General features: G+C 45.1%; 1 protein-coding gene across 1 annotated transcript; it reads right to left on the reverse strand.

Moving 5' to 3' along the window:
- Positions 1-21,128: 21,128 nt before the first annotated feature.
- kcnn1a (potassium intermediate/small conductance calcium-activated channel, subfamily N, member 1a) lies at positions 21,129-106,007 on the reverse strand. The gene is made up of 9 exons (XM_060846222.1): positions 105,982-106,007; positions 94,854-95,285; positions 67,288-67,383; positions 61,183-61,601; positions 45,761-45,902; positions 42,437-42,547; positions 40,481-40,608; positions 28,065-28,134; positions 21,129-26,836 (listed from the first exon to the last, which is right to left on the reverse strand). Exons 2-9 carry the CDS (start codon positions 95,199-95,201, stop codon positions 26,552-26,554), a joined length of 1,599 nt encoding a protein of 532 aa, XP_060702205.1. The 5' UTR covers positions 95,202-95,285; positions 105,982-106,007; the 3' UTR covers positions 21,129-26,551.
- Positions 106,008-144,179: the final 38,172 nt, after the last annotated feature.

Raw genomic sequence — 144,179 nt, forward strand, 5'->3', positions numbered from 1 at the left:
GAGAGGAGGTGGCAGAGAGAGAGAGAGAGAGAGGAGAGGGAAACTGGCAAGAGTGAGGGAGGGAGAAAGATAAGAGTGATCAGAGAGAGGATGAAGAGGTGGGAAAAACCAATGAGACAGAGAGAGACAAGAGTGAATGGTAGAACGAGATAAGAGATAGAATGAGACACAGAGAGTCAAGAGGGAGAGAGAAAGATAGACACAGAGAAAGTGAGAAAAACAGACAACAGTGAAGAAAGAGTGTGAAAGGAGAAAGATAATGAAAGGAAGAGAGACAAATAGAGACAGAAAATAAGAGAAAGATAGTGAGATGGGAGGAGACAACAGTGAGAAAGAACCAAACAGGTTCAGGCAGAAAAAGAAGAGATAAAAAAAACAAGAAGTTTAGAGATCCGATTTTAAAAATGGACAAAGAATGAGACTGTGAAGAAATAGGTGAGAATCTGGAATTTATTGCCACATGTAGCAGCTGGAGCAGAGAGCATTGGTGTATTTAAGAGAAGCCGTGGTACCTGTGTGAGGCAAAAAGAGCATGGGGCAGGAGAGTGAAAAGCTCTTGCCCCCCAGCTGGGGCACATTCACAGGCACAGAAATGTCTGGGCTAATGTTAAACTGTAACAGATGAACAAACTTCCAGGAGAGAGCTATGCTTCAAGTGATCTCCGGTAAGAAGTCAGTGACCTTTGCACCCTCAGGTCAGATGCCATCTTATGATGCAGATACTGAGTCCTGATCATGAAGGGTTTATGTCCGAAATGTCGACTGTCCTGCTTCGCGGACACTGCCTGACCTGCTGTGCTTTTCCAGCACCATACATTACGAGCGCGATACATAACACAATATTCGCCTTTACAAAGATAAATAATGACCACGGGCAGATATATAGATGTGCCAATTACAAGCAGATAACAAAAGGCTTACAAAACAGACAATTTGTAATTATTGAATTAATACAACTGTGTATATATGTTTGGAAGAATACTAAACTTTTAAATAAATGGGATGTTGTGATATGCTTCATAGGCAGTAAGTTATTGCATCATTAAGAAACTTTAGCAAAGTACCATCATTCATAAAGCAGGTAACCCGAGGTCTCACACTCCGTCTTATGTCAGATCACTTCAGGCATGCCACTCTATTGGAAGCATGCTCCTCTGTTAATACGAGCTCAGACACTAATGTGCCTAAGGAATGCAATTGTAGATGATAGCTTGCTGTAATAAACACCTGCCAGAGTCTGGAATGCTATGGGAATGAAATCTAGTCTCTTGTCTTAGAGAGATGCCATGAGCATCCACACATCAGGAAACATCCCGCCGACAGTAAACTGACATCAGGAAACATCCCGCTGACAGTAAACTGACATCAGGAAACATCCCGCTGACAGTAAACTGGGTATCAGGAAACATCACACTGACAGTAAACTGACACCAGGAAACAGCCCGCTGACAGTAAACTGACACCAGGAAACAACCCGCTGACAGTAAACTGTCATCAGGAAACATCCCACTGACAGTAAACTGACATCAGGAAACATCCCGCTGACAGGAAACTGACATCAGGAAACATCACACTGACAGTAAACTGACACCAGGAAACAGCCCGCTGACAGTAAAGTGACATCAGGAAACATCACACTGACAGTAAACTGACATCAGGAAACATCCCGCTGACAGGAAACTGACATCAGGAAACATCACACTGACAGTAAACTGACACCAGGAAACAGCCCGCTGACAGTAAAGTGACATCAGGAAACATCACACTGACAGTAAACTGTCATCAGGAAACATCACACTGACAGTAAACTGACACCAGGAAACAGCCCGCTGACAGTAAACTGACACCAGGAAACAGCCCGCTGACAGTAAACTGTCATCAGGAAACATCACACTGACAGTAAACTGACACCAGGAAACAGCCCGCTGACAGTAAACTGACACCAGGAAACAGCCCGCTGACAGTAAACTGACATCAGGAAACAGCCCACTGACAGGAAACTGACATCAGGAAACAGCCCGCTGACAGGAAACTGACATCAGGAAACCTCCCGCTGACAGTAAACTGACATCAGGAAACAGCCCACTGACAGGAAACTGACATCAGGAAACCTCCCGCTGACAGTAAACTGACATCAGGAAACAGCCCGCTGACAGGAAACTGACATCAGGAAACCTCCCGCTGACAGTAAACTGACACCAGGAAACAGCCCGCTGACAGGAAACTGACATCAGGAAACCTCCCGCTGACAGTAAACTGACATCAGGAAACAGCCCGCTGACAGGAAACTGACATCAGGAAACATCCCGCTGACAGTAAACTGACACCAGGAAACAGCCCGCTGACAGTAAACTGACATCAGGAAACATCCCACTGACAGGAAACTGACATCAGGAAACATCCCACTGACAGTAAACTGTCATCAGGAAACAGCCCGCTGACAGGAAACTGACATCAGGAAACAGCCCGCTGACAGGAAACTGACATCAGGAAACAGCCCACTGACAGGAAACTGTCATCAGGAAACAGCCCGCTGACAGGAAACTGACATCAGGAAACAGCCCACTGACAGGAAACTGTCATCAGGAAACATCCCACTGACAGGAAACTGACATCAGGAAACAGCCCACTGACAGGAAACTGACATCAGGAAACAGCCCGCTGACAGGAAACTGTCATCAGGAAACAGCCCACTGACAGGAAACTGTCATCAGGAAACATCCCACTGACAGGAAACTGACATCAGGAAACATCCCACTGACAGTAAACTGACATCAGGAAACAGCCCACTGACAGGAAACTGTCATCAGGAAACATCCCACTGACAGGAAACTGACATCAGGAAACAGCCCGCTGACAGGAAACTGACATCAGGAAACAGCCCACTGACAGGAAACTGACATCAGGAAACATCCCGCTGACAGTAAAGTGACATCAGGAAACATCCCACTGACAGTAAACTGTCATCAGGAAACAGCCCACTGACAGGAAACTGTCATCAGGAAACAGCCCGCTGACAGTAAACTGACATCAGGAAACAGCCCACTGACAGGAAACTGACATCAGGAAACATCCTGCTGACAGGAAACTGACATCAGGAAACCTCCCACTGTCAGTAAACTGACATCAGGAAACAGCTCACTGACAGGAAACTGACATCAGGAAACAGCCCGCTGACAGTAAACTGACATCAGGAAACATCCCGCTGACAGTAAAGTGACATCAGGAAACCTCCCACTGACAGTAAACTGACATCAGGAAACAGCCCGCTGACAGTAAACTGACATCAGGAAACATCCCGCTGACAGTAAACTGACATCAGGAAACATCCCGCTGACAGTAAACTGACATCAGGAAACAGCCCGCCGACAGTAAACTGACATCAGGAAACATCCCACTGACAGGAAACTGACATCAGGAAACAGCCCGCCGACAGGAAACTGACATCAGGAAACAGCCCACTGACAGGAAACTGACATCAGGAAACAGCCCGCCGACAGTAAAGTGACATCAGGAAACATCCCACTGACAGGAAACTGACATCAGGAAACAGCCCACTGACAGGAAACTGACATCAGGAAACAGCCCGCCGACAGTAAAGTGACATCAGGAAACATCCCACTGACAGGAAACTGACATCAGGAAACAGCCCGCTGACAGGAAACTGACATCAGGAAACAGCCCGCCGACAGTAAAGTGACATCAGGAAACATCCCACTGACAGTAAAGTGACATCAGGAAACATCCCACTGACAGGAAACTGACATCAGGAAACATCCCACTGACAGTAAACTGACATCAGGAAACATCCCACTGACAGTAAATTGACATCAGGAAACAGCCCGCTGACAGTAAACTGACATCAGGAAACAGCCCACTGACAGGAAACTGACATCAGGAAACAGCCCGCTGACAGGAAACTGACATCAGGAAACAGCCCGCTGACAGTAAACTGACATCAGGAAACATCCCACTGACAGTAAAGTGACATCAGGAAACATCCCACTGACAGTAAACTGACGTCTGACAGTTCAAACTGTAGATTGCTAGATTCTGAGCAAGGGTCACTCGACCCAAAACATTCTCTGATTTCTCTCCACAGATGCTGCCAGACCTGCTGAGTTTTCCAGCAATTTCTGATTTTGTTTTTGATTTACATCTGCAGTTCTTTCAATTTTTGTTTTGATTGGTTTTTGTTGAGTTAGGAGGATATGAAGAGTTTCGGAACTGAGGAGGATAGATGCAGATACATACAGATCAGCTGTGATGTAATTGATTGAGAGAATAGGCTGAATGACTTTCCCAGTTCCTCCGAGTTGGATACAGAGAGGAATAGACCTGATGGGGCAGGGGAAGGTTTTGATGGTGAGAATACCCAGGGTAGAAAGAGCCTAAGATTTCCTGTGGGTCTCAAAATTATTGAATCGTTACTGGATTGGTCTCTTCTGGCACAGGACCCAATTCTTGGCGGGATTGACTCATTGGGAGTTATATCATTAGGTGCTCTTCAATCTCCCACAGTCCAAAGATGTGCAGGTTAGGTGAATTGTCCAGGCTAAATTGCCCGTAGTGTTAGGTGAAGGGGTAAATGTAGGAGAATGAGGTCTGGGTGGGTTGCGCTTTGGTGGGTCGGTGTGGACTTGTTGGGTCAAAGGGCCTGTTTCCACACTGTAACTAATCTAATCTAATCTAATCACACATACAGCAACCGTTCCAATGGCACTCTGCACTGCCTCAGCACATCTCCCAACACTTGACAGTCAATAAAGAGATTTTGAAAGTGTAATCACTGTTTTAGTGCTTCCAACAGTGACAATGTCAGTCTTAGTGATAGAGCTGCTAAAGGGTGGGGAGTTCAATTTAGCATCAGACTGCGAGACAGCATTGTGACCAGTGAGTGCAGCCTCAGGGATAGGCTAAGGAAAAGCATGAAGTGATGGTGATTTCAAAGAGAATTCCTGTCAGAGCCTCCTCTTCTCCCTGAGGACCTTCTGGATATCCAATTCCATGTGTCAGAGAGATTGCTTTCTGTGTTGGTATTCCTGTTTCTCACTACCCTGCTGATTAGTTGCTACTTGCCTGTTTCACTGACTCAGCAGAAATACCTGAATAATGTTGATAACCTATTACTTCACAGCACGGAGAATTAACAGATTCACTTCAATAAACTCCGAGGCACTCATACACTGGTGTGACTTTTGGACAAAATATCCAAAGGTTCATTTTCTGAGGAGATTGTGTATTCCAGTGTTGGGATTCCCCAGTGACAGTCCCATTGAGAGCTCGGTGTTTCTCAGTGTGCAAACACAACTGGGATTGAGAACATCATCAAACACACAAAGCTCAATCCCACCAAATAAAATCACAGAGTTTAAAATCAGACTCCCCTCAGGAGATTTCTAATTGAACCCTGGGCAATTATGCTGGAAAATGTGTTCCTCTCTGATTTTCGTTCACTCCGCATTCAGTGGGCTACAGAGCCACGCACACTGACTCTCACTGGGGCCCTGTCCCACACATATCAATCCTCACTGGGGGACAGTCCCACACACATACTGACTCTCACTGGGGCACAGTCCCACATACACTGACCCTCACTGGGGTACAGTCCACACACACTGACTCACACTGGGGTACAGGGTCTCTCTCTCACACACACACAGACTGACTCTGACTGGGGTACAGTCCCACATATACACTGACTCTGACTGGGGGACAGTCTCACACACACACACACACTGACCCTTACTGGGGTACAGTCCACACACACACTGACTCACACTGGGGTACAGGGTCTCTCTCACACACACACAGACTGACTCTCACTGGGGGACAGTCCCACACACACAATGACTCTGGCTGGGGTACAGTCCCACACACACACCGACTCACACTGGGGGACAGTCCCACACACACACACTGGCTCTCAATGGGGTATGGGCTCCCATACACACACTGATTCTGACTGGGTTGGGAGCCTCATATACCTCTGCAGTGTAATTGATTCCTCTGAATCAGGCAGTTGGGGGCAATATTCATTGGTCAAATATAATGTTAGAATAAGTGGATATTTCTGCAGTTTTGCTTCAAGGACAAAATTAAAATATTTCATGAAAAGCGAAATGAGTGCAGATGGAACAGTTCAGCCGAACACCCAGAGGAAAGGAGGCAAAATAGCTGTTTTATTACCTTGGGAATTCTGCTGGAATAATGAAGCAGGAAATTGCCCTTGTCAAAGTCGGTATTTGACCCAGAAATCCGTGGTCATGGAGATAGTGAGCAGGGACTGCGAGAATGCAGGAACAGCGCTGTGGTGGAGCGGAGTCAATAACAGACTGGGGACTTCAGAGTAAAATGAAAATGGGTTTCTCATTTCTGTGTTGAAATTAGTCTCTGACCTGCTTCACGTTTCACACTGCGAGTCCCCGTCTTCAATCTTTATTTCAATTTCAGATTACTTTCCTCACTCCTGATTAATGTCATCAAAATAACTGGTGTCCTACATTAAGCTCATCATCACTTTGGAAGATCTGCCCTTGGACTTCAGCAATGGCCCAGCTAATAGACAGGATAGGGTCATCGATTAACCCCTCGGTGTCAGAGAATGGGCAATTTTCTTGGTAAGGCCAACATTTATTTCCTATCCCCCAATACCCCCTGAGAGTGATGCCGGGGGGGGGGGGTGAGTTATCTTTTTGAATATGACTATGGGCCCTCTGAATCAACCTCACACAGGGGAACCTCATCACACCTAGACCCCACTGAATAAAAACTGCTTCAAGAAGACCCCCAGAGGGGCTTTTCCATTTGCAGAGGCAATTGCTCCGCAGCTCCCGGAATGTTCCATGCAAATAGGTGTCTGAGTCCACCCCACAATTCCATCCCAACCCTCCCCAACACACCCACCTCCTCCCATCCCAACCAACAACCCATCTCATCCCCACTCACCCAACCCTCAACTACACCCACACTCCCACCCTCCCATCCCAACCGTCAGCCTGCCCCTCACCCCCATCCATACCCTCACCCTCACCTATCCCAACTCTCACGCTGACCCTCAGCCCCACCCACACTCACACGCTCCCAACCCTCACCCGCATCACCACCCTCCCCATCCCCACCCTCACCCACACCCACACACTCCCAACACTCACTCTCAACCCTACCTATACCCCCACCATCCCCATCCCACCCACACCCTCACCCACATCCACACACTCACAACCCTCAGCCTCAACCCTACCCTCACCCCCCCACCCACACCCCAACCCTCGCCATCCCCACCCTCACCCTCACCCACACCCACACACTCCCAACACTCACCCTCAACCCTACCCTCACCCCCACCCACCCACACCCTACCCTCCCCATCCCCACCCTCACCAACACCCACACACTCCCAACCCTCACTCTCACCCCCACCCACACCCTCCCCATCCCAATTTTCACCCTCACCCATACCATCCCTGCATTCCAACCCTCACCCACACTCCCATCCCACCCTCGAAACCCACATCCAACCTCACCCCTATCTCAACACCCACCCTCACCTACACCCCCATCCCACCACCACCCCAGCCACACTCCTAGCCCTATACCAAAACCCACCCCAGACCAAACCCATTTCACCCCCAAACCCAACCCCACCCCACAGCCAAACCCATCCTGACTGGTTCTCTGATTTGTTTCTGGTCTCACCTCGGCTCATTGTCACTGTAGAGCCTGTGATTGTCTTGGAGTTTGCACAGAGCCAGACTGCTTCTTTAACTGGAGAAATAAATGCCAAATACTGAGGATGCTGCAAAATCTGAAACAAGCCCAGAGCCCTGGATAGCCCAGTGGATCAGTGGGTTAGCACTGCTGCCTCACAGCGCCTGGGACTCAGGTTCGATTCCACCCTCGGGTGACTGTCTGTGTGGAGTTTGTACATTCTCCCTGTGTCTGTGTGGGTTTCCTCCCACAGTCACAAAGATGTGCAGGTTAGGGTGGATTGGACATGGGAAATTGTCTATAATATTCAGGGATGGGTAGCTGTGTGGATGAGCAATGCAGGTTTACAGGGATGGGGTTAGAGTGGGGTAGTCTTCAGAATGTCAGTGTGGCTTGATGGGTTGAATGGCCAGCTTTCACACTGTAGTGATTTTATGAATGCTGGAAAAACTCAGCAGCATCTGTGGAGAAAAAGAGTTAACATTCTGAGTCAGGTTCTTCATCTGAAGAAGAGGCATACTGGATATTAATCATTAACTCTGTTCCTCTCTCCACAGATGCTGCTAGACCTGCTGAGCTTCTCCAGCCCTCTCTGTGTTTTTTTTAATTGTATAATGGGCCAGTCAGTGCTCGTGAGGATGCTGTTTATGGTAATATTGCCAAACCTGTCAGCACCTGTGGGTTTGGTAACCACTTTCCACCCAAATTCAGGACCCCAAACCCTGCGATCAAATTCAGTCCCATCTTTCTGAAGCAGCCACCCAGGGCTCTGGACTCCTACTATCAGACAAAATGTCTCAGACCTGATTCTCTCACCACATATGCTGTCAGACCCGCCAAATATTTGCAACATTTTCTGTTCTGATATCTGGATGAGTAGTCAAGTAAGATAACCAATAGAAAGCAACTCTTCCCCTTAGACAAGAGAACAAATGTTTAAGGTGAAGGTCAGTCAGCTCAGAGAGGATTGAAAGAAAACCCTTTTCAACCAGAAAGTGATGGGGATCTGGAAGGTACTGCCTGGGAGGTTATGTTTAAAAGGTATTTGGATGAGCACTTGAAATGTCATAACATTCAAGGCTATGGGCATAATGCAGGAAAGTAGGACTAGGACAGATAACTACGTATTTTTGGTAGTACTGACTTTATAAGCTGAAGGGCCACTTCAGTACTGTGTATTATTTGATTTTAATCATTCTTCCCATGTACCATCTCATTGATGGTTTAGGACATAGAATATAGAACAACACAGCGCAGAACAGGCCCTTCAGCCCTCGATGTTGTGCCGACCTGTCAGCTCGTTCCCCTACATTATCCCATCATCATCCATGTGCTTATCCAATTTTAAAGCTCCCTAATGTGGCTGAGTTGACTACATTGACAGGCAAGGCATTCCACGCCCTTACCACTCTCTGAGTAAAGAACCTGCCTCTGACATCTGTCTTAAATCTATCACCCCTCAATTTGTAGTTATGCCCCTCGTACAGGCTGACGTCATCATCCTCGGAAACAGACTTTCACTGTCTACCCTATCTAATCCTCTGATCATCTTGTATGTCTCTAGAACTTGGTACTCCCCAGGAGTTTCTTTTCACTAAATTTATCAGTGAGAAGGGGAAAGGGATAGAGATCCCAAAATCTTGATAAATTAGTAAGTAGGGTTGGTGGGAGCTGCAAGTTGCTTAAGGACATCAATGGATAAAATGTGTGCGCAAAACTTTGGGAGATGAAATTCAATAATGGAAAATGTGCAAAAGCCCAGCTTAGTCCTCAGAGAGACGTCAGGAGCAGAGAGATTTGATGAATGCAAGTTTAGAAATACTAAACACTATTGGACAGCTATAGAAATTATATAAGGAGGTAAATGGAATATTGGACTTTACTACAAGAAGATTAAGATTGTTCAGAGCTCTGCCTGGAGGAATGGGATTCAGTTCTGGACCCCTCATCGGAGAGAGTGCAGAACAGAGTCACTCGATAAAACTGGATTCAAAAGGGTTAAATTATGAAGCAGAGAACCAAAATTATCCTCCAGAGAAAGTCAATGACTTCATGGAATTTGGAGAAAAATTGGAATTAACAAAAATTACCTGCTATGGATATTTTGATCCTTGCCTGTGCAGCCTTAAAAAGATCATGACATTATTGAAATAATGAATTTTTAAAGCGTTTTAAATTATTTCATTCCCAGTGATAGATGAAGAATGATGAACCCATCATTAGTGATCAGGTCTCAACTCTCAAACACCTGTTTTGCGATTTCTCATTCCACTTTTTCTGTTTCTAACAAGCTTCTCTGCTGATTGTTGGTACATTGAAGGTGGGGGTGAGGGTGGTGGTTGGGGGGTTTGTGGGGTGAGTGGGGGGAGCTAATGTGCATTTTCATTCATTAGGTTTCCAAGCAGAATCACAATGTCAGCATCTTACAAATGCTTCAGATGTGTAGCACCTTGTTCAGACTCCCACCTGGAGTGTTCAGTTCTGGACGCCACATCTTAGGACAGAGTTTGGCTTTGGAAAGGGGTGTAGTGCAGATAAACCAGAATGATTTCAGGGCTGAAAGGGTTAAATTAGAAGTTCAGCATGCATGAACCCATCATGCATGTCCTTGAGTTTGGAAGATTGCGCTGTTGGTAATGATAATAGAATCGAATAAGATCAATAGACAGAAAAAAATGTTCAAAATAAAAGCAAATTACTGCAGATGCTGGAATCTGAAACCAAAAAAGAAAATGCTGGAAAATCTCAGCAGGTCTGGCAGCGTCTGTAAGGAGAGAAAAGAGCTGACGTTTCAAGTCTAACTGACCCTTTGTCAAAGAAAAAAATGTTCTCTCTATAGTGGGATGGAGAGTTGAGAACTATGGGGCAAAACTTGGAGCCAGACCTTTCAGGAATAGTGTCAGGAAGCAGACCCTCACAGAGAAGAGAGTGGAAATCTGGAACTCCCTCCCTGAAATATCTGTAGCAGGACTATTGGAAATTTTCAAAACTGTGATTGCTAGACTTTGAAAATAAAACTGCAGATGCTGGAAATCTGAAACAAAAACAGAAATTGCTGGAGAAACTCAGCAAGTCTGGCAGCAACTGTGGAAGGAGAAAAACAGAGTTAGCATTTCGAGTCTAGTGATCCTTCTTCAGAACTAGCCAGACTTTTGCTAGAGTTTTTTGTTGGATAAAGGGATTAAGGAATATGAAACAAAGGGAGTTAAAATGGAATTAAGATATAGGCCGATCTTGTTCAAACTCATTAGTGGAATAGGATCGAGGGACTGAATGGCGTTCTCCTGTTCCAGGTTTTCTGTAGTTCTGAAAGAGATTGCAAATAAAAAAGAAAGCGTGGAGAGAGGTAGTGTTGGACAGGAAAGAGTAAAAGGCACGGGAGATCACTGTTGCATGGTTAGGCTCAATACCCTGCTGATTATGCTGCACAATTAGTGAGGCCACTTTTGGAGCACTGCATACAGTTCCGGTCATCCTTCTACAGGAAGGATTTTATTAAATTGAAAAAGGTGCAGAAAAATTTACAAGGATTTTACTGAGAGTGGTGGTTTGAGATCTAAGGAGAGGCTGGACAGGCTGGGTCCTTTTTTCTTGGAGCCTAGAAGCATGGATAAGGTGAATAGCCAACCTCCTTTCCCCAGAGTAGGGGGGTTCCAAACTAGAGGTCTTAGGTTTAAGGTGAGAGGGAAAGATTTTAAAGGGACCTGAGGGATAACCTCTTCATGCAGCGGGTGGTATGTTTAGGGAATAACTACCAGAGGATGTGATGGGTGCAGGTACAGTTACAACATTTAAGAAACATTTGGACAGGTACATGAAGAGAAAGGTTCAGAGGGCCAGTGGCCAATGCAGACAAGTGGAACCAGTTTAGTTTGGGGAACCTGATAGGCATAGACGAGTTGGACTGAAGGTCTGTTTCCATGCTGTATGACTCATGACTCGATCACTTATACCTTCTAGCATCTCCCTGTGGTTTAGTTGATCTAGTGCAGATGAGGGCTAACATCCACACCTGGTCTAACCAGAAGAAGCCTCTTATAGTAAACAAAGTGTAAGTCTAGATTTCCCAACAGGATGGTTGTTGTTGCAGTCACATAACCTGGAGCTGGGACCATCTCAAAGTCCTGGTGCAGTTTACTTTGTGAGAATGACTCCTGGGGAACCTTATCCAGCAGCTGAAATCCTCCAAAAAAGTCTCCAACTTGTGATGGAGTCAGAGATTTCGAAAGGTGCTGACCCACATAAGCTTAAGAAAATGTAAGAGCTTTAAAAACCTGCTCAAACTCCTGGGTAACTATTTTACTGAATTCTCACCTCATCTGCACCAGCCCTCCCCTCCAATTTATCCAGAATTGACAACCCACACTGATCTAACACCATCTCCCAAGTGCTGACGAGGAGACTGGACTCGAATCATTAACTCAGTTTCTCACTCACAGACACTACCAGACCTACTGAGTTTCTCCAGAGCACTCTGTGATTGTAAAGGATCCTCACAGTTGGAAGCAAACATGAAAGCCAATATGCACTCAGCCAGCTCCCACAATCAACAACACAACAACTTTCAAATAATCCACTTTTGGTGTTCTTCACTAACAGATAAATACTGGCCAGCACTCTGGGCGGAGCTTAGCAGCTCTTTATCATAGTAACACAGGAGCTCTTGAATTCAACAGGGAACGCAAAGCCTCAGTTTAACCTTTGTGAGTAATTTGAGAGATGACATGTTGTCAGTATGGTGAGCTTGGAAGGAACATGTCACTCTAGACCTTATGTTTCCCAAAGTTCTCCCCCACTGGAGGCTTGGTCTGCAACTGATAAGGACCAATTGATAGAGACTGACCACAATTAAACCTAAAATGTAATGCCCAATTCACAAAAGAGATTATAAAGCAAAATGTTGATACCAAGCTCTGAAGGTAGAAATTAGGTCCAAAACCTTGACTCAAGCTTGGTTAGAAGGGGCGTCTTAAAGGACGAGAGATTTACAAAGGGAATTCTACAGCTTAGGATCCAGGCAGCTGAATGCACAGCTTCCAGATGTTGGTAAAATTAACACCAGCTTTGTACAAGCTTCTAGAGTTGGAGGAGCTCAGTTATCACATATCACATGTTGTAGGCCTGGAGGAGACGACAGAAGACAGGAGGGTGGGGTCATGCAGGAGTTTGAAAGCATGGATGGGAATGTTAACACTGAGGCATTGTTTCCCATGCAGGCACTGTTGGCCAGTCCACACTGAGCTAACAGGTACAAGGGTTTATTGTGAATAAAAGACAGAAAGTAGAGTTTTTGATGACCTCAGGGTTATGGAGGGAGATCATCCTAGAGTGCATTAAAATAGCCAAGCCTTGATAAATGTAAAAAAGATACAGGTGAGAATCCAGCATCAGATGAGCTGAGGTTGAATAGCTTACCATGTCAATAACGCTGGTGTTTCAGGATCATGATGTGGAGGTGCACTTCACCTGATGAAGGAGCAGCTTGTGGCTTCAAATAAACCTGTTGGACTATAAGTTGGTATCGTGTGACTTCTGACCCTTTCTGGATTGTGTGACGATGACAAGTGTATAAGCTAAACAAAATGGACCCTGGTGTTTTTTTTTGTTTCACAATTCCTCCATTCCTGTGCACTTACAGAACAGAATCCCTACAGTGTGGAAGCAGGCCAATTGCTACACTGAGTCCACACCGATCCTCCAAACAACATCCCACCCCAACCCACCCCTTACCTGTAACCTTGCATTTCCCGTGACTAATCCGCCTACACATATCTCTGAAGGCTATGGGCGATTTAACATGGCCAATCCACTTAACCTGCACACAGAGTCACAGAGGTGGACAGGACAGAAACAAACGCTTTGGTCTAACTTGTCCATGCCAACCAGATATCCCAACCCAATCTAGTCCCACCTGCCAGCACCCGGCCTATATCCCTCCAAACCCTTCCTATTCATATACCCATCCAAATGCCTTTTAAATGTTGCAATTGTACCAGCCTCCACCACTTCCTCTGGCAGCTCATTCCATACACACACCACCCTCTGTGTGAAAATGTTGCCCCATGGGTCTCATTTATATCTTTCCCCCCTCACCCCAAACCTATGCCCTCTAGTTCTGGACTCCTCCAAATCGGGGAAAAGACTTTGTCTATTTACCCTATCCATGCCCCTCATGATCTTATAAACCTCTATATGGTCACCCCTTAGCCTCTGACACTCCAAGGAAAACAGCCCCAGCCTATTCAACCTCTCCCTATTGCTCAAACTCTCCAACCCCGGCACCATCCTTGAAAATCTTTTCTGAACCCTTTCAAGTTTCACAACATCCTTCCTATAGGAAGGAGACCAGAATTTTGGTCTGTAAGACGAAACTAGAGTGCCCAGTGAAAACCCACACAGACAAGGGGAGAATGTACCACCTCTACACAGACAGACACCTGAGGCTACAATCGAACCCAGGTTCCTGGCACTGTAAGCCACTGTGCTGCTCCTCACCTTAAGTTTGGAGTTACAATCTTCTGATTGAGACCAGTGCCTTGTGTATGCTTAAGCCAAGCCTAACATGTTAAGAAATTGATGAAGGGCTTATGCTCGAAACGTCGAATTCTCTATTCCTGAGATGCTGCCTAACCTGCTGTGCTTTGACCAGCAACACATTTGCAGCTGTGATCTCCAGCATCTGCAGACCTCATTTTTTACTCGAAGAAATAACAGAATCAGAAGAAACCAGGTTAACTCACACAGAGAGAAATTGCAGAGAGGGGGAGTTGGCCCAAAATATTTCTGAGCAGCTGTGAGTAGAGAAGGGTGCACGTTAATACCATGAAACTGCAGAGTAAATCCAACAACTAGACTTCCCACTCTCTCCCACTGAGAATGTTTCTTCAGAATAGTTTCTCTTGTATCCTCCCATTATCCCCCTAAGTGGGTAAAGCTGCTGGACCACAGGCTGCCAAAGGAAGGTCTCAGATGTATACACACACACACACACACACACACACACACACTTGTTTACTCACAGGGCTCACAGTCACACACTGTCACTCATATGTACACACACGGACTCACAGATACCCATACACATTCCAAGATACTCACATCCACACACTGTTTTACACAGACAGACACACACGCAGAGAAAATTAAGCAGTGTCAGGAAATTTTCTGCTTGTACAGCTTCTTTGAAGAACAGAGGCTATGAATTAGAGGCTGGAGCAGAAAGCCATTTAGCACACGTCTGTTTGCAAATGGCTTTTCAATGGCTTCCATTAATCTCCTCATTTCCCCTGAGCAATCAGACATCTTGCGAAATCTCCTACTCTCAAAGAATGAATGACCCAATGAATATGCGCAGGTGCGCTCAGTGAGGTGATTGAGGGCAGTGTGGGTGGGAGGTCCTGGGGTGGGGGTGGGGACACAAGTGGGAAAAGGGGAAGCGAGAGGCAAGTAACTTGCAGTTACATGCTGTGAGAGGTGGAGTGGGGGCTGTAGTGGAAGGAATTACCCAGTGCAGCTTTGAAAATTATCTCAGGGCAGGAACAACACAGGGTTAGATACAGAGTAAAGCTCTCTCTACACTGTCCTATTTGGATTGAGTGAGGGATAAGGCCCAGTATATCAGAAGGTTGTGCTAAACACTAACTATTCTGATCAATTTAGAAACTCAGGCAGAAATGAAAAAATTACTTGCAAACCTAGAGCACCTTTCATAATGGATGTGTCAGAGCTGCAGGGCGGCAGGGCTGAAGGGCTGCAGGGCTGCAGGGCGGCAGGGCGGCAGGGCTGCAGGGCTGCAGGGCTACAGGGCGGCAGGGCTGAAGGGCTGCAGGGCGGCAGGGCTGAAGGGCGACAGGGCGGCAGGGCTGCAGGGCGGCAGGGCGGCAGGGCGGCAGGGCTGCAGGGCAGCAGGGCGGCAGGGCTGCAGGGCTGCAGGGCGGTAGGGCTGCAGAGCTGCAGGGCGGCAGGGATGCAGGGCGGCAGGGCGGCAGGGCTGCAGGGTGGCAGGGCGGCAGGGCTGCAGGGCGGCAGGGCGGCAGGGATGCAGGGCGGCAGGGCGGCAGGGCTGCAGGGCGGCAGGGCGGCAGGGCTGCAGGGCGGCAGGGTGGCAGGGCTGCAGGGCTGCAGGGCTAATCTGTTGGTTTTGGGATTGATTAGCTCTGTCTACCACTTACAGCTTATGCTGATTGATGAGCAGTCCTGTTTGGTAGCTTCACCAGGTTTTTATTTTTGCCTGGTGCTGCCCTAGCACAAATTCCTGACATTTCAATGAGCTAGGGTTGATCTCCTGGTTTGTTGGTAATAATAGAGTGGGGCATATCCTGAGACAGAAGGAAGGTATCCTCAGTGCAGAGATGACACTTTGTCTCCATAAGGACTGGGTGGTGGTCGTGCTTACTGATACTGTCATGGACAGATGCTTCTACATCTGGGAGATTGGTGAAGATGAGGTTAAGTACATTTTTCCCTCTTGTTAGTTCTCTTACCATCAGTTCAGACCCAATCTAGCAGAAATGTCCTTTGGGATTTGACCAGCTCAATCAGTGGAGCTGCTGCTGAGCCACTCTTGGTGATGGACGTTTGAATCCCTCACCCAGACAATACATTCTACACCTTTACCATCTTCACTGCTTCCCTCCAAGAGATGCTCAATATGGAGAGACTGGTTCATCAGCTCAGCATGCAGTAATCCACAGGAGGTTTTCTTGTCCTGGAGCCATGAGACCTCGTGGGGTCCAGAGTCAATATTGAGGACACCCAGAGCAACTTCCTCCTGACTGTATCCCACCGTGCCACCCCATCTGCTGAGTCTGACCTGCCGGTGAGATAGAGCTAATGGTGGTGTAGGCTGGTTGGGTTTTGCTATTGTTGTTAAATTTCTTTACTTGGAATTTATTGAGATTTGGTGCTACTGAGTGGCTGGCTGGGCCAGTTAAGAGGGCAGTTAAGAGCTAAGAATGTTGCTATAGTGTCTGGAGTCACATCAGCTAGACTAGGTAAGGGGGGCAGATTTTCTTCCTGAAAAGACACAGGGCAGCCAGATGCGTTTCTATAACAATCAACAGTGGTTACACGGTCTAGCTTTTAAATCCAGATTTCATTATTCCAAACTTTACCATCTGCCTGGGTAAATAGGGACATAAGGTCATACAGTCCTTCAGCTCATTGAGACTGCGCTGTCCTATCCACACTAATCATACTTCCAAGCACTTGGCTTTGAATGTTGAAAGCTCGTGTTCAAGTTGAGCAGGTAAAAGTGAAGGCAAATGGAATATTGGTCTTTACTTCAAAGGTAGGGAGGAGGGACTGGGAGAGGGGCGTTGGAAATGCGATAGGTGGAAGGAGGTTAAGGTGAGGGTGATAGGCTGGAGTGGGGGTGGGGGCGGAGAGGTCAGGAAGAAGTTTGCAGGTTAGGAAGGCGGTGCTGAATTCGAGGGTTGGGACTGAGACAAGGTGGGGGGAGGGGAAATGAGGAAACTGGAGAAATCTGAGTTCATCCCTTTTTGGTTGGAGGGTTCCTAGGCAGAAGAAGAGGCGCTCTTCCTCCAGCCGTCGTGTTGCTATGGTTTGGCGATGGAGGAGTCCAAGGACCTGCATGTCCTTGGTGGAGTGGGAGGGGGAGTTGAAGTGTTGAGCCATGAGATGGTTGGGTTGGTTGGTCTGGGTGTCCCAGAGGTGTTCTCTGAAACGTTCCGCAAGTAGGCAGCCTGTCTCCCCAATATAGAGGAGGCCACATCAGGTGCAGCGGATGCAATAGATGATGTGTGTGGAGGTGCAAGTGAATTTGTGGCGGATATGGAAGGATCCCTTGGAGCCTTGGAGGGAAGTAAGGGGAGAGGTGTGGGTGCAAGTTTTGCATTTCTTGCGGTTGCAGGGGAAGGTGCCGGGAGTGGAGTTTGGGTTGGTGGGGGGTGTGGACCTGACGAGGAAGTAACGGAGGGAGTGGTCTTTTTGGAACGCTGATAGGGGAGGGGAGGGAAATACATCGCTGGTGGTGGGGTCCGTTTGGAGGTGGCAGAAATGACGACGGATGATACGATGTATATGGAGGTTGGTGGGGTGGTAGGTGAGGACCAGTGGGTTTCTGTCCTGGTGGCGGTTGGAGGGGTGGGGCTCAAGGGCGGAGGAGCGGGAAGTGGAGGAGATGCGGTAGACAGCATCGTCGACCAAGTCTGGGGGGAAATTGCGGTCTTTGAAGAAGCCCCCACCCCCACTCCGGCCTATCACCCTCACCTTAACCTCCTTCCACCTATCGCATTTCCAACGTCCCTCCCCCAAGTCCCTCCTCCCTGCCTTTTATCTTAGCCTGCTTGGCACACTTTCCTCATTACTGAAGAAGGGCTCATGCCCGAAACGTCAATTCTCCTGCTCCTTGGATGCTGCCTGACCTATTGCGCTTTTCCAGCAACATATTTTCAGCTCTGATCTCCAGCTTCTGCAGACCTCACTTTCTCCTTTATTTCAAGGGCATGGACAATGATAATGGAACAGCCTGGTTAAGACTATACAAAGCACCAGTCAGACCACAGCTTCGAGACACCACCCACACCCTCCACCTCCTCCAAGACTTCCGTTTCCCCGGCCCCCAACGCCTCATCTTCACCATGGATATCCAATCCCTCTACACCTCCATCCGCCATGACCAGGGCCTCCAAGCCCTCCAGTTTTTCCTCTCCCGACATCCCCAACAGTACCCTGCCACCGACACTCTCATTCATTTGGCCGAACTGGTCCTCACCCTAAACAATTTCTCCTTTGAATCCTCCCACTTCCTCCAGACCAAAGGGGTAGCCATGGACACACGTATGGGCCCCAGCTATGCCTGTCTCTTTGTTGGCTACATAGAACAGTCGATTTTCCGTAATTACACCAGAACCACTCCCCTCTTCCTACGCTACATTGATTACTGCATTGGCGCCACCTCATGCTCCCGCGAGGAGGTTGAGCAATTCGTCCACTTCACCAACACATTCCACCCTGACCTTAAATTTACCTGGACCATCTCTGACACCTCCCTCCCCTTCCTGGACCGCTCCATCTCCATTAATGACGACTGACTTGACACTGACATTTTTTACAAACCCACCGACTCCCTCAGCTACCTGGATTACACCTCTTCCCACCCTACCTCTTGCAAAAATGCCATCCCATATTCCCAATTCCTCCGCTTCCGCCGTATCTGCTCCCAGGAGGACCAGTTCCACCACAGAACACACCAGATGGCCTCCTTCCTTAGAGACCGCAATTTCCCTTTCCACGTGGTTAAAGATGCCCTCCAACGCATCTCGTCCACATTCCACACCTCCACCCTCAGACCCCACCCCTCCAACTGTAACAAGGACAGAACGCCCCTGGTGCTCACCTTCCACCCTACCAACCTTCGCATAAACCAAATCATCCGCCGACATTTCTGCCATCTCCAAAAAGACCCCACCAACAGGGATATATTTCCCTCCCCACCCCTTTCCACCTTCAACAAAGACCGTTCCCTCTGTGACTACCTGGTCAGGTCCACGCCCCCCTACAACCCACCCTCCCATCTTGGTACCTTCCCCTGCCACCGCAGGAACTGCAAAACCTGTGCCCACACCTCCTCCCTCACCTCTATCCAAGGCCCTAAAGGAGCCTTCCACATCCATTAAAGTTTTACCTGCACATCCACTAATATCATTTATTGTATCCGTTGCTCCCGATGTGGTCTCCTCTACATTGGGGAGACTGGACGCCTCCTAGCAGAGCGCTTTAGAGAACATCTCCGAGACACCCGCACCAATCAACCACACCACCCTGTGGCCCAATATTTCAACTCCCCCTCCCACTCTGCTGAGGACATGGAGGTCCTGGGCCTCCTTCACCACCGCTCCCTCACCACCAGACGCCTGGAGGAAGATCGCCTCAACTTCCACCTCGGAACACTTCGACCCCAGGGCATCAGTGTGGACTTCAACAGCTTCCTCATTTCCCCTTCCCCCACCTCACCCTAGTTCCAAACTTCCAGCTCAGCACTGTCCCCATGACTTGTCCTACCTGCTTATCTTCTTTTCCACCTATCCACTCCACCCTCCTCCCTGACCTATCACCTTCATCCTCTCCTCCACTCACCCATGCTACTTTCTCCCCACCCCCACCCTCCTCTAGCTTATCTCTCCACGCTTTAGGCTCGCTGCCTTTATTCCTGATGAAGGATTTTTACCCGAAACGTCGATTTTGCTGCTCCTCGGATGCTGCCTGAACTGCTGTGCTCTTCCAGCACCTCTAATCCAGAATCTGGTTTCCAGCATCTGTAGTCATTGTTTTTAACCTAGCTACAATAGCCTGAATAGTTTTGGGCAACTTAACTAAGGAAAACCAGGACAGCTTCCAAACCCACAACCTCGACTACACAGTCACCTGGTCTTCATTCTGCAATTCTCTCCCTCAGGGTATTGTGGGTCTACCTATAGAACATGGACTGCAGCGGGTTCAAGGTGGCAGCTCACCTCCACCTTCTCAAGGGCAACTAGAGAGGGCTAATAAACACTGGTTCAAACAGAGACACCCACATCCCACGAGGGAATAACAAAATCTGGAAGGACAAGGGCAGTAGCTATATGGGAACACATTCCCCACAGGATGCCTTCCAAGCCACTCACTGTTGTGACTTGGAAATATAATCATCATTCCTTTCAGCCTGAAACTTCCTTCGCTGGAGCATTGCGTGTTTACCTACACCCACAGGAACTTCAGCTGTTCAAGAGGCAGCTCACTGCCATCGTATCTAGGGAAATTAGGAATGGGTAACAAATGCTGAGCCAGCCACGTCAAAATCCATGAATGAAATAAATAAATGTCACCCTTAACCTTGCCCTACCGTGAGCCTTATCTTAAAACCTAGCTCCTGGACCAAACACTGCAATGATAATTGTCTCAGTGTGAAATCCTGTCTGGTAAAAGCATGCATGAAAAACCATGAAATGTTTTCCTCACTTTAAAGGTTGTAATATAAGTCCAACCAGTTCCAGAAAAGGCTTTCAAACTCAGATGGTGCAGGAACATTCAAGAGGGCTACAATAAAAAAGAATGTAGATAAAATAAGATGAATCTTGAACAGAGAAAGTTATAGACTGGAAGGTGGAATTAATGAACAGATGCTAATATTTCACACAACCCCTGTCTAGCTGCTGTTTTGTAAAAATCCAAGAAACATTTTTTTGATTTTTGGTGCAAGATGAATTCTGTAAGATGAGTAAATAAAGGATGGCTGATGTTATTGCTAATTTAAAAGGCAAGATTTTCAGGATTTATCTCAGAATATTCAAGAAGAAATGTTGCATCCACCAAAGATCCCAGTTCGTTTTGAAGAAAATAAGTAAAAAAAAAGATTTTTATTTTGAACTTTGTTAAAACTCAAGAAAACAAGCAAACAATTAAAAAATGTACATTCAATGGTAATTTCACAATTTTTACACAGTGCATGGACAACACTTTCAGAGGTCTCAAGCCAGTCACTCTCCGAACCTCTAGTGATTTTACAATTAAAAGCTAAACCAATGTTAATTGTTGTGGCTTTAACCACTTACCTGCCACTATGACAGTGGGATAATAAAAATTGTTGGAAGATTATGCACAAGGGGACTTGATGTGAGGACCTTGGTTTTCAGGGAATTATCTAGTTTGAAAATGAATCCTTTTTTTAAGTTATTCACTTTTATGGGTGGCTGACTAGGTCTGATTATATGGGTCTGATAGTCCACCCCTTCAGAAGGTAGTCCAGTGCCAACTCTGTTTCTGTGGACCTGGAAAGTTACATAAAATCTCAGAGTAGGAAAGGATGGCAGATTTCCTTCTCCAAAGTGAATTAGTTAGGTTCTTAAGACAATCTGACAGCATCATGGTCATTTTTACAAAGACCAACTGTCCATTTCCAAATTTCATTTTTTTGATCGAATTCAGTGTTCCTGATTTGATTTGAACTTAGCTTCTCTATCAGTCCAACAATGATGTCACAGCACTGGCCACTCCCAAATTGATTAGAAACTAGAGACTAGTGCTTATTATAATGTAAGGAATGGTTCCACTACAAACTAATCACCTCCACCCTCTCTCCCTGGCAAATATCTCAGGCTGAACCAGATTGTTTGAAATCTTGGTGTCCTAAACAACTCAGAGCTCAACCTCCTACCCCACACCCTCTCTAACCCCTGGACGACTAATTCCCATCTCCCTCACAGTGGCCAACTCTACACTGGCCTCAGCTCTTCAAAAGCTGAAAACTTCACCCCTGCCTTGGTTCCCCCTTGACTATTCTACATGCATTTCGTGGCTGCCCTCCCAATTTGAAATCTTCCTAAAACTAATCTATCTGAAATTCTGCTGCTCATCTCCTAATTTGCAATAAATACCATTCACCCATCACTTCCAGTGTTAACTTACCGACGTTAGCTTCCACTCCAACAATGTTTTGATTTGAAAAAAAAGTCTTAAGATTGATAGATATAGAAAATCCAGAAAATAGGAGCAAAAGGTGGCCATTCGGCCCTTCAAGCCTGCTCTATCATTCAACATTATCATCCAACTCAGTACCCCGGTTCCACTTTCTCCCCCATACCCTTTGATCCCTTTACACCTAAGAGTTATATCCACCTCCCCCTTAAAAACATTCAGTGTTTTGTCTTTAACCCCTTTCTGTGGCAGAGAATTCCACAGGTTCATCACCTCCTGGGTGAGCATGCTTCTCCTCCTCTCAGTCTTAAATGGCCGACATTATATTCCGGTTCTGGGCTGCCCAGTCATCAGGAACATCCCTTCTGCAGTAACCCTGTATATTCCTGTTAGAATATTTACTATTAGGAAGAAGGGACACTGAACTCAAAACGTTAACTCTGTTTGTCTCTCCATAAATGCTGCCAGACCTGCCGAGTTTCTCCAACAATTTCTGTTTGGACTCAAATCTCCAGCATCTGCAGTTCTTCCTTTTATTTACCTAAACAAATGCAAATTGTTGTTGGCTGCTTCAGCACAATGTAGAGAAACTTCACAACAACCTACCCTTTCCCTTTCTATCTTTCCCTTTTCAGAATCCAACCCCGGGGGAGTCTGCACCATTACCTTGGTGATGTTATTCCAAACTGGGCTCTGCTAGACCATTTGCTGAGGACACAGGTGTGGTGTGACAACTCCAGATCTGGTCCTTTAGGGAATATTATGGTTGTGTGTGTGTGGGGGGGGGGGGGTTAAGTCTATATCAAATTTGGTTTGAGGTTAGTTTTTAAATCGAAAAACTGAGAGCTTTAAAATGTCTAAGAGGTTGGGGGGAGGAGAATTTGTCAATGCAATGGGTTAAGAACTTTAATCATCTCACATGTTCTCAGCTCAAGCACTGAAAACACCAAGCCAGTTATAGAGACATCTGGGATTTTAAATGAGTATTGACACATTTTAAGGAAGCCTCAAATTAACCCAATCCCCTATCGGTTTACAATTGACATGTCAACAGGCCAATTTGAGTTTTGATTTGTTCACATTGAAATGATTGGCAGCTGGGTCGGAGACAATGGAGGTGGCAGCATGTTTGCACAGAGGGAGGGGTTGCTGAGAGGGTCAAAGGACAGATTGGGAGTTAGGGGCTGAAAGGTCAGTACAAGATGAGGGATCGGGGCAAGCAAAGGAAAAGGTCAACATTATGGAAATTTTAGTCATGACTTGGAGATGCCGGTGTTGGCCTGGGGTGTACAAAGTTAAAAATCACACAACACCAGGTTATAGTCCAACAGGTTTAATTGGAAGCACACTAGCTTTTGGAGCGATGCTCCTTCATCAGGTGATAGAGGGTTAGGCTGGGTGGACGATATGGAGGAAAGGAGGCAATGCAAGGACTGGGATGGGGAGGCAGAGAGGTGGGAGAAAGAGTGAAGGGATGGGAGGGAGAGGGAGAGAAGGGAGGGAGAGGACATAAGGGAGAGAGAGGGTATGGAGGGATGGGAGGGAGAGGGCAGGAGGAAGCGGTAGATTGGAGGCATGGAAGGCAGAGGCAGGGAGGAGGAGGGGGAATGAAAGGGTAGGCTGTTGGAAGGGTAGGGATGGGAAGGTGGAGATAAGGCTATGGAAGCCAGAAATTGGGCAGAATGAAGTGGAGGAGGTAGAATAAGGAGCTGATACTTGGGAAGGAGGATAGGTGGGAGTGGGGAAGGTGAAGGGTACAGTACAGGGAAGGGAAATGGGGTGTGGTAGAAGTTGGGAAGAATGGGACCAATGGTATAATTTTAATTTAACTTCAGTGTGAGTGGACAGGTGAGTGTTTTATGGGGTTTGTTGATGAGTGTAGTAATGGGTGGGTGGGGGGTAGGGATTTGTAGGTGTATGTAATGGAGATGGGGCTGGGAACTGGTTTTGAGGGATAGTGAACATTTCTCGAGTGGAGGAACTGGCTATTTTAAGCATGTCATTTGACCTGGAGCACAAACTTAATTTCTGTTTTTCTTTCGAACATTGATTTGATACCTGTGGCAGAATGAAGCCAGTGACCTACATCTGACCCTCTTCACTTGTGCTAAATTTAGATTTTCCTGAATAAAATGTTTTCTTTTAAAAAGTGACTGACTTTATAAAAAGCAATATTCTCCTTGAGCTCTCCCAGAGAATCTCTGAAAATGATTCCTCCCAAAAGCCCCTGTCATTTGGGACAGTTCAGTCACTCAGTAGGTCACCCCCAAGCTGGTGACTTCCATTAAATTATGTTAGTTTTCCCAATCACTGACTGGACCAGACCTTTGGCCGTCCTAAAGATGTCAACATGAAACATTCATTCTTGGGATGTGGGTCTCATTCTCCACAGTCACCTAATGAAGGAGCGTCACTCCAAAAGCTAGTGCTTCCAAATAAACCTGTTAGACTATAACCTGGTGTTGTGTGATTTTTAACTTTGTCCACCCCAGTCCAACACCAGCATCGCTAAATCATACTTACTATTTTTTGGTCTTATTAACATGTTGTGGGTCCATAGATTCCTTACAGTGTGGAAACTGGCCATTTAGTCCATCGAGTCCACACTGACCCTTTGAGCAGCATCCCACCCAAACCTGTAACTCTGCATTTCTCATGGCTAATCCATTTAACCTGCACATCCCTGGGCACTCTGGACAATTTAGTGTGGTGAATCCACTTAACCTGCCCATCTTTTGACTGTGGGTGAGAACCCACACATGCACTTGGAGAATGTGCAAACTTCACATAGTCACCCAAGGGTGGAATTGAACCCAGGTCCCTGGCGCAGTGAGGCAGCAGTGCTAACCAATGAGTCACTACACCATCCTTATGGGGCAAATGGCAAAATTCAGCAATATTTAAAAATCGACTTTGTCCAAGATAAACACATCACCAACGACCTGAACTCCAAACTGTGCCTAATGCCCAATCTCATTTCCTACTTTTCATTTGTCAACTGGGATGAAATCAGTTTGCAATAATAGCACACAGTTTAAAGCTGGGAATCAGACATGGTGTCAAATAGACTGTGACTTCACAGTCACTGAAGACCAGTTTCACCCCCAGCACATGCCAGTTGTGGGCAGGCAGTTGGTAATACTCCAAGTCACTATTCATGCATCACACCAAGTCCTGTTCACCCATCCCCTCTACAGATCTGCATTCACTGCTGGCTCAATAACACCTCAATGTTTAAATTCTCATCCTTATTTTCATATAATCCTAACTCCCTTTCTACGTAATCTCCTGAAGCTCACAACCCTCCAAGGTCTCTTCTCTCCTCAAATTGTGGCATCCTACATCATCCTGATTTCCAGCACTCCACTGTTAGCAGCTGTGCTTTCAGCTGCATGCTCCCTAAACTCTAATATTCCCTCCCCAGCCTCTCCAGCTCTCTCTCCTCTGTCCTGAGACTCTGCAAACCCTATGCCTTTGAGCAAGCCTTTAGTGACCTATCCTCATGTGGCTTGGTGTCAACTTTCATTTGGATCTCTCCAGTAAAGCAATTGGTATATCTCACGACATTAAAGACATTATATCAATGAAAGTTGTTGCAAATCCAGCCTGTGGAGAGGCTGCAGGGGGTCACACCATCACAGCCCCATCCTGGTAGTTCCTCATCCTCCACAAGGCAGAGCTTGGTCATTGTTTCATGACTGGGGGGAGCAGTTTTGGATCACCATTACCCTCTGGCTGAAGGCTCTGCTGAGGGAGACTTCAGTGCCCACTGCTGCTTCATCTCAGGCTACAACCTGGACATGATCATGTAGTAAACGAGCGCCATTCCAAGATTCTCTCTGACTATAGCGGGAACTACCAGAAGTAATTGAGCACAAGCTATTCGGGTGATGCAGAGGCAGCATCGTGCTCACAGACTGTCTGTGTGGCCATTACCTGTTAACCAGCATTCACCCCGATAAGGAGAATCGATTCCTCAGCAGGAAGTGAGAAGTATTCCAGAGCCTGGGGAATAACAGGATCTTCCCACGATCCTTCTCTAATCTTTTCTCTATTGAATCGTGTAGTTTAGTTGAGCATTCTCAGATATTATTCTGAGCTACAGACTGGGTGATCTTGCTCAGAGTACAACACTCAATGCAGGTCACCAGAACTTGACTGTATTAGTGGGTGGGTGGGAGGGGAGGGTTGGAAAAGACAATGCTTGAGGGAGATGGCTTCAACCTAGATATACTGGCCCCGAACCCCTTGGCAAAAGCCTAGGGAGCTGCTTTACCCTTTTAAATATTAATGGTAACCTGCAGCTTCACTCTGGTATCCTAAAACCAAACTTATAAATTAGAGATGGCTTTATAGAAAAAAGCTAACATTGTAAGCCATACAATGGCCAAGTGAGATCAGATCATCGACTTCTGAAAGGCCCCTAGCTACTGTCAGAAGATGTATGTGGTGCTGTCGATGGGGAGCGGCGCCTTCGGCTTGGCGTCCATGACTTCTCCGAGCTGTAAATCACCGGTTTAAACCTGTGCATGTGAGTCTCAAAGAGGTCACGCTGCTGTTGGCCAACTGCCTGGGTGATCAGCGCAGGCAATGCCTGCAGGCTGACAGTTAGTGAGTCCAGTTTGGTCTCCAGCGTCACAATCCTTTTCTCCAAGTCTTCATTCTTCTCCTGCAGCTCCGACAGGATGTCGTACATCACGTTCTGCGTCTGTCAACAGGGAACACACACAAACAACGTCAAAGGGACACTGTGCATGGAACACGCTCAAGAAGATCCAGAGACCTTAGACCTTATGATTCCCAATGATCTCCTGTTCCACCCTCCCGGGGACCATCCTCCCCATCCTCCCAGATTCGATTTTTATTGATTTGCCCTCTGTTGGGCCTTCTTCCTGACCCAGGAGCTTCACTGTAACTGCTTGGCCACTTCAGTAGAGAATCAAAAACATGGATGTGGGACTGGATTGACATACAGACACAGACTGGGCTGGAGAGCTAATTCTGTTCAAGACTGGTCATTGTGACTAGTCACCAACTCCTTCATTCTTTCAGGATAATAGGGGACCAATGAAACAGAGACTGAGGCATTTCTTCCAGGACGTTCCATGTTTTGTCTAGATAGTGGAGATATAAGCCGGTGACATGGGCTGGGGGAGTGAGGGTCTTTCCTCCTCTCTCAAAGATACTGGATTGAACTAGATTGGGCTTCCTGTATTCCCCTCCATGGTGACTCGTCCCTGTGGATGAGCAGACACTGGGTGCTGACACCTTACCCCAACAAGGGAGGGGTCTCAGAACCAAAACCAATCCTGCCCTCATTCTCACAATCATTGCTAGTCAGCCCCTATCCCACTCACCCCAACACTGCAGCAAGAAACATGCAGAAATTCATCAGAAAGCCTTCACAATTTGTTTAACCCCTCACAGGGACAGAAGCATTCAGGCTTATTGTAGCCTCTGTTATGTAGCATCCCCACAATCAGTTCCATCTCTGATCTGGGAGTTGAGCGTGATCAGTGACACTCACCCCCTCCTTGTAGATTAGGAACTGCTAACCTTTCACAGTTGCCCCAATGTTGGAATTCAAGATTAATATCCAGGAAACTGCTGACAGCAACACGCAGCAGCAAAATCATAGGAGCACAAAATAAAAGGTATGTATTGGATGGTCAGATGTGGAAATGGAGGCTGCTAGACTCATAGGGAAGGTCCATGTAACCAGGTGTGACGAGTCTGTTTGCTTTTCAACTGGCTGTGGTCAGACGAGGGCACCATGGCGATGGGCATGTCAGCTGACCAATAGCAGGGGTTTGCGGGTGGAGATCCTGTGATAAAATCTCCAGGAATGGGCACATTCAGAGTTGGCTACTCCACAATTGTCCAAGATATTTGCTTGGCTTCCCCCTATTTCTTGTGCAGTTCAGTGTGATACCAACCTTGGCCAGGTCCACCAGTGTATTTGCTTGGTCATTTAACTTCCTCTGCTCCATTTTAACACCTCTTAATCTGTGTGGGAAACGCAGCATTAATTTTACATCAAAAAACTCTCATTGTAGCCATGCAGAAATGACTAAAAGAAAACTACAGACACAGGCAGCAAGCAGCATCTGGCCAGACACAAGCAGTTGGGAGCTAGTTGAGGATTTCATGATGTTTACCTTTTCTGAAAGACTGATTAACTGTTTCTGTGCCTATGATGTGACATTAAAGTTTGAAGAGTTGGACAGTCTCCACTCTGCACTCAACAACACAGAGGTCAGGGTCACAGAATGACCCACCATGACAAGAGGTGATTGGGTGAGAAGTGAGACTTTTAGACTGGGTCAGATAGGGTAGGCCGTACATGTATTCAACAGCATCAGATCATGCGAGTTGATAAATTCAACATTCCTTCTATTCACGGTTGATATTCCCAGTGAACTGTCTGCCCTCCTGTCTTTCCAATCAGAATTTGTAGTAAACTTGTAGTACTCAACTCAACCCAATTCTATGGAGCCATATTAGTCCCAATACAAACACAGGAATTGCCCACTCAGATCATCTGCTCTGTGAGAAAGTTCCAATTCCTCACCACCTACCTCCCATCCCTTCTTCATCTCATTCCACCTTATCCTTCTATTTCTCCATCATGTTTATCCAGCTGCCCCTAAAATCTATCAATATTATTCACCTCAAACACTCCCTGTGTGGTGGAGGAGGGGGAACGAAGGTCACACTCTCCCCACTCTCTGGGTAAAGGGACGCTGTGTCCCTATCTGCCGTGATGGGCTGCTCTGAAAGATCGATAACCTCATTATAACGAGGCTTTGCTGCCTTTGTTATTGAATCGATTCCAAGTGAATTTCCAGCATCAGCAAAGACAACAAGAGATGACTTTGAGGATAACAGGACATGCAAATAAGCCTGTTCAAAATACACACCAAATCCTTGGCTCTGTGAAATCCACGCACACATTCTAAGCCTTTATGAACCCAATGGCAAGGCCTCACTGCATTTGAATCTGGCATCATACTTTAGGAAGGATGTGAAGGAGGATTACTAGAATACAGCTGGGCTGAGGGAACTCAGGAACATTGAGAAACTGGGATTATTCTCCTTAAATCAATAAATCTTTGAGCACTGGCGAAATCAAAGGAAATTGGGCTAGGATGGGATGGATGATCTTATTAATTGGCAGGGTAGCCTTGAGAGGCTGAATGGTCTACTCCAGCTTCTGTGTTCTAATCTTCTTGGAATAGAGTAGGTTAAGGAGAGATTTATTATTTCTGGGTCAAACAGTGCAAATTCCCTACCAGCTCTATTGTCAACAGAGAAACCACAACAGTTCAAGAAGGCAGCCTTTCGCTATCACGACCTCAAAGGCAATAATTAGAGACTGGCAAGAAATGCCAATGTTTTTGTCAGCATCCACATCTCAGGGAGAAATATTGAAAGAAATGGACAGCTAAGCACTCAATGTACATGCCAAGAATATCATTTTTTTTTATCTTTAAGACAGAGGCAAGGGTTCTTATCTTACATATCTTCTTCAAAAACTTTCAATAATGGCAAGGCAAGTACACCACTGGAGAATGTAAACAGCTGAGAAAACATTAAGAACAATCTGGACCTTCTCATTTCCCTCGTGCCATCCGGTTCGCATTCGGTGTTTTTGAAACAGGTCATTCAGAAATTTCTAAAGTACAAACTTGACAAACTCTGTGTTTTTCTGAAACCTTCCTCGTCAGACCCAAGACAAGGCTGACGGGTAAGCTTTGAGGTTCCCAATGCATTTTCCTGATCAATATATCACGACTTTGCACTCTGTCCCTTCCCTCACATGGTGGCCCCAACCAGATGCTGGTTTTTCTTTTCTATAATTTAACAAAAACTGGAAACTTCTTGCTGGAATCATGAATTTCCTGTTTCAGTCTTAGAGTAATCTCCTGTTGTGGCGCGGGCTAACTTCCTCTTTCATGTAAGTAATGGAAAATTATTATGTGCTAGTAAAGTCCAGATCATACAAGATATATTCTAAGTGTTTTCTTGAGGAGCTGAAGGGATATTTGATTAAGTTGAACTGTAAACTATAAGAAAAAGCAGCACCTCACCATGTTTCTTAAAGACCTATCCAATTACCCGTGGAGTGAGTACATGAGGGGCAGTGTGGATAGTGTCAATGGTCCGTTGTAATGCCCCACCGCGTGTGATGGACAGTAACATGGGACAGACATTCCATCTGACCTCATTGTGTTCAGCTTAGTGGGTTCTGTGAAAATTTCCTTCCTCATTTCTCGATTTATCAATCTTTGCTCTTTCAGCTACATACCCATATGCATTTGGTACAGAACTTAAACGTTGCTAAAAAGATACACAAGGTCAAAGGTTCTTGTCTTATCAAAATGTGGATTTAAAAAGGCAGAAAGGAAACACCAATTTATATAGCATGAGAACAGGATGCTGATTGGTTAGACCATAGTTGGTATGCTGACGCAGAAGGCATTAACTGTATCTTAACTCATTAATCTCAAATCAGGCAGATGGATTTTGATTAGTCAGGACATTGCCATGGGGAAGGCAGTAGGGATAGGCAGTCTCCATAACCTTTCCTTGTTGAAAAGGTTGGGTGAACAAATTTATTTTACCTACAAAGTACAGGGCCCTGTATGTGAATATATGAAGCCTCTAGCACACACAAATGAATCACGTGGCAAGTCTGAGCACTACTCTTCAACTGATTTCTGGTGTACATCTTCAGCACAGTCAGGATTATTGAGTCAATGCTGTCCAGTAGCAGCAGTACATCTGTATTCATGCTGCGCTGCCCATGACAACAACCTGACCAATCAGACCTGTCAACCCAGCATGATTTTAATCAGCTACAATTGACAGTTAACAGTTCCTGCCTTGTCACCATGCCAACCAGGATCCCATCAATCAGCACCTTCTCATACTGTGTAAATTGGGATTCCTTCTCAAAGTTTAATTGATTGTATGCCAGTTCTGATGAACACAATGCAAAAAAGATTGTGTTTGTGCCTCTTTTCAACAAAGGTTGATGAGTTGAATTCCTGCAGGTTTCCTATGGGAAGTCTCCCTCTAACCTGTGCTTTCTGGAACAGGTGGGGGATGCGGAGGGGAGTGGTGAGGTGAGTGAAGCTATCCAAGAGACACATGTGCCAGGACATCCATATCTGAGGATATACTGGATCGAGCAAAACAGATGTCTACTGGGAATGTGACAGGAGCTTCCTTGTGGCTGCAGAACTTCGGAAACTGACCTCCCCCTCCCCCAGCTATGAGGAGTTTGTATCTTGTCAGTTCGCTCTCACTTGAAATGACCCATTTTTTCCCTTTCACTTGTTAAATTTATTACCACTTTACACCTGCTTTTCTCTTTTGCCTTGAGCTTCTACATCAGTTGCTCTCTTGGTCCTCCTCTGCTTGTCAAAAATTTAAGAAAAGTTTCCAACACCATTTAATTACAAAGAAGAGTCATATCGGACTCAAAATAGTAACCCTGTTTCTCTCTCACAGATGCTGCCACACCTGCTGAGTTTCTCCAACACTTTCTGAGGAGGTTAGGCCAGGTTAATGGACGTACCCGCTGTACCTTTCTAGAAGAGTCCCTCACAGGGATAATGGGAGAAGTGTCTGTGTGTGGAACATGGACAGAGATGTCAGTTTGGAAGATGAGAACTCAGATTAATCCAGGTCACAGCTCTAAGAAGACTCAGATTCTGACCGTGCTACCTCTGCTAATTGTATACGTACATGTTGGGCAGTGAGAGAGAGGCCTCTGTCAAACTAAAACACCACTTTCCCAGTGTTTTGCAAGATTAAGTGTTAGCCTGCTCTGTCCTGATGAAGAATTGCTTAAAAAGGGAAATTTACTGTAGGGCACAGGGCTCCCATTTACGCCCTGGGATCCTTAGTCACTCAGGGATATCCATTTCCAGATGAAGAGAATTGCAGATTATACAATCCCAGTATGGTACAGGCTGCCCACCCATTACACTCATTCCCAATCTCTCAAACCCCTTTGTACATTTCAAATTCATGGTTAAAATTGGAAACAAAGTGTCTTGCTTAGACTGAAGATCAATGGGATTTCAGTGCCTGGGAACATCGATAATGCTCAGTTACGATGCACTTACCTTCCATATTAATGACTATTGAGAGTTTATCGTCAGTGCTGAGTGTGACTGAATGGCTGTCTGTGAAATGGACTGATCACCACTTGGTTCACCCTTTAATTAAGGAGCTGAGTTCAAACTGAAAAACCTTAAAGTAGAGGGGAGACCTAATGGAATAGGGTATCGGAGTAACTGGGATTCAAATCTGGGAACAAAGTTTGGCAAAGTCAATATCAAAAATTACCCCTTTCCACCACTACTTCATCGGAGAGATATCATTGGAAATGCACCCCTGTCCTCAGGCCTGTAGGAACCATGTCTGAGTTAGTATGGTTGTACCACAGACCATCTCATTGGGTACTCTCTGCCTCCCTCCCCTGTCCAAGATTGCAGTTCCCATTTCCCTTTCATTTCTTTGAATTAAATTTAAAACTTTCAGTTTTCCTTCAGGTTTGGATTTAGTAAGGAACAAGTTGGTATTTCTGAGGAACTTGCTTTTTCCCCAAGGCAGAGCCACTAATCATTGAATATGGTCCAGCTAAGAGGGACCGAGGAGTGGTGAGGTTACAGCCATAGCTCTCTGACTGGTTCCTACAGCCCACCTACCACACACAGGCTCCTAAACATCGCACCCCATCCCCACGCAAAAGGAAAGGGAAGATTATAAAATCAAACACAACTTACTTCTGGCCTCTGCATTGAGTTAGCGAAACAGAACAGAAAAAAAAGGACAAAAACACATCACAGAATTAATACGATAAGACACAGGGATAAAGGAACATACAACAAATAACAATTATCCAACCCCTCTCACACGAATCTTTCAGTCTCTGAGTTTGAAGCTTCTTAACCCTGTGCAATCAAAGGGAGACCAGGTTCTCCAATGATGTGGGGAGGGAACAGGAAAGGCCTGTACTAGACTGGAGCTTGGGTTGTGAGCCTTGGTTAGGGTGTTGCACTAGAGGATGGACTGAAATGCAAAGTACAGACATCCTAAGGGTTCCCCTACCCTCCAACTCAGGGTCCTCTTTTTACTGAACACTCTATTCAGTGTACTGGTGCTGACAATATGGGAGCCAAAGCACCAATTTCATTAGCACTTTTCTTGTACACTCTGTGGCTGTAGCACATGAAGGGTAAGTCAGTTGTATTAACCGTAGCTCAGTAGCCAGTACCCTTACCTCAGAGTGAGATGTTCAGGAGCTCACACCGTACTTGAGAAAACTGAGTAGACAGTGCAGTCTGACACTCCATTAGATTTGAAGTGTGTCCCCTCCTGGGTAGATATTAACTACTGAAAATGTGTTGCTGGAAAAGCGCAGCAGGTCAGGCAGCATCCAAGGAACAGGAGATTTGACGTTTCGGGCATAAGCCCTTCTACAGGAATGGCCGTTCCTGAAGAAGGGCTTATGCCCGAAACGTCGAATCTCCTGTTCCTTGGATGCTGCCTGACCTGCTGCGCTTTTCCAGCAACACATTTTCTGCTCTGATCTCCAGCATCTGCAGTGCTCACTTTCTCCTCGTAGATATTAACTACTCCAGAGTAACAGGTATTTGGAAGAAATATTGGTGTCCTGGGTCAATACTTATCTCTCAACCAGCATCGTTTAAAACCTGGTCTTATCACATTATTCAATTGGGGCGGCGTGGTGGCTCAGTGGTTAGCACAGCTGCCTCACAGCACTTGGGTTCAATTCCTGCCTTGGGCAATTGTCTGTGTGGAGTTTGCACATTCTCCCTGTGTCTGTGTGGGTTTCCTCCAGGTGCTCCGGTTTCCACCCACATTCCAAAAAAGTGCAAGTAGGTGAATTGGCCATGCTAGGTTGCCCGTAATGTTAGGTGCATTAGTCAAGGGTGAATGTAGGGGAATGGGTCTGGGTGAGTTGCTCTTTGGAGGGTCGGTGTGGACTTGTTGGGCCGAAGGGCCTGTTTCCACACTGTAGGGAATCTAATCTAATCATTACTTCTGTGGGAGCAATGTTTTGCATATTTTCTGGAATTTCTTTTATTGGATGTAGCCATCACTGGGAAAGCCAGGAATTGCTGTCCAGCCTGTTACTTCCAAGAATTACTCCATTGACTGTAAATTACTTTGGGCCATTCCAAGGTTTTGAAAGGCACCATACAAATGCAAGTTATTTATCTTGGTGTACTGAATATGAAATAATGCTGGGACATTATAATAGTCAGCAACATGATTTAGCAAATATCAGTTGTTGATAACAAATTGATCCCAAATAAAGGACACCAGGTTAGAATTGTACTGAGGTGTTTCATGTAAGGTAGAGATGAACCTGACCCTTGACTCCTGACCCAAGCTATCAGCACACTGTAGCCAATAATGACCCAGCAGAATAAAAGATCCTGTCTAAAGATGTGTACACCTTGTGTCTTTCACTGTGTCTCACACCTGCACACACACAACATGGGTGCTGGGGAAAAAATAAGCACTACCGCAGTTAGGCGGGAGTGTGGGGGTAATATGAAAAAAATTTTAAAAAATAAAGGATCCTGTCATTCCTCTCTGAGCATTTGGAAAGGGCTCATCCCTGCAGGTTTCTAATGGTTATTGGAGACCAGTGGTTTGGGTATGCAAAAATAAACACTCCTTGCACTTGGCTCAGTTTGCTAAATCCCACGGCAGAGATACTGACCCCTGGAATATGAAGCCTTCAGTAGTGTGGTGGTCACTGGTACACCTTAGTTGCTTTGTTCTGACAGTGGGAGATGATCAGTGTATAGGGGCATGCTGCTGACCGTTCAGTCTGTGTTTTTACAGGCACATAGTACAGCATGCCTCAGACAGGCCTGCAGGAGGGGTTTACTCACTCAACTCAATCCAGGCCTTAGCTCAATAGATATGAAGTTGGAAAAACACAACAGGCCAAACAGCATTGAGGAGCAGGAAAGTCAACATTTGGGTCCAAAACTCATCAGCAGAGGAAGGGTTTCGCCCTGAAGCTTTGACTTTCCTGCTGCTCAGGTCTTGTCTGACCTGCTGTGCTTTTCCAGCTTCACATCGATTGACTCTGACATCCAGCATCTGCGGCCCTCACTGTCTCCAAGCCTTATCCCCTCGGCTGGAGTTACCAACTCTGTCTGGTCATATTCCAGGAGGTCCATCACACGACTGCCAACTGCCCAGCCCTGCACTTCCTCTATTAGCTGTACAAGATTGCCATCCTTCTGGCACCCGCCTTTCCATAGCCAATGAAAAATGAACAGATCTTGGCTGCTGATTGACGAATCTAACTGTTGGTCAAATAGCCACTTAGTTGCATTTCCAACACGTTTTTCCAGCTAATGACACTGTTTAAAGAAAAGGGAAAAACACAATTGTTTTAATGCCATCGTTTTTCTCCCAGGGATTTGCTTGCTGCAGTGTTCTGGAGTTGAGTCTTTACTTTGTGGGACTCCAGGGGACTCCTGCCTGTTGTAAACAATAACACCACAAGCTCCAGTTATTGTCGGCAATATTAAGGCTCATTAAGGGGATAAAGTCTCAAATCAGATTGATTGACCAAAGCCTAGAAGGTGAAGACTCTTGGCAATATTTTGATATTTGCTTAAAAAGCATAATTGATTTCTAAAAAGATATCATGTGACAGGGGCCTTGTCATTGAGGTAACAGAGCAGTGATACAACATAACAGAGGAAAGGGAACTTAAAATAAATGGCAGGTTAGTTTAGCTGATAATCTGGTTACTAAATAAGCTTCAATTAATAACTTTCAGGACTTTGAAATCACTGGGAAAAAATAGTATTTAAATAAGTCCAACCTTTGACATTGACATGACAGTGATGTGTGGGTCCACAGAACAGACTTTCCTGCAGTTAATGTATAGGTTTAATATTTACAGCATCATATCACTAAACCAATTCAAATTAGAGTTTCATTGATCACTATGTGTGAGTGGATTATCTGTTAAACTTTATTCAGAGAGCTGATATGATGTTGTGGGTACAATTCATCACAAACCTCCCAAGGCATCTACTGGTGTTCGGAATGTTTTACATTGAGCTCCCAGAGGTACCTGTCCATGTATATTATTTAATGCTCATCTCCCTTGTGCAGAAGCACTTGAATTCAGCAGAGCCTGTGTTTCTGAACGTCATCAGTGGGCACAAAGCAGGAAATTGCTCCCTGTCTTTAATCACAGGATCATATGCATTGGAGATTGTTTGGTTTCCAACTTCCCTGCTCAGTGTTTTAACAAGGTGTGTGCTACTTCGCTGTATTCCCATGTCCCGCTGCACTGGCGCTCAGAGAACTGTTGTATTTCAAGCAATTAGTAACATGATGAAGCACAATTCTATTCTTTGAATGTCTACCTAGTGGGAATTTGCTTGAAATCACTTCACAACTTCTCACTTCAGATCCTTAACCCGAGAAGACTGCTATTGCCTCAGTCTGACCTAGATTCAATGCCAGATTCGATGTGGTTGGTGGTGTTAGTGTTTAGCACACTGCCCTAGAACCAGCCTCCTCCTGGGAATCCTGGCAATAGCCTGTGCTAATAACACCAAATACCATTAACTATCCAGTCCAACAATGTATAACCTTGAACGTTTAACTCATGTTAATTCTCAGGAATGAAGTTCACTTGAATCATGCCTTTGAGTCAATATTTCTGACTCTCAAATTCCTTTCATATAACAAAGCCAGCGATGTCATTCCAAATGTTCAACTGTTGAACATACATATGATATTGAGAAGGATTCAATGCAGTTAGAATGGAAATGAACTGGATGCAACTAGAATGGTACACAATATGTGGAATGTCGGAAGACTGGATAAGAGAGTGAAAAAGGGGAAAAAAAAACAGGTAAAATTTGAAGAATTAACTGACGGAACAGAATTAATATTCTCATGATAATGCACTGCTTGGGATTATTCTGAATATTAATCCTATTCCATTTCACTTCCTGCCTAACTTGCTTGAGACATTAACTTAGAATTTCAAATGGTTGTTTTTTGACATTTTCATAATGAGATCTATAATCAGTCAGAGTGAGAAACGCTGTGAAAAAAATTGGAACTGGTTGGAATTTTAGATTAAAGTGGACATAAAGCTATTATTCTAGAGATATATGTGCAGCATGGGCCCAATCACTAACTCAATCCATCTCGTTACATCACTACAGGTTCCAATTACTCTTGAGGACTTGATGCCACAATCTGGTTTGACACTCTAGTGCAGGGAGAGTGCTGCTGTGTCACAGGTGCCATTTATAAAAGACATTAAACTGAGACCCCTGGATCTGGAGGATTGGTGCTTCAGATGAATGAGAAAGAGCCCATGGTGTTTGTGTGACAGTCAGATGTTCTCCTTGTGTCCTGGCCAAAGGTTCTTTCCACTCCGTTAAGCAACTTCACTAACACCAGTTCCCTTGCCCACTTTTAAAGTACTCCTTCTTGTTTGTAAATCCCTCCACAGTATTACCTCTCCCTACCTCTATATCCTCTTCCAGCCCTAAAACCTCCAAGATCTCTGCACTCCCTCATACCTGGCCCTCTTGCTCATTTCTGGTTTCTGTTGTACCCCCATTTGTTGCTGTGCCTTGAGCTGCTTGGATCCTGCTGAAACCTCTCCACCCTAAAACCTCTCAAAGACTACCACTTTGGCCAAGTTTTTGTTCACCTGTCCAAATGTCTGGTGTCAGATTTTGTCTGGTCACATTTGTGAGAAATGTTTTGGAAAATTTCTATTTCATGAAAGGCGCAGTATAAATACACATGTCCTCGTTGTGATGTTTGATGGAGGCTAATGGAACAGTCCTCTGCTTCAAGCATGTTCTATCTTGCTTTGAGGTCATTATTTTCTTTGCTAAGAAAATTCTTTATTTTGATTGGAACAGTTTGCTCAAGACGTGAACTTAGCTCTCCTTGTGAAATTGCCACTTGCTGGAGTGCATTGAAATACTGAAATACCATCTGATAGCTTTCCTATGCTTGGGACCAGCATGTGTACTTGGGCAAACCTCTGCTGAGAAATAGCCTGAGGATAGTTGTTTAGCTGTGTTTTATCTTTGAGCTCAAGGCACCAGTAAAGTGATTTCCAACTGAGATCAATTCTGCTGATGTAGAATGTGAAAAATGGATCTTATCCAAAAGCGCAATGATTCATTTCTGAATATCTTAACAATTAACAACACACAAGAAGCATGACACCATTCGGGACAAAGCAGCCCATTTCATTGACACCCCTTTTATCATCTTCAACCACTGATGCTCAGTAGCAGCAGTGTGTACCACCAACAAGATGTACTGCAGGAATTCACCAAAGATTCTCAGACAGCACCTACCAAACCCACCTCCACTTCCATCTAGAAGGACAAGGGCAGAAGGTACATGGGAACACCATTCCCTGAAAGTTCCCCTCCAAGCCACTCACAATCCTGACTTGGAAACATATCACTGCTCCTTCAGTGTCGCTGGGTCAATATCCTGGAATTCCCACCCTGAGGGCATTGTGGGTCAATTTACAACACATGGACTGATTCAGCTCAAGAAAGCAGCTCACCCCCACCTTCTCAAGGGGCAACTAGAGATGGACAATTAAAGATATGCAATCTAATGAAATAACACATTTTTTTTGTCAATAGGGCTGTTGTGGAGCAGTAATAGAGAGCCTACCTCTGAATCAAGAGGTCTAGCTTCAAGTCCCACCTGTTCCAGAATTGTGTCATAACATCACTGAACAGGTTCATTAGAAAATATTGGGAATGAGAATTACACACTAGAGGTAAAACAGAAGTTAAAGTAATTCAAAAGGGCTAAGGTAGAACAGTAGGATTCTTGTGGTGCTGTGGTAGTGCCCTTCTCTCTGAGCCAGGAGGCCTGGGTACAAGTCCCACTTGCTCCAGGTGTGTGTCATAACATTTTCTAATCAATCTGTTCAGAGTATTTACCAAGGGATGGTTGAATCAACAGCCCATTGTGCTTTTGTTAAACCTGCAAGATTACCCCAGACTCTCAACATGTCCTCGATTTCTTCAACTCTCTCAGACAAAACACAGCCAGGCAGGAATCAGCTGACCTACTCAACTACTCACACTCCATGAGCAGCAGGAACGTGGAGACTAGCACACTCTGCTCAATGCCCCAGCCTCAATGTTCTCTCTCCCATCAAACTAACTGTGGCCAATTTCATCTTCCCAACCCCAACAGGTCCAAGTGGCTCTCCTGTGTAGCCGCCCCCCCCATCGAATTCTGAGGCCCATCAGCTGCCTGTCCGGAGGTTCGCCCTGCAGTTGGTTTTTGTCACACAGACAATTGAGCTGTCAATCTGACCAGCTGCCAGCCAGGAAAACTCAAAAAGAAGTGATAACAAGGTCTTATTTTGTCAACGTCCTCTGCCATTTCTGGCCTCCCTGCAGTACCCCCACCCCCTTCAATCGCACCCTCTTACATGAGCCCCTGTAAATAGTAAACCATGCTGTCTCCAACCTGTTCTCTGGTTCCACTGCCAAGGGCACTAGAACCAGCATTTAGACTCATGGTGCTCCGCACACACTCAGGTGGCTATTGACAGGAGGATCAGACAGAAGGAAGTGCTGGGTGCTACCTGAAGGAATTCAGCTATCCCTTCTACAGCATGGCCACTCATGAAACTTAAAATCAGAAGAGGTATTTAAACATTTTGCAGTATATTCATTCAATGGACAGATAGCAATGAAACAACACACAAATACACAGAAGGTCAGATACAGGGATCTGGAATCTGCCCTTGCTGTTATTGACATGAAAAGACAAAATAAGAAAACAAAAAAATTGAACCAGATGAGAGGAATAATACTGGCCGTGAATTTTAAAAGTGAATTCCAAGGGGAATTAGTAATCAGTGGATTACAATGGAAAACAATGGAATGTTATTAATCAGTGAATGCAGATCAATAACATATGAAAGGGATTTTAAATTTGAATACAGGGCTATGTGGGAGTTATAATCATAAGTGAATGGATAGACAACCACTTTAGGAGTTCAAGACTACAGCCAGACTGAAGAGTGGGGTGACCTTCCAGAGGAACCTTCTAGAATCCAATTTCCAAAATCTCCATTCATGGGAAAATTGCACAGAAGAGGTCCCCAGAAACTGTACAAAACTTTGAGGAGACAACTGATGAAGGGCATTCCGGAGAGTCGGGGCACACAGTCAATGTCTGAGATGTTTAAGTCTGAATAAACAAGTCAGTGAAGATAACATGGAGGGAACCTCAGAGGCAGGCTACTCACTGATGAATGGCTTGAAGAAATTTCCGTTGGTGTTTACGGACTTTGGCGTGGTCAATCTTCTTTACCAGTTTGGTGTGTTTGTAAATCAGCCACGTTTCCCTGAGTACATTGGCAGCAGTGTTTTTTACCTGAAAGAAATGAACTGGAAATCAGAGGCAGGTTTTGGAAAGCCAGGCACTCTTGAGTTATTTTTGTACCATGGGGTCAATTTGTTTCGGATTACAGGCCTTTGATTTTATTGTATGGTGGCTTGTTACTGGCTGGCACAGGAAGATTCAAGTTGTGAGGCAGTCATTCAGCTGAATAGGAATGTTGGTACCCATTCCATATGCCCTCTCGAATTTCCTCCTTCCTGTTCCAAGTTATTAACTGCCAAAGGCAGCCCTATTGTCCAGGACAGAGGGGGTTACAACAAGGTCAAGTAACTGAGCCCAAGACTTTTGGGGACTTGCTCAGGCCAGAGACCAGGGGCTTGCAGCCAATCATCTCTGCCCTTGGCCCTGGTCAGCCATGTTTCAATGAGTAACCTCTTGGTTCAAACTCCACACCAAAAGTTAAAGCACAAGTTCCAGGCAGACATTCCTGTGGGCAGCACTGTGGGAGCACCGCACTATCGGAGGGTCAGTGCTGAGGGAGTGCCGCACTGTCAGAAGGTCAGTGCAGAGGGAACGCCGCACTGTCGGAGGGTCAGTGCTGAGGGAGTGCTGCACTGTCGGTGGATCAGTGCTGCACTGTCGCAGGGTCAGTGTGAGGGAGCATCGCACTGTCAGAGGGTCAATGCTGAGGGAGTGCTGCACTGTTGGAGGGTCATTGCTGAGGGAACACCGCACTGTCGGAAGGTCAGTGCTGAGGGAGTGCCACACTGTCGGAGGGTCAGTGCTGAGGAACGCCGCACTGTTGGAGGGTCAGTGCTGAGGGAGTGCTGCACTGTCGGTAGGTCAGTGCTGAGGGAACGCTGTACTGTCGGAGGGTCAGTGCTGAGGGAGTGCTGCACTGTCGGTGGGTCAGTGCTGAGGGAGTGCCACACTGTCGCAGGGTCAGTGTGAGGGAGCACCGCACTGTCGGAGTGTCATTGCTGAGGGAATGCTACACTGTCGGAGTGTCAGTGCTGAGGGAACGTGCACTGTCGGAGGGTCAGTGCTGAGGGAGTGCCGCACTGTCGGTGGGTCAATGCTGAGGGTGCACTGCACTGTTGGAGTGTCAGTGCTGAGGGAGTGCCGCACTGTTGGAGGATCAGTGCTGAGGGAGTGCTGCCCTGTCAGAGGTTCAGTGCTGAGGGAGTGCCGCACTGTCGGAGGGTCAGTGCTGAGGGAGTGCCGCACTGTCGGAGGGTCAGTGCTGAGGGAGTGCCGCACTGTCGGAGGGTCAGTGCTGAGGGAGTGCCGCACTGTCGGAGGGTCAGTGCTGAGGGAGAACCACATTGGGCATGTTGTATTGAATAAGACATTAAAATGAGACCCTGACTGCAGTAAGAATGAAAGATCTCATAGTCACTAGTTTGAGGATGAGCTGGAGCTCCTAATCAGTGTTCCTCTCTCAACGAACATTAATGAAAATAAATGATGTGGTTGCTGATCAAAGTGCAGTTTATGGGAGCTTGCTGTGTGCAAATTGGCTGCTGCACTTCTCACATCACAGCAGAGATCACGCATCAAAAGAAATGGTTACAATACAGTTTAGGATTTCCTAAGGATGTAACAAGGTGCCACTGCAATGCAAATCCTTTCTTTCTCTTGTTCCTTCAGATCAAGGTAAAGGACGATTAGCTACGATTCCGCTCCGTGTTGGTCCTGTCCACCAGTGTGGTGTGCTGTGTTGAGTCTCGCTCCCTCTGAAGCCCATTATTAGATGGTGGGGGTAGGAAACAGGCAGGCGATTGAGGTCAGGCCAGAAGCACCATTTAACCGGACACATGGGTCCAGGCCCTCTCCTCGCACAGTTCCGACGAGCTCTCACCCGCTTTGTTAGCTGCGTGTCCATCATGAAGTTATGCACGTGTTTCTCGGCTTTGGTAAGTTCTAGCTTTCGTGCGACCACAGCCACCACAAGCGCCGTGCACCCAGCTCCCTTCAAAAGAATCAAAATTACAATACACAAATATACAAGTAAACAAACATATTCCCCACTGCCCGAGAGAATCCCTGACACTGCTGGATCACCTCCACCAATCAGAGGTTCATAACAAACAAGAAAGCAGGAGAAAAGAATGAGCTGTTGATGGCATTAAAAAAGCCTGTTTTTATTTATTTCCATGTAATTCCTTTCTTTATTGATTGCACCTTCAAGCCATTTTACATATGTGAAGACAGTGGCTATATCTCGAAAGCTTTTTCATTGGCTGTAAAATGCTTTGAGATAGCCGAAGATCCTGAAAGGTGCTATAGAAATGTAACTCCGTCTCTCCTTATAATCTGTAACTCTTTTCCCAACAGCCAAGAAAATCCAATTGGGTAACAATTCGTTTGCTTGCATTTCTGATTTGTCCTGTCGGTGAGACACTGTGGGGATGGTCAGGGCAGGTGGGAGGATGTACAGATGTATGAGTGATGAGCAGGAAGAGGCCATTCAGCCCCTTGAAGCTGCTCGGCCATTCAGTAAGATCATAGCCAATCTCCATGAGAGAATGAGTTGGTTGGATGTGCATGGATAATTCTGAAAATGTCCAATCAGATTTGATGGTTTTTAAAGTCAGTGGGTGGTCAAAAGATGCAGAGCTGAAAATGTGTTGCTGGTTAAAGCGCAGCAGGTCAGGCAGCATCCAAGGAACAGGAAATTCGACGTTTTGGGCATAAGCCCTTCATCAGGATTCCTGATGAAGGGCTTATGCCCAAAACGTCGAATTTCCTGTTCCTTGGACGCTGCCTGACCTGCTGCGCTTTAACCAGCAACACATTTTCAGCTCTGATCTCCAGCATCTGCAGACCTCACTTTTTACTGGTCACAAGATGCAGCCGAGGATTGGACGATAGTGAGTCTGATGCTTGGTTTTGACCTTGCTCAATTGAACCCAATGGAAATTGAATCAGGAAGGAGTAAAACAGAGTTGTTGATTGCACAGTACCCCAAAGCAAATTTCATCCCCAGTGAGGAGCAGATTGACAGTTGCAATTAACCAACTGCTGTTGTCTGAATAACCAAGTCAAGATGGTCATTACCCCTGGGGGTTGTGCTTGTTTTGTTTGTTCTAACTGCCACCATATCCTCCTCCACACTCTGCTTTATTTCTCTCGCCCTGTGTTCTGTTCTGTTCTCTGCATCATTCATTCTGAAAGTCTCATCAAATCCCACATCTCAGTTTTCACATTGGCTGACATTGATTTAACTTCAACAACATCTTAGAGATGTACAGCACGGACACAGACCCTTCGGTCCAACCCGTCCATGCCGACCAGATATCCCAACCCAATCTAGTCCCATTTGCCAGCACCAGGCCCATATCCCTCCAAACCCTTCCTATTCATATACCCATCCAAATACATTTTTAAATGTTGCAATTGTACCAGCCTCCACCACTTCCCCTGGCAGCGCATTCCACAATCGCACCAACCTCTGCATGAAAAAGTTACTCCTCGGATCACTTTTAAATCTTTTCCCTCTCACCCTAAACCTATGTCCTTTAGTTTTTGACTGCCCTACCCTGAAAAAAAACCTTGTCTATTTACCCTATCCATGCCCCTCACGATTTTATAAACCTCTATAAGGTCACCCCCTCAGCCTCTGACACTCCAGGGAAAACAACACCAGCCTGCTCAACCTCTCCCTAAAGCTCAACCCTCCATTCTCAGCAACATTGTTGTAAACCTTTTTTGTACCATCTCAAGTTTAACAACATCCTTCCTTTAGCAGGGTGACCGGAATTGTACGCAGCAGTCTAAGGTGGCCTCAGCAACATCCTGTATAGATGCAACATGGGCTCCCAACTCCTACACTCAATCCTAGAACAAACAAAGCAGCTATGAAATGCACTTATGAAGAAATGCTGTTCATGATGCCAATACAAAGCTGACTGATCTGCTCCAGTAACTCTCCTTGACTAATTTACCACTTCAAATGGAAAGGATTCATTTAGAGGGAACAGTGGGGGATGAGGAAGTAAGGTGAGGAGCTTTGGTGGCCGTTGCATTGAGAAAAGAGGTCTGCTGGAGGTGGGACTATGTGGGTTTGCTGCTAAACTGACTGCAGAAGGCCAAGTAAATCATCCGTTCTGTCAAATGATCTTGTACGTCAGGAGATGGAGTTGGGACACAGGCCCAGAACAAAGTGGTCTGCATGGGAGAGCCATCATACTCCAGCCAGACCACAGGGCTGCTGTTTCATTACAGAGCGATGACTAGAGGTGCTTTATCCTGAGGGAGACCACGCCTCAGGCGAGGGGAGGGGGAGACAAGGAGAATCCTCAGGTGGTGTGGGAATTGAACTGACGCTGCTGGTGTCACTCTCTGTCACATCCAGCAATCTGAGGAGTACGGTCAGGGTGAGGACAGATATAAACTGCAAGATGTTCATCACAATGTCGCCTCTTGAAGAAATCATGCGAGCACCAAGCTACCTGAACTGGATTAATGTTTATCAATCATTCACAACGTGGCATGTAAAAGAGGAATTTAGATTAATACCAAACAAGATGTTTTTTCATAAATCAGTTCCATTAATCAACTCTTTCGTCAATCCATTCTCCATCTCCCCGCCTCCCACCTCCCTCCCCCCAGCCCCCTCAATCCCATCTCCCACCTCCCTCCCCCCCAGACCCCTCAATTCCATCTCCCACCTCCCTCCCCCCACCCTCTTCAATCCCACCTCCCACCTCCCTCCCCCTACCCCCCTCAATCCCACCTCCCTCCCACCACCCCCCCTCAATCCCACCTCCCACCCCCCTCAATCCCACCTCCCTCAATCCCACCCCCCACAATCCCACCCCCCTCATCCCACCCCCATCAATCCCACCTCCCTCAATCCCACTTCCCTCAATCCCACTTCCCTCAATTCCACTTCCCTCAATCCCACCCCCCTCAATCCCACCCCCCTCAATCCCACTTCCCTCAATCCCACTCTCCTCAATCCCACCTCCCTCAATCCCACTCCCCTCAATCCCACCCCGTCAATCCCACCCCCCTCAATCCCACTTCCCTCAATCCCACCCCCCCTCAATCCCGCCCCCCTCAATCCCACCTCCCTCAATCCCATCTCCCACCTCCCCCACTTTTTCCCCAGTACTCCCCAGTTCCACCTCATTATGTGGGACGCTGCGAGTGGATAACTAATTTTATCATAAAATCTTACCATAATCCCCGTGAGCAGGCAGACCCCCTTCCCGCAGTATGTATGAGGCACCATATCCCCGTATCCAATCGACAGAAACGTGATTGAGATTAGCCACATTGCTCCCAAAAAGTTGCTGGTGACTTCCTGTTTATCATGGTATCTGTGTGGATTCAGAGCAGATGCTAATTAGGAACATGGCATACAGCAGAGACCTGTCCTTCACTGAATCTGATAGAAGCCTGACAGTGCAGGCTGAATAGCCCACTGTGTTAAACATCAAAGATGAAAGCAGTGAGAGAAAAATGCAGGTAAAGTTGGGAAAAGAGACCACTCAGCCCCTCAAATCTGGTTCATCCTTCTCAGTTGATCTGTATCTGAAAGCCACCTGGCTACCTTGGCTTTGTGGCCCTGATACCCCTTTCCCAACATCGCATCCATTCTCTCAGTCAGTGTGGTGATGGGGCTTGTAGGAAAATCAATGAGGAGCCAGTCAGAGTGAGAGCATAATGTTCTAATCTGGAGATGGGAAAATTATGATACTATAAACTGCGGGAGCAGAATTAGGCTACTTGGCCCATCGAGCCTGCTCCACTACTCAATCATGCTGATATGTTTCTCAACCCCATTCTCCTGCCTTCTCCCCATAACCCTCGATCCCCCTTGCCAACCAAGAATCTATCTATCTCTGTCTTAAATACACTCAGTGACTTGGCCTCCACAGCCCTCTGCACCAATGAGTTCCACAGGTTCCCCACCCTCTGAAGAAATTCCCTCTTAACTCAGTTCTAAAGGGTTGTATCTTCACGCTGAGGCTATGCCTTCAGGTCCTAGTCCCTCTTACTGTTGGAAACATCTTCCCCACATCCACTCTATTCAGGAGTCTCAGTATTTTCTAAGTTTCTGTCAGACCTCCTCCATCCTTCTAAACTCCATCGAGTACAGACACAGTCATCAACTACTCCTCATATGACAAGCCTTTCATTCTAAGGATCATTCCTGTAAACACCCGGACCCCCTCCAACACCTGCACATCCTCCCTCGGATACAGAGCCCAAAACTGGTCACAATATTCCAATTCGGTCTAACCAGAGCCCTATACAGCCTCAGCAGTACATCCCTGCTCCTATATGCTAGTCCTTTCAAAATGAATATTAACAATAAATTTGCCTTCCCAGAAAGCAACTGAACCTGCATGTTAACCTTAAGAGAATCCTCAACTGGCACTCCAAGTTCCTTTGTGCTTCAGATTTCCGAAGTCTTTCCTCATTTAGAAAATACTCTACACCTTTATTCTTTCTAACATCGTACATAACCTCACTCTCTCCCACATCATATTCCTCCTGCCACTTCTTTGCCAATGCCCGAGCCTGTCCAAATCATTCTGTGGCCTCCCTGTTTCCTCACTACTACCCGTCCATTCGCTTATCTTTCTGCGCAAACAAAGGTCCAAAGCGCTTAGTTCCTTTCTCCAGATCGTTGATGTATAATGTGAATGGTTGTGGTCTCATCACTGATGACCCCTTGACAAAGCCATGCTGACTCAGCCCTATTTCACTATGCACTTCCAAGAAATCCACAATCTCATCCTTAATAATGGATTCTAAAATCTTACCAATGACCAAAGTCAGGCTAACCAGTCTATAGTTTTCTGTTTGCTATTTTCTGCCTTCCTTCTTAGACATTTTCCAGTCCTCTGGGACCCTCCCATATTCCAGTGATTCCTGAAGGATCACCATCAATGCCTCCACAACCTCTTCAGCTATCTCCTTCAGAACTCTGGGGTGTAGTCTGTCTGGTCCGGGTGATTTATTCACATTCAGGCGTTCCATCTTCCCCAAAAACTTCTCCTTAGTGATGACCATTACACTCACCTCTGTCCCTGAATCTCTTGAAGTTCAGGTATGCTGCTGGTGTCTTCCATTATGAAGACTGATGCAAAGTACCTCCATTCGTCCACCATTTCTTAGTTCCCTATTCCAGCCTCATTTTTCAGCAGTCAAATGTCCACTCTTGCCTGTATCTTATTTTTACATATATCTAAAAAAACCTTGCAATCTTCTTTAATATTACTAGCCAGCCCACCCTCATATTTCATCTTCTCCCCCCAATTGCTTTTTTAGTTATTGTCTGCTGATTTTTAAAGGCTCCCAATCTTCTGGCTTCCCATTAATCTTCACCATATTGTATGCTTTTTCTTTTGCACTTATGCTGTCTCTGACTTCCCTTATCAGCCGTGGGTTACCTCATTCTCCTCTTAGTGTGTTTTTTTCTTCCTTGGAATGAATTTCTACTGTCCCTCCCGATCTACTCCCAGAAACTCCTGCCATTGCTGCTCTACCGTCTTCCCTGTGAGGCTTCCCCTTCCAAACAAGAAGGCGGGGTCTACATAAGCTGGAGATCAGAGTTGAAAAGTGTGGCGCTGGGAAAGCACAGCAGGTCAGGCAATATCCGAGGAGCAGGAGAATCAACTTGGCCAGCTTCTCTGTCATGTCTTTGCAGTTACCTTTACCCAATTGTAATACCATTCCATCTCAAACTGCAGGGTGAATTCTACCATATTATGGTCACTGCCCCTTAGGGGTTCCTTCATGTTAACTTCCTTAGTCAAATCTGCTTCATTACACATCATCAATCCAGAACCACCTGCTCCTTAGTGGGCTCTACCACAAGCTGCTCCAAAAAACCATCTTGTAGACATTCCACAAAATCCTTTCCTTGTGCTCCACTACCAACTGGATATTCCTGGTCTACCTGTCTATGGAAGTCCCCCATGATTATTGTAATAGTGCCTTTCTTACATGTCTGAGTTATTTTCTGTCCCACATCCTGACTACTGCTAGAGGACCTCTGCATAATTCCCATTAGGGTCATTAATCCTTTGAAGTTCCTCAATTCTACCCAGACAGATTTGACACCCTCTTTGTCGACATCACTTTTTGCTATCGATTTAATTTCATTTTTCACTAATGGGGCAACGGCACCCCTCTACCCATTCTTTTGATAGGACGCGAATTTAGTTCGCAGCACGGATTCCTTGCCGGCATGTCTCTGTGATACCCACTACACTGACACTGGCAGCTACAATCTTTGCTACCAGGTCACTTCCCTTGTTTTGTATACTGCATGCATTTAAGTCCTATACCCTCAATCCTGTGTTCCCTGCCACCCGTCTCATAGTTCCTTTATCAGCTGTGCCTGAAGTCAGATTCCTGACCCTTTCTATATTCTCTGGCTTATTAATTAACAACTTTAATAAGCTTTCCCAAACCCCACCCTCTGACTAGTTTACAGCCCTTGTGACCAGTCCATTTCGCATTACTGTAGTTATGGTCACTGTGGCTTACAATGGGATGTGTGAGCTCCCACACATTCAAGATCAACACCACTGCCTGCACTGCTAGATCTAATATACTTCATTAAGAGCTAATTATTGTTAAACAACGTTATTAACAGACTATCAGAAATACTTATACACATTTCAGCACTTACTGTTATTAGGCTAATCCGTGTAGTTCCCTGACCAGTCAGTCAGATCACAGGACCTCCAGGATGACACTTGCTCAAAAAATGAGAAAAGAATTGTCCTGAATGAAGGTGTGCTGGAAGGGGTCTGTCACTGTATAACACTGGGGTACAGTACCGGTGGGGTGGGGTCTGTCTCTGTATAGCACTGGGGTACAGTACTGGTGGGGACAGGTCTGTCACTGTATAATACTGGGGTACAGTACTGGTGGGGGCAGGTCTGTCACTGTATAACACTGGGGTACAGTACTGGTGGGGACAGGTCTGTCACTGTATAATACTGGGGTACAGTACTGGTGGGGGCAGGTCTGTCACTGTATAACACTGGGGGACAGTTCTGGTGGGGACAGGTCCGTCACTGTAGAACACTGGGGTACAGTACTGGTGGGGACAGATCTGTCCCTGTATAACACTGGGGTACAGTACTGGTGGGGATGGGTCTGTCCCTGTATAACACTGGGGTACAGTACTGGTGGGGACAGGTCTGTCACTGTATGACAACAAGCTACTGTACTACTGGGGTTGGGTCACTGTATAACACTGGGGTGCAGTACTGGTGGAGACAGATCTGTCACTGTGTAACACTGGGGTACAGTACTGGTGGGGACAGGTCTGTTACTGTATAACACTGGGACAGTACTGGTGGGGATGGGGTCTGTCACTGTATAACACTGGGGTGCAGTACGGGTGGGGACAGGTCTGTCATTGTATAACACTCGGGTACAGTACTGGTGGTGACAGGTTGGTCACTGTATAACACTGGGGTACAGTACTGGTAGGGACAGGTCTGCAACTGTGTGACACTGTGGTGCAGTACTGGTGGGGACAGGTCTGTCACTGTATAACACTGGGGTACAGTACTGGTGGGGACAGGTCTGTCACTGTATAACTGTTCAGGCAGCATCCAAAGTGCAGCGAAATCGACGTTTCGGGCAAAAGCCCTTCATCAGGAATAAAGGCAGTGAGCCTGAAGCGTGGAGAGATAAGCTAGTGTATAACACTAGAGTACAGTACTGGTGGGGACAGGTCTGTCACTGTATGACACTGGAGTACAGTATTGATGGGGACAGGTCTGTCACGGTATCACACTGGGGTACAGTACAGGTGGGGCCAGATCTGTTACTGTATAACACTGTGGTACAGTACAGGTGAGCATAGGATTGTCATTCTCTGACACTGGGGGCCATATCTGTCACTGTCAACAGACATCTTGGAAGATCCTGTATTGGCGTCACGGAGCCCAGCATGTTATGGTTTAGACATGAAAATGCTGAGCAACTGTGCTCTGAGCAGAAGCTCCATGCTGTAGTCAATACTTGCAGCATGCTGTGCTAAATGCCTATCTTTAATGGCTCTGTGTGGATAGGGCAGCATTCTGGCGTTTTGCTTCAGAGAGTTGCTTGGCTAATCAGCAATGCTAGAGTTTTCTCAGAACAGGAACCTATTATTTTCTCAATAATTAGGCTGTGATTTGGTCTTCACCCCTCCTTTGATTTCCTTTCTTGGCATTTAGCTTTTTTAACTCAGCACCACAGCGAACACAAAAAGCTAACACAGTTTCTCTCGATTGACTGAACATCATCAAGTGGATTCTGAATGATTCTATCATGTGAAAAGAGTGTCAAAATTGTACTGACTTTTCTTATTGTCAACATGACCACTGCAGAGAGTCAAAACAGAGAAATCGATGCCTTCCTCCAATATTTGCTGTTTCTAGCACAGATATCAAGAGGAAGGAACCTAGCCCCTATCACTACCCTCACCCCAGTCCAAGGGTATTGAGGGTCAAGGGTGCTATCATCGGAACAAAGGCTGTCCTCATGAAATCCTTGTGTATGATAAGTAACCAGAATCTCTCATTTAATTACTCCTCAACCGTTTCTCTAAATTTCTTCATTTACAGGATCTGGGTGTCATTGGCTGGGCCAACGTTTACTGCCCATCCCTAATTGCCCTTGAGAAGGTGGGGATAAGCTGCCTTCTTGAACAGCTGCATACCATGAGCTGTCAGGCCAGTCACAATGCTGTTAGAGAGGGAATTCCAGGATTTTGAACCAGGAACACTGAAGAAACAGCAATATATTCCCAAGTCAGGATGAGGTGGAGGTGCCGGTGTTGGACTGGGGTGGGCAAAGTCAGAAGTCACATGAACCAGGTTATAGTCCAACAGGTTTATTTGAAATCACAAGCTTTTGCAGGGCTGCTCCTTCACCATCTGACAAAGGGTCAGCGCTCCGAAAGCTTGTGATTTCAAATAAACCTGTCGGACCAAAACCTGGTGTCATGTGACTTCTGACCAAGTCAGGATAGTGAGTGACTTTGAGGACATCTTGCAGTGATACCCCTTGTACCTGAAGTCTGTGATGTAGATGGTTTGAGTGGCAGTGTGTAGGACAGCTTGTAAACAGAGAGAATGAACAAACTACTGAGTTGATGTTTTCACATGAGTGTACATAATTCCCAGACTCTCTTAGTGCTTTGCTCACAAAGTGAGGAGAAACATAGCTCCATGTTAGTTTGAGTGAACTAGGTGAGTCAGTGAATCTTTGCTTTCTTACAATATGTCTCTTTATCACTCTCCTATGTCTTTTAAAAAATGCTCCTTGATTTATCCTGCATTCCCAGTTTTCCTATTGTTCGCTGATATCCTAAACTGTGAACCTCTGCTTTTGCCTGAGATTCACCGTGATAGAGAGAAATAGGCCAAAAAACCTGTATACCATGAACATATCACTGACAAAGGACAGGATTGATCTGGAATTAAAAACAAAACAAATATGGGTGCTGTGGTAAATCAGAAACAAAAACAGAAGTTGCTGGAAAAGCTCAGCAGGTCTGGTAGCAACTGTGGAGAGAAATCAGAGTTAATGTTTCAGGTTGAATGAACATTCTTCACTTGTGAAGAGTCTGAGGAAGGGTTACTTGATCAAAACATCAACTCTGATTTCTCGCTTGATCTGGAATTTTCAAGTTATACCCAACTATAGCTCAATACGTTCCAATATTGGCACTTGAATTCAAACCCATAGTCAATGCTGAATTATAACTCACGGTGCCTGAACAGTATGACGATGTAAACATCGATGCCCAACTCAGAGGGTTACAACATACAAGGCCATCACCCACGTCTGTGCCAGCTCTCTGAAAGAGCCAGCTAACTAGTCCCATTGCTCTATCCTTTCCTCGTCCTACAAATCTTTCTGCCTTCAAATATCTAACCAAATCCCTTCAGCAAGTTATTACTAATACTGCTTCCATCAGCCTTTCAAGCCAAGCATTCCAGACCGATGATCTCACTGTGTAAAACCTCCTCCCCTTGTGCTTCTCCCGATTCTTTTACTAATCACCTTCAATCCGTGTTCTCAGCTTAATAATGACTGACTTTAAATTTCATCTTTCATTATTACATCAATTGCTCTTAAAATTTATTAATTCTTCCCTGAGTGGGCGTCACTGACAAGGCCAACATTTATTGCTTATTCCCAGTTGCCCTTGTTTCTCTTTATTTACCTTTGAATTATTTGAAGATAGAATCCATACAGTGTGGAAGCAGGCCATTTGGCCCATCGAGTCCACACTGAGCCTCCAAAAAGCATTCCACCCAAACTCACACCATCCCTATAACCCTGCATTTCAATGGCTAATCCACATAGCCTGCATGCTATGGGCAATTTAGCATGGCCGAGCCACCAAACCTGCACATCTTTGGACTGTGGGAGGAAACCGGAGCACCCAGAGAAAAACCATGCAGACACAGGGTGAATGTACAAACTCTACACAGACAGTGACCTGAGGCTGGTATTGAACCTGAGTCCCTGAATTCCTACTCCCCTTCTCCAGATCCCTCCTTATTTGAGACTACTCAATTAAGTCGCTCCTTGGATCCCTCTGTGGTAAGGAAAATAACCCCAGCCTATCCACTCTTTCCCCATACCTGCAATTTTCTCATGCAGATAACCTTCTTGATTTCTTTTGTACCATGTCCACAGTAAGTGTGTCCTTCCTGAAATGTGATGACCAGACTGTGCACAGTCCTCCAGCTGTGGCCAACCCACTGTCTTGTATTGTTCCAGCATTATATCACCCAATAAAGGCAAGTATCCCAAATGCCTTCTTTACCACCATATCTCCCTGTCCTGGCATCATCAGGGACTTGTGGATGCTCACTCCAAGGAGTCCCACTTTCTGTAGGCTTTCTCAATACTCCTCTATTGATTGTGTATTCCCTTACTTTATCTAAATACATTACTTACTCCTTCTCCGGGTTAGACTCCATCCTCCAGTTTTCCACCCACTCAAGCAAACCACTGATATCTTCCTACAGGCAACAGCCATTCTCTTCACTATCAACTACCAGGCAATTTATGTGCTGTCTTCAAATTTCCTGATCATGCCTCCCACACTTAAAATCTAAATCATTAATATATACCACAAACAGCTACAGAAACAGTTTCTCATTTGCAAAACATCCATCAGCCAATATCTCTTATTTCCTGTCACTGAGCCAGTTTCGGATCCAACTTGCCACAATTTCCTGCATCCCATTTTTTTTCTGACCAGTCTGCCATGGGAATGTTGTCAAATGCCTTATTGAACTCCAGGTTAATAACATCCACTGCATCATCCTCATCAATCCTTCTTATTACTTAATAGGATTTTTTTTAAACAAGGCAGACATGACCTACCCTTAACAAAATCATGCCAAGTTCCCCTTATAAATCTACATTTCTCCAAATAACAGTTAATCCTCTCGCTAAATATTGATTCCAGTAATTTGCCCATCATAAAGACCGACTGGTGAAGTATAATTATTTGGCTTATCCCTCGCATCCTTTTTGAATAATGGTACGACATTCGCAAGCCTCCCTGGTACCTCACTTGTCTTTAGCGACAGTTGGAAAATGATCCTCAGAGTATCTGCTACTACCTCTTGGCCTCCTGTAAGTCTCAGATACAATCCATCTGACCCTGGTGACTTATTCACCTCAAACAATGTCAATCCCTTTAGTGATTTATGTTTTTTTAAAAAATCTAATATTTCACACTGTCCTCACCATCCCTCTCTTTGATAAAGACAGAGATAAAATAACTATCAAGAACCCTGCTCTAATCTTCGGTGCCCACACACAAGTTACCTGGATATGTCTGTTGGACCAACCCTTTCCTGGCCATTCTCTTGCTTTCAATATACAGATAAAACATCTCCGGATTTTCTTTAATTTGACTGGATATATTTTTTGTATCCTTTCTTTCTTAATTTATTTTTTCACTTCACACTGTATTTTTTTATAGTCCTCTGAAGTTTTTTTTGAGACTGTCATGACGATTATTTTTCTGTTTTATTTTAACCTCTGGAATACCAATGGATTTTGGGAAGATCACTTTTTTTCCATCATCAATTTAAAAAAAAACATCCTTGCCCCCTACAGTCCTGAGGAAAAGTCCCAATTCCAATCTCTCTTCCCATCCCAAGCTCTTTGAATGAATTGCCATCTCCCAAATTTCACCTTTCATACAAATCCATCTTTCCAATCAGATTTGCATTCCTGCCCCAGTATTACTGCCTGCACCAATTACAAAGGATACTCTGCATGACTTTGCCAAAAAGCAATGTCTCCTGGACCAGCCTGCAGCCTCTCACACGGGGCCTGACACCAACCTCCATCATGACTTCTCCACTGTCCTCTAGCTGGAGATCTGTGAAAGAAACCACTCAGGTCCACGCAGACAAAAAAATAAATGAGCAGGAAAACTGTCACCTCCAGATTTGAATATTCCAAAATTCCTCGCTGGCCTGTCACATTCCACCCTCCACATCCCTGAGGAAATCTGTGTTCCAACTCACACCAGGAGCTGAAACCTCTCACTCACTTGTGATCACAGACCTACATTGTCTCCCAGTGAAGTTACTCCCTGATCTTAGAATGCTTACCCTCATTTTCAAATCTTTTCACAGCCTCATTTTTCCCTAATGCCATACCTTCTCCATCCCATAATCCTCCAATATTGGGGAATTCTGGCTTCTTCAGCATCTCTCAAGTTTAATCACTTCAGAGAAAATGCTTGAAATACTCAGCAGAGGTGTGCAGAGAGAAAACAAAACTTAATGTTGTAGACCTCTAACCACATGAAGATTGGTTCCAATAAAAGAGAAGCTTTCTTTTCTCTCCTCTGTTGCCACCTGACCTGCTGAATTCTTTCAGGGTTCTCTGCTTTCATTTCAGATTCGATGCAGGAATACAACAAGATCTGCAAGTGATTTAAATTTCCCCAAAAGAGACAGATGGATCACCCAGGGTTAACAAAAACATTAATCAGTGATGGTGTATAAGAATGCCAGAATCGTGGTGAGCCTGAGGATTGGGAGCAATTTACACCAACAAAGGAGGATAAGGAAAAGACAACAGCAACCTAATGGGCTGCATCAAAGTGGACTGTAAAAGCTTCTGTCAGTTTATTAAAAGGAAATAATTAGCAAAGTGTGAGACAGGAGAACTTACAACGGAGAACAGGAAATAGCAAAGAAAATTTATGGGAGGGAAGTCATATTTGACAATTTTTTTTGGAGTTTGATGTTACTTGTTGCAGAGGCAAAGGTGAATAGTGGATGTGGTGTGCTGGCATTTTCAGAAGGCTTTTAATTAGATCCCACACAGGAGGTTAGTCAATAACATTAGCGCACATAGGATTGGGAGGAAAATGCGAAGACAGTTTTGAGAATCTGTTAATAGACAGAAAGCAGAAAGGAGTAATAAAAAAGCTGGATCATTCTCAGGATAGCACACTGTTAATAGTGGTCCACATTTGTTCATAATCTATATCAATGATGAGGATGATGAGTACCAGTTTTAATATTTCCAAGTTGCTGATGGCACCAATCTGGGTGAAATGTACGTTGTGAGGAGGATGCAGAGAGGTTTCAATGGGACTTGGAATTGCTATGTGAATGGGCAAGAACATTCATGGCAGGTGGAGAATAATGTAAATAATGTAAATAAGTTTAAATTGTTCCCTTTGGTAGAAAAGGCAAATAGAGTCATAGAGATGTACAGCAGGGAAGCAGACCCTTCAGCCAACTCCTCCATGCTGACCAGATATCCCAAATTAATCTAGTCCCATTTGTCAGCATTTGGCCTATATTCCTCCAAACCCTTCCTATTCATATACCCATCAAGATGCCTTTTAAATATTGCAATTGTACCAGCCTCCACCACTTCCTCTGGCAGTTCATTCCATACACGTACCACTCCCTGAGTGAAAAAGTTGCCTCTTAGGTCTCTTAAATCTTGCCCCTCTCACCTTAAATCTAAGCCTTCTAGTTTTGGACTCCTCCAAATCAGGGAAAAGGCCTTGTCTATTCACCCTATCCATGCCCCTCATGATTTTATAAACCTCTGTAAGGTCACCCCTCAGCCTCTGATGGTCCAGGGAAAACAGCCCCAGCCTATTCAGCCTCTCCCTATAGCTCAAATCCTCCAACCCTGGCAAATTCCTTGCAAATCTTTTCTGAACTCTTTCAAGGTTCACAACATCCTTCCAATAAGAGGGGGACTAGAATTGCACGCAATATTCCAAAACTGCCCTAACCAATATCCTGTACTTCCTCAACATGACCTCCCAACTCTTATACTCAATGCACTGACCAATAAAGGCAAGCATACCAAACACCTTCTTCACTATCCTATAAACCTGGGGCTCCACTTTCAAAGAATAGAGAGAATATTTCTGAAATTATAAGAGGTTAGAAGGTGCAGGAATCCAAAAGAATCTGAGTCATAGATTCATAGAAACAGATCCTTCAGTCCAACTTGTCCATGTTGACTAAATTTCCCAACTAAACTAGTCCCGCTTGCTTGTATTTGGCCCATATCTCTCTAAACCTTTCTTTTTCATGTACCTGTCCAAATATCTTTTAAATGTTGGAATTGTATCTGCATCTACCACTTTCGCTGGTAGTTCATTCCACAAACGAACCACCCTCTGTGTGGGTGTTCTTGATTGGGAGGCATTAAATGTGCAGCAAGCAATGAGGAGGGCAAACAGAATGTTGTTATTCAGTTCAGGGGGGGTTTGAGTACAGGAGTGAAGCTGTCTCGCTGCAAACGCATTGAGTCTTGGTGAGGCTGCAGTAGAGTATTGTGTGCTTCACAAATGACGTTCCCTCCATCGTAAGGTTAGAAGTAGGGATGTTCAATGATGATTGCACAATGTTCGACACCATTCGTGATCCTCAGCTGTTCAAATGCAGCAAGACTAGGACAATCTTCAGGTTTGGGCTGAAAATAACATTCAAGCCACACAAATGCCAGGTCAAGATCATCTCCAATAAGAAACTACCATCCCCATTTGAAACTCAATGCCATTAGCATCACCGCATCCCCCACTATCAATATTCTGGAGATTACCATCAACTAGAAACTGGTTTATATGACTGGTTCAGTTCAATCATATAAACAGCAGGTCAGCAACAAGGAATCCTGCAGCATAGCTCACCTTCTGACTCCCCAAAACCTATCCACCATCTACAAGGCACAATTTGGGGGTGTAATGGAATACTCCCGACTTGCCTGGATGGGTGCAGCTCCAACAACACTCAACAAGCTCAATACCACCCAGAGCAAAATAGCCTAATAGATTGGCATCACATCCACAAGCATCCACTCTCTCCAACACTGATGCCCCATAGCAGAAATGTGTGGCATCTATAAGATGCACTGCAGAAATTCACCCAAGATCCTTTGACAACAATTTCCAAACCCACGACCGCTTCCATCCAGAAGGACAAGAGCAGCAGACATCTGGGAACACCACCTCGTAAAAGTTCCCTTCCAAGCCACTCACCGTCCTGATTTGGAAAACTGTATTAAGACATTCCTTAAAACCTGACTCAGTGACATTATTGGTCAGCTGTCCAAATACCTGCTCAGGTAACTCAATAATGAACACACATCTCTCCAGAGAGTGTTTAATCAGGACAATGTAGAGAGAACTTTACTCTGTATCCAACCTCATGCTGTTCCTGTCCTGGGAGTGGTTAATCGGGAATAGTGCTTTACTCTGAGCATTTTCACCTGTTACAGAGTCATAGAGTCATAGATATGTACAGCATGGAAACAGACCCTTCGGTCCAACCTGTCCATGCCAACCAGATATCCACACCCAATCTAGTCCCACCTGCCAGCACCCGGCCCATATCCCTCCAAACCCTTCCTATTCATATATCCATCCAAATGCCTCTTAAATGTTAAAATTGTACCAGCCTCCACCACATCCTCTGCCAGCTCATTCCATACACGTACCACCCTCTGTGTGAAAATGTTGCCCCTTAGGTCTCTTTTATATCTTTCCCCTGTCACCCTAAACCTATGACCTCTAGTTCTGGACTCCCCGACCCCAGGAAAAACCTTGTCTGTTTATCCTATCCATGCCGCTCATAATTTTGTAAACCTCTGTAAGGTCACCCCTCAGCCTCTGACGCTCCAGGGAAAACAGCCCCAACCTGTTCAGCCTCTCCCTGTAGCTCATATCCTCCAACCCTGGCAACATCCTTGTAAATCTTTTCTGAACTCTTTCAAGTTTCACAACATCTTTCCGATAGGCAAGAGACCAGAATTGCACACAATATTCCAACAATGGCCTAACCAATGTCTTATACAGCCACAACATGACCTCCCAACTCCTGTACTCAATACTCTGACCAATAAAGGAAAGCATACCTTCTTCACTATCCTATCTACCTGTGACTCCACTTTCAAGGAGCTATGAACCTGCACTCCAAGGTCTCTTTGTTCAGCAACACTCCCTAGGACCTTACCATTAAGTGTATAAGTCCTGCTAAGATTTGCTTTCCCAAAATGCAGCACTTTGCAATAATCTGAATTAAACTCTATCTGCCACTTCTCAGCCCATTGGCCCATCTGGTCAAGATCCCGTTGTAATCTGAGATAATCCTCTTCGCTGTCCACTACACCTCCAATTTTGGTGTCATCTGCAAACTTACTAACTGTACCTCCTATGCTCGCATCCAAATCACTTATGTAAACGACAAAAAGTAAAGGACCCAGCACTGATCCTTGTGGCACTCCACTGGTCACAGGCCTCCAGTCTGAAAAACAACCCTCCACCACCACCCTCTCTCTTCTACCTTTGAGCCAGTTCTGTATCCAAATGGCTAGTTCTCCCTGTATTCCATGAGATCTAACCTTGCTAATCAATCTCCCATTGGGAACCTTGTCGAACGCCTTACTGAAGTCCATACAGATCATATCTACCACTCTGCCCTCATCAATCTTCTTTGTTACTTCTTCAAAAAACTCAATCAAGTTTGTGAGACATGATTTCCCACACACAAAGCCATGTTGACTATCCCTAATCAGTCCTTGCCTTTCCAAATACATGTACATCCTGTCCCTCAGGATTCCCTCCAACAACTTGCCGACCACTGAGGTCAGGCTCACTGGTCTATAGTTCCCTGGCTTGTCCTTACCACCCTTCTTAAACAGTGGCACCATGTTAGCCAACCTCCAGTCTTCCGGCTCCTCACCTGTGACTATCGATGATACAAATATCTCAGCAAGAGGCCCAGAAATCACTTCCCTAGCTTCCCACAGAGTTCTCAGGTACACCTGATCAGGTCCTGTGGATTTATCCACCTTTAACCGTTTCAAGACATCCAGCACTTCCTTCTCTGTAATCTGGACATTTTGCAAGATGTCACCATCTATTTCCCTACAGTCTATATCTTCCATATCCTTTTCCACAGTAAATACTGATGCAAAACATTCATTTAGTATCTCCCCCATTTTCTGTGGCTCCACACAAAGGCCACCTTGCTGATCTTTGAGGGGCCCTATTTCCTCCCTAGTTACTCTTTTGTCCTTAATGTATTTGTAAAAACCCTTTGGATTCTCCTTAATTCTATTTGCCAAAGCTATCTCATATCTCTCTTATGTATACTCCCACTTCCTTTATACTCTTCTAAGGATTCACTCGATCTATCCTGTCTATTCCTGACATATGCTTCCTTCTTTTTCTTAACCAAACCCTCAATTTCTTTAGTCATCCAATATTCCCTATATCTACCAGCCGTCCCTTTCACCCTGACAGGAATATACTTTCTCTGGATTCGCTTTATCTCATTTCTGAAGGCTTCTTATTTCCCAGCCGTCCCTTTACCTGCGAACATCTGCCCCCAATCAGCTTTCAAAAGTTCTTACCTAATACCGTCAAAATTGGCCTTTCTCCAATTTAGAACTTCAACTTTTAGATCTGGTCTATTCTTTTCCATCACTATTTTAAAACTAATAGAATTATGGTCACTGGCCCCAAAGTGCTCCTCCACTGTTACCTCAGTTACCTGCCCTGCCTTATTTCCCAAGAGTAGGTCAAGTTTTGCACCTTCTCTAGTAGGTACATCCACATACTGATTCTGAAAATTGTCTTGTACACACTTAAGAAATTCCTCTCCATCTGAACCTTTAACACTATGACAGTCCCAGTCGACGTTTGGAAAGTTAAAATCCCCAACCATAACTACCCTATTATTCTTACAGATGGCTAAGATCTCCTTATAAGTTTGTTTCTCAATTTCCCTCTGACTATTGGGGTGTTTAAAATTGGAAATGTTCCCCATTGCAGGTTCCAAACTCACAGCGATAAACATCAAATTCAGTGTATGTAACAGAAGGTGGGTTCTGTGGACACAGCAATGCCTGTAGTTTCTAATGCAGAGAGGATTAGATAGACCCTTCTGCAGGGTCTTTGAGTGCAGATCTTGAAGAGTTGAATTGTGAAAATGGCATTGCAAGGGAAGGAAACGGGTTTAACCCAAATTCTACTTGCCCCTACTGCCCCCCTACTAAAAGCCTCACTGAGGTGAGTAACGGTCAAAAGAATGAAACATTGTGGGCTTGCCTTACCTTTCGCACACACGCACAGTCCATGCAGCTATAATCCACGAAGAGATACTAAAGACCAGGAGCACAGTCCCTGGGCAAATTGTCATGAGAGTCTTCATTACAAAGCGAGTATTGAAGTTTATCTTGTTGAGGGCTCCAATGCTTCGAGATGAGGCGTCTGTAAATAGTTTACTGTGGAGCAACATCACCCTGGCAATCAGATAGAGTCTGAGGAACATGGGGATGGAGAGGATAATGTCCACGTCTGCATTGGCCATTGACGTTGTATAAGTGAAGGCGAGACGTGCGGTCCATGTGAAGATGTACTGCCCAGGGATTGGGTGAATCGCACACACAAGCAACTCCAGGCAGATGAAAAATATCCTTTCGTAGGTCATGGCTATTCTCCAATCGTCAGCTCCATTGTCAACCATGAAGAGCTAGAAGACAAGGAAGAGATGGCATGGTTAGGCCCAAGGGGCTCATAGGAACAGGAGGAGGCCATTCAGCCCCTTGAGAATGATCTACCTTTCAAATATATCATGGCTGATCTTTATTTTGCCTTCATTCTGAACCTCTTATTAGCTCTTGCCCTAGGAAAGTCTCTGTTTTATCATTTTCAATTACCTCCTCTCAACCTCAGCAGCCTATTGGTGGAACAGTAATGCATTGTCTCCCAAACAGCCTGAACCAAATGTTAAAGTCCCTCACCCATCCAACAAAATAGCTTCTTCCCCTTGACCCAGTCAAATCTTTTCATTATCAAAAAAGGTCACAGATCAAAAAAAGGTAACAGTCAGTGATCTACCTTTGAGAGGAATGTCATTAATTGTCAAAACTAAACATTGCGCAATCCTTCCATTTTCTCTGATTCTGTACCTACTTCAAATACCAGGGGTCAGTTAGCTCAGTTGGTTGAATGGCTGGTTAGAGTAGAGAGTGTGGTGTTGGAAAAGCACAGCAGGTCAGGCAGCATCCAAGGAGCAGGAGAATCGATGTTTCGAGCATAAGCCCTTCATCCTGATGAACGACTTATGCCTGAAACGTGGATTCTCCTGCTCCTCAGATGCTGCCTGACCTGCTGTGCTTTTCCAGCCCCACACTCATGACTCTGATCCCCAGCATCTGCAGTCCTCACTTTGCCTGAGTAGCTGGTTAATAATGCTAAACATATGGGTTCAATTTCTGCACTGGCTAGGTTACTGGGGAAGGGCCATCTTCTCAATCCACCCCACCCCTCGCCTAAGGCACGGTGACCCTCAAGTTAACTCACTACCAGTTGTCTCCCTGTAATGAGACAGCAGTACTATGGTGACCTTAACATTTTTTCAAACCAGGAAAAAGAGAAGGCCACTCAGCCCTTTGACCCTGTTCTGCCTTTTAATAAGATGGTGGCTGATCTCACAACACCCAACCATGACAGAATGTTAGATTCCTGAATTGCTAACTCTGCTTCTCTCTCTTGCCTTAGTGACAGTTACCACAATGGCTGATTTTATTTCAGAATGACAGCAACCTGCCTGATACCGTTAGAGTGAAATCAGGATCAGTTATCACTGGAAAGTTTCCGAAGTCAGGGATCAAATCTAACTCACAGAAGTAGCTTGCTAATTGGGCAAGGCAGCAATAAATCAATTCTCTTTCACTGCCATTGTGAGAAATTCCTGATCCGAATTTAAAACTCATAAGCATTGTTTTCAATTGCAAGCAATGTTCTCAATTATTCATTGTGGTGAACAGCCTGATCACTGAATACAAGAAGTTCCTGAATCTAACAATCTCTGGCATAGTTCTTAAAATGCCAATAGTTTAACCATTGCTTCCAGAGTCTGCTGGACCAGCCCATGTCCACAGCTCGCCCTCCCTCTTTCCCTCAAATATTGCCCATATTAATGCTGCTCCCAACACAGTGTCAGACACTGACACCCTGCACAATGTGCTGCCAGTTGAGAAAGAGATTTCACTGTTACATAGCATCCCTGTTCCACATCAGGATTGGCTGTGAGGAGCTTCTTTCACTGTTGTCAGCCCATTATGAAAATATAAACTCAAATGATGGAAGGCACTGAGAAACACACAGAGCTAGTCATTGCAAACAGCAAAATGAGGGGGTCACGCACAGGGTATTCAGTTGCTAACCCTCCAGGAGACTGTGTACTGGAATCTCCAGCCATTAAATAGGCACCTCCAGAACATCACTGCAGGTTTCTCTCACACACACACACACAGACATCCACACACAGACACAGAAATACTAACATGAACACACACAGAAGCAAACAGACATACGCACACTCAGACCCAGACATTCACACAAACAGACAGAAACACACACAGACAGAGACATAGACACACCCACAGATACTTATAGAAAACCACACGTACACACACAAGAAAGAATTGACTGAATTAAAAAGACATTGATCCATAATTTTCTTTGAACAGTTTCATTTGTTAGAAAAAAAGATGTGAAACAGGGAAAGCAATGGCCATTTGACCAAGACTCATCCAGTCAGTAGAACCAGAACTTTATTCTTTGACAGTTACTGCCTTCAGGAAGGAGCATGCTGCAGTGATAGAAACAGAGCAGTGTAGGGGGCAGGATGGCTGTGCTCACATCATGGCAGGAGGTCACCCAGACTGAAGGAGGGCTGGTCATCAATACTGAGATGGGAGGCCCCTTCATCGAGCCAAACAAGGAAAGGGGAAACATAGGGAGCTCAAGTGCTAAGGTGAAAGGAACAAATTTGTAAAGGAAGAAATTGCATTTATGTGGTGCCTTTTGCCACTGCCTCCTGTCCTGCATGTACCTATGCCTCCCAGGAGATCTGTCATAGGGTGTCAATGACTGAGAGGGTTATTTTGTGTGAGATCCCAGACTCTGCACAAGTCACTGACCATTTTCTGCTGTCCACCTTTGGAGATATTGATTCTTTTGCCTCAGCCACTGTGTGTTTAAAGAGGGTGATGCTCCCACATCACAGCAGCTAAAAAAAAATAAGGTTCTAGAATGGGAAGGTTTGAACAATTGGGAGAGGCTAAATAAGCTGGGGCTGTTTTCTCTGGACCATTGGAGTCTGAGAGATAACCTTATAGAGGTTTTAAAAAACATGAGGGGATGGATGGAATAAACAGACAAACTCTTTTCTCTGGGGTAGGGGAGTCTAGAACTAATGGCATAGGTTTAGGGTGAGAGGGGAAAGAAATAAAAGAGGCCTAGGGGGGCAATGTTTTCATGCAGAGGGTGGTACGTGTACGGAATGAGCTGCCAGAGGAAGTGGTGGAGGCTGGTACAATTGCAACATTTAAAAGGCATGTGGATGGGTATATGAATAGGAAGGGTTTAGAGGGATATGGGCCGGGTGCTGGCAAATGGAACTAGATATATGTAGGATATCTGGTTGGCATGGACTAGTTGGACTGAAGGTTCTGTTTCTGCGTTGGACATTTCTATGATTCTATGACATGGGATTTGGGAACAGGATGAGCCCCATGAGCCTGTTCCAACATCCAATAAGATCATGGCTGACCTGGTCATGGTCTCAGCTGCATTTTTCCCATTTGGGTCTAGCCCCACCCCTAACACTTGACCCCCAGAAAACCTCACAGTGAAATCCAGTGTGTACATCAGTGTGGGGAACACAGCAGCCAATTTGCCTCCTGCCAGATTCCACAAACAGCAATGAAATAATTGATCAGCTCTTTTTGCAATGTAGGTCGAGGGATAAAGTACTGGTCAGAACAATGCAGGGACCCTGCTCTGGGGGAAGCAGCATTTGGCATTTGTGGCCATGCATCCGAAGAGGGCCCAGAGGCTACAGCGAGTCCCACTGGGCTATGGCTGACACCATAGACTCATGCAGGACAGAGTCTGTCCCACCAAAGAGAGCCTCACAGGCACAACTATAAATATTCAATGTACCTTGAATTTGGAACTTTGGAAACGCTGCTGAGAGAGTTGTCAGCTCATTGTAGTAGAAATTATTTTAATAAGAATGATTTTCAATTAACACGACTGTTTAAACACACATAATTAGAAGTTTAGTGCTTCACTGGTTATATTAATATATTTTGCATGTTTTTTTGAAGATGTTTAGTTTCAAATCCCTTTACAATTGACTGATGGGAGTGAACACTGTAGGATTAAAATGGACGCATTGGGAGTGAAGGGTTATTGCGGGTGACATGAACTCCACCAACATTTTTAAGCTGACGGTCTTGAGTATTTCTGCTGTTACATTGAATCCTCAAAAGCAGAGAATAATGGCAGCAGTTTCTAACCAGCCAAAGACTCACCCGTTCTGTGCCTATCACCCTCGGTAAGCTGGAACTCTGTTCCCTGTTCAGAACCTAATTCACACCGAGTCCCGTTCGCCCACTGACCCTGTGCTCACTGACCTACACTGGCTTTTACAATCCAGTAAATCCACAATTTGTTCATCCTTGCTTGCCAAACCCAAGGTTTTCCTCCATCCCTGTCTCTGGCAAATCCTCAAGCCCCACAACCCTCTGAAATCTATCCACTGCTGCTGATATTTTGCCCTCCAGCATTTCCCCAGCCTTCACTATTGGTAGCCAGGCATGTAAGTGCTTGAACCCAAACTCCTGAATTCCCTCCTCTCCGGCCCTTGCTTTTGCTCCTTTAAAACACTTTTCATAATCTATCCTTTGACCACATTGTATTTACCATTGATTCCTTATATGGTTCGACGTCAAAGTACCTTGGAATGTTTTTCACCAAACTCAAGGTGCCACATAAATGCAAGTTGAAATGAATATTTTTCAGACCAGCTGATACCTCTCTGATGCACAATGAACAGTGTGTAAAAACAGAAATCATCTGGGAACCAGCTCCGAGATGGGCAAAATCTAGCATGGGGTCACAGTAACAACCATATTTTCTGTTTTACTCATTCAGGGGAGGTGGGGCCTGCCCTTATTCTCCGTCCCTAGTTGCCCCTTCAGAAGGTGGTGGTGAGCTGCTTTCTTGAACCACTACAAATCCTTTGGGTGGACCCACAATGACAGTTAGGGAGAGAGTTCCAGGACTTTGACCCAGTGATAGTGAAGGAACAATGGTATGTTTCCAAATCAGAATGGTGAGTGGCCTGGAGGAGAGTTTGCAAATTTCTGCTCCAGTGTTCAATGCCCTGACTGTGAAAGAACAGTGTTTCAAAGCTGAACCCTGCTTTCTTTGTTCTGGGCAATCCAGACACAGAATAAATGATTAAATGAGAGAAAGAGAGAGACGTAAGTCATGGCAATGTGGAATAAATTATTGAGGTTGGACTGGACCAGCTCCAAACAGTTTCAAAGGAACTTTAATTCCCCTTTCAAAATAATCAGGACAGCTCACAGCATGGCTGGTACAGCCTGACTTGAACATTGCATTGGGCAGACAGGCGCTGATCTCTCACTCATCGCTAACTGGGATTAACCCAAGCAGGTTCACCCCCACTGGCTCAGTAAGTACTCATTGTACCCCAGCTAATGCCAGACCCACAGACAGGACTATCCCCAAACCCAGTTTTTGAGGAGAGGGTGGGGAATGCTTTGTTGTCCCCAGGAATTGTCTGCAAATTCCCTACCTATCCTCACCGTTACACCTCTGAAAAAGAAGAGAGAGAGAGATTCAGGGTGATGCATGCAAGGGGAATGACAATGGGGTCACAGCACCCATGGGAGAGACAAAGGGTGGTGAGAGCCTGGATCATGCTGCCAGAGGAGGTGGTGGGAGCAGACACAATAGCAGCATTCAAGACGCACCTGGATGAATACAGGAATAGGAAGGGAATAGAGGGACACGGATGTTTAAGTGAAGACAGTTTTAGTATGGAAGGACAAAAAATGTTGACGCATGTTTGGAGGGCCGAAGGACCCATTCCTGTGCTGTATTGTTCTTTGTTCTTTGTTAATGTAGGTTAGACCAGAGGTCAATAGTGATGCTTTCTGTGGTTGAATATCCAACTGACATCTCAGTGTCCAAGCCCACCACTTTGCAGAAAGACCTGCCGTACCATGTGCTGAGGCTCTGGAACCTCAGTCAGTGCCTGTGGGGGGAGTGAGGCGGGTGAACAGTCAGGGACAAGATTGGGAAAATACCTGCACGAAAGCATCGACTCTTACCTGAATCTCCCGAGCATGATACACAATAATGAGACCCAGTAATATTACAGTGGAGAGGCTGATAAGGCATTTGAGTGCGAGGGAATATAGTGACGCCTGTAATACAACAAAGAGATCTGGTTAGCATCCATAAATTGCAATCATCTCACACAGCCAACACTGTCTCTCTAATAGGCAATTCAGCAACAAACAGTTCTTTAAATACAAGAAAGAGCTATTTGGATTAATAAACCTCATCCTTCAGTCTCTCTGATTTAGTTGTACATTCATTGCGTTTAATTGCATGCAGGTGGTGGACATTAACTGGGGATTCACTTATGCTTCCATCAATAGGAACAGATCTGAAACTGTACTGGTTAGGTTAGGATGCACATGTTTGTAAAGTATATTACAAATATAAAGGTGGATAGAATGTGTTAAGGTTGGCTCCAGTTCAGATTAACAACCTGGTCAATTCATCCCCACACCCATCCAATCCCAACTCTCCATTCCCATCAAATATACCCATCGACCTGCTTTCCTTATCCTTTATTGCTGATGCAGTTCACTACTAACAGAATCCATAAGCTTTTCTTCATTCAATTGTAGGATGTGGGTGCTGCTGGATTTTATAGGAGAAAGTGAGGACTGCAGATGCTGGAAATCAGAGCTGAGAATGTGTTGCTGGAAAAGCGCAGCAGGTCAGGCAGCATCCAAGGAGCAGGAGAATCGACGTTTCGGGCATGAGCCCTTCTTCAGGAATTCCTGAAGAAGGGCTCATGCACGCACCGTCAATTCTCCTGCTTCTTGGATGCTGCCTGACCTGCTGCGCTTTTCCAGCAACACATTTTCAGCTGCTGGATTTTATGTCCATCCTTAGCTTCCCTGGAGAGGATGGTTGTGAACTGCTTCCTTGAACTTGTCTTGGTAAAAGAGCAACCAAAACACAGTTTAGAAAGGAATGCCAGGGTTTTGACCCAATGACAGTGAAGGCATGGCGATATATTTCCAAATCAGGATGGTGAGTGCAGGAGGCAGTGCTCCCGTGTATCTGCCGACCTTGCCTTTCTAGATGGAAGTGGTCGTGGGTTTGGAAGGTAGTGTCAAAGGATCTTTGCTGAACTTCTGCAGTGCATCTTGCAGATAGTATACACACACACACACCACAGCTACGGAACATCAGAGGGTGTGAATGTTTGTGGTTGTGGTGACAATCAAGCGGGCTGCTTTGTTCTGGATGGTGTCAAGCTTCTTGAATGTCTTTGGGGCTGCAGGCAAGTGGGAAATATTCCATTACACTCCTGACTTGTGTCTTGTAGAAAGTGGATAACATTTGGGGAGTCAGGAGATGAGTTACTCGCTGCAGTATTCCCAATATCTGACCTATTCTTGTGGTCACTGTAGTTATATAGCTAGTCAATTCTGGTCAGTTTCTGGTCAGTGGTAACCCATTGAATGTTCAGAGTGGGGAAGTCAGTGAAGGTAACACCACTGAATGTCAAAGGACGGTGGTTAGACTGTTTCTTATTGGCTACTATCATTAGTTGGCATTTGAGTGGCACAAGCATTAGTTGCCACTTGTCAGCCCAAGACTGAATATTGTCCAGCTTTTATTGCATTTGAACATGAACTGCTTCAGTATCTGAGGAGTTGCAAATGGAGCTGAACATTGTGCAATCATCTGCAAACATCCCCACTTCTGACCTTATGATGGAGGGAAGATCATTGATGAAGCAGCTGAAGATGGTTGGGAGTGGGACACTATCCTGAGGAATTCCTGCAGAGATGTCCTGGAGCTGAGATGACTGATCTCCAGTAACCACAACCATCTTCCTGTGTGTCAGGTATGACTCCAACCAGCGGAGAGTTTCCCACCTGTTTCCTATTGATTCCAGTTTTGTGAGGGCTCCTTGATATCACTTGGTCAAATGTCGCCTCGATGTCATAAGCTATCACTGTCCCCTCCCCTCTGGAATTCAGCCCTTTTGTCCATGTTTGAGTAAAAAATGAGGTCTGCAGATGCTGGAGATCACAGCTGCAAATGTGTTGCTGGTCAAAGCACAGCAGGTTAGGCAGCATCTCAGGAATAGAGAATTCGACGTTTCGAGCATAAGCCCTTCATCAGGAATAAGAGAGAGAGAGCCAAGCAGGCTGAGATAAAAGGTAGGGAGGAGGGACTAGGGGGAGGGGCGATGGAGGTGGGATAGGTGGAAGGAGGTCAAGGTGAGGGTGATAGGCCGGAGTGGGGTGGGGGCGGAGAGGTCAGGAAGAGGATTGCAGGTTAGGAGGGCGGTGCTGAGTTGAGGGAACCGACTGAGACAAGGTGGGGGGAGGGGAAATGAGGAAGCTGGAGAAATCTGAATTCATACCTTGTGGTTGGAGGGTTCCCAGGCGGAAGATGAGGCGCTCCTCCTCCAGGCGTCGTGTAGTTGTGTTCTGCCGGTGGAGGAGTCCAAGGACCTGCATGTCCTCGGTGGAGTGGGAGGGAGAGTTAAAGTGTTGAGCCACGGGGTGATTGGGTTGGTTGGTTCGGGCGGCCCAGAGGTGTTCTCTGAAGCGTTCCGCAAGTAAGCGGCCTGTCTCACCAATATAGAGGAGGCCACATCGGGTGCAGCGGATGCAATAGATGATGTGTGTGGAGGTACAGGTGAACTTGTGGCGGATATGAAAGGATCCCTTGGGGCCTTGGAGGGAAGTGAGTGTGGAGGTGTGGGCGCAAGTTTTACATTTCCTGCGGTTGCAGGGGAAGGTGCCGGGGGTGGAGGTTGGGTTGGTGGGGGGTGTGGATCTGACAAGGGAGTCACGAAGGGAGTGGTCCTTGCGGAACGCTGATAGGGGAGGGGAGGGAAATATATCCTTGGTGGTGGGGTCCGTTTGGAGGTGGCGGAAATGGCGGCGGATAATACGTTGTATGCGCAGGTTGGTGGGGTGGTAGGTGAGAACCAGTGGGGTTCTGTCTTGGTGGCGGTTGGAGGAGCGGGGCTCAAGGGCGGAGGAGCGGGAAGTGGAGGAGATGCGGTGGAGGGCATCGTCGATCACGTCTGGGGGGAATCTGCGGTCCTTGAAGAAGGAGGCCATCTGGGTTGTGCGGTGTTGGAATTGGTCCTCCTGGGAGCAGATGCGGCGGAGACGAAGGAATTGGGAATATGGGATGGCGTTTTTACAGGGGGCAGGGTGGGAGGAGGTGTAGTCCAGGTAGCTGTGGGAGTCAGTCGGTTTATAATAGATGTCTGTGTTGAGTCGGTCGCCCGAGATAGAAATGGAAAGGTCTAGGAAGGGGAGGGAGGAGTCTGAGACAGTCCAGGTGAATTTCAGGTCGGGATGGAAGGTGTTAGTAAAGTTGATGAACTGTTCAACCTCCTCGTGGGAGCACGAGGCAGCGCCGATACAGTCATCGATGTAGCGGAGGAAAAGGTGGGGGGTGGTGCCAGTGTAGTTGCGGAAGATGGACTGTTCCACATATCCTACAAAGAGGCAGGCATAGCTGGGGCCCATGCGGGTGCCCATAGCAACTCCTTTAGTTTGGAGGAAGTGGGAGGAATGAGGTCAGGAGCTGAGTGGCCCTGGTGGAACCCAAACTGGGTGTCACTGAGCAGGTTATTGCTGAGCAGGTGTACTGAATAGCACTGTTGATGACCCCTTCCATCATGTTACTGATGATTGAGAGTAGACCGATGGGGCTATAACTGGCTGGATCGGTATGTCCTGCTTTTAATGTACAGGACATACCTGGGCAATTTTCCATATTGTTGGGTAGATGCCAGTGTTGTAACAGTACTGGAACAGCTTGGCTAGGGGAGTGGAAAGTTCTGAAGCACAAGATTTCAGTACTATTGCCAGAATGTTGTCAGGGCCTGTACTGGCCCCTTTCCAATATCCAGAGACTCCAACCATTTCTTGATATCACATGGAGTGAGTCAAAAAGTGTGGTGCTGGAAAAACACAGCCAGTCAGGCAGCATCCTGATGAAGAGCTTATGTTCAAAACGTTGACTCTCCTGCTCCTGGGATGCGGCCTGACCAGCTGTGCTTTGACTTTGATCTCCAGCATCTGCAGTGCCCACTTTCTCCTCATGTGAAATGAACCAAATTGGCTGAAAACTGGTATCTGTGATACTGGAGAGCACTGGAGGAGGCTGAGATGGATCATCCACTCAGTACTTCTGGCTAAAATTTGTGGCAAGTGCTTCACCCTTATCTTTTGAACAGATATGTTGGGATCACCCCTGTCGCTGAGGGTGGGGATATTTGTGGAGCCTCCTCCTCCATTGTCCGCCACCATTCACACCTGGATGTGGCAGGACGGTAGAGCTTGAACAAACATCACAAAGTTGGATTTTTAAAAAATATCACTAACTCCAGATCAGACTTATCCCCACCAGTACTGTACCCCAGTATTATACAGTAATAGACCTGTCCCCACCAGTAATGTACCCAGCATTATACAGTAATAGACCTGTCCCCACCAGAACTGTACCCCAGTATTATACAGTAATAGACCTGTCCCCACCAGTACTGTACCCCAGTGTTATACAGTGATAGACCTGCTCCCACCAGTACTGTACCTCAGTGTTCTATAGTGAGACCTGTCCCCATCAGTACTGAACCCCAGTGTTATACCGTGAGAGACCTATCCCCCACCAGTACTGTATCCCAGTGTTATACAATAACAGACCTGTCCCCGCCAGTACTGTACCTCAGTGTTATACAGCGACACATCTATCTCCACCAGTCCTCATTCCTGATGAAGGGCTCTGGCCCAAAACGTCGATTTTCCTGCTCCTCAGATGCTGCCTGACCTGCTGTGCTTTTCCAGCAACATACTCTCAACTCTGATCTCTAGCATCTGCAGACCTCACTGTCTCCCTGTCCCCACCAATACTGAACTCCAATGTTATACTGTGAGAGACCTGTCCCCACCAGTACTGTACTCCAGTGTAATACAGCAACAGACCTGTCCCCACCAGTACTGTGCCCCAGTGTTATACAGTGACGGACCTGTCCCCACCAGTACTGTCCCCCAGTGTAATACACTGACAGACCTGTCCCCACCAGTACTGTACTCCAGTATTACACAGTGACACGCCTGTTCCCACCAGTACTGTACCCCAGTGTTATACAGGGACCGACCTGTCCCCACCAATACTGTACCCCAGTGTTATACAGGGACCGACCTGTCCCCACCAATACTGTACCCCAGTGTTATACAGGGATCGACCTGTCCCCACTAGTACTGTCCCCCAGTGTTATACAGGGACAGACCTGTCCCCACCAATACTGTACCCCAGTGTTATACAGGGACCGACCTGTCCCCACCAGTACTGAATCCTAGTGTTATACAGTGACAGACCTGTCCCCACCAGTACTGTACCCCAGTGTTATACAGTGACAGACCTGTCCCCACCAGTACTGTACCCCAGTGTTATACAGGGACCGACCTGTCCCCACCAGTACTGTACCCCAGTGTTATACAGGGACCGACCTGTCCCCACCAGTACTGTACCCCAGTGTTATACAGTGACAGACCTGTCCCCACCAGTACTGTACCCCAGTGTTATACAGTGACAGACCCGTCCCCACCAGTACTGTACCCCAGTGTTATATCGAGACAAACAGGAAACTTTACATGTTTGACCTTTCATCATAAACCAATTCTCAGTCACTCAGATTTGTGTCAATCAGCCTTGTTTGCTCTGATACCCCATAAACATTTACATCAGAAAATGTGGTAATTAAGAACTCGTGTGTTCTGATTTAATTCCTCACTGTCTCACTGGGTCACGTCAGGCTATCCAAAGCAGTTAACAGCCAATTATATACTTTGGAAATGCCGTGACAGTTGGAATGTAGCAAATCAATCCTCAATTTGTACTCAACATGATCCCACGAACAACAATGTAATAAAAGAGATGATCATTAGTTTCATATTTCGTATAATTGTTTGACGAATAAATGTTGGCTTCAAACATACAAACCATTTCAGAGTTGAGTCATGCCATGCAATCTTTTACCTGCTGACAGCACAGTCAGGGCCTCAGATTAACACCTCGTCTGAAAGATGACACCTCCAGTGCACCCTCAGAAATGCACTGCAGTGTCTGCCTGGGTACTGTGTAGGAGCTGGTCCCACAGCCTTCAGGCTTTGGAGCAGAAAAGCCACCTGCTGAATGCTAGCAGGTAACTTGAGGTTACAAATGTTTGCAAATACCTGTTTTGGGCAAGTACCTGCACAACCAAGTGATACCCATCTTCTCACCAGCCCTTTCAGTCCTTCTCTGTCTCCAAAAAAGCTCTCAATTGTCTCTTTAATAACATGCAAAATACTTAGAGCTCAGAAACAGCCCATTCACACCATGCTATCGACACACACACACACACACACATATACATACACATGCACGCAGACAACCACCCACACATTTGCACATGCACCAAACACAGGCACACACATAACACACACAGATACACCACATATACATTTGGGCGGCACGGTGGCACAGTGGTTAGCACTGCTGCCTCACAGCGCCTGAGACCCGGGTTCAATTCCCGACTCAGGGCGACTGACTGTGTGGAATTTGCACGTTCTCCCATTGTCTGCGTGGGTTTCCTGCGGGTGCTCTGGTTTCCTCCCACAGTCCAAAGATGTGCGGGTCAGGTGAATTGGCCATGCTAAATTGCCCGTAGTGTTAGGTAAGGGGTAAATGTAGGGGTATGGGTGGGTTGCGCTTCAGCGGGTTGGTGTGGACTTGTGGGCCAAAGGGCCTGTTTCCACACTGTAAGTAATCTAATATACACTCAGTCTCACATGCACACATGCACACACACAAATACAGAAGCACTGAGATACAAACACACATACATGCACTTGCACGCACACACACACATAATCTCAGACACACACATGGATAGACTCACCTTAATCTCAGACACACAAGGGCAGATACAACCCTAATCTCAGACACGCAAGTGCATATAAAATCCTAATGTCACACACACTCAAATGCAACCTTAATCTCAGACATACCTGAGGGCAGATAACCTTGGACACACACACAAGCAGACAAAACCCTAACCATAGACACACTCAAGGGCAGGTACAACAATTAAAGTCAAACACACACTAGAGCAGTCAGAACACTAACCTCAGACACACACTTGAGCACAGTGTTGGAGGGCAGAATGGAGAGTTTCAAGCACTTTGGGATAAGAAGAAAAATGAGAAAACAGAGAGACACAGAGACAGCAACGAGAAGATAGAGACTAGTAAACAACAGTAAGGATAAACAGTTACAGAAAACATACTGAGAACAGACTAAATATTACAGTTTCTAATGTTTGTGATCCAACACAAATCACTGAACACTATTTCTGTTATCTGTACATCTTGCTTGCATGATATATTCAGTTCAAAGAACTAATGTGCTCCCAGTGTCTCTGTAGCAGGTTCTATTTTATAAAAGTGGAGTTGTTTAATAATTTGAGTAAAAAGTGAGGTCTGCAGATGCTGGAGATCAGAGCTGAAAATGTGTTGCTGGAAAAGCGCAGCAGGTCAGGCAGCATCCAAGGAACAGGAAATTCGACGTTTCAGGCACAAGCCCTTCATCAGGAATGAGGACTTTCCTCATTCCTGATGAAGGGCTTGTGCCCGAAACGTCGAATTTCCTGTTCCTTGGATGCTGCCTGACCTGCTGCGCTTTAACCAGCAACACATTTTCAGCTTCTTTAATAATTTGTCAGGCTCCCTGTTGGACATTCTCGATGACACATTCAGACTGTAATTATAAATAGATTTTCAATCGGTGAGTTGGTGATGGGGCCGCAGTGTGGGGCAACACTACCAGGAGCACAAATCGACAGTGTTCCCAATTTCTACAGGGGAGCCATCAGCAATCCTAAAATGTAAACTGAGCTCAGGGGACGTCTGGAGGATGTTGCTGTAATAAACCAGCTGAGAATGTGTGTGAGGACAGAGGGGGCAATGGGTCCTGCAGAGCTGGTCAAACACACAATTGTCTAGACAGAAATACAACTAGCAGAGTTTCCTGAGTGCTTCAGACTGTGAACACCCCTCGCCTCTCCTTTTGCTCCAAGTTTCACACAGGCCTCTGCTGAACGAGAATGCTGGAGGGGAGGGGGTGGGGTTAAATGGGAGTCAGAGGTGGCGACTGACCAGATGCCTGGGTGTTTCACTGCAAGATCTCCATAGCCCCTCCACTGCCATCACCCCCCTCCCCGACCTCCCCAATCACCCCCTCCCTCCATTGCCTGGGCAAGCAGAAAGCCATGATGCTTTCTAACCTAATTCAATGATTTTTAAATGTCTGTCAAAAACAGTAAAAAAAAATTGAAAACAAAATCACAAAATTGATTCAATGCCCACACCATCCTATTACTTAAGTGCCACACACTGGTCACAAAGTCCCACAGACTGAAGACTAATCTTCAAGTTCTGGAGAAATGAAGGTTTTCTGAATGAATAGATGTTCATTTACAAGGATTACTGCTTTTATTGAATTAGTTTTTCTCCCTGGTGTGCTGAGAGACTGACTCTGGGAGCTGGAAAGTTTACAGAATGGGATTCATAGCCTCAGAATAAGGGGCTGGTCATTTCGAACTGAGATGGGGAGACATGCCTTCACCCACAGGGTAGTGAGTTTCGGAGGGCAGTGAGTGACCTGTCAAGACTGTGCTAAATGGATTTCTGGGTACTGAAGCAGTTAAGGGTAGGTGGAGTTGAGGATGGAACAATGACCTATTACCTTTCTGAAATGTGCAGCTGGTCTGAGGGGCTGAATGGCCTGGTCTTGTTATCTTTTCCTAAATTCTTTTGAGACAGCAGTCTCTTTCTCACTTGGAGGAGGAGAGACTAACCTGGAAACTGATGACATGCTGAGTCATTTCAGAAAGTTCTCTTTGCAACAGAATTGTTCCCTCAGGGATGCTCCAGACAACATGAGCCCCTAGATAAAATCTGTGGTTTGGCAGGACAGTTTGGTGATTCTGATTACAGCACAGAACAAAGCCATTCAGTCCATAGTGTCTGCAGCAGCTCTCCAACAAGCATCATCTCGTGGCGCCGTTCTCCTGCCTTTCCCCCATATTCTTACACATTGAATCTAATGAAACAATCAGCCAATGTCTGCTGAAAAGCCTCTATTGACTCTTCCTTCACCACATTTCCAGGCAGTGCATTTCACACCCTGACCACTCGCCGGGTGAAAATGCTTCTTTGCACATCTCATCTCCTCACAGTTCCTCAAATCACTTTCAAGTTATGGCTCTCTCATTCTTGATTCTTTAATGAGCTGTTCATTCTATCCAACCCACTCATGATTTTGATCTCCTCTCATCCCTGTTCGATCTGAGGAAAACAGTCCCAACGTTTTCAATCCAACCTCATCACTGAAATTTCTCATCCCTGGGAAATCACTGCTGCACTCTCTCCAATGTGTTCACATCCTTCCAAAGTGTGATGTCTAGAAATGTAAACCACACTCACCAGCTGAGATCTAACCGGTGTCTTGTATATGTTCAGCATCCTTGCTCTGTGCTCCACATCCCCATTAATTAAGAACACTGTATGCTTTATTAATCACTCTCTACAACTGCCCTGCCGCCTTCAGTGATATGTGCACCTACACACCCAGCATATGGGCCCTCTGCCTCTGTACCCTATACAATTGTACCCTTTATTTTATATTGTTTGCCCATGTTCTTCCTATCAAAATGCACCATCTTTACAATCTCTGCATTGAACTTCATCTGCCACCTATCCGCCCACTTCACCAACTTGTCAGAGTCTTTCTGAAGTTCTAGATTGTCCTCCTCAAATTTTCCAGGTTTTAGTTTGCCTGCAAACTTTGAAACTGTCCCCTGCACACCAGGATCTAGATCATAAAAAATTATTAGGCAAAGCAGGGGTCCTGATACTGACCCCTGGAGATCACCCTGAGAAACCCTCCTCCAGCCCAATTTCCCCATCTGAAATTCAAGCTTGCATTCCCAAACAACTCAACCTTTTCCATATGAGTACCAATTCGATCCCAAATAATTGTTTTTACTTAAGAGCACTTATTCAGAAAGACATCATTCAGACTCCTCTCGAGCCTGTTCCACAGGAACAGAAGGAGGCCATTCGACCCTCTCAAGACTGTTCTGTGTTTCTATGAATCGTGACTAAACTGAATTATAACACCATTGAGTAACCTTTTTTTTTAAGATGAAAAGAAAGGAGCAGAATCAGGCCATTCAGCCCATTAAGTCTGCTCTGCCATTCAATCATGGCTGATGTATTTTTTCAACCCCACTCTCCTGCCTTCTCCCTGTAACCCTTGATTCCCTTACTAATCAAGAACCTATCTGTCTCTGTCTTAAATACACTGAATGACTTGGCCTTGACTGTCTTTTGTGGAAATGAGTTCCACAGATTCCCCACCCTCTGGCTAAAGAAATTCCAAGGTAAAAACAATGATTGCAGATGCTGGAAACCAGATTCTAGATTAGAGTGGTGCTGGAAAAGCACAGCAGATCAGGCAGCATCCCGAAACATCTATTTTCCTGCTCTTCAGATGCTGCCTGATCTGCTGTGCTTTTCCAGCACCACTCGAATCTAAAGAAATTCCATCTTAGTTCGAAAAGGTTGTCCCTTCACTCTGAGGCTGTGCCCCACATAGAATCCCGACAGTGTGGAAACAGGCCCTTCGGCCCAACAAGTCCACGCTGACCCTCTGAACAGTAACCCACCCAGACCCATTCCCCTACATTTACCCGTGACTGATGTACCTAACCTACGTATCCCTGAAAACTATGGGCAATTTAGCATGGCCAATTCACCTAACCTGCACATCTCTGGACTGTGGGAGGAAACCCACACAGACACAGGGAGAATGTGCAAACTCCACACAGACAGTCACACCAAGGCTGGAATCAAATCTGGGTCCCTGGGGCTGTGAGGCAGCTGTGCTAACCACTGAACCACCCTGAACTGTATCCTTCTAAACTCCATCGAGTACAAACCCAGAGTCCTCAACCATTCCTCACATGACGACCCTTCATGCCTAGGATCAATCTAGAAAACTTTCTCTGGACACCCCACTTCAACACCAGCACATCCCTCGTTAATTTCCAAAACTGCTCACAATATTCTAAATGCGGTCTGACTGGAGTCTTAAACAGCTTCAGCAGTACATTTCTTGTATCCTAGCCCTCTCTAAATAAAATTCTTGTCTAGCAAAAACATTTCAATTTCAGGTTTAAAATTATTCATTGAGCATCGGCATGTGTGTGGGAGAGATCCACAGTTTTACCACCCACAGTATTTACCACCCTCTGTGTGAGGAAGTGTAACCTAATTTCACTGGCTCAGATTTTCATCTTATTTTGAGGGAATGTTGAATTCAATTACTTCAATCTTAACAAAATGACCCCTCAAATCTTCTACAATGTATGGAACAGAGATTTTGTTTGTGTAATGGCTTCTGCGAATCTAACTCTGTTTGTCTAACTATCAGTGCCGTAGAAGGGGTCAGTTGGGGATTTAGGAAGGAGTGGGAGTTAAGGGGACGTCGATATTGGAAATATGAAACATGAAGAAAAATGGCTGGAAATACTCAGCAGGTCTGGCAGCATCTGTGAGGGGAGAGAGAGAGAGAGAGAGAGAGAGAGAGAGAGAGAAAGAGAGAGAGAAAGAAAGAGAGAGACACACAGTTACCGTGTCAGGTCTGTGACCTTTCATCAGGACTGGGAAACATTGGAACAGGATTTAAACACAACTTTAAAACCTACCTCTTTGACTAAGTTTTTTGTCACCTGTCTTATATCTCCAAAGTAATGTATGTGGTACGTTAAATTTTGTTTGATTGTCACCGCTGTGGAGTATTGTGGGATATTTTAACTAAGGTTGCTGTATAAATGAAAGTTTATTGTTGTTGTTCCTCATTCTACCCTGTCCCCGACTGTGGGTTTTGATCTTGTCCCAACTGTTTCACAGGTTCACTCGGTTTGTAACAGCACGCTGTCAGCACTGCCCCTCAGTTTGTGTACTGGGCGTGGTCAGAACTCAGAGACAGCTATGTCTCTGTCCTCATGGAGAAGACACAACTCAGAAGGAATCTGGAGCAGGTGCCCTGGCATTGGCTTCCCTTGGCACTAGACTATGTCCAGCCCACCGGGAGAGGACACAAAACAAACACGGAAAATGCTGGATACTCAGCGAGTTTGGCAGCATCTGTGGAGAGAGAAAAACAAAGCTAACATTTCAGTTTGATGACCTTTCATCAGAGAGGGAACAGATTTTTACGCAAAGCTCTGAAGGCTTCTCAGCTGTTTCTTGATTGAATCTAACAATTTCAGAACATGACTTTGTTTTTTATGTTGTTTCATTCTCAGATGGTGAAGATCCTGTCCTTCCACTAACAGCTGCTCTGAACCCAACGTGTGTTACTCCCAAGACCCCTTTTGTCATGTACCATTATCCCTGGTGTCATTGAGCTTCTCCTGCCTTGTACTCTATCCCAGAGCTTCACTTTGACTTCCCTCCCCTCCCCCCTCAGCCGCACAACATCCAGACCCATGAATTAGGAGCAGATGCAGGCCATTCAGCCTCTCGAACCCGCTCTGCCATTCGATAACCTCATATCTGATCTAGTTACTCCACGTTCCTGCCAATTCCCCTAATGGGCCTTGCACCTGACTTCTCATCAAGAATCTAACCAGCTCTGCTTTGAATCCATTCAAAGTCCTTGCTTTCACAACCATTTAAAGGAAAGGACTCCAAACACCCACCATCCTCTGAGGGGAAGGAACATTCCCTCATTTCTGAGTTACATGGATAGCCGTTGATATTTAAATTGTGACGCTTGGGTCTAGGTTCTGCCACAGGACGAGGGATCCTCTCCACATCCACATTGCCAAGATCCTTCAGGATTTTATATTTCTATCAAGTCACCTCTCAGTCTTCTAAGCTCCAGCAGATATAAGCCTCACCTGCACAAACTCTCATCACGAGAAAACCCTCCCACTTCAACTATGAATAAATATGGACCATCAGATTCAAGAACAGCTTCTTCCCTGCTGTTATCAGACTCCTGAATGGACTTGCACTGTAGCTGTAATACCAGATTCTGCATTCTATTACCCTGATGGACTTATCGAACTTATGATTTGTCTGGTTAGCACGCAAAACAATACTTTTGGGCAGCACGGTGGCGCAGTGGTTAGCACTGCTGCCTCACAGCACCAGGGAACTGGGTTCAATTCCCACCTCAGGTGATTGTGTGGAGTTTGCACATTCTCTCCGTGTCTGCGTGGGTTTCCTCCGGGTGCTCCCATTTCCTCCCACAATCCAAAGGAGTGCAGGTCAGAGTGAATTGGCCATGCTAAATTACCCATAGTGTTAGGTGCATTTGTTAGGGGTAAATGTAGGGGAATGGGTCTGGTGGGTTACTATTTGGAGGGTCAGTGTGGACCTGTTGGGCCGAAGGGCCTGTTTCCATACTGTAGGGAATCTAATCATCTATCTAATCTTTTCACTATAGCATTGTAAATATGACAATAATAAATCAAATCAAATCGAATTAATCTAATTGAATAGAATCAAATCAAATGAATCTAAATAAACCTTGCCCGAGCTCAGTGCCAGTCCTGACCAAAGGAAACCATATCTCTGGCTCTCTTTCCACGGATGCTGTCAAACCAGCTGGGTGTTTCCCAGCAGGTTTGTGTTTGTGTTTTATTTCGGTTTGAGAGAAGCTGCAGTGTTTTGTCAGCCTGGAATCTCATGCTGATGGTCTGTTTGGGTCTGGATGTGGGGGGAAGTTAGAGTGAGAGGAGAGCATTGCAACATGTCGGGGAGATTGCAAAGGGTCCCTGCTCACCTCCACCCCAAACAAGCCATCACCCCCCGCCCCATTCACTGATTCAGGTCCTGTCGTGGGGAAGGAAACCTGAGCAGAGTGGTTTGCAGGTCAATTATTAGGGACATTAAAAACAATGAAAACCTCGGGGTCTGATACAGTATCTGAGTCACAAACAGCAGCATCCCCCCACCTCACCACCAACATCCTCCCTGCTGGTCCCAGCCTCCCCCTATGTTCCCCGTCTTTTCCATCCCCTCCCCATCTTGGGATCCCACAACAATCTGAGGGAGGGGCCTCATGTACAATAGCTGCTGTCACTCCCCAACATCTCTCCCTCCCCCCAATCTCCCCCCCTGGGGTCATTGGTCAGAGAACCTCTGGCTGGCCCGAGGCACAGGGAGATCCCATGGAGAGACAATGTCGGGCTTCTCCAATTGGCAGAGACCCTCACTGCCTCCAGTGTAGCCTTGTTATGGAGAGCTCAGCATCCCCCAGGCTCCACCATGTGCTCCCTCCCACCAACAGCCACTTGGCACGGCCCTCCTGATGCACCTTCCCTTTGATGAGCAGATGCTTTCTCACTACCTGCTACACCGCGCACATCAATCACTCTCATTGCTCCACCTCTACATAAACACTGAAACATAAAATCAAATAGGAGCGGGAGTAGGCCATTCGGCCCTTCAAGCCTGCTCTGACCATCCATCTCTGTTCCCTGTTCCCACTTTCTCCCCATACCCTTTGATCCCTTCAGCCCCAGGAACTATATAAAGACAAAGAATACACTGAAAATTTGTTTTTAATGTCTCTATGATTCTCCTCTAAGATTTGCTCGTGACAGTGAATCATTAAATATTACAGTACAGCAGGAGGCCACTCCGCCCATCGTTCTCATGCAGCCTCTGTGAAAGAGTACCCGCACTCTACCCCACCCCAAAACAGCCCTTCAAATGCCTCCCTCTCACCTACACATCCAATTGTTATTGAATTTGCTTCTGCTGCCCTCTCTAATGGCATGTTCCAGATCACAACAGCTGAATGCATAAACAGCTTTTCCCTTATGCTATAAGCTCGGAAACCTTCCAACCAAACCAAGAAGATTTGTGTATATGTTTTCATTCCTTTTTCCCCTTTGTTCTGTTTCATTTTAAATGCACTTTATCTGTAATTTCTTACAATTCAAAAACTGATTTGTAACCTGTCCATGGATGCTGCCTGACCTGCTGAATTTCTCGGTTGTCAGGTTTTCCAGATTTATGGCTGTGGAGGTATTTTTGTGTTTTGTACTAAATCCCTGTCTGTTGTTCCCTTGACTGAGGTACAGGATGTCAGCATCTCTAGTTACAGTGCTTAGTGTCAGTTCACTGGTACTCCTGACACCTCATCCGACCATTAACTAACCACCAGGAAACTGATACCCTCCACCAGTGTTTGGTTCCCTGTCCAGCCTCATATTATCTCTCTCTTGTCTCTCTTTCTCTCTCTCTCTCTGTCACATACACACCACTCTTTCCTCATCAGCTTCCCTCTCTTTCCAGTCTTCTTTCTCTCATTCTCTCTTTCACATACACACACTCACTTTCCTCACCTGTCCTCACATTCCCTCTTCCTTTCCAGCCTTTCTCTCTCTCTCTCTTTCTCTCTCTCTCTCTCTCTCTCTCTCTTCCTCAACTGTTTTTCTCATAGGAACACTGATGATTTGGTCCATTGGACTTGCCCCACCATTCAGTGAGATCATGGCTGACCTTCCAGCACTGTCTCTATATCCTTCAATGCCACTAAACTGCGGAAACCTATCACTTGCTGCTTTTAACCTACTCAAATGACGGAGCTTCCACAATCCTCTGGGATACAGAATTCCAAAGAATTGTGATCCTGAGTGAGGAAATCTCACCTCATCTCAGTCTGAAATGGCCAGCCCTTTATCCTATTGTCCTGGGGCGGGGAGGGGAGTCGGCAGAGAGGGGAGTAACCAATTGACATCCACCCTGTCACACCTTGTAGAAGGTTTTGAAAAGTGTGGAGCTGGAAAAGTACAGCAGGTCAGGCAGTATCCGAGGAGCAGGAGAGTCGACATTTCGAGCAAAAGTCCTTCATCAGAAAGTTTGTTTGTTTCAATTAGATTGCTTCTCATTCTATGAAAGGTACATAATACAGGCCTCATCTCCTCAATCTCTCCTCACAAGACAACCACCATCCCAGTCCAGTGAATCTTCACTGTACTCCCTCTGTATACTCAGGAGACCAGAATGAGACCAGAAATGTGCACAAACGTCCAGGCGCAGTCACACTATGGTTCTGTACAATTCCATCGGGACATTGCCAGTCCCGTACTCCATGAAGACCATGTCCTATTTGCCTTCTTCTTTGTTTGCTGCATCAGCATTCTGGTTTTGAGGTTGAGAGCTCTCCATAAGATCATGGAACATCGGTGAGAGGTAGGCCATTCAGCCCATGGAGTCTGCTCCACCATTCAATGAGATCATACATGATCTCAATCATCTCTCTCTCTGTCTCACCCTTTCTTGCTAATCGTTCCTGCGAGTGGGGTTTAATCAGAAACTATCAAAGACTGTAATGTTGAAACAGATTAACTGGTCAATATTGTATTGGTGTTTGTGAAAGCTTCCTGTGCACACACTGACTTCTGTGTGTTCTACATGACAACAAAGATTATACTTCACTGTCTATGATGCACTCTGGGACCTCCTGAGGTTGTGATGGGTGCTATGCAAATACAAGTTTTGTCTTTTTAAGAGCAATGTAACTCATCTTTGGGCCATCCTTAGAGAATCCAACCCTCTCATGTGTGGAATCAGGATCAGCTGTTAATGAACTGCAGTCAGCAACCACACCCTCCAAGAGAATTCCTCATCAACCCATTCACGATGTTATTGTATACGTCCAGGCCCCAAACCTGGGTGGCCTTGCTCAAAGGTGGGGACACGACCTGTGCACCACAAGAGTCAGGCATGAATGGGAAGCTACTCTTGCTATTTTACATCAACTTGCTCAGGTTCACTATGACACTGCTCTGGAGAAAGTGGGACTTGAACCCATGCCTTTCTACTTAAAGGTAGAGACACTACCAAACCTTCCTGCTCCTGCTGCTGTGTGGATCTCAGAGGTCTGAGCAGACAGCAACGTCCAGAACTGGAGCTCAGTGAGCGAGCACATCGACCAGGGTGCACAGACTCACCCACGAGCAGCAAAGAGGGAGTACGGGCCTCCAAATGGAAATATTGAATATTACTCAGTAGTGAAAATACAAAACTGTTTGCACAGCTTCTTAATTAAGAGCCTTGCACTTCTCTAAGAAATATATTAAGAGGCTTCAAATTTTGGGTGGCACGGTAGCTCTGTGGTTAGCACTGCTGCCTTCTGGTGCCAGGGACCCAGATTCAATTCCAGCAACTGTCTGTGTGGAGTTTGCACATTCTCCCCATATCTGCGTGGGTTTCCTCTGGGTGCTCTGGTTTCCTCCTGTAATCCAAAGATGTGCAGGTTAGGGTGAATTGGCCATGGGAAATTGCCATAGTGTTCAGAGATATGTAGGTTAGATGCATTAGTTAGGGGAATGGGTGTGGATGGGTTACTCTTCTGAGGGTCAGTGTGGACTTGTTGGGCCATATGGCCTGTTTCCACATTGTAAGGATTCTATGAAATAAACTGAGTTAGTTTGAAATGCAGTGCCATGTTTTGTGGTCAGGAGTAGAATCCAGTTTTTGCAGACAGGATGATTCTGTAAAGAGCAGGTAGTGATGGTCAGGACCCAGTCATTCTGAGGTTGACCAACTCAGTTTTGATGTGGAGGAGCCGGTCAGGTGGACTAGGGTGGACAAAGTTACAAATCACACAACACCAGGTTATAGTCCAACAGGTTTGTTTGCAATCACCAGTTTTCATTGCGCTACTACCTGACAAAGGAGCAGCGTTCCAAAAGCTTGTGATTTCAAATAAACCTGTTGGACAAAACCAGATGTTGTGTGATTTTCAACTCAGTTCTGGGCAATAGGTGTCTGCCTTGGTTCCAGTGTCAACTGTAGCTCAGTGGGCAACACCCTCACCTTGCGGGAAGGTGATAGCCAAATGGTACAATGATTAAATCAATAATCTAGAGACCAAGGTAATATTCTAGGTCACCATCATGGGAGAATGAGAAGCTGCATATCAATAAAGCAATACGATGTAATAACAAGGATGTTAGTGTGTGCTAATGCGTACAGATAGGCTTCTTGCTGCTGATTAGTGAGATTCTCAACGCATTGTTCCTTTACTGGAAAGTGGGACATTTTGCTTGCCTTATTGGGTATCTCCCCAGTGTTAATCTCATAGAATTCTTCTGACTTTCTTGCCATTGTCCATGTTGGTCAGTGTCTGGGAGGATTCTACCACATCCCTACACTGTCCCAACAATGTCCCCACTCCTCAGTCTGTAAACAATGTACATTTGTTGGCCAAAAAAACTAGAACAAACAAGAAACAGTGCCACTTCAAACTTGTAGCTGCTGATTTCAATTCTGCAAAGTATACACGATTTATAAAAGCCAACACTGGATGTACAAATACTTGAGGAACTTGCAAGCAAATGAACACAAAGCTGTGAATAACAGCTGCTGTTTAAAAGATTGAGCCCAAGCACAATGGGCTAAAGGGATTTTCCTGATTGTGAGACAGAAATAGCTGAGACAGTAATGGGGAGAATAGGAATCCTGGGAGTTGGGCAAAGTAACAAAACATGGGAAGAAGAGAATGAAAACACGTGCAAGGAATATCAGAAAATACGAAGTAAATGATTTCCTCAATTCCTGAAAAAAAAGTGTGAAGGATGAGTGTGGGCTCAGGAAAGACCAATACTGATGAGATTTTGATGGATAACATTAAATGGCAGACTTATTAAAACAAATAAAATAAAAAAGAAGTCAAACAGAGTTCGGAATGGAGAGAATATTGGGACTCGAGATCGACAAATCCCTTGACTTCTGGTTTCTAATGCAAGGTATTAGAAAAAAAGATTAAGAAACTGCAGACTCACCAGTCAATACCATGTTATGAGTAGACGATTCAAACTCTGGTATCTGCTCTACCTTCAATTAAACCATGGCTGATCCTTGAGCTTAACTCCTCATTCCCTCCCTCTCTCCACTCTCTTGACCTTGCAGGAGCAGTCTCTTATGGAGAGTAGGAACAGAGAACCAGGGAGTCCAATCAGGCCTTGGAACATCTTCCCCCATTCAATCAGACCAGAACCATTTCATGACCTAACCTCACCTCGCCACATTTGCATCAGATCCCTTAATACTTTCCACTAAAAAAATGAATCTTAGATTAAAAATGACCAACTGACCAAGCAATAATTTCTATTTGTGGGAGTCTGTTCAACATTTTCTGACCCTCTTTGTGTGGAGGAATTATTTCAGATTTCACTTCTGAAAAATCCAGTTCTAATTCCCATTCTCTGCCCTCACCCCAGTCCTGGGCACTATGACCACCAGAAATAATTTCTCTGTCTATTCCCCTAATATCATGAAGAGTTTGACCAAATCCCCTGGAAAGTTTCATCATTCCAATGAATTTGTTCCTAATTGGTGGAATCTCTGTGTAATATAACCCTTGGAGTCTGGTCATTCTTCATTATCCTCCCCCCATGACCCAATATTTCTCCTAAGGTTCCAAGTGACCTGTTAGGACTTTGTAATGAACTGATCCAAGCTTTAACATGGATTTGTGAAGGATACAGTTGATTCCTTGTTGAAGGGGATCACTTACATGTGTACAGGAGAGGTCAAAGAATGTAAATTATATAAGTTGTCAAGTACTGGTGTAACAAATATTTTACAAGTCCTAGATGCCTCAGGTGGGATTGGCAGCTCAGAGGTGGAGAATTGTGAAAGCTGGTCCATGAGGCTCCAAACTGAAGAGTCATCTGCACGTCCCAAATATATTTAAAAATGAAACCAGGAAGTGATTTTCACACAAAGGTTAGTGGTAACCTGGAACTCACCCCTTTCGGACTGAAGATGTCAATTGAAAAATCTAAAAGCTGCAGGAAACTGTGGCTAGAAGGGTGGATTAGGGTTTGTACTCCTATATATCACTAAGTGATAATTGAGATGTTCAGCATGATGAAAAGATTTGAGATGAAAATGTGTTGCTGGTTAAAACGCAGCAGGTCAGGCAGCACCCAAGGAACAGAGCTTGGATAGGAGAAATAATGGTTTTCTATGGAAGCAACGAGGTGCAAGAGTGGGTATCAGAATGGGGACTTTAATTTGGAAGTTTGAGCCTTGTTGTTTACAGGCAAAGGCAGTAACAGTATCTTTACAATGGCAGTAATTATTAGGCTTTGTGAAGGATGTTTGCTCAATGGTTCTCACATTGTACCTGGAGACTGCAGTGAAGGTATTGCTGTTGGTGGGCTTCACTAATACACCGTCCAGGTCTCAGGGCATGACACGAGTGTGGAGGGAAAGGGAAAGTTACCATAATCCTATTGGACTATAGGGCTGCTCTTTCATTAGAAAGAGAGAGAGAGAACCTGGAGGTCACCACATCTTAAGGGAGGGGAGAGGTTGAGTAGGAGCTTGTTGGAAACAACTTGCTCTTCCACAGAATTGATTTTGAAGGACGGAGCAGTGTTTTCCAAAGACTGTTCCCTGTAAGTCCAGCTCTCTCACTGCCCAGTGACCAATGTTCCAGGAGAGGATAAAGAAACAATGCTTCCAAGCTCTTCTTGAAGCTGGGCAGCATTGACATTAAGGCCTGGCAGAAACCCATTCAAAACTCACCAACGTGTCCACCTGGCCACTTCATGTTTCAACCTGCAATGTCTTAATAATGAGGCATAGCAGGAACAGAGGAGCAGGATTCTGGATCCACCAATACTGTTGGACATGTGCCCAAAGGTCTGAGGGTGGACAGTTCAATCATTCTGTCACATGAGGTTGTGTGGCAACCACTGAGTAGGCATCAACCTTAGACTGAGGGGCAGTGAATGACAATGAATAGAAACATGAATCACTCCCTCTCTCTCTCTCTCTCTCCCAAAATGCTGTTAAGGATGAGCGTCAATTGACAATTTCAAAACGAAAATTGACATTGTTGTTTTTTGGACAGGATTTGGAGTGATATTGAACTAGCTGCAGAATTATAGACTGATCAGGCACTGGCCATTCGGTCAGTTATGTCTGTGCCAGTTGAGAATGAGATCTTCCAAGTAAACCCAGTTTCCAGTTCTCGGTTCAATCCCTTGTAGTTCACAGCAATTCATAAGAATATAAGAAATGAGAGCAGGAGTAGGCCATTTGGCCCCTCGGCCTGTCCTGCTGTTTAACATGATCATGGCTGATCTGCCCCTCTTTCTAGCCAGCTCAGATACACCTCAACTCCCTGATATTTCAAACTCTATTTACCTCCTCTTTAAATAGTATCAGTGATCTCGCCTCCACTACTCTCTGGGGTAGAGAATTCCGGAGCAACAGCAAAAACAGAAATTGCTGGAAAAGCTCAGCAGGTCTGGCAGCATCTGTCAAGAGAAATCAGAGTTAATGTTTCAGGTCTGGTGACACTTCCTCAGAACTGATGGTAGCTAGGAAAACATCGGTTTATTTGTAGAAGATAGGGTGGGGGGAGGGAGTAAGGAGTAAATGATAGGGATAGAGCACAAAGACAGATACCAGCCAGATCGTTATCCATTTCTTTATCTGTCCAACTGCTCTCCTCTCTCTGCGCTCTATCCCCAACTATTGTTTACTCCTTACCCTCTCCTCCCACCCTACTTTCTGCATATAACCATTCTCCTAGCTGCCATCAGTCCTGAGGAAGGGTCACTGTACCTGAAACATTAACTCTGATTTCTGTTCACAGATGCTGCCAGACCTGTTGAGCTTTCCCAGCAACTTCTGTTTTTGTTTCTGATTTCCAGTATCGATTTTTGATTTTTGTCCAGGTAGTCATTACTCTCTGGGAGATGAGATTTCTTCACATCTCAGTTTTAAATGAATATCCCTTTATTCTGTAACTTTGCCCCTGGTTCAAGATTCCCCACGAGTGGAAACATCTTCTTAACATCAACCGTATCAAGTGCCCTCAAAATCTTGAATGTTCCATTAACGGCAGTTAAAAATCACACAACACCAGGCTATAGTCCAACAGGTTTATTTGGATGTACAAGCTTTTGGAGCACTGCACCTTGGTCAAGTAGTTAGTGGGGGAAGTTTATAGAATCCTGTGTCCTATGATTCTGCCCCACTAGCTACCTGATGAAGGAGCAGCACTCTGAAAGCTAGTGCTTCCAAATGAACCTTTTGGACTATAACCTGGTGTTGTGTGATTTTTAACTGTGTCCACCTCAGTGTAACACCGGCTCCTCCACATCATACATAACAGCAGGCATCTTCCTTCAGAACTCTAGGAAATATAGGTCTAACCTGTTTCGCTGTTTTTTGATAAGTTAACACCCTCATCTCAGAAAACAGCCTCGTAAATCTCTTTTGAACTGCCTGCCAGGCCAGTTTATCCCTTTTTACAGTGCCCATGCAGATCCTTTTTAAACAGTTTCTGCCTTTGTCAACCTTTTAGATAGAGCTCCAGATCCCTAGCACTATCTGGGTGCAACATTTTCTCAACTACTCTCTAATCTTTCTAAAGGTTACATTACATCATGTCCTCCTGGTTACTGACGTCTCCGCTCAGAGTAATAAGCCCTCCTATTTATTACAATCAAACCCTAGCAATTTTCTCCACCTCATTTAAATTTTCTTTCAGCCTCCTCTGGGAAATTAATCTGAGTGTGTCTAATCTAGCTCTCCTCATTGCTGCAAAACCAGAAATTGCTGGGGAAACTCAGCCGGCCTGGCAGCATTTGTGAAGAGAAAGCAGAGTTTCGGGTCCAGTTCTGGAGAAGGGTCACTTGACTCAGACTGTTAACTCTGTTTCTCTCTCCACAGATGCTGCCAGACCTGCTGAGCTTCTCCAGCAATTTCTGGTTTTGTTTCAGATTTCCAGCTTCTGCATTGCTTTGTTTTACTTCTTTCCTCTTTGTTAATGTAAAAGTAGGATTGTTTTATTACTAACAAATAGAGCATTGGTGAAACCTCATCCAGTGTGCACTTAGAGTGGAAATGGTTCAGAGAATGTTTACCTGACTGGTCCCTGGGGTGAAGGCATGATCTGTTGAGGATAGATCGAGTAAGTTGGGCTACTGTTTATTAGAGTTTATAAGAATGACAGATCTTAATGAAACATAAAATTCTTAATGGGGGTTTGACACATTAGACACTGAGGACCATTCCTCTCTTGGGGAAATCTAAACTCAGGGATCCAGTATGTCAATAAAGGATCCCATTTAAGATGGAGTGAAGGAAGAGTTTTGTTTCTCCTGGAGGCTCATTGATCATTGGAATTCTCTTCCCCAACAGAGGTTGGGTCATTGAAAATTAGCTGAAAATGTGTTGCTGGTTAAAGCACAGCAGGTCAGGCAGCATCCAAGGAACAGGAAATTCGACGTTTCGGACCAGAGCCCTTCATCAGGAATGAGGAGAGTGTGCCAGGCAGGCTAAGATAAAAGGTTAGGGATTTTACTCATTGAAAATAATCAAGGCTGAGAAAGACAGATTTCTGACCGACATCAGAGTCAATGTTAGGGGAGCAGGTGCTGTAGTAGAGAGGAAAGTGAGGTTAAGGCCACAATCAGATCAGGATTTGGTGAAACAGTAAAGCTGGCTGAATGGGACCAATAGTCTCTTCCTGCTGCTATTTCGAATGATCTTTTCACCTTTCAAAGACCTCAGTAAATAAGTATCTTCTTAAAGTATAATTATTGTTGCAATGTAGGCAACACTACACCTAATTCGGGCACAGAATGATCCCATAAACAACAATGAGCTCATGACTTTGAAATAATTTTGGTGATGTCAATTGAGCAACAGATATTAGCTGGGAATGTGGTGAAGAATTCCAGTCCCCTGTGTGAAACAGAATGGAATCATTTACATCTACTGAGCCCAGACAGGAGAGCTAGTTTCATGTCTCATTGAAAAGTAGCAGCAATGGGGCTGCAGCACTGTCAGTGGTCCCCTAGGAGTCTCAGCCTGGATTCTGTGCTCAAGGCTTTGGAGTAGACTTGAACCAGAACTTTAAGACTGGGGACAGACAGTGCCACTTGCACAAGTGTTCCAGTCAAAGGCAGGTAACATTAGACCGAATGGTACAATGTTGGAAGCCTGTCCCCCACCTGAGGATTGGGAATCAAGCTGCTGACTTACTAGTTTTAGACAATGAGGAATTCCAATTTCACCTCCACTGAGTCTGGTACAAAGCTTCTCAACCTTGTCAGTCTTTTGTTGATATTCAATCGTGCTCCTGCTCCAAAGATTTCAGAACCAGTGGCTTCCTGAAAGGCAAAGCTGACCCCACACTGAAGCTGGGCATTAATATGGGATTCCACCAGTGAGTGCAGGGATTACACAGCCAAGTGTGAACCTCCAGAATATGCTGCCTAACCTTGTCCCTGTTTGCTACAGAGGGCATTTCTGTGCCTCCCCATTATTTTTAAGAACTTGCAGGAGTTGAGAAGATTTGTAGTTCAGGTTGAGTTATGGATGTAGGTTTGCTCGCTGAGCTGGAAGGTGCATTTCCAGATGTTTCATCACCCTACTAGTAACATCTTCAGTGGGCCTCTGCGCAAAGCACTGTTGATGACTCCTGCTTTCTATTTGTATGTTTGGGTTTCTTTAGGTTGGTGATGTCATTTCCTGTGGTGATGTCATTTCCTGTTTTTATTCTTGGGGGTGGTAGATGGAGTCTAACTCGATATGTTTGTTGATAGAGTTTGGGTTGGAATGCCATGCTTCTAGGAATTCTCGTGCATGTCTCTGTTTGGCGAGAATTCCTAGAAGCATGGCATTCCACCCAGAACTCTATCAACAAACACATCGAATTAGACCCCATCTACCACCCCCTGAGAATAAGAACAGGAAATTACATCACCACAGGGAATGACATCACCAACCCAAAGGAACATATATAAAGAAAGCAGGAATCATCGACAGTGTTTCACCCAGAGGGCCACTGAAGATGTTATCTAGTAGGGTGATGAAACGTCTGAAAATGAACCTTCCAACTCAGCGAGCAAACCTACATCCAGAACTTGCAGGATTTACACTTTAAACTCAGACTCCCTTTGGGACTGGAACTGAACAGTATAAATATCCCTTCAACAACACGGGTAATTGCTAATGCAACACCCTCCCCTGCTGGTGAAAACACCACAACCTAGATTGTCATTGATGCAGGTGGGAATGGAGAGAGATTGAAGTTTTCTTTTAAGTTTTAACATTTTTACATTTTTTTCCCTTACTTTTCCTATCTCAATTCTCTCCCTTTTAATCTCATGGTTGTCTCTTTACTCTGTCTGTATCTGATCTGACTTTAATTCACTTGTGTTTCTTTCCTCAACCCTTAACTCTCATTGATTGAGTTGGGCTACTGTTCCCAATGCTCTCTGATGTTCTGAAACCTTTGCTGGGCCATTCTCAGCATTTTCAACAAGTCACTGGGTGAAATATTTTGATCTGAAGTGTAAGCAAGAGTCTAATGGTGTTTGCGACAAGATGTCTCAACCCCAGCAAGTTCTGGTCCATTGGATTTAATGATTTATCAATCTACAATTTCTTACTCTGCTGTGAATAAAATATGCCTCTGGGACTTAGTGCTTAGAACAGACAATATGGCATTCACTGGGAGGATTCAACAGTGTAGGTTCTCGAAGAGTTTGTTGGCCACTATAGGGGCCCTTGCAGGACATGTCATTCATGGGTGAGGTGAGAGACTCAGAATACATTGTATTTGAAGGAGGTCCTTTTGTCACCAGATATCCTCAAACTCCTCAACAAGGAGTTGGTCGCCCTGCCACAGGAAGGATGTTATTAAACTGCAACGGGTGCAAAAAAGATTTGTAAAGATATTACCGAGACTGAAGAGTTTGAGTTATAAAGACAGGCTGGATAGGCTGAGACTTTTTTCCCTGGAGTGCAGAAGTTTGGGGGGGGTGACCATGTAGCTGTTTATAAACTCATGAGGGGCATGGACAGGCTGAATAGCCAAAGTCTTTTCCCCACGGCCGGGGAGTCCCAAACTCAATGGCATATTCTTCAAGGTGAGAGGGGAAAAATATAAAAGGGACTTAAGGGGCAACTTTTTCACACAGAGGGTGATGTGTATATGGAATGAGCTGCCAGAGGAAGTGGCGAGTAAATTACAACATTTAAAAGACATTTGGACAGATACTTGATAGAAAACGTTTAGAGGGACATGGGCCAAACGCAGGCAAATGGGACTAGTTCAGTCTTGGAAACCTGGTAGGCGCAAATGAGTTGGGCCAAAGGGTCTGTTTCTGTGCTGTATAACTCTGTGGCTCAATAAGTCTCCAGCAAGATCATATATAGTCATCAGGCATGTCAATCCCATTTCGTTATCTTCCTGCTCTCAGGCTCTCAGACATTAAGGTCACTTTTGTGTCCACTCAATCCCATTGTCCCATGGTATCCTAGTGGACATCAGCTGGCTCAGTGAAGACCAGATAGGGTAGCTGGGATCTTTCCAGTCTGCGTGGCTCACTGTCACATCGGTTACAGGACAAAGGCAGCAAAGTAGAGTTGATGATTATCAAATCAGTTACAATCTCATTGAAGGGCAGAACAGCCTCAGTGGGATGACTGGCCTCCTTCTGCTCCTACAGCTTACACACATTTCTCAGACCATCCAGCTCCTTGCACCTCTCATTAGGACATGACTGATCGGAGTGGGTTCAATTCCCACAGCGGCTGAGGTTACCATCAAGGTCTCACCTTCTCACCTTGCCCATCGCCCTGAGGCGTGGTGACCCTTGGGTTAAACAGCCACTAGTTGTCTAATGTGACAGCAGCCGAACAGTCCTCGAGGACTATGGGAACTTTACCTTTTACTGACCTGTATCTTAACTCCATTCAACCACCTTGGTTCCATAACCCTTGGCAACTTTACCCAACAAAGTTTTAAAGCCCCATTTTAAAATACAGTCTCTTTCATGGGAATTATTGGAAATTAAGTTTTATACTCTGACTTGCCTGACCTTATCTTTCATCCTGACAAATGAGTCTGATATATTGTAAATGTACAAGACACTGTTTAACTTAAAACTCATACACTAATATCGCAGGTTCCTGATGAATACTTCACATATAATTTGTGGATACCAGCAAGACCAATATTAATCACCTGCCCTGTCTACCCCAAATCTCAACCACAGAGGGCAGGACCTGAGTCAATCAGAAGTGTAACTCTCCCCAGGGATTCAGGGATATGAGAAGAGGGCGGGAGAGTGGAGCTGAATCAAAAGGTTAGCAATGAATGAGACAGCAGACTTAAGGGGCTGAATGGTCTACTCTTGCTCTTATTTCTTGTATTCCTGAGTAAGCTGGAGCTGGCGAAGGGTGCGGCAGATTCCCATTCCTGAAGGACATGGTGAACCCATTGGGTTTTATGATGATTTCCTGCTCACTCTCCTGACTTTAACTGTAATTGTCCACATTTATTGAACTCAGTTTAGCAACTTGTGTCTGAGGCCAGCTCACGGACCTACGGCTCCAGGGGTCTTACTTGTGCTTTTGAAGTCTGCTTTGTTAACTTTGCCATTTCGACTGAATCCTGGCTCTGGGGAATGGTGTCATCAAGAAAAGAAAGTGGGACTTACCTTGGTATAAACTCCCCATGACAATTCTGTCTCTGTCACCATAACAACAATCCCAAACATTCCAAATATCAGCGCATAATCACTCAGGCGTTTCCTTTTCTCAAACAGAGCCCTCCTATGTCCAAGTTTATGGCCAATATTCTGCGACTTTTTCGGTGATTTTCTGCCTTCATTGACCAGACTGTCATTGGAGATATTGTTCTGATATGGTTTGGAGACTACCACCTCCAGGCCCGAGTTGGTTTGTAGAGGCTGAGTCTCTGAGTCCAGGTCATGAAGGTTCCTGTTTGAGGTGCCGAGGCTACTGAGGGGCCTGACCACCCCTCCGTTATACTTGCAGCTGGTCATGGCTATCTCAGTAAAAGGGTTATTCTCGCTGAAACTGTGTTTGGATCCAGCATGGTGCAAACGATGGAAATCACTAGTGTTCACCTAAATGTAAGCCAAAGAAAGAATTTGCAAGTTAATAACTTTGTCTTGGAGGCACCAAGTCAGAGATTGTAAACACTGCCCTCTTGCACTAGTCCCAAAATAGCTTAACACATTTCTAAAGCAGAGTCAGATTGGGCTCACAATGATAGAACCGTTTAGGCCGCTGTGTCTGCACCATCCCTTCATTTACCTCGTGTCAACCTCCTGCTTTCTCCTAATATCGTCGTTCATTATTTTTATGCAATGCCCTTCTCGAACACGTCTGTCGAACCTGCCTCCACCATGTTTCCAGACAGTGCATTCCAGACTCAAACCATTCACTGGGTGAGAACAGTTAACTCTGTCGGTCTCTCTCTCTCTCTCTCTCTCTGTCTCTCTCTCTCCACAGATGCTGCCAGATCTGCTGAGAGACTCCAGCAATTTCTGTTTTTTTTAAATTTCAGATCTCTGGCACCTGACTTCATTTTTAATACACTTAACATTTGTTCACTTCAGACTGCTTGTGGAATTAATGAATGGTACTGAACAATGGGGCTTCATGGAGATATAAATTCTGTATTTCTCCCAGATTGCCAAGGTTATGATTGTTGGTATTTCTGAGTTTACTCTGCCTTGGCTCCATGGGTTACATTCCTGTCATAGAGTCCTACAGCACAGAGACAGGCCATTCAGCCCAAACTGGTCCATGCTGACCAAAATGTTCATCCACACTAACCCATTTCCCTGCATTTGACCCATATCCTTCTAATCATTCCCGATCCATGCCTGTAAATGTTGTGAATGTACCCGCCTCAAGCATTCTGCTGGCAGCTCATTCCATATGTGTACCACCCTTTGTGTTTATCAGTGTCGGATGGGTTTTAGCCTGAGACCCACTCCAGAGATTATGGATCATGGAACTTTTATGTGGAAAGAGACCCTTTTGCCCATCATGTCTGTGCTGGTCTTCATTCATACATAGACTTGGCCCACAGCCTTTAATGCTGATATTTCAAATTCTCACCTAAATAGTTCTGACATCTTCCTGCCTCAACCACCCCTTTATGCCATGAGCTCCAGGTATCCACACTTTGCTGGTGAAAGGCTCTTTCCTCACATACCCATTAAACCGCCTACTCCTTACTTTAAAACTAACCCCCGGTTATTGACTGGTTGACCAGGCTGACTCTGAAGAACAACACTGAGGGAGTGCTGCACTGTCAGAGGTGCTGTCTTTGGGACTGGACACCACACAGAGGTCCTGCCTGCCCTCTCATAAGAACCAGGAGCAGGAGTAGGCCATCTGGCCCATCGAGCCTGCTCCACCATTTAATAAGATCATGGCTGATCTTTTCATGGCCTCTGCTCCACTTATCCGCCCTCTCACCAGAATCCTTAATTTCATTACTGTTCAAAAGTCTATCTATTTTTGGCTTAAAAACATGCAACAAGGTATCCTCAACTGCTTCACTGGGCAGGGAATTCCACAGATTCACAACCCTCTGGGTGAAGAGGTTCCTCCTCAACACAGCCCAAAATCTGCTCCCCCTGATTTCGAGGCTCTGACCCCTAGTTCTGGTTTCACCTGCCAGTGGAAACAACCTCCCTGCTTCTATTTTATCTATTCCCTTCATAACTTTATATGTTTCTGTAAGATTCCCCCTCATTCTTCTAAATTCCAATGAGTATAGACCCAGCCTACTCAACCTCTCCTCACAAGCCAACCCTCTCAATTATAGAGTCATAGAGATGTACAGCATGGAAACAGACCCTTCGGTCCAACCCATCCATGCCGACCAGATATCCCAACCCAATCTAGTCCCACCTGTCAGCACCCGGCCCATATCCCTCCAAACCCTTCCTATTCATATACCCATCCAAATGCCTCTTAAATGTTGCAATTGTACCAGCATCCACCACTTCCTCTGACAGCTCATTCCATACACGTACCACCCCCTGCATGAAAACGTTGCCTCTTAGGTCTCATTTATATCTTTCCCCCCTCACCCTAAACCTATGCCCTCTAGTTCTGGACTCCCTGACCCCAGGGAAAAGACTTTGCCTATTTATCCTATCCATGCACCTCATAATTTTGTAAACCTCTATAAGGTCACTCCTCAGCCTCCGACGCTCCAGGGAAAACAGCCCCAGCCTGTTCAGTCTCTTCCTGTAGCTCAGATCCTCCAACCCTGGCAACATCCTTGTAAATCTTTTCTGAACCCTTTCAAGTTTCACAACATCTTTCCGATAGGAAGGAAACCAGAATTGCACGCAACATTCCAACAGTGGCCTAACAAATGTCCTGTACAGCCACAACATGACCTCCCAATTCCTGAACATCATTTCTTAAGTAAGGAGACCAAAACTGCACAAGTACTCCAGATGCGGCCTCACCAGCACCCTATAAAGCTGCAGCATAACTTGCCTGTGTTTAAACTCAATCCATTTAGCAATGAAGGATGATATTTCATTTGCCTTCTTAATTACCTGCTGCACCTGCAAACCAACTGTTTGTGATTCATGAACAAGGACACCCAGGTCCCTCTGCACAGCAGCATTCTGCAATTATTTAGCATATGGAAGTGAATGACTCCAGAGTTACAATTCGACTAAGAGCTTGGGAATTCCTGCTAGCCTTCTGGTCAATATTTACTCCTCAACCAAACCTAAATCACCACTGTGTTGTGGGATCTTCCTAAGCAAACATTTGTTCCTGTCTTCCTCTGCATTACTCTGACTACACTGTATAAGTTCTTTTGGATTGTTAACTACTTTGCGACATTGTGAAATTGTAAAAGATTATAGAGAAATGCAATTTCTTTCTTTGTTCAGCTGCTTCCATCTCCCGACTCAACCCTTGTCTCTGGTCATCTGTTGCTGGAAACCTCTTTGTGTCTTAATTAGCTCTAACCCGGACTATTGTAACATATTCCTGGCTTCCTACATTCTAATCTGCATAGATTTTTGTTCATCCAAAACTATGCTAACCTGCACCATGTCCTATTGACATTACTCCCCGAGCTCTCGGACTGGTTTCTCCATTGTATAGATTCACAACTTGTTTTCAAATCTTTCCATGGACATACTCCTCCGGCCTCACAGACCTCAGCAATCACGGAGCACCTCCAGTGTTAACCTCTCGCACATTCCCAATTTCCCTTGTTCCACTGTCAATGGCTTTGCCTCCAGTTACCTCAGCCCTTAGCTCTGAAATTCTCAAAACCAAAAAAAAAACAAAAGAGGACTACAGAACCTGGAAATCAGAGATTGCTGGCAAAACTCAGCAGGTCAGGCAGCATCTGTGGAGAGAAAGCAAAATTAACATTTCATGTCCAGTGACCCTTCAGAATGTTCTGAAGAAGGAATGTAAACTCTGCTTTCTCTCCATTAAAAACCTCCCTGCAATTTGCTCTCTACCTTTTCAGGGAGAAAGTGAGGTCTGCAGATGCTGGAGATCAGAGCTGAAAATGTGTTGCTGGAAAAGCGCAGCAGGTCAGGCAGCATCCAAGGAACAGGAAATTCGACGTTTCGGGCATAAGCCCTTCATCAGGAATGTCTTATGCCCGAAACGTAGAATTTCCTGTTCCTTGGATGCTGCCTGACCTGCTGCGCTTTTCTCTACCTTTTCAATCTCTCCTCTTCTTTTAAGACACTCCTTAAATTCTGCCACTTTTCTCCTGATGATGGGTGCCCAATTTATCTGATAAATCATCCTTGAGATTCCTACAATGTTAAAGGTGCTGTATAAATGTCAGCTGTGTGGCTGTTGGTTCTTTCACTGATTGTCCTGAAACCCAGTTCCAGAATGGCACGGTGCACTGTTCCCATCTACCGTGTCCCAACAGCAAGGTCAATACCTCAAATACAAACTCCTCTGTGAACCCTTAAGGTGCATGGTTAGGCTGTGACATATAATGACTGGAATGATTTGACCATGTGCCCTTGTTAATTTCTTGTTGTGAAGATGCCGGTGTTGAACTGGGCTGAACAAAGTTAAAAATCACACATCAGGTTACAGTCCAATAGGTTTATTTGGAAGTACAAGCTGTTGGAGCGCTGCTCCTTCATCAGGTAGCTAGCTGTTTCGTCAGGATTAGCTACCTGATGAAACAGCAGTGTTCCGAATGCTTGTACTTCCAAACTATGTTGTCCGGCATTCAATTATTCAGAACTCAATTAACCGAATGATATACTCCCTGCCCGTGTCCCTTGGATAATCAAGGTTCCTCTGTAAACCTGTTGGACCATAACCTGATGTTGTGTGATTTTTTTTAACCTCGTTTCTTATTTGCAGCCTCCTGGAAGAGTCTGACCCCAGCACAGATACCGACGAGGGTAAATGGATGGTGCTTCTTGACATTAAAACCTTCACTGCCAAGCTAGCACCAAAACAGAAGGGCATTTATCGAGGATAACAGTATCCCACTGTTTAAAATGGGCATGGGATGGTTTGTAGCATCCCAAAGTGACATGGTGTATTGTGCCATTAATTATAGTTCACAAACTGATAGACACAAATACAGACGTCTGGTTGAGTTGAGATTCTGTAAGCATCTTCACCATGTCAAAAATCATTGTTGGAGGCCCAAAAGATGCATAGAGCTTTCAAGCTAATTATAGTTCACTGACTGAAACTCACAGACATCAAACCCAAAATTATATAGCATTTGCTGTGGAAGTCTGCAAAATATGGATAAAAAAGTCACACAATAACCTGCTCTCTCACAGCGAGAGAAAATCATTTCAATTCCATATAAGTGACCTGCACACTCCCAACCTCTGGTTAAAGGGCCTTACACACTCAGTAGCTTTACTGTGGAACAGCAATATGGTCCAAACTGACCAGTTATTACTGTGTTTGAGTGGTCAGAGGTGTGGGAGAAGATGGTCGGTAATCTAACCAGGTGGCCTTTGACCCTCTGTTTCCAGTCAAGTCAATGGAAATAAAATTCATTCGAGGTTGGCATTTCTGGCAGGCTGGCCAGTAATTGTTGCCCTTGAGAAGGTGGGGGTGAGCTACCTTCTTGAAACCTCTGCAGTCCAACTGGTGTGAGTACACCCACAATGCCCTTAGGGAGGGAGTGCCAAGAGTTTGACCCAGTGACAGTGAAGGAACAGTGATATATTTCCAAGTCAGGATGGTGAGTGGGTCAAGAGGCAAACTTGCAGAGGCTGGTGTTCCCACATATCTGCTGCCCTAGTCCTTCTAGACTGACGTGGTTGTTGGTTTGGAAGGGTTCTCTAAGGAGGCTTGAAAGGTTTCCACAGCATCATGTAGACAGTACACACTCCTGCCACTGTCATCGATGGAAGAAGTGAGTGTTGGTGAATAGGATGCAAACCAAGCAGGCTGTTTGTCCCAGATGATGTGGTGTTTCTGGAATGTCATTGAAGCAGTACTCTAGTTTCTGAAATATTGCACATGGGTTGGGGTGAGTGTGATATTGGGTTAGGAGATGGGTATTGGATATTGGGTATTCGGGGTGAGGCTGCTTAGTTGATATCCAATCCAGTAATCAGTCCATTTGCTTTCCAATTGGTTTGGAGGGAAGGAGCATGTCATATTGATGAGGGACATGAGGGTAGAGAAACAGGCTATTTGGCCCAACCAGTTTACTCTGGTTTTTCTGGCCCAGTTAAACTTGCTCTCATTTTTCTCACACATAAAGGTAACACGATAACTCACTATTTCCTTGTCTCCCAAGTGTTTGTCTTGTTTAGCCTTGAATACAACTAAACCACTCTAACCATTCCCTGTGCGAGCAAGTTCCATATTGTCCCCACTGTCTGGGTGAGGAAGTTCTCAATTCCTGACTGGATTTCTTGATGATGATTTTATATTGATGGCCTCTCTTTCTGCACTTTGCCACAAAAGGAGACCTTCTCTCTGGATTCACTGTATCAAAATCTTTCATCATTTTTACAGTCTGTATTAGGTCACCCTTCGGTCTTTTTAAAAGAGTGCAGAGATGCAGCCAATCAATCATCTCTTGGTACATTTCTGGCACTGTCCTTGTAAGTCTTCCCTCTGCACTCTCTCCAGTGCCTCTATATCTTTTTTCACACCAAGTGATCACAACTGCACATAGTATTGCAAATGCAATCTAACCAAGTTTCAATGCAAGTTTAGAATAACTTCCCTTTTTAATTCTAAATGGCTTGAAATGAAACCAGGGCTTGGTTTGATTTTTACAAACAGCCTTGCTGACCTGTTGCACAGGATGTTGTGATTGATGTGTTTGAACTCTAAGAGTCTTTTGTTTCTCTGCAAACCCAGATTGACACCGTCACAGTAATAAATGACTTCCCGATATTTCTCAACAAATTGAACTTCATTTGTCATAGATGCGCCCATTCTTCAAATGTATTAAAGTCCTCCTGTAATACGTTGCAGTCCTCCTCACTATAGACTATTCCCTCCAATTTGGTATCATCCATAAATTGAGAAATTATGTTTTTGATTCCAAAGTCCAAACAGTGAATGTAAATTGTGAACAGCATTGATTCTTGTAAATATCACTTCTCACCTTCTGCCTCTCTAATAACTCCGCTCTCTGCTTCTATCTTGAAGCCAGCTAACAACTCATTCTGCCAGTTGTCCCCAGCTTTACATTCCCTGACATTGTTTCTTAGTATTTTTGTAAATCTGAAAGACCAATGTTGGGAATGAGAGAGTGGGCACAAGTGATCAAGCCTCCAGATTGCGAGCAGAGTTGGCAACTCTACAGTGGGTCCATATGGGCAGGGGCTCGACACAGGAAAATATCCAGTGGTTTCAGCAATGCATTAATTCATTTGGTTTGGGGATTAAGGCAAGTTGTTGAAATTATATTTAGAACATTAAACAGTGGACACTGAAGTCAATGCAGCCAGCAGAGGGGATCTGGAACATTAATTCACACTGACTTTGATCACTGAAGCCGCTGCCCCTTGTGTCCGGTGACAACCTCCTGTGGATTGATGACCACCGAAAACAATGAGCTGTTCTAGAGGCAAAGCACATCACAGGCCTGACGGGTAACTGAACAATTACAACACACCTATTTAACCAGCACTCAGCAATTACAGGTTGTTAATTAAATCACACACTCTTATCTTGATGCTGATTCCATTATGGAACTCAGAGTCGGCCTAATATAAATCCAAAATCAATACAGAAGGCTATGCCAGAAGCATGTTAAAGCTGATTGTTTGGATCCTACATCTGGAACTTTTCTCAAAGGAATGGACGGAGGCCATTCAGCCCCTCAAGCCTGTTTCATCATTCAATTCAATCATGGCTCCGTTGACTCACTTTGATTCTGCAAAACATTTAATTCCTTTACCCAACAAAGATGTAGCAAACTCAGTTTTGAAATTTTCATTGACCCACTCCCTGGCCTCAGCAGCTATTTAGGAATTTAAAAAAGGTTTTTGAGAAATGGGAACATCAGTGAAAGGATGAATTTTTAAAAAGCAGGATATTACTCAAATGGACAGAGCGAGATTACAGAATGCCGCGGTACAGAGGGATCTGTGTGTCCTGGTGTGTGAATTGTATAAAGTTAGTCTGCAGACACAGCAAGTGATTAGGAAGACAAGTGGAAGGTTGGCATTTATTGCAAAGGGGATGGAGTATAAAAGGAGGGAAATTTTACTACAGTTACACAAGGCATTGCTGAGACCATATCTGGAGTACTCATAGCAAACTTCTTACTGATCAACTCCTGTGGGACCAAATATTCCAGTTGATCGAGAGGTCCACATAATCAATGTAAACACACACACTGATTAATGGAAACATAATGTAAGGAGTAAACACATCAATGTTAAACTTTATTTATGGCATAAATCACTTAAATAATAATGCAATTTTGCCTTAAATAAAACTTACTGGCAGAGAGCCTTCTCACTTGCATAGCCAATTGACAACTTATAGATTGCGGAGATTGTGATAATACAGGAATCTTCCAGTATTTCAAGTGTAACTTTTGCTGGTTTATTGGGAGTGCCAGTTCATAACATGGCGGTCAAAACAAAGTTTACTGCATTTGAAAAAGACTATAATTGCTTTTGAAGCAATTGAGAGAATGGTCACAAGTCTCACCTCCAGAATCAAGTCTTACCTTTTTAGGACAATGATGTGGAGGAGCCGGTGTTGGGCTGGGGTAGACAAAGTCAGAAGTCACAGTTGAGCTCAATAGAGACTTACTCAAGAAGGACTCATGGGATATGTGAGAGCAGTGGAATTGAGAACAAAATCAGATCAGCCAACAGGTTTGCAGGGTCAAAAAGACTGCTCATGTACAAAGTCCTATGCTGTCATCAATTGCACCCTGTCACTGTTTTAACTTTGTGTCATTGAGAGAGCCCAATGATAGCACACACCATGGAAAGCTGCAACTGAGAAACATTTCTCTGGATCCTGCACTAAACCTGCAGCTTTACCTGCCCTCGCACCTACTGCACAGAAACAATCCAGTTCCCATTGGTCAGCTTCCCAACGTCTGCCACATACACTTCAGAACCATGATACCTACTTTGTAAAGTAACTCTCATCATCCTGCTAAGTAACAATAAATATAGTTACACAGTGAGTGACCCTTATCCTGTTGAATAAACACTGACTCTATATGATTACACAGTGAATGACCATTGCCCAGCTGAATAAACACTGACTCTGTACAGTTGCACACCAAGTGACCCTTATCCTGCTGAATAAACACTGACTCTGTACGGTTACACAGTGAGTGACCATTACCTTGGTGAATAAACACTGACTCTGTACAGTTACACAGTCAGTGACCCTTACTCTGTTGAATAACACTGACTCTGTACAGTTACACAGTGAGTGACCCTTATCCTGGTGAATAAACACTGACTCTGTAATGATTACACAGTGAATGACCCTTACCCTGCTGAATAAACACTGACTCTGTAAGGTTACACAGTGAATGACCCTTCCCTGGTGAATAAACACTGATTCTGTACAGTTATACAGTGAGTGACCATTACCCTGGTGAATAAACACTGACTCTGTACAGTTACACAGTGAGTGACCCTTACTCTGTTGAATAACACTGACTCTGTACAGTTACACAGTGAGTGACCCTCACCCTGCTAAATAAACACAGACTGTACAGTTACACAGTGAGCGACCTTTACCCTGGCGAATAAACACTGACTCAGTAAAATTTTACAGTGAGTGACCCTTACCCTGGTGAATAAACACTGACTCTGTACGGTTGCACAGTGAGTGATCCTTCCCTGGTGAATAACACTGACTCTCTACAGTTACACAGTGAGTAACCCTTACTCTGTTGAATAACACTTACTCTGTACAGTTACACAGTGAGTGACCCTTACCCTGCTGATTAAATACTGATTCTGTAAGGTTACACAGTGAGTGACCATTACCCTGGTGAATAAGCACTGACTCTGTACAGTTACACAGTGAGTGACCCTTATTCTGTTGAATAACACTGACTCTGTACAGTTACACAGTGAGTGACCCTTACCCTGCTGAATAAACACTGACTGTACAGTTACACAGTGAGCGACCCTTACCCTGGTGAATAAACACTGACTCTGTACAGTTACACAGTGAGTGACCCTTACCCTGCTGATTAAATACTGATTCTGTAGAGTTACACAATGAGTGACCCTTACCCTGGTGAATAAACACTGACTCTACAATTTTACAGTGAGTGACCCTTACCCTGGTGAATAAACATTGACTCTGTACAGTTACACAGTGAGTGACCCTTACCCTGGTGAATAAACACTGACTCTGTACAGTTACACAGTAAGTGACCCTCACCCTGGTGAATAGACACTGACTCTGTACAGTTACACAGTCAGAGACCCTTACCCTGTTGAATAACACTGACTCTGTACGGTTACACAGTGAGCGACCCTTACCCTGGTGAATAAACACTGACTCTGTACAGTTACGCAGTGAGTGACCCTTACCCTGGTGAATAAACACTGACTCTACAATTTTACAGTGAGTGACCCTTACCCTGGTGAATAAACACTGACTCTGTACAGTTACACAGTGAGTGACCCTCACCCTGGTGAATAGACACTGACTCTGTACAGTTACACAGTGACTGACCCTCACCCTGGTGAATAGACACTGACTCTGTACAGTTACACAGTGAGTGACCCTTACCCTGCTGTATAAACACTGACTCTGTACGGTTACACAGTGAGTGACCCTTCCCCTGCTGAATAAACACTGACACTGTTGAGTGACCCTTCCCCTGCTGAATAAACACTGACTCTGTACAGTTACACAGTGAGTGACCCTTCCCCTGCTGAATAAACACTGACTCTGTACGGTTACACAGTGAGTGACCCTTCCCCTGCTGAATAAACAGTGACTCTGTACAGTTACACAGTGAGTGACCCTTACCCTGCTGAATAAACACTGACTCTGTACAGTTACACAGTGAGTGACCCTTACCCTGCTGTATAAACACTGACTCTGTACGGTTACACAGTGAGTGACCCTTACCCTGCTGTATAAACACTGACTCTGTACGGTTACACAGTGAGTGACCCTTCCCCTGTTGAACACTGTCTGTATCTTTGGGCAGGATTGATGGACACAACTGCTCAGCAATCTCTGTGAAAATCAAGAATCTGTTTGAGGCAAGGCTGGTGATGAATAGTTTGTCTTTCCCTGGAATATAATTAAATTACTCTGTAAATATTTGCTCAAAGATGCACTCACCACAATAATAATTATTGAAGACTGAATCTATCGGTCCTTCTCCGAGATAGTGCAAATCTTTGTCAGGGAACCACGGTGAGTGTTGTCAGGGGAAGCGAATGATGTTCAGTGACTGGTCAGGGTGCAGTGACAATCAGCTTTATAGCTCACTGCATATTTCAGACTCACTTCCTGGAACAACTAACAACCAATCCACCAGACACACTGAAAATATCTGATATCACACCATGTGATTTGGCAAAGATTTTTATCTGTGTTTGTCATATTCAAAGCAATGTGGAAGAAATGTTTGAAATGCAAAGCGTCACTCAGAGTGTCATCACTGGCAGTGCAGTGTAAGGGTGGGTGTGTGAACATTTCATACTGTGCTCACTCAAACTGTTAGAAGCAACAAGGGAAACAGTTACAGAATCTGCTCACTGCAAACATGGATTCTGGAAAGCAAAATCTGCAAACAGCACAGCGCAGCACTTGATCGCTGCAGCTTTCCCAGTCTATATTCCTCAGGAAAATATCACCAACCCGCATTGCACTGCAGTGTTATACCGTGACAGACCTGTCCCCACCAGTACTGTACCCCAGTGTTATACCGTGACAGACCTGTCCCCACCAGTACTGGACACTAGTGTTAGACAGTGACAGACCTGTCCCCACCAGTACTGTACCCCTGTGTTATACAGGGACAGACCTGACCCCACCAGTACTGTACCCCAGTGTTATACAGGGACAGACCTGTACCCACCAGTACTGTACCCTTGTGTTATACCATGACAGACCTGTCCCCACCAGTACTGTACCCCAGTGTTATACAGGGACAGACCTGACCCCACCAGTACTATTACCCCAGTGTTATACAGTGACAGACCTGTCCCCACCAGTACTGTACCCCAGTGTTATACAGTGACAGACCTGCCCCCAGCAGTACTGTACCCCAGTGTTATACAGTGACAGACCTGTCCCCATCAGTACTTTACCCCAGTGTTATACAACATTTTTCATAATTTTAAATTTATTGGATTGTGCCTCAATACTGATACATATTTACTGCAAGGCAAGCTCTCAGTTGCAAATGCTAATTGATAAAACCTCTCCTGATTTGGAATGAAGCTTGACATTATACTCATGTGTTGAATGACATTACAGTGCTGCAGCAGCCCACACACCATTTACAGCTGCAGTCTGTCAGAAGGTAGTAGATACCAACAGATTCTGTGTTTGGCACAGCAGGTGTTCGCCAGCTGAGGTTGCTGGCCCTGGTCTACCTCTCGGAATTGAGCAACACCCTCAAGGAAGATGTTGGGAGCACCGACTGGAATTCCAGATGTGTGCACCAGTCAGGTGATGCTATGCGTGGGGACTGCAGTTTTATGTCAGCTTAGTGCAGATGAATGCACTGCAAGATGGGGCAGTCAGTGATACAAGCTTGGTATCGAATGCTAAGCTGAGACAGCATATAAAAAGGCCATTCTGCCTCTCACACTTACGATGACTCTAAGTTTTCTATTCATTTCATTGCACTCTCCTGCTTGATCCCCATGGCCCTGCTTTCTCCCTCCCCCTCAAGTATTTTTCCAATTCTCGTTTGAAAATTATTAAATCTGCTTGTGCTATCCTTGCAGGCAGCTCACTTCTGATCATAACAGCTCACTGTGTAATGCTCTGTGTTGTGTACAGCTTTTCCTAATGTGATTTATGCACATTATTTTTACTGCTTCACGTCCCACTCAAGGGGCTAAGGTACACAGTAAGCTTGAGGACTAGGAGAGAAAACCAGACGGAATTTGAGGCTGGAATCTTTGCTCTCAACTTGAGAAGAAAAGAGGGACCAAGGTGTTAAACTTCCTACAGTCAGCTGGTGAATGTGGAGACCAGAGTCAATATTTTCTCAATTTCAGATTCATTCACAAAGTGAGACTTCACAAGCATATAGCTCCTGACCCTACAACCTAACACCAGCGCCATTAAGTGATTTTTTTTTAGCCCTGAACAAATGAAAAGGATGGTACAATCCAACATTCACAAAACAAAAGCTTTAAAAGGAAATCTTTAAATTAGAAGTAAAATGTCATTAGAAGGGTCGATAGTACTCCCCATACTGCTATTCCTGCCTTGGAAAGGGGTGTGGAATCAACATCACAACAAAACCAAACTTTTTAAGGCAAACTTATTATTAAAATATAATTTTGGGGAGTAGGCCTACCCTCCAAATCCAGGGGATAGAAGGAGGTGTTTCTTCACACTGTTTTGAATACAGATTAAGCAATGAGCTAGTTGATTATCCCCTTCAAGGGGGTTCTGTGAAAAGCGTACAAATTTTAAAAGTAAACCTATGAAATTTGTATCAAAATATCAGCTACAGGGGAGAATATTTACCCCAGCAAGCACGTGTGACAATCACCAGATGTCTCTACCGGTTTAACATACCAATAAAGTGACTTGATGACTCTATGATTAATAACCAAATCAACTAATAAAACTAATTTGACTTGTAAAACCTCTTTATGGGACACTGCAAAACAAATCAATTGTCAGCAGAAACTTACAAAATATAAGATAAAATTGGCATTAATGCTGAGCAGGTAAACAGTCATAAAAAGGAGTACCTATTTGCATATGCTCAGGTCATTATCAAGATATTTTCAAACCAACCTGTTCAGAAATATCATTACACAGTTTTAGAGTTGGGGGGATTTGAATCCAAGGCTTCCTGGCACAGGTTGCTATCAAAAGGTTACATGGTTAGTAAGTTTGCAGATGAGACCAAACTTGATGGAAAAGTGGACAGTGAAGGAAGTTATCTAAGAGAACAAGGGAATCTTGATCATCTGGACCAGCAGGTCAAAGAATGACAGATGGAGTTTTATTCAGATAATGTGAGGCATTGCATTTTAGTAAAACTAAACAAGGCCGGACTGACACAATCAATGGTCGGGCCCAGGGGAGAGTCATTGAATAGAGACACCTAGGGATGCAGGTACATAGTTCCTTGAATGTGGTGTCACAGGTAGACAGACTGGTGAAGAAGGTGTTTTGTAAGTTTGCCTCCAACAGACAGAGCATTGAGTACAAAGAGTCATAGATTCAGACAGTAGAGAAACAGACCCTTCGGCCCAACATATCCATGCCAACCAGGTTTCCTAAACTGAACTAGGCCCATTTGCCTGTGTTAAGTCCATATCCCTCTAACCCTTTCCTATTCATGTACCCTGTTGAAATATCTTTCAAATGTTGTAATTGTACTTGCCTCTTTCTCTGGTAGCTCATTCCATATACACACCACCCCCTGCTGTAAACATAGTCCTCAGGTCCCTTTTAAATCTTTCCCCTTTTCATCTTAAGCCTATGCCCTCTAATTTTGGACTCTACTACCCTGGGGAAAAAACCTGGTCTATTTACCCTACCCATGCCCCTCATGATTTTATAAACCTCTATAAGGTCACCCCTCAGCCTCCTACGCTCCAGTGAAAAAAGTCCCAGCCTGTTCTAGTCTCTACTTATAAGTCAAATTTTCCATATAATGTCTTTGTAAATCTTTTTTGCATTCTTTTAATAACAGCCTACCTATGGCAGGGTGACCAGAACTGTACACAGTAGTCCAAATGTAGTATCACTGAAGTCTTGTACAGCCCGAACATAATGTCCCAACCCTTATACTCAATCCTCTGACCGGTGAAGGCAAGTGTGCCAAACATCTTCACCAACCTGCCTACCAGTGATGCCACTTGCAAGGAACTATTTATTTTTAACCCTAGGTTTCTCTGTTCGACAATAATCAGATAAACTGCTTTCTTGGCATTAGTTGAGAGAGACCAACTCTGCTGCTGTTCTTCAATTGACTACAGGATGTTGAAGGTGTGAAAGAGCAGACAGGAACGTTGGTTTAATACCTTAGCTAACACTCCCTCAGTGGTGGCACTGGGAATGTCAGACTGGAGCACTGGCCTCATGTCTCTGGAGTGGGAACTGAACGTGTAGTCCCCAGAATCAGAGACATGAGAGCTGCACAGTGAGTCAAACAGAGACCAGGACTTTCAGTGGGAAATGGGGTATCCAATGTGAAGGAAAGACAGTGAGTGAGAAGGCAGGTAGCACACTGAGGTTCAAAGCTGAGGACAGATGGGAGAAATTTCAGAGGAGCATTGATTAGCAGGACCGAGAAAATACACCGTGGCGTACATAACAACACAAGAATATACATTCCCACTCAGAGATATTGCATAGTAGGTACAATCAGGATTCACGTTTATTTAGCTGTTCCTTCAGAGGGAAGTGAATAATCTGAGGAAACACAGATAAGATAAGGTAAAATGGTTGGTCAGAAATCCTGGTCATGGTGGCACAGAGGAGGGGTGGTACCGTGGCTCAGTGGTTCAGCAGGGACCTGGGTTCGATTTCAGCTTCAGGTGACTTTCTCCCCATATCTGCGTGGGTTTCCTCTGGGTCCTCCAGTTCCCTCCCTTAGTCCAAGGATGTGCAGGTTAGGTGGCTTGGCTGTGCTAAATTGCCCTCTAATGTTCAGGGATGCGCAGGCTAGGTGGGTTAACTAAGATAAATGTGGGGTTACAGGGATAGGATGGGATGCTCTTTGGAGGATTGGTGCAGATGGGCTGAATGGCCTCTATCTGCACTGTAGGGATTCTATAAGAAGGTCTGACTTTGATTTTAACTGATGAGATTCCTATCATGGATTATGTTTGCAAGATTGTAGGCACACCACTCTGTTTGAAATCTCCCCACCCCACCCCTCCCAAAATTAAGATTCTCAACTCAATTAAGGAGAAGTCTACATTGCACACAACTGTGGGTAGCATGTTGTTACAGTCTATTCACACAGAGAGGAATAACTGAAGACTGTCTCTGGTGCCTGTAGGCATTTACCAGCACTGGGTGACTAGAAGGACATCAGTAGTTTAGACTTACTTACACTTACTTAGACTTACACTTACAGTGTGGAAACAGGCCCTTCGGCCCAACAAGTCCACACCGACCCGCCGAAGCGAAACCCACCCATACCCCTACATTACCCCTTACCTAACACTATGGGCAAATTTAGCATGGCCAATTCACCTGACCCGCACATCTTTGGACTGTGGGAGGAAACCGGAGCACCCGGAGGAAACCCACGCAGACACGGGGAGAACGTGCAAACTCCACACAGTCAGTCGCCTGAGTCGGGAATTGAACCCGGGTCTTCAGGCGCTGTGAGGCAGCAGTGCTAACCACTGTGCCACCGTGCCGCCCATTTGAGTTTAGCTCTTTCTCAAAAGCTAAAGCGTGATTTGGTGGCTTGCCCCCAACCCCCACACCCTCTCCCGGAATCAGCCTGATCAAAGATTGATGCTGGGACGTACTAAATAATCACTGGCCCATCCAGGGAACTCTGGTAAGTAGGGATCAGGGCACATCTTTTTCTCTCCCAATTTGTTTGTCAAATTCTGTTCTCTATGAAACAGTGGAGTTTATTTAAGGAAGAACGAGATAATTGTTTGATGGACAAGGGAGTGAGAGATTAAAAAGTTCAGACAGGGAAGTGGAGCTGATGAGGTCAGCCACGATCTTGGTGAATGACTGAGCAAGCTCAAGGGGTCAAATGTCAATAAAGTGTGAAGCTGGAAAAAGCACAGCGAGTCAACCAGCATCAGAGGAGCAGGGGGGTCTGTGTTTCAGGTCAAATCTCCTCCTCCTCGGATGCTGCCTGACCTGCTGTGCTTTTTCCAGCTCCATACTTTATTGATTCTGACTCTCCAGTATCTGCCATCCTCACTATCTCCAAGGGGTCAAATGGCCTACTGCTCTTCAGTCCTATGTTACTGTCCTGAACATATGCTATGTCTGTAACACCCTAAAATGCTTCCAATGAATATTGTGACAATCTGTTACCAGACTGGGCATGGACAAGATGCTAATGGTTTATCACACAAAGGTCAGTTTTACAGAGTGGTTTAAAGGAGGAGACAGAGGCAGAGAGATTTTGAATGGAATTCTGGAGCTTGGCACCAGGCAGCTGAAGGCAGGGCCACCAAAGATATAAAAACAAAACCAAGGATTTATGAGTGATTTGCAAAATGTAAAGTAGCTGGGAAAAAAACTTGATTTGGAGGTGCCAGTGTTGGGCTGAATTGGACAAGGTCAAAAATCACATGACACCAGGATATAATCGAACAGGTTTATTTGAAAACACAAGCTTTCAGAGCGCTGCTCCTTCGTTAGTTGTTACTGACTAATACTTGATGAAGGAACATCAAGTGCTCTGAAAGCTAGTGTTTTCAAATAAACCTGCTGAAAAAGAACTGAGGAAGGTGACAGAATGTTTTTGATTCAATTAGTTGTCTTGATCTGGAATGTGCTGCCAGAAAGGATGGTGAATGCATGTTCAATCCATCAAAGGTAAATTAGATCAATACTTAAAATGGAGGAAGATGGTGGGCTAAGGGGAAAGAGTGGGGGAGCGGGATTAATTAGAAAGCTCTTTCACAGAGCAGGGTAGTAACATGGGCCATATAGAGTCAGAAAGTCAGCGTGGTACAGCACCCTTCTGTCCATCTGTCTGACCCACACTGATCAGACATTCCAATCTGACTTAGTCCCATTTGCTGGCATTTGATCCATATCCCTATAAACCCTTTCTATTCCTATACTCATCCAGATGCCTTTTAAGTGTTGTCAGTGTACCCTCCTCCACCACTTCCTTGTTCCATACACACACCACCTTCTCCATGAAAACGTTATCCCTCAGGTCCTTTTCAAATCCACCCCCCTCACCTTAAACTGATGCCTTCTAGTTATGGACTCCCACACCCTCAGCAAAAGACCTGGACTATTCACCCAGTCTCTGCACTGTATCATTCCTGTATGGTGTCGCATATCAATGTTACATATTAATATCAATGCACTCTGTGAAATGCAATATCATTAACACATCACTCACTGTCAAAGGCAATATACAGAAAACTGGAACATGCATTTCTACAATATCTCAACACAGCCTTTGTATATCCGAAACTTCCACACAGTGGCTGAATTAGTTTTGAGCCAAAGGCAATTACAACAAGTTTGCACACAGCAAGATCCCGTGAACACAAATGAAACATACGAGCAGTTAACAATAGCACTAACAAAAGCACGTCAAGCACCACAGTTCATCAGGGTGTGACGGAGTCGATGTAGATAGGATGCTCCCCCAGGCTGGTGAATCTAAACCCTGGGAACACAAGCTAAGGGGTAGATTATTTAAGGCTAAGATGAAGAGGAATTTCTTTCCTCAGAGTTTGGTGAATCTTTACCGAAAGGTTATGGAAACACAATCACTGAGCAGGTTCAGGGCAGAAATTCTTAGATTTCTGTAGACTAATGACATAAGGGATATAGAGACAGTGTGAGAAAGTGACACTGAGGTAAATGATCAGTCATGATCTAATTGAATGGAGCAACCAGCTCAATGGGCTGAATGGCCTACTTCTGTTCCTATATCCATTTCTATAGGCTTACTTTTGAAAACAGCAACATTGTGGTAAACATATACAGAACCTTGGTTTGGCCACACTTAACTAAACACAATTCCAGTCTCCATTTTAAAATAAGAATATAAACACACTAGAAGAAATGCAGAAATGATTTACAGACTTTTTGCCAGAGGTAATAATCATCAAGAGAGGTTGAATACAGTTGAGGGTGAGGTTGCTTTCTCTAGAAAAGTGGGTGGTACATTGGCCCATACTGCTGAGGTGCCAGGTTCAATTCTACCCTTGGGTGACGGTCTGTGGAGTTTGCATGTTCTCCTGTTTCTGCCAGGCGTTCCGGTTGCCTTCCCCAATTCAAAGCTGTTCAGATTAGGAAGATTGGCCATGCTAAATTATTGGTAGTGTCTGAGCATGTGCAGGCTTGGTAAATGTGAGTTATAGGGATTGAGTGGGATGCTGTTCAGAGGGCTGGTGTAGATTCAATGGGCTGAATAGCCTCTTTCTGCACTATAGGGATTCTATGAAAAAGCAATGATTAAGGAGTGATCTAACAGATTATGAAAAGGATAAATCATGTGGATATTAAAATGAATTAGAGGTGAAGTAAACCATTCACCTAGATCATGTTGATATATTTTATTTTGAATGCAACATTCCTATCTAAACCCGACAACCATGAAACATCAGGAATCTACTTGCCTCTGTCTTTAAATATCTTCAAAGACCCCACCTCCACTGCCTTCTGAGGCAGAGTTCCAACGTCACAGATACCTCAGAGAAACTATTCCTCATCTCTGTCCCAAAAGGGCAAGCTCTAATTTTAAAACAGAGTCCCCTGGTTCTGGCCTAACTCACAAGAGGAAACATTCTTTCCGAGTTTACCCGCAGACACAGAGACAATGTTTCTCACAGGGAAGAAGAGCATGGGGAAACACAAATGTAATCACCAAGAAATCAAATAAACAATTTTGATTACACTCCTTTTACAAAAGAATGATAAGATTATGGAATGTGTTGTTCACGAAATGGTTTAGTACACAGCCCAAATTTACAGTGATAGATCTAATAGAGATTTTCAAAATCATGACTGAACAGGACAGAGTAGATAGGGAGAAGCTGTTCAGAAAAGGAACAAGAATGAAAGTGCGTAGATTTGAAGAGGTCTGCAAAAGAAGCAAAGGTGAAGTGAGAAAAATCTTTTTCACTCGGCAAGTAGTTAGGGTCTGAATGCACTGCCTGGGAATGTGGGGGAGCCAGGGTCAGTTAAGGCATTCAAGAAGGGCACTGGGTGATTGCAAGAAGTCCCCAGGTTATGAACGAGTTCCGTTTTTTTTGACTGGTCGTAAGCCGAATTTGTGTGTAAATTCGAACAGATATGGGCTAATTAATCTGCCCATTCGTTAGAACGAAATATTGTGCGTAACTCGGATTTTTAAAGATTATTATTAAAAATGAGAAGCCGGAGGTTGGTTCGTTAGTACAGGATGTCCATATCCCAGGGACTTCCTGTATTTAAATAAAGTCATGTGCAAAGGTATGGGGGAAGAAAGAAGATTGGCAAGAGGTAATGATGCTCATTTCTAAGCAGGTGCAGATCAATGAACTAAACAGAAGCAGGCCATTTGGCCCATCGAGTCCACACCAATCCTCCTAACAGCATCCCATCCAGACCCACCCCCTATGCAATCCCTGTAATACTGCATATCCATGGCTAATCTACCTAACCTATACATCACTGGGCAATTTCCCATGGCCAATCCACCTAACCTGCTCATCTTTGGACTGTGGGGGGGGGAAACCACAGCTCCCAAAGGAAACCCACACAGACACAGGGAGAATGTGCAAATTCATCATAGTCACCCGAGGGTGGAATTGAACCCGGGTCCTTGGTGCTGTGAGGCAGCAGTGCTAACCACTGAGCCACCATGACACCCCACTTCTGTGATTCTGTGAAACTAGATAAACGTAGGAGAGAAAAGAGTAGAAGGATAGAATATATGGGTTGGTTGGGAGGGGGCTGGTATAGAGTATCAGAATTCCTGATTCCTGATGAAGGGCTCCTGCCTGAAAAGTTGATTCTCCTGCTCCTCGGATGCTGCCTGACCTGCTGTGCTTTTCCAGCACCATACTCTTGACTCTAATCTCCAGCATCTGCAGTATAGAGTATAGCAGGAACAAGCTGGTGCTATGTAATGCCAACAGTCTTTGGTGGTTCTTGAGGGAAGAACACTGGGAGGGTATTCATGTTCTGTTTCAAATTGCTCCTTGTGAATACATTTGATTTGATGCAAAGTCAGCAGCCAGTGTTTCTGCCACATCAGCCACAGACTGGAACGAGCTCCAACCTTGCACTGGGGCTTCTCTCAGGAAGGCAATAGTAACTGAGGGACCAAATGCTGCAGTCACTGACAATACAACAAAGTAGCATTGCATTTTACGAAGAAAATGTTGCAAGCTCTTTCATGCAAGGTCAAGGAGAAAGGACAAAAAAAAAAGAAACAATGAGTTTCTCAGACCCTGGGAAAGACAGTTGGAATGAAAGACAGTGTGGGAAGGGTGAGGTGCAGAGGATCAAAGGTTGTGCATATTGAATATTTTGAAAAGGACAGGTCACAGTTAATGCAACAGTCAGTGGAGGCCTTGATTTACTTAGTATCGAGCTATCAAGGTATACAGCTTGGAAACAGACCCTTTGGCCCAACTTGTTCATTCCAACTAGGTTTCCTAATCTGAACTAGTCTCATTTGCTTCCCTGCACCTGTCCATTGTCTCCTAATTGTTGTAATTGTACCCTCCCCTATTACTTTGTCCAGCAGTTCAGTCCACACACACACACCACCCTCTGCGTGAAAAAGTTGTCCCTCAGTCGTTTTTAAATATTTCCTCTTTAAGATTAGATTCCCTACAGTGTGGAAACAGGCCCTTCAGCCCAACAAGTCCACACCGACCCACCAAAGAGTAACCCACCCCCACCCCCTCTGACTAATGCTCCTAACAACTATGGACAATTTAGCATTGTCAATTCAACTAACCTGCACATGTTTTGAATGTGGGAGGAAACTGGAGCACCCGGAGGAAACCCAAGCAGACATGGGGAGAATGTGCAAACACCACACAGACAGCTGCCCGAGACTGGAATTGAACCTGGCACTATGAAGCAGCAGTGCTACCCACTGAGCCACCTATGCCCTCTCACTTTAAACTCCTCTGTCTGGAGAAAAGATCTTGGCTGTTCACCCTATTCATGCCCCACACGATTTTATAAATTTCTTTAAAGGTTACCCGTCAGCCTCCTATGTTCCAGGGAAATAAACCCCAGCCTTGGGGTGGCATAGTGGTTCAGTGGTTAGCACTTCACAGCACCAGGAACCCAGGATCAATTCCAGTCTTGGGTGACAGTCCGTGTGGACTTACACATTCTCCCGAGGTCTGCGTGGGTTTCCTCTGGGTGCTCTGCTTTCCTCCCACAGCCCAAAGATGTACAGGTCAGGTGAATTGGCCATGCTTAATTGCTCAAAGTGTTAGGTGCATTACACAGAGGGAGATGGGTCTGGGTGGGTTACTCTTCGGAGGGTCGGTGTGGACTTGTTGGGCTGAAGGGCCTGTTTCCACACTGTAGGGAATCTACCCAGCCCAATATCCTGATAACCTGTGATCATGTACAAGGGAAATAAACACAAGAACATAGTAACAAGAGGAGACCATTTAGCCCTTTGAGTCCATTTAATTAGATCATGTCTAATCTGAATCTTAACTCCTTCTAGCTTGGATTTGAAGATATTACTCCTCTTTCTAAATTTCCCTCACTCCGATCCTCCCTTCCCCTTCCCCCACACCCACCATCACAAATTTTCTCTATACTGACCCAGTCACCTCACTCAGCACCTTAAACAGATAAATCAGATAACTTTGTGATCCTCTAAGCTGAAGGGAATACAAATCTAGCCAATGAACCTGGTCCTCTTCATTCCACTCAATTACTCCAGGATCATTCTAGTCAATCTTCTCCAAGGCCTATGACCCCTCCCTGAGGCTATGCCTAGAAATGTCTCCCAGATACTGGTTTAGCTTTACAAAACGGAAACATCTTTTGCACCCTGTTATATTGAATAAAACGACATGACACGGACAGTAATAAGGTGGAACCCCATCACCTGAAGAATATATAAGGTGCAGAATAAGTTTCTGTGGGACAGTCCACAACTCTCATTCCAATGGGGCCAGGGGACATTTCTATGGTTTATGTACCTATGGGAGTGCATCAGTTAATGGCTAGTGTAAAATTCTTTTCTGATTTCTATCAGCGAGCTTATCAACTCAGTTCTTTGACCGAAGCAGTGATGCAGCTGTAACAGCAGGCTGAAGGATTCCGTTTGCTGCATTAATGTAAGGCAAGTCTTTAAAGTCCCTATGCAACCATTTGAGACATTGTGTGCAGCCAACGGAAATCACAAAATGGGAGCAGTGCACCTGAGATTTTGTCACATGTAGCAGCAAACTGCGGTCTCCCACTGATAGTGCAGAGAGAGTGAGTGCTGGTCAACTTCACCCTGAGAACTGTGTCAAGAGTAAACACTGCTCATCAGGAACGGGAGGGGGGGTTGAGGGCTAGGGGAAAAGGAGGGATCGAGAGGCAGAGGGGAAGGAGGGATCGAGGGATAAGGGGAAAATGTGAATGAGTTAGATTGAGAGATGCAGGGAGCAGGAGGGCAGTATGAAATTGGGAAGAATAATGGATTGAGGGATATGGAGAGGGAGCGGAATGGGGGAATATAGGGAAAAGGAGGGATTGAGGAGTACAGGGAGAAAGTGGATGAATGGTGGGAGGGATATGGCAAAAAGGTGGGATTCGGGGAGAGAGGTGTAAATAAGATTTGATGGGATGACTTTCCTTACTCCCAGAACACATTCCTGATGAAAGCAGGAAAGAAGTGAGTGTGAGATAGGGAAGTGTGTGATAGGGGAGTGTGAGATAGGGGAGTGTGAGAGAGGGGAGCGTGAGAGAGGGGAGCGTGAGATAGGGGAGTGTGTGATAGGGGAGCGTGAGATAGGGGATCGTGAGTTAGGGGAGCGTGAGATAGGGGAATGTGAGATAGGGGAGTTTGAGGGGAGTGTGAGATAGGAGAGCGTGAGATAGGGGAGTGTGACATAGGGGAGTGTGCGATAGGGGAGTGTGCGATAGGGGAGTGTGAGATAGGGGAGTGTCTGATAGGGGAGTGTCTGATAAGGGAATGTGTGATAGGGGTATTTGAGATAGGGGAACGTGAGATAGCGGAGCGCGAGATAGGGGAGTGTGACATAGGGGAGTGTGCGATAGCGGAGTGTGCGATAGGGGAGTGTGAGATAGGGGAGCGTGAGATAGGGGAGCGTGAGATAGGGGAGTGTCTGATAGGGGAGCGTGAGATAGGGGAGCGTGAGATGGGGGAGTGTGAGATAGAGGAGTGTGAGATGGGGGAGTGTGAGATAGAGGAGTGTGAGATAGGGGAGTGTCTGATAGGGGAGTGTCTGATAAGGGAGTGTCTGATAGGGGAACGTGTGATAGGGGAATTTGAGATAGGGAAACGTGAGATAGCGGAGCGCGAAATAGGGGAGTGTGAGATAGGGGAGTATGAGGTAGGGGAGTGTGAGATAGGGGAGTGTGAGATAGGGGAGTATGAGGTAGGGGAGAGTGAGATAGGGGAGTGTGAGGTAGGGGAGTGTGAGATAGGGGAGTGTGAGGTAGGGGTGTGTCTAATAGGGGAGCGTGAGATAGGGGAGTGTCTGATAGGGGAGTGTCTGATAGGGAAGTATCTGATAGGGGAGTGTGAGATAGGGGAATGTGAGAAAGGGGAGTGTGTGATAGGGGAGTGTGTGATAGGGGAGTGTGAGATAGGGGAGTGTGAGATAGGGGAGTGTCTGATAGGGGAATGTGAGATAGGGGAGTGTCTGATAGGGGAGTGTCTGATAGGGGAGTGTGAGATAGGGGAGTGTGTGATAGGGGAGTGTGTGATAGGGGAGTGTGAGATAGGGGAGTGTGAGATAGGGGAGTGTGTGATCAGGGAGTGTGTGATAGGGAAATGTGAGATGGGGAGTGTGAGATCAGGAAGTGTGTGATCGGGGAGTGTGTGATAGGGGAGCGTGAGAGAGGGGAGTGTGTGATCAGGGAGTGTGTGATAGGGGAGCGTGAGATAGGGGAGTGTGTGATCAGGGAGTGTGTGATAGGGGAGCGTGAGATAGGGGAGCGTGAGATCGGGGAGTGTGTGATCGGGGAGTGTGTGATAGGGGAATGTTAGATAGGGGAATGTTAGATAGGGGAGTGTGAGGTAGGGGAGTGTGAGATAGGGGAGTGTGAGATTGGGGAGTGTGTGATCAGGGAGTGTGTGATAGGGGAGCGTGAGATAGGGGAGCGTGAGATCGGGGAGTGTGTGATCGGGGAGTGTGTGATAGGGGAATGTTAGATAGGGGAATGTTAGATAGGGGAGTGTGAGATAGGGGAGTGTGAGATAGGGGAGTGTGAGATAGGAGAATGTGAGACAGGGGAGTGTGAGATAGGGGAGTGTGAGATAGGAGAATGTGAGACAGGGGAGTGTGAGATAGGGGAGTGTGAGATAGGAGAATGTGAGACAGGGGAGTGTGAGATAGGGGAGTGTGTGATCAGGGAGTGTGTGGTAGGGGAGCGTGAGATAGGGGAGTGTGTGATCAGGGAGTGTGTGATAGGGGAGCGTGAGATAGGGGAGCGTGAGATGGGGGAGTGTGTGATCGGGGAGTGTGTGATAGGGGAATGTTAGATAGGGGAGTGTGAAATGGGGGAGTGTGAGATAGGGGAGTGTGAGATAAGGGATGTACCTCCAGACCTCTCTTGAATGTTTCATTCTAGAGAACTGAGATTCTACATTGGAAGAAATCTGCAAGATAACTGACCTTTTCGCAGCTATTTCCCCTGGGCATAGTTTAAATAAAAGCCTAAGTGCCAGACAGAGAAGTTAGATTTAAATCTTCACATAATGAGCCTTCTGATGGATGTACGGTCAGACAGAGAGAGAGAGAGCTAGAAACTATGACCCCACAGAGTCAGATGAGGTGGTTGTTGCGGGGTGGGGGTTGGGGAGCTGCTCTCATTGCAGAATCTCCACCCCAACCCTAGCTTCAGAGGCAGCACAGTGACCCCCAGGAGAGCACAGTGACTCCCCCTCCCTGGACTTTAAGGTGATTCGGGGGAACAGCACATTCTGAGGGCAGGGGGTTGTCTGGAGACATCTCTCCCCTCCCCTCACTGGGAGCTGGGGGCTCTCCACCGCTCCATCAGAAACATCACCCTCGGAGAGGGGTGGGGGTGGTCACAGCTGGTTCCCCAGGAAGTTGCTCTTTCCCTGAGCTTCGTGTCCTCAGGTTTCCCCTCCCCCTCCTCTAACCAGGCCTGTCCGTTGGGAAAGTGGGTGTGAGATGTGGGGGTCTGTGAGGGGGGGGGGACCAGGGAGATGTGACCCCTGTTTCGGTGGGAACAGATGATATGGACTCAGGGCTGAGTGCAGGAAGATCTAAACCAAATGGATCACCACCCCACCCCTGCACACTCCCTTCACACACAGACACTGACACACTGTTACACAGATTGACACACACACAGACACTGACACTGACACACTGACACAGACACAGACACAAAAACACACAGACACACTGACACACAAACGTACACACACTGACACACTGAATCACAGATTGACACACACACAGGCACTGACACTGACACAGACACAGACACAAAAACACACAGACAGACACACTGACACACAAACACAGACACACTGAGCAACAGAACTGAGACTCATCACTGCCACCTACCAGCATCCCCCACCCACACAGAGACACACACACATCGACCCCATCCACACACACACATAGATCATCGCCCAACCCACATCTATCCCCCTGCGCATACACACACAGATCCATCCCTGCACACAGATAGATCTATTCCCCCCCCCCCCACACACACACACACAGGCAAACACACACTGACACAGGCACCACCCCCTCAAACCCACACAGTCTCACACCCACCATTCCCCATATAAAGAGAGACACAAAGACACTGACACACACACAGTCACCTACACAGAGACACACTCACACACATCACCCACCGCACATACACAGCCACACACAGACTGACACACAGACACAGGGAGACACACACAGACTCAGACACACAGGGACTCACACACAGACACAGGGAGACACACAAGAGACTCACACACACAGGGACTCACACACAGACACAGGGAGTCAGAGATCTGCAGCGATCTGCTGGTGTACCTCACACTGAGGGATAGTCTCAGGGAAGGGATTTTCTTTCGGGGGGCTTGGGGCGGGGGGGGGGGGGTGTTGGTGCCGACTGCAGAATCGGCAGCGGGTACCTGGCGTAGGTTGTGTTCAGCGACAAACATTCCCAGAGAACTGCCTGAGCAGAAGATACCGCAATCCTGGATGGCCCTGTCCCTGTCTCTCAGCAGCTGTGTGTGTGTGTCTCTGTGCACATCTCCCTCTCCCTGTCTATGTCTCTCTCGGTACCTGGCTATCTGTATCTCTTCGCTTGTCTCTCTATTCCCTGGTCTCTCTTTCTCACTCTCTATGTTTCCCTCTGTGTGTCTCTCCCTTTCTCTCTCTCTCTCTGTCCACCAGCGGTTCGCTCTCCCTCCCAGCGTTTGACTTCACGGTTTCTGCGTGTCTCTCCCTCCCTCCCAGTGTTGTCTTTAGTTCCGATCTGTCTCTGCTTCTCTACCGGTCTTTCTCTATGTCCCTCTTTCTCTCTGTGTGTGTTTGTCTTTCCAAGTCTGTCTCTTTCCCCCCTCTCCGTTTCCCTGTACCTGCACTGTCCTTCCCTGTGTGTCTCTCTCACTCCGTCCCTAGCTCTCTCTCCCCTTGTATGTTTTTGTCGCACGCTCAGTGCTTTTCTCTTATGTGTAGATGTCTGTCTCTCTCTGGGTGTGTGGATACGTGTGTGTGTGTGGATCTCTCTCTCTGTACCTGTGCGTGTGGATGTCTCTCTGTGTCTGTGTGTCTGTGTGCATCTCTGCCTGCGTCTGTGTGTGGATCTCTCTACCTGTGTGTGTGTGCGTGTGTCTCTGTGTATGTGTGTGTGGATCTCTGTGTGTATGTGTGTATATCTCTCTATCTGTGTGTGTGGGTCTCTCTCTGCGAATGTGTGTGTATCTGTGTGAATGTGTATATCTGTGTGTGTGTGTGGATATCTATGTGTGTGGATCTCTCTCTCTCTCTGTGGATTTGAGTGTATGTGTATCTCTGTCTGTGTGTGTGTCTCTCCGTGTGTGGATATCTGTGTGTGTGTGTGGATCTCTCTATGTGGATCTGTGTGTGGATCTCTGTGTGTGTGTGTGTCTGTCTGTCTGTCTGTGTGGATATCTGTGTGTGTATGGATCTCTCTATGTGGATCTGTGTGTGTGTGGATCTCTGTCTGTGTGTGTATCTGTGTGTGTGTGTGTGTCTGTCTGTGTGTGTGGATATCTGTGTGTGTATGGATCTCTCTATGTGGATCTGTGTGTGGATCTCTGTGTCTGTGTGTGTGGATCTCTGTCTCTGTGTGGGGATCTGTGTGTGTGTGGATCTCTGTGTGTGTGTGTGTGTGGATCTGTGTGTGTGTGTATGGATCTGTGTGTGTGTGTGTGTGGATCTCTGTCTGTGTGTGTGTCTATCTCTGTGTGTGTGTCCGCCCCTCGCCGTCGCTGCTTACCTGGTAGTCTGCGGTCTGGCTCTGGTAGCTGTGCCAGCAGTGTTTGTGCACACATTGCTTCCTGTGCTGACAGTTGCAGTGATGCTGCTGCTGAACCTGTGCTCCGCTGCTCCGGGCCGGACCCCCTGCGCTCTGCTGTTCCGCAGCCTCCGGTTCCATGGCAGTGCCCGCTCCGCACTGCACCGCTCCCGGGACCTGCGCCACTCGCGGGCACCGCTCGGCCCTCCAGCCCAAGCTGCTAGTCTCATTGGTCGGCCCGACCAAAACAACCCGCATGACGTGCCCTTCCAGCAGCCCCCTCCCTCCCCCAAAAATTTAAAGGGGCCACTTCCAACCTCACACTCAACAGCCCATAATACCTAAGCCAATGGAGAGGTATTATTGCGGGCGGTGGGGAGGGGGGGTGGCGGAGAGAGACACAGATCCAATGTGATCCACAGTAAAATGTAATTCACTCGATCCAAGTTGTGATCACAGATTTTCATTGATCAAGCCATGGAGGGTTTCAGAACTACCACCAATTTAGAAATGAATGGACTATCTCAATTATTGGGAGAAAGTAAACAGAGCACAATATTTACTGGAGTCAGTTTTAAGGGTTAAAACGTTCACCCAGGAATATCCTGGACTCCTCACTGAATACTCATTGAGTGGTCTAGTCCGTGAGTGAACTGGTTGCAGGTGATCTAGAAAAAGCCTTCAGCAGATCCTGAGCCAGCATCAGATGGTTGGTTGGTTTCTAAGAGTCAGCATTGAAGCCAGTCCAAACCCTATATTAAAATAAAATTAAAGAGGTTACATTTATATCGAGCTGTCAAATTGTATTCCAATTGGAAACACTCAGAGCTTAAACCAGTCTCGTAAAATAGTCAGGACACAGAATCATCCAGGACAGTTTATTTTTAATGATTATAATGCTTCAAGAGCTGCTATAGACCATCTCACAGCACTGAAAAGGCCATTCACCCCACAGTGTATATGCTGACTCACTGCAATAGCAACTCAGTTACCCCCTTTTCCCAACTCCTTTTCCCATTTGCACTGGCATCCTTTACATTTGTTAGATAATGATCCAATGCTTCTTCAGAAGCTGGGATTGACCCTGTCTCCACCAGACTCCCAGGTTTCAGATCCATGTTACCCATTGCATTAAACACTTTTCCTCATGTTGCCTTTTGTCCTTTCACCAATCACCTTAAATCTGTGTCCCCTCAGTTCTTAATCCCTCCCAGCCCACTCTGTCCAGACCCTTCATAATTTTCAACATTTCAATCGAATCTCCTCTAAACCTTCTCTATCTTTCACACCTCACCCTCTAGTTTCCGGCTTCACTTGTAGGACTTTGCAGCCTTGGAGGCTATTCCGCCCCTGTGCCTCGGAAAGAGCTATCCAATTGGATCTGCTTCCCACTCCTTTTCAAGAACCTTCAATTTCCTCCTTTTCATGTATTAATCCAAATCCCTCTGGAAAGGTCCTCATGAAACTATTTCCACTTCCCTTTAAGGGCAGCGCATCTCATTTCATAATAACTCACTGTGTAAAATCATTCTTATTTTCCCTCTAGTTCATTTGGCTCCAATCTATGTCCTTCCAACTCCCGACTCTGCGGCCACAAAATCTCCATTGGGTCTTTGAACATCTCTGTTAAGTCTCCTCTTAAGCTGCTCTGTTCCAAGGAGAATAAAAAAATGTTTTTCTAATGTCTTTACACAATGACAGAGAGACCATGGAGTGCAGGTGCACCATTCCTTGAAGGTGGAGTCACAGGTAGACAGGGCAGTGAAGTAAGCATTTGGCACCCTTGCCTTCATTGGTCAGTGCATTGAGTACAGGAGTTGGGATGTCATGTTTTAGAATAGAAAGAATCAGGGATTTGCAGCTGTAGAGGACATTGGTGAAACCACTTTCAGAATACTGCGTTCAATTCTGGTTTCCCTGTTGTAGGAAAGAGGTCATAAACTTCAAAGAGTTCAGTGAAGATTTACAAGGAGGTTGCCAGAACTGGAGGGTTTGAGGTCCATGGAGAGGCTACATAGGTAGGGGCTATTTTCCCTGGAGTGTTGAGGGGTGACCTTATAGAGGTTTATAAAATCATGAGGGGTATGGATAGGTTGAATAGCCAAACTCTTTTTCCCCAAAGTAGGGGAGTCCAAAAGTAGAGGGCATAGGTTTAAGGTGATGGGGAAAGGTTTAAAAGGGAACTTTTTCACATAGAGGGTGGTACGTGTGTGGAATGAGCTGCCAGAGGAAGTGGTGCAGGCTGATACAATTATAACATTTAAAGGGCATTTGGGTTAGTATATGAATAAGAAAGGTTTGGAGCAATAGATTAGATTACTTACAGTGTGGAAACAGGCCCTTCAGCCCAACAAGTCCACACTGACACGCGACCCCCCCATACCCCTACTCCTACATTTACCCCTTACCTAACACTACAGGCAATTTAGCATGGCCAATTCATCTGACCCACACATCTTTGGGCTGTGGCGGGAAACCGGAGCACCCGGAGGAAACCCACGCAGACACGGGGAGAACGTGCAAACTCCACACAGTCAGCCGCCTGAGTCGGGAATTGAACCCAGGTCTCAGGCGCTGTGAGGCAGCAGTGCTAACCACTGTGCCACCGTGCCACCCCAAATCTAATCTAAATGAATATGAGCCAAGTGCTGGCAAATGACTAGATCAGTTTAGGATATCTTGTTGGCATGAACAGGATGGACCAAAGGGTCTGTTTCCATGCTGTACCACTCTTTGATTCTATGAAATCCCGCAGCCCAGGAACTATTCTAGAGCTTGTTCCACAACATCCTGCCAGAATTGGACACAATTGGGGCCATTTCCTTTGAAAAGTTGTTACTGAATCTGCTTTCACCACCTTTTCAGGCAACACATTCTGGTATACACCTTGGTGCCAACTTGATGTGGGATTAAACAGCTGAACACCTCAGTAGGGTCACCTCTTAATATACTCTGTCCCAAGGAGAATAAGTCCAATTTCTCTAATCTTGCCTTGAATCTGAGATCTTTATTTCCTGGTATCATTCTAGTTAATCTTCTTTGAACTCTCTCCAGGGCTTTAACAGGACTCTTTAGATAAGGTGCTCAGAACTGAATATAATACTCCAAATGTGGACTGACCAATGATTTGTAGAAATGGGACATTGCTTCCTTGCTTTTATATTCTATGCCTGTATTGAGAAACCCAAGGATACGATAAGCCTTCTTAATAACTTAGTCCCCCTGCTCCTTTACTCCCCTCAGAGTTGTACCATTGAGCCTGTGTGGTTTCTCCTTTTGTTTTCCAACCAAAATGCATAATCTCAGTTTTTTTCTCTGCATTGAAATCCATCTGCCAGGTGTCTGTCCATTAAGCCAACTTGCCAGTGTCTCTCTGAAGTCACTCAGCATCCTCCTCACAATCCACTTTCTCCCTAGCTTAGTGTCATCTGTAAATTTAGAGATTTTGCCCTCCACACCCATCTTCAAATTGTTTATACTTGACAGTGAAATGCTGGAGTTTCAGAAACTCAATATCTCACAAGTATCAGAACATCAATCTGCAATGCGCAGCCTCACATAATCACTGCATCATCATGCTTCTCCAGCTGCAGATAAAACATAGAACATAGAACAGTACAGCACAGAACAGGCTCTTAGGCCCTTGATGTTAAACCGGCCTTTTGTCCTATCCTAAGATCAGACTCATCTACATACCCTTCATTGTACCAACTTCCATGTGCCTATCCAAGAGTCACTTAAATGTCCCTAATGTATCTGACTCTACCACTACTGCTGGCAGTGCATTCAATGCACCCACCACTCTCTGTGTAAAGAACCTACCTCTATGCCTCTCAATGTCTTGTATGCCTCTATCAAGACACTTCTCATTTTTCTTTGCTCCAATGAAAAAGCCCTAGCTCCCTCAACCTTTCTTCATAAAACATGCCTTCCAGTCCAGGCAGCGTCCTGGTAAATGTCCCCTGCACCCTCTCTAAAGCTTACATGTCTTTCCAATAATGAAGCAACCAGAACTAAACACAATATTCCAAGTGTGGTCTAACCAGGCTCCATAGAGCTGCAGAATAACCTCACAGCTCTTACACTCAATTCCCCTGCTAATTAATTCAACACACTATACGCTTTCTTAAACCCCATCAATCTGGATGGCAACTTTGAGGAATCTATGGACATGGACCCCAAGATCCCTCTGTTCCTCCACACTGCCAAGAATCCTGCCTTTACCCCTGTATTCTGCATTCAAATTCGACCTCCCAAAGTGAGTTACTTCATGCTTTTCCATGTTGAACTCCATCTGCCACTTACCAGACCAGTTCTGCATCGTGTCAATGCCTCATTGCAACCTACAACAGCCCACCACACTATCCACAACTCCACCAACCTTCGTGTCATTGGCGAACTGACTCATCCACCCTTCCACTTCCTCATCCAAGTAATTTATAAAAATCGTAAAGAGTAGAGGTCTCAGAACCGATCCCTGTGGTACACCACTGGTCACCAAGCTCCAGGCTGAATACTTTCCATCTGCCACCACCCTCTGTCTTCTATGGGCCTGTCAATTCTGTATCCAGACAGCCAGATTTCCTGTATCCCATGCCTCCTTTCCCATTTACGGAGCTGTCCCCAACATTCACAGACACAGCCTGTTCAATTTAACAATGAGGAGGGAGAAGACAGGGTTAGCTTATTGAAGGATGCATGAGAGAAAGTGGATCGAATGGTCTTGTAATCTTGTTATCTAAAGAAGAAAGGATCTTTAAGGGAACGGCTATTGCTCAGCATCCTTTCTGAAATAAAAAGTTCTGGATTCAAATCCCACTCCACAGACTTGAGTCCAAATCTGGACTATCTCAGTGGCAGTACTGAGGGAGTACTGTGCTGCTAATAGTGTCATCTTTTGGATGAGACCTTCTCAGGAGATTGTAAAGCATTTGCACTTTCTACAGAAGAGCAGGTGAAAGCAGCCCAGTTCCCCAGTCAGCATCTGTCCCGAAACCAACATCTAGAACAGATGCTCTGATCATTGACCTCATTTCACAGGTCAGAGGGATACATCCAGCTGATTGATGAGCTAGTGAGCATGCTTCTGTCTTTACGAATGTTTCTCATTTTCAGCCCATACCACTGATTGGCAACAATATGAAGAGGAGAACTGTCATCAACTGTTCCACCAACAGATGGAAACTAGGTCCTTTACTGTCCCAGAGTTAAAGCTGCAAAAGAACTCAGAGGAGTTTTTGATCCCTAGGCCTGCAGTGTCAGTCCACAAGCATCAAACACTCCTCGACACCTCAAATGACAAGCAATGGGAGAATCCTCAACTGCCTTTTAGATAACAAGTGGGTATTGAAGGGTAAAGGAAGCAACACTGACAGAAAATATAAAGTGCAGGCCAAAGATGGACTGATGTCAGTTCTGTCATCTTTACCCAGTTGAAACCAATGCCAACCATAATGCTTTGCACTCCATTGGATTCAACTGGGGAGGTTAACAGGGGAACCCAGATTGATGGTAACCTAAGGTATCCATACATTCTGTCAAGTGCTGTGCCCTGGAGAGGTCACTCCAATTACACTGAACCCAAGAGCTGATCACTGAGAGGCAAACCACCATCACACAAGATGGATGGCTACCAGACAGGAGTCATTTTGTTTCATTTCAGATTTAGCACAGAAACATATGAATGAATCAACATTTGGCCCTTTGAGCACATTCTGTTGTTCAATAACATCATAGCTGATGTGTTTATGTTTCAATTTCCATCTATCCTTGATGGGGAATTCTGGTTTTAGACAACAGCAAAATGCCCAAGATTGAATGAATAGAAGAGGCAGAGAAATAAATTCAAATGAAATGGAAAACTCTCCAGGCAACATCTTCACTGTCAGTTGAACAAGGATACAGAGTAGGTTGAAGCCATGAGTTTCATTCATGGGACATGAATGCAGTGATGAAGTAATTCCAGTGAGCAAAGTTAGTACAGTGCTCTGTTACTTCCCTGCTTCAATTCACTCTCCCATAGTCACACCATCAGACTACATTCCATCTGCTTTCCCTTGGAGGTAAATGTTCACCATTACAAAAACCCTTGTTTCTCCAAAGCTCACAACTCACACACCACACACCATACAAATGATTCCACCACAGCAGGCATATGTTTTTCTGAACACTTCATGTGGATGTCACTCATCTGTTCAAATTGGTTTCTGGAGGAGAAGGTCAAACTATGCTATCATTTGCATCTCAGTTTGGATTCACTGTACCTTGCTGCTGTACCAATGTCACAGGGTAATGAGTTGTCGGGAGACATTCTGCTATTTGTTGCTTTAGTTTTCTCTGAAGAGTAATCACAACATGCTTGTCAAGAACGTACAAGAATCTTGAGGAAGTGGTCTAGAAGGAGACTGTTTTTACAGTAAATTTTGTTATCCTATTTAGAAATAATTTGCCTCTGAAATTTCAAGTCAGTAGATGTCATAGAATCATAGAATCTCTACAGTGCAGGAAGAGGACATTCAGCCCATCAGGTCTGCACTGACCCCTCTAAAAGCATCCATCCAGACCCAGTCCCCTACCTTATCCCTGTAACACTCCAATTCCTGTACTAATCCACCCAACCTGCACATCCCTGGATACTCCAGATAATTTTGCATGGCCAATCCAACTTGGACACTATGGGATTATTTAGTATGGCCAATCCACCCAACCTGTACACCTTTGAACTGTCATCACTTGATTTCAAGAATCAGAGATTTTGGAAGCTTGCTGTACACAGATTGGCTGCCACATTTCTAACATTACAACAGTGACTTCAAAACTAATTCTTTGGTTATAAAAGGCTTCAGGACAGCCTGAAGTTTTGAAATTTGCTACATAAATCTTTTGTTATAATTGATAGAATTGAAATGGTCTACAATAGAATTGTAGAGTCTTTCTCTTCCTTAATGCTGCTGTGATAACTGGTAATACATGCTGTGAAAAATCAGTCATTCCAGGAATCAATGTTTCCAATGAATTCCAGTTGGTGAAAGGGCTTGGAAAGGTTGATATGTGTTTTGGGGGAAGGGTTGGTGCTGTGCAGGCTTGAACAGCATAATTTGGGATGAATCAGGTATCCCAATTTGGCTGATTCCATTCTCCAGCACAGAGTGACACAGCATAAACTAGAAATTGAATCTCTTTTGTGTGTCGCCCTGGTAACTCCTAACTTCACATCCTGTAAACAGGAAATTGATAATTCTCACACTTTTCTGCCCTTTTGCAATTTAAAAAGTGAGGCCGCATTTAATGAAAATTGAGGAAGAAACAATTTATTTCTCTGAAAGTCTGCATTTGATGTGTGTGTGCTTTGGCAGTAATTGCAGCATTTACAGAATGGGTTCAGATTGCAATAACCAGCCCTGGTTTTATATCATTAAACCTTCCTGTACGTGTAAACATTTCAACAACTATAGACTCTTAGCAAAACCAAACTCCTACCTTTTAAGCATGGTAAATTAGTGGTTGTGTTAAAAGACTGGGAACCCAGAAAATGTGAGTTTAAATCCTTCAATGGTGATTTGAAAACTTGTACACAGCTTGGAAAAGACATGGAAGTTAAATTTATAAAAACTGGTCTTTAAGGAAGAAACATGCTGTGTTACCCAGTCACGGCCTATATGTGACTCCAGGCTCATACATTATTTCTTTTAATTCATTCTTAGGATGTGGGCTTTTCTGACAAGCCCAGTGTGTTTGTCTATCCCTTGTAGCTCTGATATAATGGGATGCTTGCTGGGCCGATTCAATGGACAGTCAAGAGTCAAAATCAATGATGAACAGTTTCTTGCTCAGCTGCTGCCTGTAGGAGTCTTTTGTAAGTCGACGAGGGACAGCCACGACCTTGTTGGTTATATTTTGCAAAATTCTGTCTGTCAAGGAAGTGAACAATAATAATTAATATTTATAAAGCACCTTCACCTTTGTAAAAATATTCCACTTCAAACAAATTTTGACACTGAGACACACAATCAGATATAGAGGCAGGTGATCAAAGGTTTGCTTAAAGAGGAAGGTTTTAAGGAGCATCTCAAAAGAGAGACAATGGAGAGCCAGAGAGGTTTAGAGAAGGAATTCGAGATCAAAGGGCCCAGGCAGCTAAAGACATGGCCACCAATAGTGAATGGAAGGAAATGGGGCATGTTCAAGGCCAGAACAGGAAGATCAGACAGAGATCCTTGAGGTTGTCAGGGATAGGGGAGATGAGAGAGAGAGGGAGGGAAGAGATTATGGAGCAACTTTGAAGGAGGAAACAGAATTTTAAAATCGAGATGCTGCTGGATGACTGCGAATGTACAGCACTAGCTACAAAGAGTGATAGGTAGATATATCATCCTCAACCAGGTAAATCTACATGTGACTCACATACCCTGAGGAAAAGGAATTGTTTAAGAGAAAATACATCATCTCTACCTTCTGAGAGTAACTAGGAACTTGGAAATTTCCTCCTTAAATCTGCCCATCTCTTTACCTATCACTCCTCTTCTTTCATGATTCTCTTTCAAATCAGTTTCGTTGACCAAACTTTTAATGGTATAAAGGTCTACAGCGTATGAGAGTCAGGTTTCCTTGCAAATAAATAACAGCCAGCCTGGTGGCACTCACTATCTCTGGAGTTATACTCCCCACCCAGGGCTTTAGCCTGCTATGTAAAAGTTTCCTCTTTAAGATTTGTGTATTGTGATCAGCCTGTAGCAGGTGCTGTGCCCTGTGTAACAGTAGCTTGATTTTGTTAATAATCTGTATTGATGTTGGCATAAACAGTGTTTATTAAATTTGTCTTTGTGTCAGAATGTCAATAGACAGATCCTTCTGAGAGGAGATTCTCCATGCTGTTTCACAGTCAGGGTAGATTACAGCACCTCACCTGACTAGTAATGTCGTCATGACTGAAACCTAGCAAGGTGACAAAAGCAATAGGATAAGACAGAAAAATGGAATTTCTGAAACAGAAAACATTCAAAGAAACATAGAACGATACAATACAGAAGGAGGCTATTGAGCCCAACATTCCTGTCCAGTTCTTTGGAAAGCTCTCCAAAATTCCTATTACCCACCCTTTCCCTACAGCATTATAAATATCTCCCCTTCAAAATGTTTTTTCTGGAATCACCTGTGCAGCGAGTGGACTCCAGTTTATGAAAAACAGCCTGTACTGTAATGTTGGAAACTCTGCTGCCAATATTTACATGGAAAGGCTTCCCTGCTCTTCTTAAAACAGTGCCATGGAATCCTTTGTGGCCACTTGAGAGAGAAAACCACACTCCAGTTTAATGACTCACCTGGAAAACAGGAACTTCGGAAAATGTAGCTCTCCCTCAGTGCTGTGCTGGGAGGATTTGTCTGATTGTTGTGTACAGTTTCATGGAATAGGGTTCAAACCCCCAAGACCTATTCTGTTAGTTTTATGAATGAGAAATGAATCAGATTTCATTAAGAGATTTGTAATCATGCCCATTTATCTAAAATGACTGTGTTTGATACAATGCTTGAAACACATGCACAAAAAAATTTAGATTTAACTAACGGTGCTTTCAATGGAATGGGACGCAGACAGTCCAGTTCACATTGGACAAATCTGTTAATGAGTAACATGAAAGTTAGTGGGAGATGGGAGCAGAGTGATAATGTCACAGATCCAACTATCCAGGGATCCAGGCTAATGCTTCGGGGACAATGTTTCAAATCCCAATGTGGTGGTTGGTGGAATTAAAAGCTAATCTCAGTAATGGTTACTATGACAGCTGTTACAAATTGCTCTAAACACCCATGTCCTTTAAAGAAGGAAATCTGCTGCCTTTACCTGGTCTGACCTACAAGTGACTCCAGACCCACAGCAATGTGACTGAATCTTAACTACCCTCTGAAATGGGCAAGTGAGCCACTCAGGCATCTAGGGATGGGCAACAAGCCAAGATGGAGGATGAGAAAAATTTCTGAGTGTAACAGCTGCTCCTTTGTTGAGGTATTTTAGGTGTTGGAGGGGATTTCCTCGAATTCCAGGAGCAGCAATTCCTGTTTTATATGCTGTTGGATTGTTTTGGAACTTTGGGAAAAAAAGTCAAAACAACAGCAGTTTTAAAAGGGAGAAGAACAAACAAATGAAGCACATGGTGAGATCAGTGCACGAGAGAGAGAGAGAGAGAAAGAAACAGGAGTGATCCTGCACAGTTACTGCCTTTGCTGTTTGAATTCATGTATCGCTGGACATCAGAGTGCATCTGGGAAAATTAACAAACTGATCTTGGAGGAACTGTTTGGGTGAAATTCACAGCACAGAAGCAGATAAGTGTATTGTTTTTAAATGTGACCTATAGAAAGTCTGCAGTAGTAAGTAGTGTGGGTTCTTTCTTAATTATATGTATTTTGAGATATATCTCTTGATTAAACTTACAATATAAGCCATAACTATAACACTGGGGCAGTGTTTAGTAGAGGAATAAGAAAGAGTTATTTTCTGGGTCTGTAGATTGTGAAGGAGCAAAGATGGCCTTTAGTGTAGAGTGATATGCACTTCTTGTCAGATGTGGGAGTTTAAAGAGAGTTTCAGGATAACTGCAGATTATATCTGCAATAAATGCTGTTGGTTGTGAACCTTATCAGATCGAATGGATCGGTTGAAGAGACACTTAGAAGCAATGAGGAATTTGCAACAGCAACAGTATGTGATGGATGACAGTTATAGGAAAGGGGGAAAGTCTCAGATACAGTCACATAGATGGGGTAACTCCAGGAAAGGTAAGAGAGGTAGGCAGCAAGTGCAGGAGCCTTCTGTGGCTATACCCATTTCAAACAAGTATTTTTTGGAAAATGTAGGGGGTGATGGTGTCTCAGACAGGGTGCAGAATGTTCTCAAGGGGGAGAGGGGCCAGCAAAAGGTCATTGCACACATTGGAACCAACGACATAGGAAGGGAAAAGGTTGAGATTCTGAAGGGAGATTACAGATAGTTAGGCAGGAATTTAAAAAGGAGGTCCTCGACAATAGTAATATCTGGATAACTCCCAGTGCTACGAGCTAGTGCAGGTAGGAATAGGAGGATAGAGCAGATGAATGCATGGCTGAGGAGCTGGAGAAGGATTCACATTTTTGGACCATTGGAATCTCTTTTGGGGTAGAAGTGACCTGTACAAGAAGGACGGATTGCACCTAAATTGGAAGGGGACTGAGATACTGACAGGGAGCTGCTCAGAAGGATTTAAACTAGTAAGGTGGGGGGGGGGGGGGGGGGGGTTGTTGGGACCCAGGGAGATAGTGAGAAAAGCAATCAATCTAAGACTGGTACAGTTGAGAACAGAAGCAAGTCAAACAGTCAGAGCAGGCAGGGACAAGGTAGGACTAATAAATTAAACTGCATTTATTTCAATACAAGGTGCCTAACAGGGAAGGCAGATGAACTCAGGACATGGTTAGGAACATGGGACTGGGATATCAAAGCAATTACAGAAACATGGCTCAGGATGGGCTGGACTGGCAGCTTAATGTTCCAGGATACAAATGCTACATAAAAGGATAGAAAGGGAGGCAAGAGAGGAGGGGGAGTGGCATTTTTGATAAGGGATAGCATTACAGCTGTGCTGAGGGAGGATTTTCCTGGAAATACATCCAGGGAAGTTATTTGGGTGGAACTGAGAAATAAGAAAGGGATAATCACCTTATTGGGACTGTATTATAGACCCCCTAATAGTCAGAGGGAAATTGAGAAACAAACTTGTAAGGAGATCTCAGCTATCTGTAAGATTAATAGAGTGGTTATGTTAGGGGATTTTAACTTTCCAACATAGATTTGCACTTCCATAGTGTTTAAGGTTTAGATGGGGAGGAATTTGCTAAGTGCATACAAGAAAATTTTCTGATTCAGTATGTGGATGTACCTACCAGAGAAGGTGCAAAACTTGACCTACTCTTGGGAAATAAGTCAGGGCAGGTGGCTGAGGTGTTAGTGGGGAAGCACTTTGGGGCCAGCGACCATAATTCCATGAAATTTAAAATATTGATGGTAAAAGATAGACCAGATCTAAAAGTTGAAGTTCTAAATTGGAGAAATGGGGGAGATACTAAATGAATATTTTGCATCAGTATTTACTGTGGAAAAGAATATGGAAGATATAGACTGTAGGAAAATAGATGGTGACACCTTGCAAAATGTCCATATTACAGAGGAGGAAGTGCTGGATGTCTTGAAATGCATAACGTTGGATAAATCCCCAGGACCTGATCAGGTGTACCCGAGAACTCTGTGGGAAGGTAGGGAAGTGATTGCTGGGCTTCTTGCTGAGATATTTGTATCATCGATAGTCACAGGTGAGGAGCCGGAAGACTGGAGGTTGGCTAATGTGGTGACACTGTTTAAGAAGGGTGGTAAGGACAAGCCAGGGAACTATAGACCAGTGAGCCTGACGTTGGTGTTGGGCAAGTTGTGAGAGGGAATCCTGAGGGACAGGATGTACATGTATTTGGAAAGGCAAGGACTGATTAGGGATAGTCAGCATGGCTTTATGCCTGGGAAATCATGTCTCACAAACTTGATTGAATTTTTTGAAGAAGTAATGAAGAGGATTGATGAGGGCAGAGCAATAGATGTGATCTATATGGACTTCACTAAGGCGTTCAACAAGGTTCCCCATGGAAAGCTGATTAGCAAGGTTAGATCTCACGGAATACAGGGCGAACTCGCCATTTGGATACAGAACTGGCTCAAAGGTAGAAGAGAGAGGGTGGTGGTGGAGGGTTGTTTTTCAGACTGGAGGCCTGTGACCAGTGGAGTGCCACAAGGATCGGTGCTGGGCCCTCTACTTTTCATCATTTATATAAATGATTTGGATGCGAGCATAAGAGGTACAGTTAGTAAGTTTGCAGATGACACCAAAATTGGAGGTGTAGTGTACAGAGAAGAAGGTTACCTCAGATTACAACAGGATCTTGACCAGATGGGCCAATGCACCGAAAAGTGGCAGATGGAGTTTAATTCAGATAAATGCGAGGTGCTGCATTTTGGGAAAGCAAATCTTAGCAGGACTTATGAACTTAATGGTAAGGTCCTAGGGAGTGTTACTGAACAAAGAGACCTTGGAGTGCAGGTTCATAGCTCCTTGAAAGTGGAGTCGCAAGTAGATAGGATAGTGAAGAAGGCGTTTGGTATGCTTTCCTTTATTGGTCAGAGTATTGAGTACAGGAGTTGGGAGGTCATGTGGCGGCTGTACAGGACATTGGTTCGGCCACTGTTGGAATATTGCGTGCAATTCTGGTCTCCTTCCTATCGGAAAGATGTTGTGAAACTTGAAAGGCTTCAGAAAAGATTTACAAGGATGTTGCCAGGGTTGGAGGATTTGAGCTATAGGGAGAGGCTGAACAGAGTGGGATTGTTTTCCCTGGACCGTTGGAGGCTGAGGGGTGAACTTATAGAGATTTACAAAATTATGCTGGGCATGGATAGGACAAATAGACAAAGTCTTTTCCCTGGGGTGGGGGAATCCAGAACTAGAGGGCATAGGTTTAGGGTGAGAGGGGAAAGATATAAAAGAGACCTAAGGGGCAACTTTTTCACGCAGAGGGTGGTACGTGTATGGAATGAGCTGGCAGAGGAAGTGGTGGAGGCTGGTACAATTGCAACATTTAAGAGGCATTTGGATGGGTATATGAATAGGAAGGGTTTGGAGGGATACGGGTCAGGTGCTGGCAGGTGGGACTAGATTGGGTTGGGATATCTGGTCGACATGGACGGGTTGGACTGAAGGGTCTGTTTCCATGCTGTACATCTCTATGACTCTATGGCTCTTAAGTGCTGACTCAGCCAGTGACACCCACATCCTATGAGAAACTCAAGGAAACCAAAAGGTGTACACAAAAACAGTTGCAATACTGAACCTAAAGTGTAATATTTGGCCCAGAAACCATCATGGACAACTGAATAGATGAAAGATAATTTAAAATGAAAAGTAAAAGCTTACAAGAATGTGCAAAAATAGAGATCCTGAACACTGGGATATAAATATTCAAGGATGACAAAATAGAGAATGGGAGTTACTCAACATGAATCTGAAAAGAAGGTACGAAATGGCTTCACAATTGAAATGAAGCATTATACAATTCAATCAAATAATAAGGGTATGGTCTGGAGAACTATGTTCTTTTGAAATCTGATAATGGGGAATTATGCATTCAAAAAAGGAAGTGGTGTAAGTGTTGAATTTTACTTTACACCAAGTCTCATCTGGGAAGTGAACTTAATCGCAATGAATGAATGATTCTGTGATACACCAGTCACATTCCACTTTGAGTACAATATCGAAGAAGATTTGGGACAGCATGGTGGTTCAGTGATTAGCACTGTTACCTCCCAGCACCAGGGACCCAGGTTTGATTCCACCCTCGGGTGACTGTCTGTGTGGAGTTTGCACATTCTCCCGTGTGGGTTTCCTCGGGGTTTCCTCCCACAGTCCAAAGATGTGCAGGTTAGGTGAATTGGCCATGCTAAATTGCCCGTTGTGTTAGGTGCATCACTCAGGTCTGGGTGGATTACTCTTTGGAAGGTCAGTGTGGAATTGTTGGGCTGAAGGGCCTGTTTACACACTGGAAGGATTCTATATTTTTTTAAAAATATGCTGGAGTAAGGGGTCAGCAGGTCATACAACCACCAGAAATTCTGAACCAAAATTCAACAAGATTAAGACGAGCAAAATGACCAAAATGATGAAACAAGTTATGGGAGATGGAGCCTCAGGATTAGCCAGAGAACTGGTGGGTAGACCCGCATTACTGCCTGAGAGAGACCCACCCTCACAAGGTGACCAGCACTGGGTTTTCCCAAAAGATCCAGGAGCCTGTGATCACAAATCTGCCCTAATCCTTGAGCCACCATTGTATTCCAGTTACAGACGGTTTCTAATCAACCTGCTGAGAGATATCATTACACAATTCTGGAGCAGATAGAACATGAAGCCAGATCTTAGGGTCAGAAAGCCAGAGAGATCTATGGCACAAACAAAAAGACCTTCAGCCATTCATGTCCACGCCAGTCAAAAACAACCAACTAACTATTTGAATCCCATTTTCCAGCACTTGGTCCGTAGCCTTGTCATTTTTTTTTGTCTTCATTCACAGGACGTAGGTGTTGGCTAGGGCACCATTTATTGCCCATCCCTAACTGAGGTTGAGAGTGAACCACATTGCTGTGGGTCTGGAGTCACATGTGGGCCAGACCAGGTGAGGATGGCAGTTTCTTTCCCAAAAGGACATTAGTGAAGCAGATGGAATTTCCCCCAACAATCAACAATGGATTCATGGTCATCATTAGACATTTAATTGCAGATTTTTATTGAATTCAAATTCCACCATCTGATGTGGCCGGATTTAAACTCACATCTCCTCAACATTACCTGGGTCTCTGGATTAACAGTCAGCAATACCATCGCTAGGCCATTGCCTTGGCATCTAAATGTTTCTTAAATGTCCCGAGGGTTTCTCCCTTACCTACACTGAGTTCCGGATTCCCCACTAAAGGTTTTCCTCACATCCCCCCAAACTTTCTTCTCCTGACCTTCAACAAAGTCTCTTCACCCAGAGATATGGCCACTACCCACTGCACTGGCCCTCCACACTCCAGGTCCAGTCTTATAGGCCTGGGAATAATCAAAAACCATTGGCTCCTCAATGAGGCTGGGAATGGGAGAACCTCTTACATCAGCCCCTTCCCATCGCCGATTGAAAGGTTGAGGGAGCTTTCCCACCACAGGCAGATTGATGTGTGACTCTCCCGCAGTTAACTGGGTTAAACTGTCACATTCAGTAACATTAAAGGGAATTGTAGTGGAGGATGCCGCACACAGCAACCCCACGTAACTGTATATTGTGGTGGTTCAGGGACTCCCTGCCTCACTACCTGATCTGATGTAAATGTTAACACTACATTTCTACATTCCCTTTCATCCCCTTGGTCATCAAGCACCTACCTATCTAACCTGCCTTAAAAACATTGAAAAGTTCTCAGCCACAGCCTTTTGAGGAAGGGAATTCCAGTGACTGACAGCACTCGGAGAGAACAACATTTCTTTGTCCCTGACTCAAATGAGTGACCCGTCATTAGTTATTTTCCACTCTAAAGGAACCTTCTCTGAATCTATAAGTGGGAAATTTAAACCTAACGCAGCAACTGTCCCAGTTCTTTTAGTTCCACGGGATAAAATCCATCAGGACCTGAACTTGTCAACTTACAGTTCCAATAATTTCCACATTACGATTTCCCTGAGTAACTTCCTTGAGCTTCTCCCTCACTCTTCATTTCTGATTTACAGTTGTTTCTGGACTGCTATTTTCTTCCTTGAGAAGATTGATGGAAAATATCTGTGCAATTTGTCTGCCATCTCTCTATTCTCCATGACAAACTCCCCAGACTCATTTTCTTGAGAAGTAATATTTTGTTTATACTTTCCTTTAATGTCTGAAGAAAATGTTCCCATCTGTTTTGTATTTTCGGCTAACTTTCTCTTGTGCCCTATATTTTCCCTCCTTATTAATCTTATAATTTATTTTGTAATTTTCTTTCTATTCTGTCCAATTTTCTGACCTGACACCTATCTTTGTACAATTATATAATTTTTCTTTGAGTTTGACACCATACTTGACTTTTTTAGTTAACCACGGAGGCAGGTCCATCCTTAAGGAAGTTCATTATTTGTTGCAATGTATCTATTTTGTACTTTCTGGAATTAAATATTTACTATTACATTTCTATTGACCTATCCCTTAACCGGAACTGCCAGTTCACTGCTATTAGTTCTGCTTTCACATCCTCAGAATTGTCCTTTTTAAATTCAGAATAGTTGTCTTGGACTGACACTTGTCTTCTCTAAACTGCATGTAAAATTCAACCAACTCAACTGTGACCCAGGGGTGCTTTCACTTCGGTCACTAATCCTATCTTGTTGGTCAAAGTCAGATCTATTATAGCCTGCTCTCTGGTGCTTTAACATGTTGATCTAAGAAATTGTCCTGAAAACATTCAATGAGTTCCTCATCTAGGCTACTTCAACCTGTTTGTTTTTTCTATTCTAAATGCAGGGTAAAATCCTCCATGCTAATCACAGATCCTTTTGACAAGTGCCATTATTTCTTCCTTGATATTTGGTCCTAACCTATGGTTACTGATAAGGACACTGTATACAACTCTAACAAGTGATCTGTTGCGTTTATCATTCCTCATCTCTACCCAGACTGCTTCTATAACCTGGTTCCTGGATTGAAGTCATCTCTCCTTATTGTGCTTATATCATCTTTAATTAACAGAGCCACTCCTCCACCCTTACCTAGCTTCCTGTCCTTCCTAAATGTCACGTACCTTCAATATTCACATTCTAATTCAGATCATCCTGCAGCCAGCTATCTCAATAATGATCACTCCCTCTTGCTTGTCCAACCCAATTTTTACTATTAGTTCACTTGTTTTGTTTCAAATGCAATGTGCATTGAAATATTCCGCTTTAAGTTTTGTCTTTTTATTATTTTATTCCTGTCATGAGCTGATCTGGCCTACGTGTGGACCAAACCTACAGCAATGTGGTTGCCTCTTAAGAAACTTCTGGGTAATTAGGGATGGGTAATAAATGCCACATACTACAATGAGGTAGAAATCATGCTTTAGCTGTACATTAATTATGGGTAGACTACACTCCTGGCATATATTCCCAGAGTGATAACTGGACTTTTAGAATTTAGAAGGCTAGGGGATAATTTGATCAAAATATTCAAGTTATTCATAGAAAGAACACAGGGTAGATAGAGATAACTTTTTCCACCTAGTTGGGGACTCTTGAACTAAGGGACATAGTTGAAAAATTAGGGCCAGACCATTCAGGAGAGAGGTTAGGCAATATTTCTATGCACAAAGGGTGGTAGAGGTTGGAAACCCTTTTCCACAAGTGGATGCTGGATCAGTTCTTCATTTCAACTCGCAGAGATAAATATTTATTAAGCAAAGATATTAAGGTATATGGGCCAAAGGCAGGTCTATAGAATTAGGCCACAGATAAGCCATGATCTCATTGAATGGTGGGACAGCCTTGAGGGGCCGAATGGTCTACTCCTGTTTCTAAGTTCCTCCTGTCAGGGCATGTCAGACTGTCTGCCTCACTGAGGAGAAAGTGAGGACTGCAGATGCCCTTGGCTCTTGCCCGAAACATCGACTCTCCTGCTCCTCTGACCTGCTGTAGTTTTCCAGCACCACACTCTCGATGATGTGTGCCTCAGCTACCCACAGTAGCTACCACTCTGTGACATTGATCATCCAACTATGACCTAGGTCAATCTGTCTCCTGCTGCCCTCCACTATGCCTCTAGAGACAAGCTCTGTTGCTTTTCAGCTTTGATCAAAAGAAAAATTGCACTTTCTTTTCTAGATGTTGCTTTTTACTCAAGGGTCTCTACACTTGTCTCAGGATTTGCAAATATCTGGACTGCAAAGGGCAAATTACGCAGAAAGATTGGACAAACATGTGGTTTTGTCACTGGAAATTTAAAGGATAAAGGATGAATTGAACACACTTGCCAAGATATTAAGGCAACTGATAGGTTAGTCAGAGAGAAAAAAAACTATTTCTGCTGCCTGAGGAGATCAGGGTGAGAGGATAAAGTCTATTAGATTAGACTTACAGTGTGGAAACAGGCCCTTTGGCCCAACAAGTCCACACTGACCCACCGTAGCGCAACCCACCCATACCCCTACATTTACCCCTTACCTAACACTACGGGCAATTTAGCACGGCCAATTCACCTGACCCGCACATCTTTGGACTGTGGGAGGAAACCGGAGCACCCGGAGGAAACCCACACAGACACGGGGAGAATGTGCAAACTCCACACAGTCAGTCGCCTGAGGCGGGAATTGAACCCGGGTCTCAGGCGCTGTGAGGCAGCAGTGCTAACCACTGTGTCACCATGGGATGTCAGGGGTAGGTTCTTTACCCAGAGAGTGGGAGGGGGGCATGGAATGCGCTGCCTGTGGGAGTGGCAGAGTCAGAATCATTGGTGACCTTTAAGCGGCAAGTGGATAGGTACATGGACAGGTGCTTAAGCTAGGACAAATGTTCGGCACAACATCGTGGGCCGAAGGGCCTGTTCTGTGCTGTATTGTTCTATGTTCTATGTTCTATGTTCTATGTTCTATGTTCTTCTTAGAAAGTGTTAGGTCAAACAAAATTCATTCACAGGAGAAAGTGAGGACTGCAGGTGCTGGAGATCAGAGCTGAAAATGTGTTGCTGGAAAATCGCAGCAGGTCAGGCAGCATCCGAGGAGCAGGAAATTCGACGTTTTGGGCATAAGCCCTTCTTCAGGAATGGGGAAAGTGTGTCCAGCAGGCTAAGATAAAAGGTAGGGAGGAGGGACTTGGGGGAGGGGCATTCATAGCCTAACCTTTATTCATAAATTCAATCTCATGATATGGCCCCATTGGCAAGACCAGAGTTTCTTGTCTGTCTCTTAACTGCAATTAACTGATTGGCTAAAAGGCGGATGAAGAGGGGCCTGGAATCACTTCTGGGCACAAACTGAGTTCTTTCTATCCACCCCGGAAGGATGTTAATGAGGATGTTTATTTTCCTGATTTGGAGATGCCAGTGTTGGACTGGGCTGGACAAAGTGAAAAATCACACAACATCAGGTTAGAGTCCAACAGGTTTATTTGGAAGCACTAGCTTTCGGAGCGCTGCTCCTTCATCAGGTGGTTGTGGAGTATAGGATTGTAAGATCCACAGCCACCTAATGCAGGAGCCGTGCTCTGAAAGCTAGTGCTTCCAAATAAACCTGTTGGACTCTAACCTGGTGTTGTGTTATTTTTAACTTTTATTTTCAGATCTTCAAAAACTGATTTCAAAGCATCAAGCTGCAGTGTGAAGTCATGATCTCTGAGGGATTAGTGAGTAATTTTGTTGTAGCATTGAAGAGAGAGACTGTAGTCCCTTGGATTGTTTAGAGGAGGTCACTCTGTAACTAATTTTCACAGGCATGTGCTCAATGAGTTTGCATGACATTTCTCCATTTTCTATCTTCAACAAAAATCTGGTAATTTTATTTATTGAAGATGGTTTATTACCTCAAGAAAAACTGCAGGCAGAGGCTGGACCTAGAGTCTGCTGAATATTTGTCCCCCAGATTCCCACACATTGCAAAGTTGGCTGCAGGGATCAGATTGGAAGATTGGTTGGTTCCATCATAAGCCGATCTCTGTCCAACTCCCTTTTGTTCAGGAGGTCTGGTGTCAGCCTCAATCATCTTTCTCTTTGTGCGGAATCTCTGCAGCAAACAGTGCTCTGGGGAAGAGAAATTCCTTGCAGCCTTATCAACTTTCAACCTGCTTTCTGTCAACACAGCTCACAGTCAAGAGAAGAGCTCAGCTCCACCACATTACTAATTATATAAACAGAGAGAGATGTAACTGTCAGACAGAATAAAGGTTAATATTATTTTTGCTGAGTCTGTTCAATTGATGCTCACAGATCTTTTTGCTTTTGTCGATAATTGTGTTAGGCTCCTTTGGCCACTGAGACAAGAAATTTAGAAATTCTGCTGACCAATGAGAAGATCCCACTGCCACTGGGTTGACATATGTTTCCTGAAGTTTCTAATAAACATATGAAAAAAGTAAGACTTGCATTTCTATAATGCCTTTCATGACCTCAGGTCAACCCAAAGGGCTTAGAGCCAATGAAGTCCATGTTGAGGTGTAGCCACTGCTGTAACATCAGAAAACTGGTGGCTAATTTGCCCACAGCAAGATTCCAGAAGTAGCAAAGTGTTAATGATCAGACCATCATGAAGTGATGTTTGGCTAAAGAATCAACTTGATCTCAGGGCACTAGGAAGAACCCCTCTTCAAAACTGTGCCATGGATTTTCTTTACCTACATCTGAGACGGACCTCAATTTAACATCACATCTGAAATTCAGCACTTCTGACA

The sequence above is a fragment of the Hemiscyllium ocellatum genome, chromosome 28 (genome assembly GCF_020745735.1).
Source record: "Hemiscyllium ocellatum isolate sHemOce1 chromosome 28, sHemOce1.pat.X.cur, whole genome shotgun sequence".
Lineage (NCBI taxonomy): Eukaryota > Metazoa > Chordata > Chondrichthyes > Orectolobiformes > Hemiscylliidae > Hemiscyllium > Hemiscyllium ocellatum.

Bases quoted from the DNA above. Each gene is read 5' to 3' on its own strand.
- kcnn1a (XM_060846222.1), bottom strand. From the start codon at position 95,201: ATGACCAGCTGCAAGTATAACGGAGGGGTGGTCAGGCCCCTCAGTAGC. The intron at 67,384-94,853 runs GTAAGTCCCACT...GTTGTATTACAG, and splicing joins CATGGGGAGTTTATACCAAG to GCGTCACTATATTCCCTCGC. The intron at 61,602-67,287 runs GTAAGAGTCGAT...CTTGTCTTCTAG, and splicing joins ATCATGCTCGGGAGATTCAG to CTCTTCATGGTTGACAATGG.